General features: G+C 41.8%; 1 protein-coding gene across 1 annotated transcript; it reads right to left on the bottom strand.

The window, feature by feature from the left end:
• Nucleotides 1-27345: 27345 nt before the first annotated feature.
• On the bottom strand, nucleotides 27346-102937 carry VANGL2 (VANGL planar cell polarity protein 2). The gene is made up of 9 exons (XM_063438920.1): nucleotides 102597-102937; nucleotides 70073-70241; nucleotides 60523-60797; nucleotides 59569-59689; nucleotides 56662-57266; nucleotides 53378-53514; nucleotides 50243-50378; nucleotides 47068-47299; nucleotides 27346-29368 (listed from the first exon to the last, which is right to left on the bottom strand). The coding sequence occupies exons 3-9, from the start codon at nucleotides 60591-60593 to the stop codon at nucleotides 29108-29110; spliced, it is 1563 nt and encodes a 520-aa protein (XP_063294990.1). The 5' UTR covers nucleotides 60594-60797; nucleotides 70073-70241; nucleotides 102597-102937; the 3' UTR covers nucleotides 27346-29107.
• Nucleotides 102938-144179: the final 41242 nt, after the last annotated feature.

The following is a 144179-nucleotide window of genomic DNA, read 5'->3' as shown; positions in this document are numbered from 1 at the left end:
AGATACATTGAATGGTTACTCCAAGCTTGGATCAAGAATTCCAGGCTAGCTAATGTTAAATCTGTGCACATTAGGCGTCAGTCGCGAGCAGACATAGGATTCTGGCGGCAGACAACCAATAACGCCCCCCATCCCACTCCTTTGGATGTGGCAGTGTTTGTACACGGGTCGGAAATAATGGCTGCCCTTGATCTCCTAATGCCCGGGGCCCATTGAGTTGTCTGTCCGTTCCTGCTTTTGCAGTACAGTTTGTTTATTATACAGAGTTACATAAACAGGTAGGTGCAAACATAGGGATAGATGCAAACTTAAGTTGTCAAAGATGCTTAATAATAATGTATTCAATACACTAAGGCAGAGGAGTAGGGTGATCCACTGCTTTATTATTCCATTGCGGTATTGAGGAGATAAATATCACATTAAAGTTGCACGCTAGGACAAGTCTCACTTATTACTGCTCAGTGTAGTGGTTATGTTAGCAGAAAACCAAATTAAACTGCTTGGTGCTTCAAACAAAACAATTTTGCAAAAAAATAAAATAAAACAGACCACACTTTAAACATGACCACTCTAATAAGACAGACATAGTTAAATAAACAAGGTGTTTCAATATTTAAAGTAAGAATTATTAATATGACATCCTGGACCAAAATTTGCAAAATTATATGTTAATAAACAGGGTAATTTACAAATACAGAATTTTATATATATATATATATATATATATATATATATATAATGTTCAAGTAGAGATTGTAGCCGTATTAGCGACTCATGTCGCTTTAACCCCTGTATCACAACGCAACTTTGAATTCTATGTGTCGTCTTGCTCAGAAATGCTTCAGACTTGAGAAAGGGAGGTTCTCCCGAAAGCTTGTCATTAAAAGATTCTGTTAGTCCAATAAAAAAGGTATTACAATATACAAATTTTTATCTGTTTTTTACACACACATATATATATATATATATATATATATATATATATATACTAGCATATAACTCCAAGGTTTTTGGAATAAATCAACTAGTATTTAATGTGATATTCAAAAAAATAAAATCTGTGATATCTCAAATCGACATTTCGACCCATTCGGGATTTTTTGTAAGGTCCATAGAATAGGTAATAATGTGCAAATATATTTATATTAAAAATAAATAAATAAATAAAAGAAGAGAACTTACCTCTAGTCTAGTGTGAGAAGATAGCCCGCAGACTCATTCGAAAGTGGAAGTGTCGGGGACAGGCACGTGACGTGACGACGTGTCCATAGTGTGACGTGGTTTCTAGGTAACCCACCAAGCCAACATTGGGATGTGCCGGTGCGGTTGCTAGGTGATGAGGTAAACAAAGAAGATCTAATTACCGGGAACCTTACATCGAGACATAAATAGAAACACAACAAACTAGCATTAACAGACAGCAGAACATGGTTGAATAAGACTCGTGAATATGTGTGGCGGAGGATGACGGGAATAGAAAAGAATTGCCCAAAATGTGAACACCAAGAAATCCTGCTGACATCAAAGTGACTATATACATATGTATATAGTCACTTTGATGTCACCAGGGTTTCACCTTAAAAAGACACTATAGGGGGGCGGAGCCTAACCACCAAAGCGAACGGTCGCAAGCCACTGCAGCTCCGGACCCAAAGCGGATGAAAAAGCCTTTTTCACGGGCATTAACCGGCAATACCGAGCGCCCAGACAGTGCACCCGCATACTTATCCAACATGGGGCGTAAGACTAAAAAAAGCCAAGCCAGACCGTCCCAATTTAGGAATGAATATCGGCGAACTATGGCGCCAGGTGCATGGCGCGACCTGGCCCAAGATGGCCACGTTATCAGGCGGCTGTTCCGATTTCTCGGACGACCTGGCCTCAGAGGAGGACAAGACCTTCTTGCCCACACCGACAAAACCCCTGCCAAAACAAACAGAACTGGACACATCTCCGGTCACCATATCGGCACTGAAGGGGCTCCTTGCGGATCTACAGACCACCCTACAGGCTGACATTACCACGATAAAAGGGGGCCTGCAGGGCCTAACAGACCGCATGGGGAACATAGAAACAAACGCTCAACGGGACTCCCAGCGGATACAGGCGTTGGAGAGGGCGGTGCAGGACCTCCAAAAGCAGAATCAGGCCCATGAACGCCGATTTGCGGCCCAAGAAGACCTGCGCCGAAGAAATAATCTGAAAATCAGGGGGGTACCCGACGCGGTCCCCGAAACGGAGTTGCCGCACTTAATCAGGAGGATGATGGGAGACTTACTGCCGCCAAAACAGGCCAAAGCAACTCCACTGGACAGTCTTTTTCGAATCCCTAAGCCGGCCAAAGCCCCGACAACCGCCACGAGTGACCTGATCATTCAATTCCGCAATGGAGCGGACAAGACGGCAATACTGAAGGCACTCAGGGGCAAGCCAAACTACAGATTCGAAAATATGGCCCTAGAATTCTACAGTGACCTGTCGGGCAGCACAATGGCCTGGAGACGGTCACTCAGACCCCTTACCTTATTGCTCCAACAACGCAACATCGGATACCGATGGCGCCCACCCCGCATGCTCCAAGTGACACATGGGGAGACTACTTACTCTCTCCAGGACCTGAGTGATACAGCCGCGCTCTTAAGGGACTTGGGACTCCCACAGGACTACCTGTCACAGCCGCAGCCGCAACCCACTAACAGAACCTTACACATCTGGGACCCGAGTAAGGTCACACCCTTCACCCCACGAAGACCCACGACAGAACCGTTTGCTGCGGCAACCACATGCAGCCCTCTGAGGCTCCCTGATAGGGCCTTACCATGATCGGGACGCTCTCCTGCTTATCTCCCGTTACTGATTTACTGTTACACATGTTATGTTCAGGGCTGCTTTGCAGTCTGTGTTACTTATTTGGTCAGATCACTTAAGGTTTCTACAATTTTTATATGATATTTTTTTTTACTCTGACGGGCGCTTCACCCGCGCTAATAGGGCGGCTTGCGTTGACACAGGCAGAGAAACACCCATAACCGCGCAGGCGAACTCACTTAAGCGAGAACTTAACCTAATGCTATAACCTACCTAAGCCCCCTGCTCACCGCGGAGACGCACTTATTTACCCAAGCACACAGAACTGCACGAACTGACTCTCGACCTGACACTCAGACAAAAAGTGAGGAACGGGTCCGGAAGACACCTAGCATCAGGCCCCTCAGGTAACACAACACACAGGGCACAGCCTCTACCTAGCCCCAACCTTCTACGTTCTCACCTAAGCTTAACAGTTCACTGTTTACTTTACTTTTTATCTAATTACGCTGCATTGATAACAGGACTGTACCTTACGTATCAATCTTATTATTACAGCTGATGTTTTTCCTAGTTTAAACTTGTACCGCACTTTGCGACTCAACTCTTCTGGATTTAGCCTAATATTAAAAAATGTGCTGTCACTCCGTATGCCATGTCAAACCAAATGTCTATACTCACCTTTCTAATGCTGTTGTGGCACTGAAAGAAAATTTTAAATGTCTATACCTGCACAACAAAAATAAAGAATAAAAAAAAAAAAAAAAAAGAAAGACACTATAGGCACCAAGACCACTTCACCTCAATGAAATGGTCTGTGTGCCATGTCCCTTCAGCAGAAATAGAAAGACAAATCTTGATGATCTCAGCCAATGAGGTGAGACGGCAATGCAAAGACAGGCACTACAATGGAGAAAAGGCAAGTATTTTCATAATGAGGGGAGCCAAGCACCTAAACCATTAACAGGCACTATAGCCAGGACCAGATTAACATAAGGGCTGATGGAGCTGCAGCTCCAGGCCCATGGAATAGGCTCATTGATTTATTTTAAAAAAAAAATTGTACTTAAAAAAAAAAAAAAAATTACAAAAATGATACTCTACTCTTAGGGTTGCCATCTGGTCGGTATTTATTTGAGGCTGCCTGGCCGGTGCCAATATTGCAGTTATACCGACAATACAAATGCTGGTATTTTTCTCAGTATAAACAGAGATTGCTCTGCAATAACAGCACCGGACTGTAGGGGGCGCTGTGTGTGTAGAGAGAGGCAGGGATAGGAAGTTACAGCATATACCTGCATCTCTCTACTCACTGATCTGCGGGGGAGCAGTTACACAGCACAGAAAGTCCAGACAGCAGCTCCCAGCCTGCAGAGACAGTCTACAGCTCAGGGAAGTGAGGGACGGGGTAAAGGCTGCAGGGAAACATAGGGACACTGAGTAACTAGGGGACGCTGGAAGACATGGGGACACAGACATGGGGAAACAATGTCCCTAAGTGTCTCAGTGTCCCTATGTCTCCCAGCCAGTGTCACCCTAGTGCCTCAGTGTTCCCATGTCTCCCAGTGTCCCTAGTGTCTCTATTGTGTGTGTGCCCATGTCTCCCAGTGTCCAAGTGTCCCCATGTCACAGAGACATGGGGACACTGGAAGACATGGGAACACAGACACTAGGAGACACTGTGATACAGTCTCAGTGTCCCCCCAGTGTCTTAGTGTCCCCATGTCTCACAGTGTCCCCTAGTGACATGGGGACACTGGGAGACACTGGGAGCAATCCATCTATACAGCAGACTCAAACTGTAAGTTTGTCACTCCTTGTGATTTACATCATGTGATGTCATGCATACATAATTAGTTATGCAAATTAGTAAGGCCTGTATTTTTTTCCAAGAAAGGTGGCAACCCTAAATACTCTTCACATACTCTTGCTTATGTATGGAAACTTAAGAGGGATATATGGAAACAAAACGTGTGTGGGCTAGCTTAAATGAAATTAGTTTAGGTAATGCTGACTTTGGTCTTTCTAACACTGTGGCATATTCCCTTTCTTCTACACTCACTACATCCACCTTTCCTCTGTCTCAGACTGTATACCAGGAGCTTCTGCCTGCTAGTAAGACAGTAAGGAGACAAGTGGACATGTGAGTGCCAGGGGTCAGTCCTTCGAAAGCATGGAGCGAGCGTATCAGACGCATTTATGCCAAGCTCAGGATGCTGTTGGCCAGCATGCATGATTGGCAGGCAGCTTGACATGCATTCATGCCAGGCTAGCCTTCCAATTCTTTGGGCAGACACACCTCCTTTTTGGGCATGTTCGTCCCTTACGGGAGTTCTGGTTACATGATCTGCGTCAGTGGCCCACCCTTTTACACCGCCCATTGACTTCCTGCTTCACTGGATACTGCTGTTAGAGGGTATGGATTACTTGAAAGTTGAAAGCATGAATTAGAGAGATATTAGCATATTTTAAGAGAATCTGAGTTTTCTTATAGCTGCATCCTATGTGTTTCCCTCCGGCAACATCTCCACCAGATACATAATGCTTGGGAGGTATGACTGTTTTAATGTTTTTGGTCGAAAAGATTCTGTACTTAGGCCCCTCATAATTGTCAGCACCAGGTCCACTTAATATGGTCCCGACTATAGCATCAATTACACACATTTATATTCCTAACTCTAAAGTGTTTCTTTAAATGCACACTTCAGCTTGTTTTAGCTTGCTGAAGCACTTTTTCATTTTACAAAAATTGCAGATTTCAATAGAAATTGACAAATAAATTTACCTAGTTACACCCCCTGGCTTTCAAGCAGATAACAGGTAATGTTTCTTCCTGGTTTGGTTAGCTCAGTGGAGCTAAACTCAAGAGGAAGCAATTACCCAGAGAACCTGCCTTGCAAACACTTCTCATTGAGCTGAATTGCGAAATCTGTGATTGGACAGCCACAGAAAGTCTGGGCGGGGTTAGAGTGGGAGGGCTTGTAAAGGCTGCAGATAAGAGAACTGCGGCTATGGCAAGTTGATTTTATACTTTACCCCAGTGAAAGAGGCATACTAAAGTGCATGGTTCTAGAGATCTGCCGCTTTTAGCAATACCCCCACTGAAAAAAATTATTAAATGCATGAATGTGTGCGTTTATGTGTGGGGTATATCTAAATGATTTTTATTCTTTTGCATTTGGGTAGTGGAGTGTCCCTTTAACTGAGAGTGCAATCTGTGCATGACAGACTTTAGAGGCAAATAACTTGTAGTGGGATTACAAAACTGTTGTCTATGCTAGACATGGGCAATGGTACATGAAGCTTTAGTTGTTCTGGTGAGTATAGTGTTCCTTTAACGTATATTATATGTAGTGGCAGAGGTTTATTTGCATGTAGTGTAGGAGTGTGAATAGAGTGTTCTATGAGTGAGTATAACAGCTGTGCGTGAGAGCAGGGATATCGGTAAGGAATGTAGACATGAAAGTAAGAGTGTTTTTACGTTGGGGTGTAATTTTGTTGAGGGCCTCTGTGTATGAATAAAGGGAAGTGGTGTATCAATGCAAAAGTGCAATAGTGTGGAGAGACTGTATGGATTCAGGGATAGAGTTGTATGGAGTGTCTGTGTGTGAACACTGGAGTACATTTGAGCAATGTGTGTGCGTGACTTTAGGAGTGCAATTGTGAGGAATGTGAAGCAGGGCTGTATGTGTGTAATCATGTGTAAATGAAAAATGTATTAGAAATGTCTCAGCGTGTGTGAACGAGGGGGTGTAGTTGAAATCTGTTATTGTGTGTGTGATAATGAGGAGTGTAATTAAAATCTGTATCAAAGTGTATGTGTATGAGAGGTTTATTTATATGGTGCAACTGTTTTTTGTTTTTGATTATCCCAACTTGCCTTTTCACCATCCATCACTTGAGTTTTTTCATCACCCACATGTTTGTGTCCACATGATCTTCTCTTTAGTCTGTCACACCCTGCCTCCCCATCACCCTCCTGTGACCTTCACAAATGTGACCTTTACAACAGTCACACTCAATCCCAAAATCCCTACTTGTGTCTGAGTGTCTCTCACATTTCTTTTCACATCCCTGACACAATTGTATAACCCACCCTTATCATGTTGTGGCCCATCTCATTAACCTTCCATGTCTCTGTGTGCCTCTGTCCCATTACACCCATTAATCCCACACATGTGCCTCTGTCTTTTCACCCCTCTTTCCACCAGCTTGTTTTCCCTTTCCCCATAATTTTCAAGCATCTCTCTATCTTTTCCATTGCTGACCCAATATACTTACTATGCCCTCTTTCCATGATTTTCTCCCTCTGATTGCACACCAAGCTATAATCTATCCTGTTTTTTTTATCCACTCCTTCCCTCTCTTCTGTTTTTCAATTGCCTTCCCAATCTTCCCTTTTTCTCTCCTACCTACCTCTCTTGATGCTCCCTGTTGTCTCTGCCAGGCTGCAGCTCCCTCACGGAGGCTGTGAGAGATCTCTGTGTGAGAGTACAGAGCCGGATGTGATGTCACTTCCTGTCCCGTATCTCCCCATCACACAGAGCACCGCCCAGGAGGACAAGTAAGAGCCCAAGCATAGAGCAGGGTGTGATGTCACTTCCTGTCTGTTGTGTATTGGAGTGTTATGCAGTCCACCTTCCAGTAGATGGCAGCATAGTGAAGTTATGCACTTGTTCTGTTGTGTTTAGCCCCTTACGACCGCAGCCAAATGTAACAAAATGTAAACAAAACCTGGCATTTGCGCTAAATGTCTATCCAACCGTAATTCACCTCTTTCATATTAAATGCACCCCCCCCCTTATTATATATCATTTTATTCAGGGGAAACAGGGCTTTCATTTAATATCAAATATTTAGCTATGAAACATAATTTAATATGAAAAAAATGGGAGAAAATAAGATTTTTTTTTATTTTTTTAGTTCTACATGACATTTTAACTGTCAATGTCTTAACCCCTTAAGACCGCAGGACGTACTATGCCGTCCTTATTTGGACGGCTCCAAACGCCGCAGGATGGCATAGTACGTCCTGGGCGGTCTTACCCCCCACGTGGCCGGCGGCACATGGCCGCTGCAGATCGCGGTCGGGGGGCATGCCTGGCCCCCCAGGCAGCCCCCCTGTGCCTGGGGACCACGGTCTGCAGCTTCCGATCGCAGTGACAGGCTGTCACTGCGATCGGTATTTACCATGTGTCAGCCGATTTTAAAATCGGCTGACACATGGAGCCGCGGCATTTTCACTGTGCAGATCGCGGTCGGGGAACATGCCTGGCCCCCCAGGCAGTCCCCCTGCGGTCAGTGATCGCGATCTGCAGAGTCTGATCGCAGGGAGAGGCTGTCTCTGCGATCTGAATGCAGAGACAGCCTCTCCCTGCGATCTGATCGCAGTGACAGCCTGTCACTGCGATCAGAGTTACTATGTGTCAGCCTATTGGCTGACCCATAGTAACTGCAGGCAGGATCCCCCTGCAGATCACGGTGGGGGGCATGCCTGGCCACCCAGGCACTCCCCCTGTGGCCAATTACCGTGATCTGCAGGAGGTGATCACAGTGACAGCCTGTCACTGTGATCACTGATCCTGTGTGTCAGCCAGTGATGTAAAATCACTGGCTGACACTGTCTCTGCCCCTCTGCTCCCCTCTTAACCCCTTAATGTTACAAAATAAAATAAAATACAGTTACACATCAAATATACTTAGATCATTTATATATATATTATATATATGATCTAAGTATGTGTATATATATATATATATATATGTGTATATATTTATATAGACACACACATTTACACATACACTAAGTGTATTTTAATATTTATATATATATATTAATATCAAAATACACGTAGAAGGATATTGATTAAATATATACATAATTATAATTATATATATATTTTTTATAATAAAAAAAATATAAATACGTTAAAAAAAAATTAAAAAATTAAAAAAAAATAATTAAAAATATATATGTGTGTGTAATTTCGTTCTAACTGTATTTTGATATTAATATATATATATATTGATATAAAAATACACGTAGAACGAAATAATATATATATATGTATATACCTAAGTATATACGTATACATCACTATATGTATACCTATATATAAATAAAAATAATTGTAAAAAAATTATATACATATATATATCCACACACGTGTATATATAATAATTTTACATATATATTTATGTAATAATTTTACATAATTAGGTATCCTAATTAATTACAATTAGCGGGACCTGCCTAACAACCCAGGCCGAAAGTATAGGGAATTTAATTTGCTAGCACTATATTTAACCCTATAACTTTCCAAGACACTATAAAACCTGTACATGGGGGGTACTGTTTTACTCGGGAGACATCGCTGAACACAAATATTTGTGTTTCAAAACCGTAAAATGTATTACAACAATGATATCGTCAGGGAAAGTGAAATTTATTGCATTTTTCGCACACAAACGGCACTTACACTGACAATATTTTTGCTGTAATACTTTTTACTGTTTTGAAACACAAATATTTGTGTTCAGCAAAGTCTCCTGAGTATAACAGTACCCCTCATGTACAGGTTTTAGGGTGTTTTCAAAAGTTACAGAGTCAAACATAAGGCTTGTGTTTCAGTTTTTTCACAATGAAATTTGCCAGATTGGTTACGTTGGCTTTGAGACCGTATAGTAGCCCAGAAATAAGAATTACCTCCATAATGGCATACCATTTGCAAAAGTAGACAACCCAAGGTATTGCAAATGGGGTATGTTCAGTCTTTTTTTAGTAGCCACTTAGTCACAAACACTGGCCAAAATTGGCTTTCAAATTAGTTTTTTGCATTTTTCACACACAAACAAATATTAACGTTAACTTTGGCTAGTGTTTGTGACCAAGTGGCTACTAAAAAAGACTGGACATACCCCATTTGCAATACCTTGGGTTGTCTACTTTTGCAAATGGTATGCCATCATGGGGGTAATTCTCATTCCTGGGCTACCATACAGTCTCAAAGGCAACGTAACCAAACTGGCAAATTTCAATGTGAAAAAACTGAAAAGTGTAACATGCTTTATTTGACCCTGCAACTTCCCAAAACACCATAAAACCTGTACATAGGGGGTACTGTTTTACACGTGAGACATCGCTGAATACAAATATGTGTATTTTATTGCAGTAAAAGCAAACAGTATTATGACATTCACAGTTAGAATGTCACATAGAACTAAGAAAATTAAAAAAAAATCTTATTTTCTCTAATTTTTTTATATTGTTTTCATATTACGTTATGCTCCATACCTAAATATTTGATGTTAAATGAAAGCCCTGTTTCCCCTGAATAAAATGATATATAATAAGTGTGGGTGCATTTAATATGAAAGAGGTGAATTACGGTTGGACAGACATATAGCGCAAATGCCAGGTTTTGTTTACGTTTTTTTTGGATCACAACTTGTACATTTGGCTGCGGTCTTAAGGGGTTAATACGGTTTGCTTTTACTGCAATAAAATACACATATTTGTATTCAGCAAAGTCTCACGTGTAAAACAGTACCCCCTATGTACAGGTTTTATGGTGTTTTGGGAAGTTACAGGGTCAAATATAGCGTGTTACATTTGAAATTGAAATTCGCTAGATTGGTTACGTTGCCTTTGAGACTGTATAGTGCACCAGGAAATAAATTTACACCCATAATGGCATACCATTTGCAATAGTAGACGACCCAAGGTATTGCAAATAAGGGATGTCCAGTCTTTTTTAGTAGCCATTTGGTCACAAACACTGGCCAAAGTTAGCGTTAGTATTTGTTTGTGTGTGAAAAATGCAAAAAAACGCAAATTTTGGCCAGTGTTTGTGACTAAGTGGCTACTAAAAAAAGACTGGACATACCCCATTTGCAATACCTTGGGTTGTCTACTTTTGCAAATGGTATGCCATCATGGGGGTAATTCTCATTCCTGGGCTACCATACAGTCTCAAATTCAACGTAAGCAATCTGGCGAATTTTAATGTGAAAAAAATGAAACACAAGCCTTATATTTGATGCTGTAATTTTTGAAAACACCATAAAACCTGTACATGAGGGGTACTGTTGTACTCGGGAGACTTCGCTGAACACAAATATATGTGTTTCAAAAAAGTAAAAAGTATTGCAGCAATAATATCGTCCGTGTAAGTGCTGTTTGTGCGTGAAAAATGCAAAAAACTTCACTTTTACTGGCGATATCATCGTTGTAATACATTTTACTGTTTTGAAACACTAATATTTGTGTTCAGCGAAGTCTCTCGAGTGAAACAGTACCCCCCATGTACAGGTTTTATGGTGTTTTGGAAAGTTATAGGGTTAAATATAGTGCTAGCAAATTAAATTCCCTATACTTTCGGCATGGGTTGTGAGGCAGGTCCCGCTAACTTTAATTAATTAGGATACCTAATTATGTAAAATTATTACATAAATATATGTGTAGAATTAATATATGTATATATATATAAAACATTTTTTAAATATTTTTATTTATACATAGGTATATATATAGTGATATATACGGATATATTTATGTATATAGATATATATATTATTTTGTTCTACGTGTATTTTGATATAAATATATATATATATTAATATCACAATACAGTTAGAACGAAATAAAACACATCTATATTTTTTTTAATATTTTATTTTTATTTAATTTTTTTACGTATTTACATATTTTTTTATATTACCGTATATACTCGAGTATAAGCCGAGTTTTTCAGCCCATTTTTTGGGCTGAAAAACCCCAACTCGGCTTATACTCGAGTCATAGTCTGTATTATGGCAATTTGCATTGCCATAATACAGACTGGGGGGGGAGAGGGGGGCTGGCAGAGCTGTACTTACCTTTCCTGCAGCTCCTGTCAGCTCTCTCTTCCTCCGCGCCGTCCGTTCAGCACCTCGGTCAGCTCCCAGTGTAAGTCTCGCGAGAGCCGCGGCTCTCGCGAGACTTACAGTGGGAGCTGACAGAGGGAGCTGCACAGACCGCGCGGAGGAAGAGAGAGCTGACAGGAGCTGCAGGAAAGGTAAGTACAGCTCTGCCAGCCCCCCTCTCCCCCCCCACTGAACTGCCACTGGACCACCAGGAAAGGAGAGCCCCCCTCCCTGCCATATATCAAGCAGGGAGGGGGGACAAAAAAAAATATATAAATAAAATAATAAAAAAAAAATTAATAAGAAAAAAAAAGGGGGTATAAGGACCACTATGGGAGGGGGGGGGGTATAAGGACCACTATGGGAGGGAGGGGGTGGGTTAAGGACCACTATGGGAGGGAGGGGGGTATAAGGACCGCTATGGGAGGGAGGGGGGGTATAAGGACCACTATGGGAGGGAGGGGGGGGGGGTAAGGACCACTATGGGAGGGAGGGGGGGATAAGGACCACTATGGGAGGGAGGGGGGTATAAGGACCACTATGGGAGGGAGGGGGGGATAAGGACCACTATGGGAGGGAGGGGGGTATAAGGACCATTATGGGAGGGAGGGGGGATAAGGACCACTATGGGAGGGAGGGGGGGGATAAGGACCACTATTGGAGGGAGGGGGGTATAAGGACCATTATGGGAGGGAGGGGGGATAAGGACCACTATGGGAGGGAGGGGGGGGATAAGGACCACTATTGGAGGGAGGGGGGTATAAGGACCATTATGGGAGGGAGGGGGGATAAGGACCACTATGGGAGGGAGGGGGGGGATAAGGACCACTATTGGAGGGAGGGGGGGATAAGGACCACTATGGGAGGGAGGGGGGTATAAGGACCATTATGGGAGGGAGGGGGGATAAGGACCACTATGGGAGGGAGGGGGGGGATAAGGACCACTATTGGAGGGAGGGGGGTATAAGGACCACTATGGGAGGGAGGGGGGTATAAGGACCACTATGGGAGGGGGTGGGATAAGGACCACTATGGGAGGGAGGGGGGGTATAAGGACCATTATGGGAGGGAGGGGGGGTATATGGACCACTATGGGAGGGATGGGGGGTATATGGACCACTATGGGAGGGATGGGGGGGATAAGGAACACTATGGGAGGGAGAAGGGGGATAAGGACCACTATGAGAGGGAGGGGGTGGGATAAGGACCACTAGGGGAGGGGAGGGGGAAGTAAGGACCACTAGGGGAGGGGAGGGTAAGGACCACTAGGGGAGGGGTGAGTCAGGACCACTGGGGGGGGAGTGAAGGAACACGGGGGTGGGGAGGTAAGGACCACTGAGGGAGGAGGAGGGGAAGTCAGGACATATGGGGGGGGGGAGGGGGCGGCAAAAATTTTTTTGCCTACGGCGGCAAATATCCTTGCACCGGCCCTGCACACACTGCATTCACACACTGCATTCATGCACACACACACTGCATTCATGCACACACACACTGCACTCATACACACACTGCATTCATACACACACGCTGCACTCATACACACACACATACGCACACACTGCATTCATTATACACACACTGTAAATAAATATTCAATTAATATATTTTTTTTAGGATCTAATTTTATTTAGAAATTTACCAGTAGCTGCTGCATTTCCCACCCTAGTCTTATACTCGAGTCAATAAGTTTTCCCAGTTTTTTGGGATAAAATTAGGGGCCTCGGCTTATATTCGGGTCGGCTTATACTCGAGTATATACGGTATATATAAATATATATATAACAATAATTATATATATATTTAATCAGTATCAGTCTACGTGTAATTTGATAATATATATATATATAAAATTATATATTAATATTAAAATACGCCTAGACAGTGTATGTGTATATGTGTATATATATATATACTTAGATCATATATATATATATATATATGATCTAAGTATATATATATATATATATATATATTTTTACACTGATTTAACTTAATTTAATTTGATTTCTAGCCAGCAGGGGGACTGTCATTACAGTTAGTCCCCCTGCTGGCATTGCTGCAGCCAGCTATCCCGACCATGTGATTGTGAGGTCCTCGCGAGGACGAAGAGGACGGAGGTGCCGCGGTGGGCTCCCTGGGAGTACCCCCAACCGGGATCGCCGGCGAACGGGTAAGTAAAAAAAAAAAACTGAGGGCGTACAATTACGTCCTGCAGCGTATAGAGCCGCTTTAAAAAGGACGTAATAGTACGCCCTCCGGTCTTAAAGGGTTAGTCTCTTATGTTATGTCATTATGTGTGTGTACTGAAGTAAAGAGAAGTTCTATTTTACTACAATGTCTGAGAGCCATTTTGTGAATATATAACATGCTAATACACTAAACTGGCGACGAGGATGGGATGTCAGTAAATGTACACTGCAGAATATATATAAAGGAAATGAAATCAGCCTGAGTGAGGAAGTAACATTTTTTTGGAATTCTATTATCTACAAATATCTCCAGCATGTCTTCTCTGGGACACATGGAGGAATTTGATCTGGCTAATCCAGCCTCATGGGACTCACATGCTGACAGCTTAGTGTTTTTTCCTGGAAGCTAATAAGGTGGTGGATGCTATTCAGAAGAGAGCTGTGTTACTGAGTGTTACTAGATCTAAGACTTTTGATATTGTCCGCTCACTGATATCTCCTGCTAAACCACAAGACTACTCATTTGAAGAAATGCTGGCACTGTTAAAAAATCATTTACCACCCACCCCATCTGAAACAGTGAGGCGTTTCCATTTCAATAAACGAAATCAGAAACTAGGTGAAAGGATTGCAGCATACATTGCAGAACTGCGCAGGCTGTCTGAAAATTGCAATTTTGGTGCCAGCATAGAATACATGTTAAAGCGGCACTGTCATGCCGAACTTACCTTTCCTCAATCTCTTCCTCTTCTCCCCCTCTCTCGGGATCTGTTATTCTTTTCTTCCTGTCTTCTTTAGTTTTCTTTAAAATCATAAGACAAAGTAGGGACTCTTTGCCTTATGGAGGATTCCTCCGCTTGACCAGCTCTGACCAGCGGAGGAGCAAAGTGTGCTTCATTTCCGCTGGTCAGAGCAATTTTCCCATGATCCCTAGCTTTCCTCCCTGTTCCCACAATGCTTCCTGTCAGTATTGCCGAAAGTCCTGTCACTTAGACAGAACGCCGGCAAAACTGCCGAATTGCATCCTAACAGAATGAGAAGAGTTTCTCCATTGGTGTTAGGATGCAATTCGGTACTTTGTTTGTATCGGAATTTCATTCTAATGAATGAAACTCCGATCCTATTCATTGCCGCGGCTGCATCTTGCAGCCGCTTAGTAGATAACTCCCTAATTCCCACGGTATCAGGGAGCTATCTACTAAAAGGCTGAAAGACCTGAATTGGTCTTGAAGCCAAATGTACTAATACTAAGTAAAAATTACTTAGTATTAGTAAATAATATGCCCCTACTCGCTATACCGCGAGTAGGGGCATGTCTAGTAAGCAGTGAGCAGCCTGTGGCTGCTCACTGTAAAAAAAACAAAAAAAACCTAATAAACCCCCCCCCCCTACCTGCGCGGGGGTTAAAGATGGGGGGGCCCTAATAAAACAATAAGGGGGGGAACTACTGTCCTCCCCCCCGGCCCCCACCCCTGCGTGGTGGGTGGGGGCCCTAATAAAATAATAAGGGGGGGAGGACCTACTGTCCTCCCCCCCTGGCCCCCACCCCTGCGCGGTGGGTGGGGGCCTAATAAAATAATAAGGGGGGGACGACCTACTGTCCTCCCCCCCTGCGCGGTGGGTGGGGGCCCTAATAAAATAATAAGGGGGGGACCTACTGTCCTCCCCCCCGGCCCCCACCCCTGCGCGGTGGGTGGGGGCCCTAATAAACTAATAAGGGGGGACCTACTGTCCTCCCCCCCCCGCCCCCACCCCTGCGCGGTGGGTGGGGGCCCTAATAAAATAATACTGTCCTCCCCCCTGGTCCCCACCCCTGCGTGGTGGGTGGGGCCATAATAAAATAATAAGGGGGGGGACCTACTGTCCTCCCCCCCTGCGCGGTGGGTGGGGGCCCTAATAAAATAATAAGGGGGGGACCTACTGTCCTCCCCCCGGCCCCCACCCCTGCGCAGTGGGTGGGGGCCCTAATAAAATAATAAGGGGGGGGACCTACTGTCCTCCCCCCCGGAACCCACCCCTGAGTGGTGAAAACCATCCAATCACAGTGATCTGTCATTTTACACAGCGTGGGAAAGTTCTTTTGAATTTTCCCACTCTGTGTAAAATGACACAGAGCACTCTGATTGGCTTAAAACAACCAATCAGTGTGTTCTAAGCCTAATTGCAGGGCGGGGCAAGGCTTTATAAGCCTTGACCCGCCCTGCGGAGCTCAGTACGCGGCGTGTCCTCCATGGGTGAACATGGATTAATTTTTTTTGCGCTCGTTTTTTTTTTTTTTTAAAGTGCGACAGGTATGATGGATTTTTATTTTGCCTTTTTGGGGGCTGAAGAAAGAAGAATTTAGAAAAAAGAAGACGTCAAATGGTAAGTTTAATTTTTTTTTTTTTACAGGTTAGTTATTTTATTCCCCCCTCACTATTTTTAGGGTGTGGGGGGTAGGTAGGGGTTAGAATGTTTTGGGGTGTGGGGGGGTGACTAGGGGCCCCTAGTCACCTTGATGGGGGGGGTTCATTTAGGGCCCCTACCCACCGCTCAGGGGTGGGGGCCAGGGGGGGGAGGACAGTAGGTCCCCCCCTTATTGTTTTATTAGGGCCCCCACCCACCGCGCAGGGGTGGGGGAGGACAGTAGGTCCCCTTTATTATTTTATTAGGGCCCCCACCCACCGCGCAGGGGTGGGGGCCAGGGGGGGCCGACAGTAGGTCCCCCCCTATCTTTATTTAGGGCCCCCACCCACCGCTCAGGGGTGGGGGCCAGGGGGGAGGACAGTAGGTCCCCCCCCCTTATTATTATTTTATTAGGGCCCCCACCCACCGAACACGGGGTGGGGGCCAGGGGGGAGGACAGTAGGTCCCCCCCTTATTTTATTAGGGCCCCCACCCACCGCGCAGGGGTGGGGGCCAGGGGGGGAGGACAGTAGGTCCCCCCCCCTTATTTTTTTATTAGGGCCCCCACCCACCGCGCAGGGGTGGGGGCCAGGGGGGGAGGACAGTAGGTCCCCCCCTTATTATTTTATTAGGGCCCCCACCCACCGCGCAGGGGTGGGGGCCAGGGGCGAGGACAGTAGGTCCCCCCCTTATTGTTTTATTAGGGCCCCCACCCACCGCGCAGGGGTGGGGGCCGGGGGGGAGGACAGTAGGTCCCCCCCCCCCCTTATTATTTTATTAGTGCCCCCAGGGGTGGGGGCCAGGGTGGGAGGACAGTAGGTCCCCCCCCTTATTATTTTATTAGTGCCCCCAGGGGTGGGGGCCAGGGGGGGAGGACATTAGGGCCCCCACCCACCGCGCAGGGGTGGGGGCCGGGGGCGAGGACAGTAGGTCCCCCCCCTTATTGTTTTATTAGGGCCCCCACCCACCGCGCAGGGGTGGCGGCCGGGGGGGAGGACAGTAGGCCCCCCCCCTTGTTACCATTTATTTTTTTACAGTGAGCAGCCACAGGCTGCTCACTGTTTAGTGGACATGCCCCTACTCACGGTATAGCGAGTAGGGGCATTGGGGAGATTTTAATCTCCCTTATGCTATTATGGGGGTCATATTGACCCCCATAGAGTGTGGGGAGGACCTGGGGGGCTTATGAAGTGGCGGGGAGCTCTGCTCCCTGCCGCTTCTGTCTTTACATATTGCAAGGAGGGAGCTGCACGCCGGTAGCTCCCTCCTTGTAATAAACTGATCGACCAAACGAACACTGATCCTCAGTGTTAGTTTGTTCATCTGATTTTTTTTCTATTCATTCATTCGTCTGTCTGATGAATGAATGAATGAATAGATGAAATTCCCGTTCGCATGTCCAGGTGTTTCACTGGGCATGTGCGGGAATCTCACAGTCTGTGTAGTGTGGGCAGATGACGTGTCCCACAGGGACTTCACCTACCCACACAAAGATGGCGGCGCCCTGAATAAAGATCAGGGCAGAAAATACAGATTTAAAAATAGGTAATGTGGGGGGCTTAGGGGCATTTGGGGGTGACTAGGGGGTCAATTGGGTGTAGTGGAGGCGGGTTAAAAAAAAACGGGATTCGGCATGACAGTGCCGCTTTAAGGGACAGGCTTGTGTGTGGGGTGCAAGATGAAGCACTGCAGAGGAGACTGCTTGCAAGACAGAATTTAACTTTTATTATTGCACAAGAGGAAGCGCTTGCAAATGAGGCTGCATATGTCCATTCAAAAGAGATACAATCCTCTTCCAGCAAAGAGAACTCACCTGAAATAAATCTAGTGAAGAAGACTGATGTTAAATCAAAAGACTTCTCACCACGCACTGATGTCATAGCTCCATTTAAAGGAACTTGTTAGAGTTGCGGTGGAAAACACAGGCGTAATACAGGTCGTTTTCGAAATGCAGTTTGCCACACATGTAAACGTACAGGTCACATACAGACAGTTTGCCAAAGTCAAGCCAGTGGAATTCAGACCAAATATAAGAATGGGAATAAAATACAAACCACAGCGCACTCTTTTAATACTCCACAAACCGTTTCAGATAGTGAAATGACTGCAGGTGTTTACTCAAATGACTATGTGAATAAAGTGGAAAATTCACCATCAGGACTGAAGATTTACACTGAAATTGTGCTGCAAGATGTTCCGTGCAAAATGGTAGTAGATTCTGTGTGCGCATATTCTTTGATTTCAGAAGAGACATTTACATTGTTATGGCCTCATAATTCTCATTCAATAGTACCTTGTGATATTCATCTCGTGGACTACAACAAACAGGCTGTGGATGTTAAAGGGGCTTGTTTTATACCAGTAAAATATGGTAAATTCAGAGGACACTTACGTTTAATAATAGGTAAGGGACAAAGAGCAAGTTTGCTAGGTAGAGAGTGGGTTGAACCCTTAGGAATTTCATTAACTGGAGTTAATAATGTATCCACAGATATTCTACAGAATGTGATTGATAAATTTAGTGCAGTTTTTGAAGAAGGTCTTGGCATGTTTAAAGGCCCTCCTGTTTCTTTTGTATTAGATTCAACAGTACCCCCAATTCGTATGAAGCCTCGCAAAATTGCATTAGCTCTACCAAAAATAGCTGCTGAGATTACACGTATTGTGGAACAAGGTATACTTGAACCCGTAACACACCCAAAGTGGTGTACACCCATAGTTCCGGTGATGAAACCAAATGGGGATATCATAATCTGTGCTGACTACAAATGTACAATCAACAAAGTGTTGCAAGAGCATCCCTCTCAAATTCCAGCTGTTAATCAAATTCTTACTACTTTGGCAAAAGGAAAAGTATTTGCCAAGTTGGATATGGCTCAAGCCTACCAGCAGTTACCTGTGGATGATGAGGCTGCTGATGCACAAACGATAACACACAAAGGAGCTTTCCGAGCAAGACGTTTGCAGTTTGGAGTTTCCATTGCTCCTGGCATATTCCAGAATTTAATGGAGGACCTCTTATCTGGACTTCCAGGTGTAGTGCCTTATTTTGATAATGTTCTTATTGGAGCAGATTCTATAAAGTCATTGGCTGCACAGCTACAACTTGTTTTACAACGTTTTCTTGATGCTGGTCTAAAACTTAAAAAAGAAAAGTGTGTTTTTTGTGTAAGCAGCATGGATTTCCTTGGTTACCGAGTTGACGCACAGGGCATTCAACTGATTCTAAGGTTGAAGCTATCCATAAAGCTCCGGTTCCAACAAACAAACAAGAACGGCAAGCTTTCCTAGGGTTGCTTAATTTTTACCATTCTTTTCTGCCTGATAATGCCACTGTTGCTGAACCTCTGCATCGTCTTCTAGATAAAGATGCTCCATGGAAGTGGACTGACGTTCATACTACCACTTTCAGCGCTGCTAAAAACCTGTTGTCTCCCGACAGTTTACTTGTACACTATGATTTGGAGAAACCGCTCAGCCTCACCTGCGATGCTTCTCCGTATGGCATAGGGGCTGTATTGAGCCACACTTTGAGAAATGGGGTTGAGGCTCCTATTGCGTTTTATTCACGGACTTTATCTACTACAGAGAGGAATTACGCCCAAATTGACAAGGAGGCTTTAGCTATTGTGTCCGGTGTAAAAAAGTTTCATGACTATGTGGCGGAACCAACCTCACCACTGTGAATTGGAGAAGCCTGGTTGCTAGCCTCCTGCCCTGCGACTATGGCCCTGGGGTGTGTTAACCCCTTAAGAGGTGTATTTGGGCACAATGGATTTTTGTATGCTGTTTCTGGCCCTTTAAATACTTGGGAGCAGTGTTACAACGTTTAAACTGGCACTTCGAATGCAGCCGAAGTCGTCGAATTGCCGAAGTCGTTGAAGTGGCCGCCATTCGACAAACGAACACGTGGCGGCGGCCATTTTAACTTAGTCGAACGCGGTCAGCGGTGTGTGCAGCCAAATCTATGGCACTGTTTGCGGCTACCCAATTGCACGAACACTGCCGACCCGGACCTTCTTCGACACCGCGGCTGGAGACTAAGTCCTGTTCGAAGATTCGAACGCCCGTTCGAATGGGACTTAGTCGTTTTCTCGGTGTAAAATAGACTGACCGCACAGCCCAAATCCATGCAACTGTTTTGGGCATGAAAATGTGCCTGCGGTCGGTCAAAAGTGACATACTTATCTCCCGAACGGCTGGACGGATTCGTATGATTTTTGGGTATGTTTGTATTTGGAATGTGCTGATTAATAATATGTAACTGTTATTAATATTGGATGTATGGTTTTAGAGTTATGAAAGTTGGGTAAAATGTATGTTTAAATTGTACGGATAATTGGGTTACCTCTCAGGCTAAAGGAAGGAGATGTGTGGGATGTAACCATTGTGTGATTGGGTAATGTATAATTGTATGTGGGCGTCTCCCTTGCAGGGGAGAATTGCATAAAAGCAGAGTGTGTGCCATTAAACCTGAGTTCTGCTTGACCTCAAAACGAAGTGTCGTTTCGTTATTGGGGGAATTGGATTGTATGCTGATTGCCAGGAGTGTAAGCTGGTTGTATGCGTTTCCTGTTCAGCTGTTTACAGCATTCATATGCTTGAGAGCATTCATATGCTTCTCCGGTTTGGTGGTTGTGGTGTCTGCTGCAGTGCTTGGAGTCCTCAGGAAGCGCTAAGAGCATCCTTCAACGGAGGTACCCAGTCAGGGTGCCCGCTGATCCGTTAGAGACTATTTGTATGGGCGGAGGTTTACTATAATAACAGATCATAAACCTTTACTGGGTCTGTTCACCAGCAATACTCCCACTCCTCAAATAATTTCACCACGCATGCTCAGGTGGTCCCTTATGCTGAATGCCTATGATTGAGAGTTCAATATCGTCCTGGCAAGGATATCAAACATGCTGATGGATTAAGCCGATTACCTTTGCCTTCTCCTGACTTCCTTGTTCCTCCTATGTCTGAGGTCCTTATGTTGGAATCCATTCCAAACCCTCTGTTACATGCAAGTGACATTGCTTGTATGTCTGCCAAGGATCCTTTGCTGTCCCGTGTGCTCAACTGGGTTTGGAGGGGGTGGCCAAAACAAAAGTGGAAGACAAGTTCAAACCATTTGTAGTGCACTAACATGAACTATCTGCCTATAAAGGGTGCCTATTATGGGGAAACAGAGTGGCAATTCGAAATACAGGACAAGCTTGAGTATTGCATGCTCTTCATGAAGGACATCCTGGAATAGTTCGCATGAAAGCTTTAGCCAGAAGTTATGTTTGGTGGCCTAAAATGGATGAAGTTATTGAAAAGTGGGTGAAGAACGGTGTACAATGCCAATCTACTAGTCATGCTCCACCTAAAGCCTCAGTACATCCTTGGGAAGGGACTAGATCACCTTGGTCCCGTTTACATATAGATTTTGCTGGCCCTTTTCATGGCCAAATTTTTTTTTTTTTAGTTGTTGACTCCTCTTCAAAATGGTTAGAAGTTGTTCCAGTTACATCTGCTACCTCAGTCACAGTCATAAAGATTCTAAGGAGGCGGTTTGCTACACATGGGTTGCCAGATACAATTGTGTCTGATAATGAAACACAATTTACCTCATAAGAATTCAAATTTTTCATGGCAAGTAATCTTATTCGACATGTTACGATTGCACCATTTCACCCATCATCAAATGGTCAAGCTGAGCATATGGTTCAGACTACCGAAGATTCATTAAAGAAAATTATTGAGGGAGATTGGAATCGTAGACTTGCAAATTTCCTTCTGCAACAACATGTGACACCATGCTCAAGCACTGGTAGTAGCCCAGCAGAGCTCCTTATGAACCGGCGTCTTAAAACTTGTCTGGATCGTTTACATCCTGATTTGACATTTGAGTTACAAGAGAAGCAAGAATTGCAATTCAATAAGAACCATAATGTTTCCACTGTGAGGAATTATGTTTCTGAGCCTAAATGGATACCTGCAAAAGTACTTGTAGCCACAGGACCTTTGTCATACAAAGTTCAAATTCCTGATGGTAGAATATTACGAAGGCATGTCAATCAGATCCGGGAACGGAGTGATGAGATTGTGCCTGCCGACGGTCCCAGTCATACCGGGTTTTTTGTGACACCAGATGATGTCGAACCACTGGGTGATACAGGTGTCAGTTCTCCAGGAGTTGTTGTTGCAGAACCAGTTCCTTGCGGTCGATCTGAGAAAGCACAAGAAAAAGGGATGGGCACAACTGAAGGTCCAGGTGAAGCAGCTCCAAACATGGTTTTGGGGCGCCCAATAAGAAATATTCACCCTCCCAGTTATCTCAAAGACTTTGAGGTCTAAGGGGGGGAGGAGTGTTATGTATTGGGGTGTGATGCAGTCCACCTTCCAGTAGATGGCAGCATAATGAAGTTATGCACTTGTTCTGTTGTGTTAGTCTCGCTTATGTTATGTGTGCGTACTGAAGTAAAGAATAGTTCTATTTTACTACAATGTCTGAGAGCCATTTTGTGAATATATAAAATGCTAAGACACTAAAGTTACTATGTAACTCTGTATAGGAGCTGAACAGCAATGTACCATATGCATCATGTGTAAGGATTTAAGGTGATCCCCAATACCGGTCTCCCTGCATCTGCTTTTAACTGATCTCCTCTCCAAAATAGCCCATGTGATTACATATTTATAGTGCTTCTCATTGATATATAGTACAGCTCACTGAGAAGGGGCAGGATATCTAGCACAGTTCACCTGCCATTGTCATCCGCCCCCAGTGGACGAAAACCTCCCTGCCTGTATAAGAGACAGCTGAAGGTGCATTTCTGCCCTAGTTATAATTTTGCCACTGAAATTGGTACATTTTTATATTTAAAAAAAAAATACAAAATTAAAATTACAGTAAGTTTTCATTGTAGACAAAGCATTAACAGAATTGTCTGCAAGGGGGAGAGAGTGTGGACTTTTTTTTTTTTTATGTGTCATAACAAGTTTCAGTGGCTACCCTTTGACACTTCCTTAAGGTTTTTGACCCCTATTACGATAGTAATTTCTTGTAAAGATAAAAACCACAAATTGTATTTGTAACTGAGGAAGAGCTATTTATGGCTGTGTTTCTGTACATACTCACGTTTGCAATTTTTACATACAAGTTTTATATATACACTGCAGCTTTGTTTAGTTTAGTTTTTTTCAATCTTTGTTTTATTGAGGCAATTTTACAGACATTTAGGTTTCACCGAGTAAGTTGAGATAAAGCACAAATGTGTAAAATTGACAGTTGTAAACATTCAACATTAGAATGCCTATTTAACAGATTTTTTGTGTATATATCAGTTGGGGTTGTGCGGTATGATTAGTGACTGTTCGTATTAGGTGTAAGTACCTCGTAGGGTGGTGGTGGGCTGCTCAATTAGCTGTAATGAGCTAGTCTGACACCAGACCATCCTGTGTATGTAGTGTGTCCTACTCGCGTGTAGGCTAGTTGGGCGAGACTATAAAAGGACACCTCTGTTGGTAAGCTACCGGTAAGTACCGGTCATTTTATACTGGTAGATGAATGACCCCCAACCAAGGGGAGGAGGAGGAGAGAGGGGGGGGGGGGGGGAGATGGCAAACCTTCTTGTGGGTCCAGGTACTATTGGGGCTGGCATGAGCCATCTTGGGGCATATACTGTGTGAATAGGTTAGGCTTAGGTAGGCATAGAGTTACTCAACGTTGTGGTAAGGCATGAGAGAAAAGATGAAATGAACTGTAATAATACTGAACAAAAATATAGTTAACAAAATACAGCGTTCGGCATAGAGGGTGGTTCAAGTCGCTGCACCCGGCTTCTTTCCCCCTCCAGGTGTGAATGGCTTCAATCGGACTGGATCCTAGGACTGGGTATTGGATGAGACAATAGTTTTATCAGGATTTGGGCTTAGTCCCAGTGTTTGAAGAAATGCTGCAGCATCAGTTATGGAGGCGAGTCTCAGCATTCTGCCATTCGCTGTTGTAGCTGTAAGGGATCTCGGTAGAGTCCAGCGATATTCCACTCCAGCTTCTCTTAATTGACCCGTGACTGTGCCGAGGGACTTCCGCCATTGTTGGGTATTCCTGGTTAGATCTTGAAAAAAATGTCAGCTGGAAAGCCTCAAAGTCCTATGGGGTTTTGCACCTCACTATTGCTAAGATGCGGTTCTTGTCAGACAAGGAACGGTGCTGTGCGATTAGGCCGCGGGTGGCATTGGACGGGGCCTGTCTGGATTTATTGATCCTGTAGCAGTTTTTTGGGGGTTTTTTTTTTGCCTGAGAATGAGGTAGGAGTGATTCTGTCAGTCGCCTTAAGTAGTGTGGCAGTTCAACCTGGCCTATGGAGTCCGGGACGCCTCAGATTTTAATGTTGGCGCGTCTATTGCGGTCTTCAGTGATATCTACCCTGAGTCAGGGAAGTATGAGTGTTGTAGGCTTTGTATTTGGTCTTTCAGCCCTTGTACCTCTCGTTTGAGATCCAGTAATTCTTCCTCTGTAGCTTGCGTGCTTTCATCGTCTGCACTTCGGTGCGGACTGTGTCCAGGTCGGCCACCAACATCTGTCTTAGCTCCCTTAAGAGCTTGGCAATATCCTGTTTAGTAGCTGTGGCTAGTGGGTCTTGTTCTGCCATTTCCTCTAAGAGTGTCATGGGGGAGTTTGTGTCTCCAGATTCATTTGGGTCTGTTTGGGGTCTGTCCTGTTCACCCCGCTGTCTAACCAGGCCGCCATCTTGGAGGCTGCTGGACATTGCAGAATTGCCCAAATGTCGTGGGAGTCTTTCCTGGAGGCAGGCTGTGGTTTCTGGGATCTGCATCCCATGGTGTCTATGTGCTTGAAGGGTTGTCAGGAAGCCAAGGGGAGCTATAGAGCTTTGCAAGCTCGGCCTCCAGGTCCTGTGCAGCGGCTCGTGAGGCTGGATACTCTAGGTAGGCCCCAGATTTGCGGCAAACCTTCTTGCCCGATTTCGGGTACAAGAAAGGCATGGGTCAGTTGCTCACCCCTTTCTGATTATGTTGAGTTCAGGTACGTTCTCCGATGGCTGCAGGGTCCCCAGATTTTGTCAGATTATTGGATTAGTGCCTGGAGCTATGGTTGAAGGTGTCCGTTCGGCTCAGGTGCAAAGCTCTGCCCCTTGTTTTAGGTTTTAACCATGCCTTGTTTGTTCTTGCTTTCTTTTCATTGCCATTTTAGATGCAGGCCAAGCTTCTAAATGCATGCTTTTTTTCCCCCTCAAAAATATGACCCTTTAAGTTCCTAGCAAAGGGCTTTGTGTCAATTCAAAGGTGCCAAAATGGTTCAGGGTCAGACTAAGGCCTTCAGATAGGCTGTGCGAAAGTTAGGAAGAACACAGGTCAGTGTCCACCCAACCATCATTATCATCTAATGTAGACAGCCACTTATCGGTCTATGTACGTTTGTCGCGGTCCCTTTGTGCATGTGCAGGGACAGTAGGTGTGTGTTTTTATGGGTCAGTGTGTGTAGGACATAGTATTCTCTTGGCAAAGACCATACCCAGCTTCCTCCATCATACTACCAGATAATGAAGAATGTGTCATCATTCCAGCAGACATTTCCACTACAGCCTTAAATCACTCCATCCAACACTTGGCATCGCACATGTTGATGTGATGCTCGTGTACAGCTGCTCGGCCATGGCAATCCATTTCACGAGGTTCCCGCTGCACAGTTCTTGTGTTGATGTTACTTCCAGTGTCCGTTAGGAACTCTAAATTGAGTGATGCAACAAATGATTGACATTTGAACATGTTATAACACCAATCCCATTTTTCACCACTCTTCACCCACAATGCATTAAAGGTCTATTGTTTCTGGACAATTAACACATCAATTTAGCTCATGTTACCAGAGTACTAGTCAGATTTTTGAGGGGTTCTGAAACTCACTGTCCTTAAGTGGCACTTACCTAATTTTCCACCAGCTTTTTTTTTTTTTTTTTTTTTTTTTTTTAAAGGTTTGTTCAGATGCAAAGTAAATATATGCACTCACCCCATTTCTGGGTAATGGGGCTAACAGTTTTGCAATAGTTTGCCCTCTTACAAGAGTTCTCCGCTGGGCCAGTATCAAAAGTCTTCTGCAAACTGGAAGTCTATTCAATCAATGAATTAAATTTGGTGCATGGGAATACACAGAATCGACATTAGCCAGCACAGAACTGTTGTTCCAAGCTGGCTGGCTGGCTGGCTTAGAACTACCAATGACTCTGCCAGAGGTGGAGTTAAATTTCAGGAAGCAGAGAAGTTTAATTCCCCACGTGTATTGTTTCAAAATGAAATTGCTGCACATTCAGACTCCAGGCACCATGACCACTTTAAATCACTGAAGTCATGATGCCTTGAGTAACCCTTTAAACTAAAATGGCCAAACTGAAAACTAACCTGAATTGGCAATATTGGTCTAAAACCTGAAATTCAGTTTGAACTCTCAACTATTCACATTTTAGTGAAAAACTGTGAAAATAGAGCCTCTCTCCTCCCCCCCCCCCCCCCCCCCCCCCCCCCCCTGGATACGTACCACCAACCTAGCGATTATTGCAGACCATGTACACCCCTTCATTAAAATGGTGTTCCTTGATGGCAGTGGCCTCTTCCACTTCATACCAATGAGCACTGTAAAAGGCTGAAAGTGGTCAGCTAACACTATCAGCCAATCACAGTTGTCCATTGCTGCTCAGGTTAATGTGTTTCGTGAGTCCAAGCAGCACTGAGGGGATGTGCTGCCGGGTACTCTTGTTTAACATTAAAATTTAAAGACAGTTTGATGCTGAATAGGAGAAACATGCTAGGGGACCCAAGACCGTATAATCACATCAATGAGAGGAAGCAGTTACACTGCTTACATGTTTAACCGTAGTTGTATACAAGTCACGTAGCTTAGCAAAGCATGTTGGGTGTTCTTGGAATAATTATATAATTGCATCAGTCAATCAATATTTCACCTTATGTAAAAACAGCTTTATTATCTTATGGTCTTCAGTAGTGAAAGGCTAGAAATGTCACAAGTCCTTTAGGATAAAAATAAAAAATAAAAAATAAAATAAAAAATAAAAAATAAAAAATAAAAAAAGTTTGATCCGAACAGCGATACAGAAATATGCTTGAGCAACTTTTAAACGGAAAATATACCCTTCCATATAAACCTTATTTAGGCCAAACGGTCCTACGATGACACGGGTGGTTGCTTTGTTATTAGATTTTTCTGGAGTCAATTACAACAAACCGGTCATAGACTAGAACGCTCTTCCCTCACAGGTTGGTAATAGAGCTGTCCGATTAGTGACTGTAAACACAATCCCAATTAATGAAACTTGAAGGACTAACTATACAACAATATATCGCTTTACATTTAGACTGGAAATAAGTTATATTTTTATATGGAAGGGTTTAGGTTCCCCAGATCTTGATGAGATGTCTGGCACACCATAGATAACAAAAAAAAGTCAGTGGAAATAAAAAGTCAGTGTCCCTTATAAAAACAATATAAAGAATCAGACCTGTGTATTGTAGACTGTAAACCAGAAGATAAGTTGTTAGTGCATCATTTAGAGTTAAAGTTTGATGGAGAGGGACAATGGAATGGAATGTAACAATCAGATTATTAACTGGCCAGTGGAGGGCGATATAGAACATACGACTGCGTAGGAATGCAATACGAACTCTAGAAAACTCGGGCTTCGTTTTACAATACAAAGTCTGTGTTGACTATAAAAAAGTAAAATGAGGCTCGATCCAGCATGACAAGGCATTGTCTGTGAAATAGAAACCATTTAAAAAAAAAAAAACCAACATTAAAAAAAAAAAAAATGGGCCTTCACCAATACGTGTCTGTAGATATCTGGGAAATTGATGTTACCATTTTTGTACAAATAAAAGATTATCCTTTTTTCTTTTTTTTTTTTAAATGATAGCGCCACAGGTTAGTGGTTATTGAGGGAATAAAAAAAATGTAAAAAAAAAAAAAATTCGGGAAATACAAAACTGCTGATATCCCACAATGAAAACGTTTCCCACCCCAAGTTTCTTTCCCCCCCTACCCCCACCCCCATTTTCTTGTTAAGGTTTTTGTGTCTGTACATTCCCTGGAATTAGCCACTTCATCTGGAGTTCGAGTAGCTGCTATAGCACTCTGTCAACATGCCACTGCACAGAATTTATATGGAGAGTCAAGGTAAAAGGAGAGGACCTCTATGGCCAGCACCAGGAAGATTGGAAAGTACAGGTTTCATATACAAATTATTGATGGATAGCCCTTGAATTTTGGCACCAGATACTTGTATCCTTTGTGGCCTTGGTTGACAAAAATGAGTGTTAAACAGGTCCCTAACAGTTTACAAAAGTGTAGGTGCAGTCAATAACCTGACGAGTCTGAGCTGACATTGAAACAAATAGGAATTATTGCAGAGATAATCCAATAAGAGAATGGAGCACAAGTTGGCCAAAGTCTTGTGCACGATTGTCCTCAAATTCTGGAGACTGTCAGTAGGAAACGGCTCCTGAAACACTGATTGAGCATGCTGGTAGCTGAAAGATTGCATTCAAATTACTGTTTCAAATAAAAAGTAGTTAGCACTTTTGTTTGGGTCCATCGTTGGACAATTCCAGAGTGGGATCATATTGTAATTGGAGAATGGTGCACAACAACAGGGAGGCATGTTGAGGTTCTGCTGAGCAGTCAAACTGTGGATACCAAGGAAAATCCACCAAGGAAAGATGTACAGGCACCCAAGAAAGTTTCTTTGCAGTTTGTAGTGTGTAAGAACACCTTTCCTTTATATTTTATCCATCTGTTACGAAAGTCCTGGACTTCAAACAGAAGTCTCAGATTGAAGCCTCATTACAAACTTGTGAGACTTGGGGTCTACAAATTCCTCAGAGAGCTTAAAGAAGGGTATCTTCTTGGTGCTGACCACCAAACTGAAGTCTTGACGCTTTAGGACGAACACAACACCATCTTTCAAACCATTGGTTACTGGCTCCTCACTAACCAATGTCCACTGCTTAGCTAGCCAGCGGTCCTTGTGATACTGGATAGTTGGCCCAGGTCCTAAGTAACGCTCAAGAAAAGCCTGTTGAAAAGAAAAAATAGTGAGTGAGTTATATGGAGTGTGTAAATATCATTCATCTAAATGATAAAATGCATTATGCATATATATATTTATATTTTAATATCAAATTACACGTAGACTGATACGGATTGTATATATATCCATATAGATAGATCCACTGATGTTTTAAATCGTTTTTTTTTTAATTATTGTTATATTTATATATAATATAAAAAAATGTAAATATGTTAAATAAAATAAAAAAAAATGATTAAAAATATATAGATGTGTGTTATTTCGTTCTAACTGTATTGTGAGTACGAAATATACATATACATATACATATACATATATATATATATATATATATATATATATATATATATATATATATATATATATATATATATATATATATATATATATATAATGTCAAAAAATTACCGGCACTCGTGGGTTTCTCTCATCCAATTTATTGTAGGTAAGTACTGCTAGGTCAACGTTTCAGCTCCCGGTCGGAGCTTTCATCAGGACACCAAAGGCCCACATATATATACATACACACATACATATACACATAAACACACACATATACAGACACACACATATACAGACACACACATATACAGACACACACATATACATACACACATTAATTCTACATTTATATTTATGTAATATTTTTACATAATTAGGTATCTTAATTAATTACAATTAGCGGGACCTGGCTGACAACCCATGCGGAAAGTATAGGGAATTTAATTTGCTAGCACTACATTTAACCCTATAACTTTGCAAGACACCATAAAACCTGTACATGGGGGGTACTGTTTTACTCGGGAGACTTCGCTGAACACAAATATTAGTGTTTCAAAACCCTAAAATGTATTACAACGATGATATCGCCAGTAAAAGTGAGGTTTTTTGCATTTTTCATGCACAAACAGCACTTACACAGACGATATTATTCCTGTGATACTTTTTACTGTTTTGAAACACAAATATTTGTGTTCAGCGAAGTCTCCCGAGTACAACAGTACCCCTCATGCACAGGTTTTATGGTGTTTTCAAAAGTTACAGCGTCAAATATAAGGCTTGTGTTTCATTTTTTTCACATTAAAATTCGCCAGATTGGTTACGTTGCCTTTGAGACCCTATGATAGCCCAAGAATGAAAATTACCCCTATGATGGCATACCATTTGCAATAGTAGACAACCCAAGGTATTGCAAATGGGGTATGTCCAGTCTTTTTTAGTAGCCACTTAGTCACAAACATTGGCCAAAATTGGTGTTTTTTGCATTTTTCACACACAAACAAATACTAACGCTAACTTTGGCCAGTGTTTGTGACCAAATGGCTACTAAAAAAGACTGGACATCCCTTATTTGCAATACCTTGGGTCGTCTACTATTGCAAATGGTATGCCATTATGGGTGTAAATTTAATTCCTGGGCTACTATACAGTCTCAAAGGCAACGTAACCAATCTGGCGAATTTCAATTTCAAATATAACGTGCTATATTTGACCCTGTAACTTCCCAAAACACCATAAAACCTGTACATAGGGGGTACTGTTTTACACATGAGACTTTGCTGAATACAAATATGTGTATTTTATTACAGTAAAAGCAAACAGTATTATGACATTGACAGTTAAAATGTCATGTAGAACTAAACAAATAAATCTTATTTTCTCCCATTTTTTTTCATATTAAATTATGTTTCATAGCTAAATATTTGATTATTTATATGAAAGCCCTGTTTCCCCTGAATAAAATGATATATAATAAGTGTAGGTGCATTTAATATGAAAGAGGTGAATTACGGTTGGACAGACATATTGCGCAAATGCCAGGTTTTGTTTACATTTTGTTTCGTTCACAAAGTGTACATTTGGCTCAGTCCTTAAGCAATGATTACTATGCACAATATTTTTCCATTGCGTTTGACAACAAACCAAGCGATCATGTAATCACTAAGTCCTCTCCAGCCCAATCTTATCAGACTTGAAAGGTCATAGTTCATACCAAACATTTCTACATCAGAACAGCACTTCCCTTCTGAATAATTAGTTACTCAAACAATTATTTTTCAAATTTAAGTAATACCTCAGTGTGCCAATAACTGAAAATAAACAATTACGTGCAAAAACCCTTCACACACAAAGAGGAAAAAATAGCGTGCAGCTCAATGTAATCAACTTTAAGAAAAAAAGAAAATTCAAAATATAAATCAGAATCATTCAACATAAACCTAAAGTCATTAACTTAGACTAATTTACAAATGGTCATTAGAATATACATGTTTCCTATGATTATATGTTTCCTAAATTGCATCACCAAAATCCTACCATCAAGACACTGTCTCTTAAAGGACCATTAACGTCACCTAGACCACTTCATTTCAATCAAGTGGTCCTGTTGTTTTTTTTTTTTTTATCATTGACAATTTTTATTGAGTTTTTTTTTATTGAGTTTTTTTTTTTTGGGGTACAGAAGAAAAAGAGGGATGTGGGGTGTTGATCGGCATTTTACAATTCACATTCAACTCAATTAACATCACTTCACAAAGGTATACAAGTGCAACACTTGAACAGTTGGTTGGTAAGTGCAGTTTGTGTATCCGCTCGTTTGGGTATCTCATGGTTTCAAGGAGCCCTCTTTGTAACCCTTTAGGGTGCCCAGACAGTTGGGTACTTTCTTTTTATAAAGCTCAAGAAGTTAATGTCTGGCGTACCACTAAGAAAATTAACAGGGGTAACCTTGGGGTGGTTGGGGAAGTTGAGAAGAAGAGAGGGGGAAGGAGGTGGGAAGGGAGGGGGAGTTAGGTGTCCCAGGTGATTGGCTGCTGGTATTTCTTTTGCAGGAACTTTAGCCCTTCTCATATATATGGAGAAAGTTTTATCACAACCAGGTTTAAGTCAAAGCTCATAACCGTTCAAATGTGCATTTCTGTTTACAGGATCATAATTGGAGGGGCACAGCTGTCGATCCGTAGATTGTTATCACTGTCTCATTTGGGGTGGCTTTTATTGTCTATATACATTTGCCAGGCTTCCCATGCCTGTGACCAAGTTTGTTGTTTTGTGTTTTCTAAACCTCTTGTTGCGAGTTCGTAACGTTTAGTCATGTTTATTGTTTGGATACATTCATATATTTGGGGTTGTGTGGTAGATCTCCAGTTTCTGCTAATGACTGTGAGTGCAGCCAGAAGTATGTGATATATTAAGTATTTGTGCTTGCGTAAGATACCACTTGGAAAGAGCTGAAGGAGGTATAGCTCTGGTGTGCGAGGTAACAGTATTTTTGTGCTGTCGTGAATAATATTGGCTATATCGTCCCAATATGTTGTTAGTGAGGGGCATTTCCACCAGATGTGGAGCATTGTGCCTTTGTGTTGTTGGCACCTCCAGCAGATGTCTGAGGCTTGCGGGTATGATGTTTTTAGGCGTGCAGGCACCAGATACCATCGGTATAAGATTTTTCGAGACAGTTCCATATAGGATGTGCATTTAGAGAGCGAGGGATGTGCTAGGAGGATCTCCCCCCATTGTTCCGCACTTAGGGTGTACTCAAATTCCTTCTCCCATGCTACAATAAAGGAGAGTTTTGCGAGGTCTCTTGGGGGATGCATTGTTTGGTATAGCTCAGATATCAGTTTTTTGGGGGTTGAGAGACGTGAGCATATTTTCTCTACCATCGTCAGCTGTGGCCCCTTTACATTATCATTTATTGTCAATTCTTGTTTGTTGAGCCAGGATTGTAACTGCCTATAGGAAAAGGAAGCCATCCGTGGCAGCTCGTATGAGGATGATAGTTCCCCGAAATGTCCAAGTGCATTTCCCTGAAGCAACTGGTGTAGGTGTGTCACACCATTCCGGTGCCATAGAGCATAGTTGAAGTTTGGTATCACATGGGAAAGTGCTTTTATAGGTATGGCGGGCGATATTTTATGTGACCAGCCCAGGAATTTTTGCATTAGATTGTTTTTGGCGTAACCTGCTTGCTAGGTATTTGCCTGCTTTGTTTCCTTGTGAGTATGTGGTCTGTTTTAGTTTGTGTAATATGTGCGCTGTTTTGGAGATTGCTATGTGGTTTAGGCTTGACGTGGTGGCTTGGATTAGTTTTGTATGTTGTGGTGAGGGTGTTGCTATGTTTGCCGCTGTGGCATCCCTCAAGGTTCTCAGTAAGTGTAAGTGTTCCTGTTGTGTTTTTTTATGTAGATAGGAGGCTCTGCTAATAAAGAGCCCTCTGATGACTGCCTTGTGGGCTTGCCACACAGTGGTTGGTTGGACATCTGGGGTGTCATTTATGTGGAAGTACGTTGTTAATGCTTCTGTTATTTCATTGGAGAATGTTTTGTCCTTTAAGAGAGTCATTTAGCCTCCACGGTGGCCGTCCTCTGTGTGGGTATTCCTCTGTCAGTCCTAGTGTGATTGGGCGTAGAGGGGGGGCGTGGCCGACCGCCGAGCAGCATGGCAGCATAGGAAACTGCTCCGGCACCCGGGCTCTTACAATCTGAAGACATCGTCTCCCAGACAACTAGAAACTAGCACAAAACACAGGATGGCGAACGTTAAGGGAAAGAAGAACTCCCAGAAAGCAGAAAAATTAAATTTTTTCGCTTCCAAGAACGCACACAGCCCGGAGATCGACCGCGGCCCAATCCAAGATGGCGCCGACGGACATCAGGCGGGTAACGCTCCAACCATGGGGCCCTCTCATATGACCCAGGATTACATAACCAAGACTTACCTGGATGAGGCAATGGCAGCCATGACAGAAAAATTGATACAAACCTGGCAATCCTCCATTGGACTACTGCGTAAGGTGGTGCACGATATCGGAAGCAGAACTGCACATGTGGAAGCCAAGCTGAGTGAATATGCCACAGCACACAATGACATGGCCGATCATGTCACAAGGCTGGAGCAAAAAATCGAAACGATGGAAGCACGCATGGCGGATGCTGAAGACCGCTCGAGGAGAAACAACCTCAGACTAAGAGGTATTCCAGAGAGTGTCCTGCCAAACGACCTACAAGTCTATGCACAGGGCCTACTAAAGGCCTACGCCCCAGACATACCCACGGATATGTTTCTACTTGATAGGATCCATAGGGTGCCCAAGCCACGAAACCTACCTGATTCCGTCCCACGAGATGTCTTAATGAGGGCACATTATTTCCACATAAAAGAAGCAGTGATGAGAGCCAGCAGAAACCGCACGGAACCACCTGCAACCTATGCAAAAATCAAGATCCTGGCGGACTTATCGGCAGCAACACTCAAACGTAGAAGAGAATTCCACCCGGTGACTGAGGAGCTGCGTCGCGCAGGGATCAAGTACCGCTGGGGATATCCTACTAAACTACTAATTACCAAGAATGGCGAACTTAAAGCGATCAATACACCAGACGAAGGCTCCCGACTGCTAAAAGAATGGGGACTCCCCTCAAGCCCCTCCACGACTCAAGCGGGTCCAACAGGACGCCTGGTACCAGACTGGCGTCAAATCCCTGAACGATCCAAATCTCCATGAACTGTTTCAGAAGACTAGGCCGTTAAGGCCGTATCCAGGGACACGTGAGATGCCTTTATATCCTGTTCTATTTGTTATATTTATTCTATTTGTTTATTAAGTACTAGTTATACCTGTTTCTTACGTACTAGTTAATTTAACATGTGTAATATTGCTTTGATTATGCATATCGTTTAATATATAACTAAGCTCCAACATGTATGCTTTCCCAGGGCTGGTGGGAGGAGGGCCCTCATAAGTGAGAGTCAGGCTAACCCAGAGTAATAGGGGGGACCCATATAACACATAATATTGACGGAATAAGGACAGATTCATTAGGAGAATCCTACCACCCCACGGGTAAATGCAACGTAACTACCTAACACAAACTGGGAGGGCAGCCTAAGAGGCTAAAAATAAGGAATGCACGCATAAATGATTGGTTCAATACACGCAAAATAACAAAAATGTAATATATATGTGTATACTATAAATTGACACACATGCACACGTCAGATATCCTTGCCAGTCTGCCCTCCCTCTGACGCGCCAATACGCTCTCAAACGTTGTGTTAAGCAAGCTTTACACCAGCGTAACATGGTGTAAAGAGAGCTTAATGGGTCAGGGGCGGGTCTTATAGCGGAGAAAAGGGAGATACATGGAGAATCACACCACAAATCACCCCGCACAAGATACAACCAAACTCCCCCTGAGCACACCCACCAGCGTACAGGCAACATGGGTAAAACAGACCCACTACGGAAACGCAAATCTGTGGAGACAAGATTATCATACCTATAAACAAGAGCCTAACGGCCACACTACTAAAGACGCCGAATACGCGTCCTTCCCCTGTGGCACAAAGCCACAATACCATGACCCATGTTAGGGTCTATTTGTATATACTTTGGTTTTTACCCTCCTTCCCCACTACCTTATATCAACTCCCTACTCCCAGGTGCGATACTATACTTATGCAGGAGAATACCGATCACCCTCAGCTCACCCGATTTCACCATGTACACAATGCAGACAAACAATCGAACACCTTCCATCATTTACCCATCATATGAACATATACTCTCACAACTGTAGGGGACTGAATACCCCACATAAGAGACGCATGATGCTGGAAGAAGCAAACAAAATTAAAGCGGACATTATATGCTTGCAGGAGACCCACTTTGTCACATCAAGGGTGCCTGCCTTCGACCTCCGACATTATCCTCACCAATACCATGCAACCCACTCCTCCAAGTCGAGAGGAGCCTCAATCCTCCTTCATTCCTCACTAACTGTTGAAACATTACAAGTACTTAGGGACAAACAAGGTAGATATGTGATAATACACTGCCTTATAAATAACTTACAATATGTCATAGCAAGTTTTTACGCCCCCAATGCACACCAACGGAATTTTATCCATAAGATACTCTCTGCACTTCCTCCTAACCAAAATGCCCCGCTTATAATGTGTGGAGACCTCAACCATCCCCTCGATCCACATATGGACACTACATTGTCACCCACGACGCCACGATCTAGAGCACTTAAAACACAAAGCAAAGCAATCAATAAACTATTGGGGGATTATGGTCTTTACGACGCATGGAGGACATGTCACCCCTCCGAGAAAACGTTCTCCTTCTATTCAGCAGTACATAAATCATATTCCAGGATTGACTTCATATTTATCTCGGGTACACTGACCCCCAGGATGACACATAGCGAGATTAGTCCTGTTGTTTTAACAATGCAATAAAAAAAAAAAAAATAATATTTTTAAACTGCAATGGTTTAATTGCAAAGTTAAATCTAACTCTAGTGGTGGTTATACGGACAGCCATGACAGGTGCATTTCCTGCATTTCCTGCGCATGAGCTTCAAGTCCCCATTGCCACTTTATGATTAGCATTGGATTGGTCCAACTATGCACGAGGCCATGAGGCAAACAGTGCCAAGGATTGGTATGTTGTTTTAAGAGCTTATAGAATATTAGTATGTTGTACTAATAAGCACTTATCTTATTTTTTTTTTACCATATTAGATTTGCTAAATACAATGTATTCAAACTTAAGAACAACTAGGTACTAGATGCTACCGCTCCCTACGAATGCATTCCACGACTAGCAAGCATATCCCGTAAGGTTGCGAAAATACCGCACGATTTCAAAAGGTTACCTAGCCTTGTAAGTTCCTATTCGCTGCTACTGTGGAAAGCGGCCAACAGGTCCATAGATCGCACTAACAAACAAAAACAAACCCCTAGCCTTCTGAGTACATACCTGCTGCTACGGATTGATTACTTATAGTAGCGAGTTATACCCACCGTAGTTCTGTTAGATCTAGATCTAACTAATTAAGATACTAAAAACCTTGAAATGTGAAAAATAACTGTTCTCAAATAAAGACAGGACCTTGTCCTATAAAATTGCCATTTTACCAAGATATCCGTTAATAGCAGTTTTATAAAGCCAATCCATTATGTATTTTATTCTCACTAATTTTATGTCTAAAGTTTTATATCAAGTATACTAAAATGGTATTATTGTAGACATCGGCACCTGTCCAAGCCTTGTACAATGACAGATGACCAAAGGCCTGTCAGCTCAGGTCATCGCCCACTGCTCCAACGTGTAGAAATAGAGTTTTTCACCGTTTGGTTTCCTCCTCTGTTGCTGCATACTACATCATGGAGTGCAACTTGCTGCCAATGTATGGATGGGGGTCTATAAAATCGCCAATGTCAATACCGCTATAGCTAATGAGTGATTAACTTTACTACACCCGAGTGTTAAATCTGCACTTTATTCATTGCGGAATTTTACCTAGGACAGAATTAGATTGTATCCCACATTTTATCGTTTGGAGCTTCCTGGGAAAAACAAGGTCCAAGAGGAACACAGTGCAACAATAGATACTACTAGCTATGAGCTAAGAGTAGCAATAGAACATTTAAAGCTTTACATGCCCAGGTGACACACTGCCATCTGGTGGTGATTATATAACACACCAATTTTGTTGCTTTATTTTACTGTTGATGCTATAATCTCTGAAAAAAACACCACCTAGTGGAGAACATATTTATTGCGATTGCCACGCAAAACACACAAACACTGCATTATTTGACAATATTGACCTACCCAATCAGTATTCGCTGTTTTTTACATAGAAAAATGATTTCCAGCAACAGTGAATGTGTGTGTTATTTTTCAGCACAACCCTATACACGTTCTACATATTAATAAAGATTACTATGTCCATGGCGCAACTATTTTTCCTTGAATTTATTACTTTTTTTAGTGGTGTTAGAGAGGTATCCTAGCTTTGGGTTCTGCTGCCTTGCATTTTAGATCGTGTTACTATATATTTGTGATGTTTGAAATTTAAAATGAAATGTAGAGATATTTTTTTTTTTCCTGCAACTGTGTACCTCCGTCTTCGCTCCCTATCAATCGTTGTTATAAGCTCTGTCCTTTGCACTTGGCAGTCAGCACAGAGAGAGCATATAGAAAAGAGAGACAGTGGTCAGGGCTATTCACCAAAGCAAGAATTGTGGGTAATTCAAACAGAATTCAAAGTAGATTAACTACGCTTCCAATTTGGCTACTTAAATTTGAAATTCACGTAGAATTATTCTCTTCGAAGTCTGATTTCCTAAGAATGTCACTTTTGTCCTGACCACGAACAAACCAGATTTTAAATATAGATTTAAAAGAAAAAACGCAAATCTCACGGGGGGAAAAAAGATTGATATAAAATTCCACATTAGTGCAATGTAAGAATAGCTAGATATCAGCAGCAAACATGTTTAACTAATGAAAGGGAACAGGATTATCGAACATTTACCAGGTACTGCTGCATTGCAATCAGCAGATTAGGGGTAACTTGAATGTCAAAGTAGCTCCTACAATGCAGAGAGAGTGCTACTTCAGCCAAATACATTTCTTCATTGCAATGCTGCTCTCTCACACACTGGGATGGCAAAAAATAGCCGAGGCTTAAAGGGAAGCTCCAGATCGCTGAGCACTTTAAAAAATGCTGAAATGCTTTGTCTGAAGAGTGTGCCTTTTTTCAATTTACAAAAAGTGCAGGTTTCGACAAAAATTGGCACTTTTATAAATTAACCTGGTTACACACCCACTGCTGTCAGATCACTGGTCCTGTTGCTTCCTGGTTTGGTTAGCTCAGTTGAGCTGAACTCAAGAGGCAGCAATTGCCCAGAGCACCTGCCTTGCAAAGACTTCTCATTGAGCTGCATTTGGGAAGTCTGTGATTGGACAGCCACAGAAAGTCTGGGCGGGGTTAGAAGGGGAGGGTTTACAAAGGCTGCAGACAAGAAATCTGCAGCTATAGCAAGCTGATTTTACATATAAACCCCATGAAAAATGCATACTAAAGTGCATGCATGTTTTCATAGGAGGTATATCTACTAAATAGTGATTTTTTTAATGTTTTGCCTATTTGGGTGGTGCAGTGTCACTTTAAGGCCAAGGATAAATGTTATAACTTTCACACACTGACTGAAATCCCTCCTACAAACCGCTCTAAAAACAACCTCGTATATGAAATGTGTCCTATATATCACACGGACACCAAATCTTTAAAGTAATTCAGAGTATTATTATAAACATATGTCTTTAAATGCTCAACCTATTGTATTAAGCCTAAGCCATGCTGGGTTAACTCTTACTCCCCAATGCATTAAATGCCGCACCCATTGCAGTATAATTTACTTTAAATATGGAGTACTAAAGGGCACTGTCACAAACTATATTCCTGGAGGTATTATATTTCTCCCAGGATGTCATGGAACTCTGAGCAAACGATAAAATGGGGCCAGAGGAGAGCGTTTCAGGACACCATTTGAGGTTCCACCTCACCATCAGCATAAACTCGTGAATTTGGGTGTTTGAGAAGAAAAATCCTTTTGTTACTTGTGCAAAAAAGTGTCTGTTAATCTGCCCCACAGCGTCTTGTGGGATTTGAGTTAAGGTAAAGGTTTGTATTTTCTCAAGCTCATTATATTCTTGATAAATAGAGTAAAACAAATATTTTAGACATTTTCTGTCCGAAAAAAAAAATTAATATTCACTATACTTACCAATATCCAATTTTAATTTAATTTTATCCAATAACCTACGACATGAGTAATAATACTTCCTCAGGCTCATATCTCTCAGTTAAAGCTGGAGAGGTCGATTTTTCATCATCTTCACAAGAAGATGAATTACCAACAGCCAAATCTGATTCTACTGCACACAATATTGATCAGGCTATGAATAAATCGGTCCATCACGCTATCATATCGACTGTGTACGTCATGTCATCCAACTTATCTAAAATTATATCTCAAGCCATTATTCAGGCTCAGCTAAAAAGCCTATTTTAACCCCTAAATAACCAATTTACTGGAATCTGAACTTCTAGATCAATGTCATTCAAAGTATAATAGAGTTGCTAAACTGGTAGCTAAAAAAAAACAAAACAAAAAAAAAAAACCACCACACCACACACAAAGCAAATCAATGCTGTAACCTCCAGAAAGAAAATGGATGATCTCATCTCATCCCAGACGCAGTTTCAAAAAAGAAAAACGCACAAGAGTCTGTCGGGCAGAAACTACGAGGCAATGGAAACATGCAAAGGCAAAAATTGAGAATGGCACAGACTAACGGTACAGTGGAAAAGGTTCCCCCAGTCTCAGTCACATCATACAGTAAAACCACCACCTTCTATTTTCATTTCAGAAAAGTGTTGACACCTAGACTGAACTTCGCCATACCAGATCAGGATAATTTTTTTCCCACCAGTTATTAACACCATAAATTCTGTTGCCCACTGGACAAACTGGCTAGTAATTTGAGGGCAGAATGCCCTAGACCCACTGTGCCATGCAAAGTCTGCCAAACACCTGAGGTAGATCCCAAGGTGGTTCAGATTCAGAAAAAAAGGTGTAGAGGCCACCTTAAAAGCCTGCAAATACAAACATCTGGATATTTCTGACCCATTTATTAAGATGTTTGAAATGGTAGAGAAACCAATATCTACCGACTAATCTATTGACCTTGAGGTCCTTAAAGACTAGATCCAACAACAATGCTGGCAATGTGAATACCACCTTAAGTATAGAAAGAAGAAAGGCAATACTTTTAAAGATTGAGCCAAAGTTGGTCTATTTGGCAACTTCTAAAGCTGGTAAAGAAGCCAATGGCCTTTTATTTGGGGACAGGTTCATAAAAGAACCCCGTACTTTTGTCAGTGCTTTTACAGCCCTAGATAAGGCACAGTCTAATATAAAATGTGCCTTTACTAATCGTGTTTTTCACAGAGCCAACAGAGATAGGCTCTGTCTGGTCGAATGGTTTCATCATACAGAATAAATAGGGGCTGGACTCCTTCAAACAAAAATCTGAATTTCAGGGTCCTATATTCAAAGCTCCATTCTTTCCACCAGGGAGATGTTCATAGCGTACAAGAGGTTTGAGAGGTCAAACCAACTACATTTGTCAATTTGGTAAGCACTTCTTTATTTAACCCATGTTTCCCAGAAAAAGTGGGAGGCAGACTAACCCAGTTTTTCCAAGCATGGTGTCATAAGCTCAGATGCTTGGATTCTAAATACAATTCAAGGTTATCACATAGAATACATTTTTAACACTTTTCAAATGTCTCTTCCGCATCCTATAATTTTTTTCACTAAAGGACATATTTATAGACAAAGCGGTCAAAGAGCTCAAAGAACACCATTTAAGCAATTCCCACGTTTCAACCAGGTTACGTCAGCAACCTTTTCCTTATTCAGAAAAGAGGAGGAGGTAGGAGACAGGTATCAATCTAAGAGTTAAATTCCAGATATTATGAAATATGCTGATTGGTTTAATAAAATCGACTTTAAAAAAAATATAACTTTTAAATCTATTCAACACATTTCATCCTCTATTATTTCTCAGCTATAAACATGCATAATATGAGCCTCAGGGTCTTGTAATAAAATTACCGTATATACTCGAGTATAAGCCGACCCGAATATAAGCCGAGGCCCCTAATTTTATCCCCAAAAACTGGGAAAACTTATTGACTCGAGTATAAGACTAGGGTGGGAAATGCAGCAGCTACTGGTAAATTTCTAAATAAAATTAGATCCTAAAAAAAATATATTAATTGAATATTTATTTACAGTGTGTGTATAATGAATGCAGTGTGTGCGTATGTGTGTGTGTATGAGTGCAGCGTGTGTGTGCATGAGTGCAGCGTGTGTGTGCATGAATGCAGTGTGTGTGTGCATGAATGCAGTGTGTGTGTGCATGAATGCAGTGTGTGTGTGCATGAATGCAGTGTGTGTGTGCATGAATGCAGTGTGTGTGTGCATGAATGCAGTGTGTGAATGCAGTGTGTGCAGGGCCGGTGCAAGGATATTTGCCGTCGTAGGCAAAAAAAAAATTGCCGCCCCCTCCCCCCCCATATGTCCTGACTTCCCCTCCTCCTCCCTCAGTGGTCCTTACCTCCCCACCCCCGTGTTCCTTCACCCCCCCCCCCGTGGTCCTGACTCACCCCTCCCCTAGTGGTCCTTACTTCCCCCTCCCCTCCCATAGTGGTCCATATACCCCCCCTCCCTCCCATAGTGGTCCTTATCCCACCCCCTCCCTCCCATAGTGGTCCTTATCCCACCCCCTCCCTCCCATAGTGGTCCTTATCCCACCCCCTCCCTCCCATAGTGGTCCTTATCCCACCCCCTCCCTCCCATAGTGGTCCTTATACCCCCCTCCCTCCCATAGTGGTCCTTATACCCCCCTCCCTCCCATAGTGGTCCTTATACCCCCCCCCCCTCCCATAGTGGTCCTTATACCCCTTTTTTTTTGTTATTATTAATTTTTTTTATTATTATTATTATTTTTTTATTATTTCTTCTTATTTTATTTATATTTTTTTTTTTCGTCCCCCCTCCCTGCTTGATATATGGCAGGGAGGGGGGCTCTCCTTCCCTGGTGGTCCAGTGGCAGTTCAGTGGGGGGGAGAGGGGGGCTGGCAGAGCTGTAACTTACCTGTTCTGCAGCTCCTGTCAGCTCTCTCCTCCTCTGCGCCGTCCGTTCTGCTCTTCTGTCAGCTCCCACTGTAAGTCTCGCGAGAGCCGCGGCTCTCGCGAGACTTACACTGGGAGCTGACCGAGGTGCTGACCGGACGGTGCAGAGGAGGAGAGAGCTGACAGGAGCTGCAGGAAAGGTAAGTTACAGCTCTGCCAGCCCCCTCTCCCCCCAGTCTGTATTATGGCAATGCAAATTGCCATAATACAGACCTTGACTCGAGTATAAGCCGAGTTGGGGTGAAAAACTCGGCTTATACTCGAGTATATACGGTATATGATTTTGCTAAAGCATGATGTAAAGTTATGATTTTATTAAAGACCTGGAGGTGAGCATTATCCAATCCTAAATCTTATTCCCTCCTTTTTGTTCATATTTATATTATACTTTACAGTTATTTTTTTTTTCCCCCAATCAATTTATATACTTTTTTTTATATTATATATATATATATATATCCCCATTTCATTGGATTAAAACTTTTTTCGGTTGCAAAGAAAGAGGACTTCGGAACGTTGTCTGCAGTGTTTATAGTCTACTCTGAAATCTGACTCACTCATTTTTATGTCAGTTGACGCAATATTTAAATCTGTTTCTGTTAATTTATTCGCTTTGCTGCTAAATCTAAGTAAAGAAAGAGAAAAGCATAATAGTCGCCTCTGTGTCTTTAATAAAATAATTTTACGTCAGGTATTAGAAAAATCAAATAATTTGATTCGGCCCAGCATGCATCTGTCCAAGGGTTTGTTAAAAACGATGCCTTGCCGGCTAAAGCTAACCGAATTCTTTATCATTTACATGATGTGATTTATGGGGCAGGCAAGTTTCGCTTTATTTTATTTTTTAATCAGCTGCATATATGCAAACATGCTTGATTGGTGTTCATTATGTTTCCCGGCAAGGATCTGGTGCCATTAGGGTGAACCACCGATTGTGTTCGACATTAGCCAAGCTTTGAGTTTGCCAAAGCCTGACAATACCCGCTGCAGTGTGTGGTTTACCCTTTCACTTCCAGAGACATTAGGCTGCTCCGTATTAATATCAGTGGCCAATTGGAATTCTATATTAACCATTTTTTATATACAGTTACATTCTATCTTGCGGTTTATTCTGTTTCCTTAGCAGAACGTTCTTCTGTTTTGTTATATCTATCCATTTGTAAGACAAGAGGAAGTCTTTAAGGAAATGCATTCTCTGTAACAAGGTAACTTGTTTTCATAGGACTGTTGCTTTTTTTATTTTTCCACTGTGTGCATGTAAGTTGTGACTGTTAATCCCATATTCCAGTGAGTGTCCCTGCAACATATCACTCCCCCCCCCCTTCACCCGTTTCTCTTCTCTCTGGGAGACCTGGCAGCGATCATTCAGTTCTTGCAGCCAGGTCTCTAGCCCCCGGTGCTGTGTGTGAGGAGCAAGAGGTGGGGCCGGGAAGTGACATTTCCTGCCCTCACCTGAAGAGCACCCGGAAGATGAGGAGCTGCTGCAGCCTGGCAGACAGCACAGGTAAGCTCCTTATAGCTTTTTCTTTTGTACAACCGCATTGCACTCATCTCAGCATCCCATGTCTTCTTGCACCTACCTCATCTCCCCCTTCTCCCACCCCAGCCCCTTGTCTACCTGCACCCACCACAGCTCCTCCTACACACCACACATTGCCCCCTGTCTCCCCGCACCAACCTCAGCTACCCTGTACTCACCACAGCTCCCCCGCACTCACCTCAGCCACAATTCCTCCCAACACCCACCCCAGGATCTACCTATCCATGTACCCACCTAAGCCCCTATGCCATCTCCAACTACCATAGCTCATGTCCCCTCCTGCGCTCACCAGAACCTCTATGTCCCACCTCATACTCTGTCCAGCCCCGCACCCACCTCAGCCCCCCCACCTCAGTCCCCGTGCCGCCCCGCACCCACCTAAGGCCCAGTACTTGCTGCACCTACTTCAGCATCCATCTCCTACGCACACACTACAGCCACTATCTTACTTATACACAGTAGAGCCTCTATTATCCAAACACGCACACACTATAGCCCCAGTAACCACCAGATTCCTACTACAGATTGTATCCCACACACACTGCAACACAACCAGCCCTCTCCACATACTGCATTGCAAATAGCACCATTCATTCACACAAAAACCCACAAGGAGCCTCACTGTATAGACACAATCCCACAAGCAGCATCCCCACACATACAAAACCACATGCAGGGGGGGCCTTGATCACCCGCTGACTGAGGGCCCTGTGAGTGGCCAGTCCGCCCCTGGTCTCTCAAATAACAGTTGAGTTATATAAAAAAAAAAAAAAAAAATCGTAACACCAACTCACACATTTTTGGCATTGAAGGTGCTTCCATGACTCAAGCCTAAACAGTAATTTATTCATTTGCCATTTTAAGCAAAAATGCGTTGAAATAATCCCACTGCATAACTCAAATAAGCTCTACTGCATAATTTTACATTAATCTATATTAAGCCCGCTAAAGAAACAATGTCAAATAGTGGAGTAGTTAAATGGTTAAACCAATGATTTAACCCCTTTAGAATAGTTAAAGCCGACATTATATGAACCGCGGGCTGTTTAGGGTGCAAACCAAGATTAACCATGTTTTCTACAGGAGCCTGGGATGATTGGTTGCAGGAGCTCATAATAAAATCATGAAAAGAAAATGAACAATGAAATCCGCCATAATTGCCGCCATTGAAATTAGAGTTAAGTGTTTATAATCTCCAAATTTAAAGGTCTCCGTGCCTTCCGGTGTGATTCATTAAAAGCTTTAGGGTGTGATTGTCATGTGTAGAACAGATGTGCCCGAGACTGCATAGACACAATAATCAAATATGTATGAATGCATCAATGTTTTATGAAGCAGGCGTGTGCATGGCAGAGCAGAGTCTGGAGTCGAGAGACTAATAAGCTCCGGAGCTGCCAGGCAATTTTCGAGCCAAAAACAAACAAACAAAAAACACCCACAATGCTTTAGGATAGTGAACACTAGATGGCGACAGAGTCGTCTTTTTGCATGCTTCAAACAGGGCAAATCGTATTACAACCACGGTTTAGGAAGGTTAATAATGCACATAAGCTTAACACTTCTTTGGGAATGTTTTTGTAGGCCAGGTAGAAAAGATTAAAAGCAATATTTGTGGATGCCGGTGACCTAGAGGGCCCTTATGTCTTATTTTATCCATGAGTAATAAGAAAGATATATGTAGCAATAAACAGTGGATAAATTACATTAGTGCTACTATTTCAGATCCAGTTATCAACGTTAACAGAAAATTTCAACTCCAATGTACAAAAAAAAAAGGAAAGCAATGGGGCGTAGTATATAAGTGAAACTTGCAATGTAAACAGGTGTGGGGAACCTACGGAATTCTTATACACTGCCTTGTCACTGCAAAAGGTAAGGTATCGCTCTAACGCATGCAGAGTTTTTCACTAAACATTGAGTTAAAAGCTAAATGGATACTTTGAGTTTTGGTGGATAGTACGAGTTGTAGCTGCATGGCCAGCCTGCACACAGTGAATTCAGAAATAGGCAGTCTGTGTGTGGAGAGGAGATCTTTACATGTGTAAATCTGTTAGGCATGCCAGCTACACATTTCTAGCATTCCTAGGGATAGCACACTGATTGGTTAGATCGGAGTAGATGTGGAAAGCACAAGAAGCAGCAGGTAAATATGGGGAAAAAAATCCTTTTTTTTTTTTTACCTGCTTTTTTCAGCCTGCAAAGTAAAGCAACGGTCTTATTCATAACCATTGTTTCAAAGTGATGCATGCTCCTTGAAACAGAATATCTAGACACGTAAGCAGAATCTCAACCCATTCAATACACACTGGTCATGGAGCAGGGTATTATTGTATGTGTTTTGGTCTAGCAGTTCAAGGTTTTAAAAAAAAGAGGTTGTAATAATACTTCCTGCTACAGGCTAGCATCTACAGAATGGAAGGATTACACGATTGTTGGCCTTCATTCTTGCTCTGATATCTTAGGCACATAGCTGGATGGATTGATTAATAAATGTTAGAGTTTGATTTTAAGGCTGACTTGGCAGTGCTATATGCTTAGAAACTCAAAAAGATAAGAGAAGGTGTTCTCAGCTAACCTTTGGTGTCATATCGTGGGTGATACAGAACTCTAGATGTTGGAGAATGCTCTCCATAGAGTGGTATGGCTGCTGTTTCGTGGTACGGAGGTATTTCTGCATGGCCCTAGCCATGGAAGCGAAGATTGCTTGAGCAGCCTCTCTGGGGTCCATAATCTCACGGGGATTCTTCTGGTCTTCTTCCTGAAGTCGTTTAATATGTGTGAAGGCTTCTTCCACAGCCACAACCAACCTAGAACAAAAAAAAAAAAGACAAGTTCATTGTTACAATCTCATCTGAGAAGAAAAGATCATCACAAAATGAAATAAATAAAAATTACAAAAACGAGAAAAGTCAATTGCAAGATGTGATGATGTCAGTCAAACAAAGGTTTCTAATAACTTTTATAGGGGAAACCAACCCAATTATTTTGAAATAATTACAGTACAAAAATAGATAACTTTTACCCAAGGCAAAGGTTCTCTTCCAAAAAACAGATTAAACATTCTAGTAAGCATGCCGGATTGCATCAGATTACATAACTAGAGTGAGCTGAGGAACCTACCACTGTTACATAGTTGTAAAGAGACTTGCATCCATCAAGTTCAGCCTTCCTCACATTTGTTTTTTTGCTGTTGATCCAAAAGAAGGCAAAAAAAAAAAAAAAAAAAACATTTTGAAGCACTTCCAATTTTGCAACAAGCTAGGAAAAAAAAAATCCTTCTTGACGCCAGAATGGCAGTCAGATCTATCCTTGGATCAAGCAGTTATTACCCTACATTGAAAGATTATATCCTTGAATATTCTGTTTTTGTAAGTATGCATCCAGTAGCTGTTTGAACATCTGTATGGACTCTGATAAAACCACTTCTTCAGGCTGAGAATTCCACATCCTTATTGTTCTTACAGTTGTTAAAAAAAAACAAAAAAAACAACTTTCCTTTGGCTTAGACGAAATCTTCTTTCTTCCAGTCTAAATGCATGACCTTGTGTCCTATGTAAAGTCCGGTTTGTGAAGAGATTTCCACACAATGGTTTGTATTGGCCCCGAATATATTTGTATAAATGTTATCATATCCCCTCTCAGGTGACGTTTTTCTAAACTAAATAGGTTTAAATTTGTTAACCTTTCTTCATAGCTGATCTGTTCCATTCCTTTTATTAATTTTGTAGCCCGCCTCTGCACTTTCTAGTGCCATAATATCCTTCTTTAGAACAGGTGCCAAAAATTGCACAGCGTATTCAATATGTGGTCTTACCAGTGATTTATAAAGAGGCAAAATTATATTCTTATCCCGAGAATGAATGCCCTTTTTCATGCATGACAATACCTTATTGGCCTTGGCCACTGCGGATTGACATTGCACATTGTTGCCTAGTTTGTTGTCTATAACAATTCCCAAGTCTTTTTCGTGTGTTGTTATCCCTAATTCGCTTCCATTAAGTGTATACGTTGCTTGTGTATTCTTTACGCCTGTCTTTATTGAGCTGCGATATACCACTCTCTAGAATTTTGGTGGGAACACACTTTCCCTACAGTGGAGATACGGTTTTAGTTAAAAATGTGATATACCGTAGCCCCCACTAGAAGAGTAAAGAAAGAATAAAATGAAAGAAAGAGGGGTAAAAAAATACTAAGGGAGATTTGTTTGGTTATATATTACCATGCCTATATATATATAAAAAAAATTCTAACATTTATGGTTTTAATTTCAACTACCCAGCTGTTCTGAGACTACTGAAGTAAATTTTCACTTCCTCATTATTTGACCCGCTATTTAAATAGAGAATGACACTTCGTTGCTCAGATTACCCCTGATAGTTCCCCGATGACAGTTTACCCTCCAGGCCAACACAGGCATGGTAATCCCAAAGAATGCAGTGTAAATGGGATAGCCTTCAACACAAAGACAAAGAGACAGGAAAGAGAGGAAGGTAATTTATTAAATCAGAAACTTTACTTAAAATGAATCCGTGAACTTTTAATTATTAATAAATACAGATGGATCATAGAGAAACTAAAATACAGAATGTTTTCAGAGATAAGTATCTATTCTCCACGATTGCAGCAGCCGAGAAGGCTAGGGGGTAATAAAAAATGTATTTTTTTTTTTTAAAGTGTCAAAATGTGTTTTTCATTAGGACTACTATGATCCTGTAGCAGAAGATAACATCAAAGGGGCTGTCATCCACTTAGTTTGACTTCCATACGGTGTTCCCAGGAAATGGGAGGTGATCCATCAGCACTTAATTTCATAGTGGCGGCCACCTTATTTGGCCATATACGTAGACACAGGCGAGATACAAACACGCACACTATAGGAAAAGTGGACAAGTAGTGGGTCTGTGTTTAAGGACCTTTTGTATTGGCCTGATTTCATACTTCGGTCGTGGCAAATCACCTGCTGGAGTGGTGCAAGTTCATGGAGTTTATGCATTGACAAAGCACGGTAAACCCTAAACACGGGTTTTCTGCATCTTCTTCAATAAATTATAACGGCCCACGGGTGCACTTGTTCTATTATGTCTTCGTTTGTATTTACATAGGATGAGTAACAAATATTAAATCATATAGTCTACATTCTGGCAGAGAAGCACAGCACTTGAAGGAGGAGAAGGGGATGTGGCAAAAAAGAAAAGAAGAAGAAGATAAGAGAAGTCTGATTGAGAGGGACTGGTAAAGAAGGGAGGAGGGCAGGTTATGTAGAATGGTTTGTGACTAAGTTGGTTCTCATGAGTTTTGAGAAATTGTGAGGAAAATAGTTAACTGGTACCATGGAGACAGCATCAGTATAAAGATTAAATAGCATAGTCAGCATTTATAGCTGGGACAGAATTACAACAACCCACCTTAATTACCATTTCTACAACTGTATGAAAAATGGGTGGTCATCGAAAGGATGTTGCTTTTACATTTTATTGCAGGTGGGATTTATCGAATCTGCATGAATCACTGCCGAAAGCAGGAAACGTATGAAGCCAGTAGACCTAACATTTATCTGGTGTATTATGAAAGCTCTCAAATTTACATGTACTTTGTAACAGTTGGACAATAATCTTGTAGGTGTCCCTGCAATGTCTTGTCATTGGTTCAGAATTCCTTTACTGCAACAAGCATCAGAATGGATATAGAACTCAGTGTTAGGAGGAAGCCCTAAAGCCTAATACACCTGCCTACAAGGTCACGGCTAATACCTGGCTTTCCGTTTCCGCACTCTGCGCTCATGTTCAGCTTCTTCGTAGTAGTATTCGTTGTGACTGTTGTCTCTCCTCCTGGCGGCTGCAGCTATGACGGCTCGGGACTGCCCAGTAGAGTTATTGGTGGTATTTTCTAAAAGTAACACATGATCACTGTTAATTAAGTGGTGTGGTTCTGTTCAAATAAAGCGTCAGAATGAAAGAAAAGGAAGTTAATGCATGCAGCGAATCACACACACACACACAAAAAAAGAGAATTAAAAAAATACAAAAAATAACTAATGGCTTAGACAAAAATGCCTGCGGTCATACTACAGCTACCATGAATACCTATATATGGACTCCGATTTACAAGTTGCAGGGTCCCACTAAAATTCTAATCAAAATGTTATATTTAATGAAAATGTTAAATTAAAAAAATAAATAAAAAGCATTTGTGTTTTTTTTTTTTTGTTTTTTTTAAATTCTAGTTTCACCAGTTAGAAAACACAAATGTTTTTAGAAGTGATAATGTAGCAAAAAATGAATTTACTAAAGTCCGAATTCAAAGTGAATTTTAAATGTAAAGCCAAAATAGTTGAATTCGATAAGTTCTGCTGGTTGGCTCCTTTGACCTCAAATTTGAAAATCACTTTGTAATTCTATAGTGGTACAAATTATCACCAGGCACCAAAACAACTTCATCTAAATGAAGTTGTTATGGTGCTAGGAGGCCACCGGAGGCACTCTTACCTCAAAGGGATTCATCGTTCTTTAATAGTTTAACCCCTAAGTTTCTTCCAGCTGCAGTGTGAACTCACCCCCTCCCCAGATGGCAACTGACATTAACAATTTCAGTTTCAGGAAGTGGGGAGTGCCGCCGGGCAGTGGCACTACTGATTGGCTGAGAGCAGTCAGCTCCCCATTCACAAAACTGGCTTGAGAAAGTCAAGTTTCTTTCCATTTTAGGTATAGTTGTTTTGGTGCCTGGAGTGTCTTTTTAAGGACAATGTTACAAAATAAAAGAAAAAGTATTGTTATCTAGTTAATTTTTTCGTGTGTGTGTGTGTGTGTGTGTGTGTGCAGTGTCTCTGTTATATCGTATTAGCGTGAAATGGGTAGCCATCATGAGGCAGATGGTAACAATAGGACAGAACCTTTTGCTCCCAGAAATTGCTTGCTTAATTTGCTTTGGACACAGTTTATGCCACGAGGATAGCATATTACAAGAGTAGAATCATTTTTTTTTTTTTTATATTTCTGTTTTAAACCCAAAACCACCAGATTTTGTGATGACCTGATCTATGTGATCAAGGACATTTTAAAAGGATATGAGGATTTAAAATTATCCAGCATTTGTTCATCTTAAGAACAACAGAATGCCAACTAAATTGTACTCAAGCTATTTTTAAATTTGTTTCATTTGGTGCACCGATATTCATTTCAGAATTGTTCAACTGAACCCAATTAAACAAATGGAATTGTAACTAAATTTGCCTGCTATTAAAAATTTAAGGCATAGGGTAATTTAAGAGTAGGTTCTGGGTGGAGGATATGGGTGTGGGGTAGCTTTACAGAGACCTTTAAAGGCAAACGGAACACTTAATCTTAATGGGTGCAGTTGCCCTGTAGTGTTAATCTTGCAATCTGTAGTTTCTACAAAACTGCAAGGTTATAAAGTTTCCATTGCAGGGTTAAACACACTCGTAATGGAAGTCTTCCTAACGGCCATTAGAGGTGTTTACCCTGTGAGAACCGAGTCAGAGTCTGACCTCTATCAAATGCTGCTCTTAGAGAACATTTGGTTGGTGTAGTGTAGGCTCGATTGAGCAGGGTCCTCTTCAACCTACTGTTCCCGTAAGTTTATTTGTAATTGTCCTATTTATAGTTAAATCCCTCTCTCATAATATTGTAAAGCGCTACGGAATCTGTTGGCGCTATATAAATTGCGATAATAATAAAGATTTTTTTTTTTTAATACCCCTGGTCTCATTTCAACAAATGGCAGCTACATGGAAGTGCAAATCTGGTAGAAATAAGCAAATCTGCCTAAAATTAACAGCTGTAATGGTTAAAAGAAAAAAAAAAAAAAAAAAAAAGGAATTGTGACCATGGTACAGAATGCGGTTTATGTTTGGTTGCCGTTCGGCATTTAATGAATAGGCCCTCCAGTTTCCATTATAAAGTTTTGCTTCACTGTAGCCCACGGAAGTCTCTTTCTCGGTCAGGAAGTTCTCAGAAATGGGATTTAACAAGAAAACTGGAGGGTGGTTTCTGCTATTTTGAAGAAATGAGTGGTGAAATGGTTAAACTAAAATAGCTAATTTAAGAGCAACCTGGAGCTTCCGAGTATGTGTTTCAAATCTGTGGCGTATCCCTAAGACGCCCTCATACAAGTTAGAGCACAGCTTTGATGTTCCAGCTACACGCATTTTGATATTCAACTCACACTGCCCTAAAGGGGCAGATATATTTCAGGAGGTGGGTTCAGTAACAGCCATAAAAAGGGACATTCGTTCCCTGTGGTTCTTTTTTTGTGCAGTGAAAAAAAAATAAATAAATAAAAAAAAAAGAAAAAAAAAGTATTTATTTCTGTTAATACTTTGTAGATGTTCTTGAGGTCAAGATGAAGTAGACGTCGTGCACTGCTATCAAATCCGGAGACACTTAATTATGGTGTGCGTCTGTGTGTTAGTGATATATTTATTCTTCGGAGATCTGAGATGTGTAAAATAATGAAAAATATTCTAGTTTGTCAAAACAAACTTTCCCAAAAAGTAAGATCACAGCCAGCATTTAGTACTAAAACTGTCAATATTATCGGTATTTCATTCAAAACACATGCTCCAAAGGACATCGTTAAAATTTAGAAAAATCTTTGGTCTACTGTCACCAAGACGTCACTACACACAGATATAGAAAACAAGCAAACAACAGCAACACCAAACGAAGAGAAGGCAAAACAATTATTTTGCAAATGCTTCCTCTGGCCATCATTTTATCATTTTCTGTAGATGATATAGACAACCAGAGGAGACCCAGACAGGAGGCAATTCACAGGGTATTTGACGGATACTAAAGGAAAGAACAGAGGACAAACGTGGTATCAGACAGGAGAAGTCTTGGCAGCCCATGGTAAGAGCAGCATCTCACCCTCTCCAAGGGAGTAGACCTTGAAGCCAGACATTTTCTTGGACAGGATGGATTTTGGCAGGTTCAGGAGAGCAGGGTTGTAGACAGGGAAGTCGTGATAATAATTTTCCAAAATCCATACGGCAACTCGCTGAATACTGTGAGAGGAAAACAGATAAGGGTAGGGCGAGGTACAGAGACAAAAAATACAAATATGAACAAAAATAATTGTGGGAAGAGGAAGGAGACACGCAAGGAGAATACAGGAGGAAAGCAAAAACATGGGGTTAAAGCAAGGAGGACACGGCTTAACAGATCTTGGGTCACACATTGCCAATGGTGAGATAGTGACTAAAGAATATCATGTAACGCTACACAAATTCTGTCATTTATAAAAACATAGGGAGCTCTAATGAAGTTGTCCAACGTCTTGTAAACATCAAGATTTACATCAATACTTCCTTGTTGATGCTCTTACGCCAAAGATGGCCAGATAAACCATCATTTTTTAAAAAGAGAAAGAAAAATTGATAGCAAATCATGGCCACTTTTTCAATGTCCGTAAAATATTTAGTAACAGTTAAAAGTCCAAGTACACTTGCATGTCAATAAAGTAGCATCTGTGGATGCTTCGCTAGTGACAGAACACTAGTCAAGAGCAATAAAACACGGGATACCTTGTATACCCATATACTAAAGGGTATTTAATCGTACAGCCTGGATCAGTTGTGACAAAGCTGGCCCTTGGGATTACGATGGAAATCTTGTACTAGGATGATGTGCATGGGCCTATAGATCCTCTGATCTACGACACATTCTTCTAGTACAGATTGCATTCGAGGTCCGCTTCTTGGCCAAATCTACAGGGCTAGCTTTGCTCCTATTGACTTAGGACAGTGGTTTCCAAATCAGTTCTCAAGTCTTACCAATAGTCCAGGTTTTGGCAGTATCTCAATTGTAATAAAACAGGGAAATACATAAATCCTGGTTTGTTGGTGGGCCATGAGGACTGGTTTGGGAACCACTGATCTAGAAGATTCTCAAAACAACTCTCTGGAACCGGTAACTGCTGTTCTAAACGAACAACTGTTTTAGGAGATATGTATTTGTTTAAGCATTTTTTTATTTTTAGTACTTGGTTTTTATACTATAAAATTATTTTATTTGCTTCCACCATTTAGTTAGAAATTTGCTTGTGTCAGAGTTTGTGATCTTTACCAATAAAATGGCAAGCTTAAAAAAACGACAGACCAAGCAATGTACCGTATGCAACATGCGCATTTTATGATGTAAGGTGGTCCTCTACACCGGTCTTCCTCCCCCTCCAGTACACAAATCTGAAGGAGGAAGCTGTACTTTCTCCTCTGTACACTCAGATAGTGCACAGCCTAGGCATAATATACACATCTCCACCTCCCTTTACTTTACTGTAATGGAACGGTTGTCACTCGCAAATTTTGAAATAGTAAATTAAAAGAAGCTGAAATACTTGTGTTCTCATTTTAATAATCAATTCCTCTCATCTTCTGCCATTAATGCCTAGTGTTTAACCACATCTGTTAAAGACCCCAGGCTGCACTGAACAGAACAGAAAACTCCTGATTGGATGAGCCACTCCCTGGTCTCAACTCACTGCAAAAGTTATCTTCAACCTGACTGGAGTGTCCATTCAACCTGCATGAATATCGTAAAGAGTGGTCATCTAGCCCTCCATTCTTTGACTTTAAGAACATATACATTTTTAAGAGCACTTTCTTGGTTCTCCCCCAACTTTTCACTCCCTTATGACCTCAATTTCATATATTTTTGGGGATAAACTTTTCAAAATTATTTTTTTTATAAACTTTAAAAATATATATTTTTTTTCAAAATAAAAAAAAAAAAAATATATTATACATAAAAGTGTATCTACAAATATTAAGTAATCTGAAAAGCTTATCCTAAAAAAATATGAAGATTGAGGCCTTCAACAGATATCTACTGACTGTGTGGGAACCTCATCATTAATAGATTGCCTTACCATAATTTCCAAGTAATATATGAAGATTGTAATCTTTCAGTGTACATATCATTAAAGTCCTACAATGTAAGTTTGCTGCAAGTATACTCAGACTTTTTACAGATACTGCACAAATAGAAACAGAAACCATTTCCCAACTTGAATTTTAATAAGCTCCACCTAGTTACTAACTTCACACAGGCAAATGTCAACCAAGGATCTTACAGGACACACACAAATGTTGATGTCTGTGATACAGACGTTTTAACAATACCTACGTATGGTTTGACCAAAATGATAGGACGTGTTCAAATAGCATGTATTCTTTAGAATTCATATAAAAATATATAGGTTCAGAAATGGTATATACTATATAAATGCCCATCCAATGTGTGGCGGACGGTAAGAACGTGATAAGATAATTTTTTACAGGGCTATCCTCAACACAACAAACTTAAAACAACCTCCTGATCAAGCAACTAGAACCATGGTACAATACTATGTGTCCCCTATAGATATAATATTGAATGCGAACACAAATTTATTTTTAGAACTAGCTCTCTCAATTTAAAAAGGTAAGAAACATGGGGGTGGAGGTGGGGGGACTAAGGTAACTAATAATCCTTTTTTAAATGGGTCACACACACACACAATCATATGCATGTGGAAATAGATATGGTGTAAAGGTCAAAATCCCCCGTTCATATGAGGGATATTTGGATGTATATTACAGATGGGCTTCAGATAGAAATAGGAAGCATTCAATTGGTTTCAGTGGTAGGGACAGATACTGAACTGTAAACACTACAAAAACACAATATGATATAGACAGAGGTAGATCAATTGTTAGATTAATTTTGTAGCAAAGAGTAGGTTCAGAGGTTTGAATCCTTGGCAACCACCAGGGTATCTCAGAGACCTAAAGTATTGGTACTAGATGTATATTTATAGACGTAAAAATACAAAGTAACATATATATGTGAATGACCCAGTTCCGCTCCCACACCACAGGATTCAAGTTCCAGATCAATAAGTCCGATTTTATTATTTTTGATATTCTCTACACTGCATATTTCCAAATATATTTATACACACAAACACACAATATTTTCTAAACCACATACAACTCAAGGATTCTGCTTTCCGTCACAATTCAAACAAACGATTATTGTATATTCGGAGTCAAACATTTGCTTTTAACTCTACATGTTTGAGATCAGAATGGTATATACATACATTGTCTTCCAGAGCCATATAAGCCAAAAATTAAAATGCAACAAGATTCACATGCAACAGCTTTTCTTACCTTAGGTGGCCAATGTTGTAGAATCTGCTGGCCCCATCTGTTGACCTCACTACCTTGATGGTGAACTGAGGTTGAAGTTGCCTCAATTCCAGCAGCACCACAGCCAAGTAGTGGACAAAAAGCAGAGCGTCTACTAATGATACTGCATACTGCACAATTCCCTGGTAGTTCCGTTCCCGAGTGTGGAGGATGCGGACCCCATAAAAAAGCCAGTAAGATACCACCAGCAAAAATATCAGCACCATAAGCAGTGCTCGGAAGACAAACACCCGTGGGAAAAAGGCTTTTGGCCTGCGGAAAAACAGTGCCCAGCTGCCCAAAAGGAGGATGAGGAGTTTGAAGGCCACAGAGATAAAAAGACCCTCACAGGCTGTCCCACAAGTTTCCAGATCTGACCACATTATTTGAGGCAGCAACATAAAGGCAATGGGTGTCAGGAAGGAGAGGAGAGCCAGTGCCCCACCGATAATGACCCCAAGGTGCCGAGAGCAGTCCAGCTTGGCACTGTCTTCCATGTCTTTTGTAATGCGTGTGATGTCATCATGAGAGATGCTGTGCTCAGATGTACCAGTGACGACTGTGGTAGTTTCTCCCCAGTTATCATCCTGAAATCCACCAAAAGACAGGGTAGATATAAAAAAACATTTTATTATACCACTCTCCCAATCCTTTAATTGAAAGAGAGTAACAATTTCATGACAATCAAAATAAATAAATAAATAAATAAAATTTATATATATATATACCGTATATATATATATATATATCACACGAAAATTCTACACTACTTTGTAACAAATGTCATTCACTGTATTAATCTAGATGTAAATAATTCTAAATGTAAATATTTCTTGGGCAACCTCAATTTCACATCTTTTTTTGTATAAACTTTTCAAAATTAATGAAAATATTTTTATAAACATTTTTTTAAAAAATGTAAAAAATAAAAAAAAAACTTTTTAAAAAATATATATCATAAGAAATAATTTTCAAAGTTTAGAATCCATATACTTAAGTAAAATTGTACTACTACTAAGAAGCTATGTTTACAATAAAAAAAGTGTTATTTGCATTAATAAAAAAAAACAAAAAATAATCAAATTAAAAAAAATCACTCATCTCACCTAATAAAGAAAAAATAATAATAATTATTGGCCCGAGGCTCACTCGGTTGCATCCTCGCACATTTTATGTCCAGAATAATAAAGAGCATTCTAATCAAACAGCTCACTGCAGGTCACTGCTCACTAAGTGCCCATATTTCCTCTACTTGGGTTTTCAATGAAGATTCACCTCCTGTCCTTGACATGGCTCAGCAGCAATGACATCACCAGGAACCAATTAAAATACAGGAACAATTATTCTGTCTACAGCATTCTGAATGCTGAACCCAGACCGAGCTCACATATGCGTTCTGGCTTCAGTCCAAGGGCACATCTCATTTACACACCCGACTGGGTAGCTCTGCTAGTTAATGTTGCACCTTGGCAGTGACAGTCAGACAAATGGTGCAGGAATCAATAAGTTTTCTTGTTAATTACCTCTGCAGACACCCATGGAAAATAGTTACCCACAAGACCTGGCAGGCATTCAGATATGGCATGGTAATGTCTTGGCTGGAGACGAGCCTCGAGTGCATTGCAGATCATCACCTAATCTGCATGCTCGAGGCTCATCCTCCAATGATTCAGGTTTAAACAGCAGTCCCAGCAAAAAGTGGTCAAAAACACTCTTGAGCTTTCAAATACATATACACACATACATAGCTCAAGAGTGTTTTTAACCACTATTTGTTGGGGACTGACTGAGATTTACACATACACACAAATTGGATTTCCATGTCAAACGAGAAAACATTTTTAAACTGTCCAGAAAGAGAGGGTTGTGTATGTAACCACTACACTGTCATCATGGTAGTAAATACTATGTAGGGGGAAGGGGTAGGAGTAGATACCAAAGTGTTGCAGACAAAATTGCCCCTTTTCTTTTTTTTTTTTAGTTTTTTGTTGGGTGGCCCAGTAATTTCTCATTTGGGTGCAAAAGAAGCAATAGACGAAAACATTATGTCATTTTTAGAAACAACGGATATATCAAGCTTTTTGTCACTTATAGCAGATCATTTTAGAACAATTTACCAAATACAGACATATCAGAAGCAAAAAAAAAAAAAAAAAAAAGTTAAGAACACATTGATAAATCTTCCCTTATACCTATGGTGTCAGGAAGTAGCTGAGAGTTGATCATTTCATTTTCTAGTGGAGGAAACTTCTGCTAAATAGAAATCTGACCTTGCTCAGGGTGTGTCACTAAAATGGTCAAGAAACTAAAAACAATTAAATGAAAATATAGGGGAACGCTGATGCCATGTTGTTCTGATGGCAACAATAACCCCCCCTCCCCCAAATGTTTGCTTGCTCACTATCCCAAATCCCTATGCACATTTACATTTTTACCATCACTCTCTTGGCCACTAAAGTGTAAGCTCACCTGCCACAGGCTCAAACTTGAATAGACATTGCAGTGATACTAAAAATACCTCCAGTTATTTGAGAGTGCACAAGTAGTTTTTTTTTTTTTTTTTATTGCATGTATTGGGGCTAATGTGTACTAGAATCATTGCTTTCGCCCAGATTCGCATAATTTATTCATTTTCATTGAAAGAAGGGAGAAAATCCTTTAAAAATTTTTTTTTTTTTTTTTTTTTTTTTTTTTTTTTAAATCAGAGATTGAAGATTTGAGTGGGACATGTAGTTATGCATTTAATTACATTTCAAAAGAAAATATGCAACCCATCCTAATATTTTCCCAAAACAGAATTTCAAATTAGCTAGCAAGTCTAAACACACTAATACGTGTAAGAAATACTGAGCTGAAACTACATTGCATTAAATACATAAAGAGCATTACCCTTTCTTCGCCTCTTGTGGACTCATTATCCAATAAGGGTTCTCCGGGGGCTTGTATAGTTACAGACTTATCTGCACGACTTCCTTCTCTGCTTTTGGAGCGATGCCGTTCTCTCCTATCTCTGCAACGATGTAGCAAAAAAAATGTTTTCAAACTCCATTAATAAAATGCACTAAGGAAGGCATACGATCAACATTGCATTAATTAGTTTCAGATTAAGAACTTTTAACTCTTTAATTTAAAAGTCAGATGTTTACCTTGGCCATTAAAAAAAAAAAAAAAAACACAACACACGCCAAGCACCATAACAACTACAGTCCTCTGATTTGTTATGGTGAAAAAAGTCCCACAGTATGATAAACTGTTTTAACATGGTTTAACTTACCTGCGCCTCAAGTAAGTTTTCAAACATTTAACAGATGATTGTCACCAGGGCTCTACTGGAACCAATACCACTTAAGTCGGTGTGTGTCCTTTTAAAGTGGAAAGAACTACCCTTTTTATAATGTTGAAAAGAACAGTTCAAAAACCACTTAAAACCCTGCAGCACTCAATGACATCAGGGGGAAAACAATGCTCTTCTTTGCCTATCCAGGAACTGAAATAGTGTGTGCATGTATAAAGCTTACATACTATATAAAATTCACACGAGAGGTACTCCCACAGTTCTGTAGCCTGTGCTGACTTGGTGCATTCTTGAAAAAAAAAAAAAAATGTAAAAAAATGTAAAAATCAAAACATCAACAACACCGTTTGGCAAGGTATTACAACAAATATACTGTTCCCCTCTTTTCTACACAATAGAAATCCATCAATTCCATATGATCAAAGATCTCCGCAAAAAAAGTTGCAGTAACTGGTGTGGAATCTTTAGGCTCCAACAATAATTATTTTTTGTAATTCTTTTTTTTTTTAATTTTTTTTTTTTTTTAAGGTCCCTGTAAAGGGTCATACCTGTGTTTACGGGAGCTCCTTGAGTGCCCTGATTTATAGGAATAGCCCGAGTACTGGGACTCGTTGTCCATGTTTTCAGAATAACGGCCTTTGTGGCGATCCACGGTTATAGATTTTGGTTTCCCAGACCCAGGAACTGAAGCCAAAACAGCTGCTGCTTCCTTCAGCACTGGCTTCTTCAGGCCAAAAGGCACCTTCAGAAAGTCAACTTTCACCTTGAGGGACTCTATTTTGATAGGCTGGCTCGACCCCTCTCATAAGAAAAACCACGATGTCTGGATTAGAAAAGGAAAAAAAAAAAGTTTGAATGAATTAAAAAAAAAAAGTTAATAAAAAATGAATTTTCAATTTTCTTCACACACACATATTATAGCAGATTTTTCAAATGTTTTTAAAACCGTAGCTACCTTAGCCACACCTCCAGTGGGTGCAGGACTAGGGCAATCCTGGGACCATATTTCAAAGGTAAACTGCTTGAAAATGGTTTAATACTGAATGAAGGGACAGTGCCAGGGAACTCTAGGCACTATGACCAATTCGCTGAGCTGAAATGATTATAGTGCCTACAGTGTCCATTTGAATGGCCTGTTTTTCCAATTTTTCTTTTAATGAAGATGCCCAGGTCTGTATAGTGTAAAGACGGCAAACATCAGCCTGTAGATTTGGAGTAGGTTTGTCAGAATTAGTACAGAGTTTATATACTACCCTTCTTCCCAGCTGTTGCTAGTGGTTGCTAGTGGTGCACGCCAACTCTGCAATGCTCTTTTAATAAACAAAATATAATATACAGGAGTGTAGAACAGAATAAAGTTAGTGACAAAGAAAACCGCAGTGAAAGATTGTCAAAAACAGAACACCACTTTGTTTTCACAGAAAATTCATATCTTTTTGGAGCAGTAGTGTCCTCTTATGTGTAGTGTATTGGTCTACGTTTTAGGGCAAGAGAGATAGCTAATGGTCGAAGTTGAAGAGACAACGTCCAGCAATGAGTGAGCAAGAAATAAATAAAAAATAATCTTATGAAGTTTTTCTCATTCGCTAGAATTAATAAGCCTTCCAGAGCTAGAATGGCAACGTGATTGTAGAATGCAAGTAGCATGTCTTCCTGCTTACTGTGATCCACCACAGGAGCCGTACTAGTGACAGACAGAGCAGGGACTAAGAGGAACCACCAGGAATAAGTCTGCATTCTAAATGTGTTTTGTAGCATTCTAACAATCTGTCAACTAGCTACGTAGAAATGCAATTATAAAGACAACCGATATTTATATATAAGAAAATGCACATAAAAAAAAGGCAAATACTATTAAAGCACTATTAAAGCACGTACACACTAAACAGAAATGGAACAGAGGAGTGACCCGGCAGGAAGAGGTATTGAGCTGACCAGGATGCCTGGCCCCTTAAATCGCTGCCTGACTAGTTCGTTTAAATAGCTTCTAATGTCCCCAACCCAGTGAGTGAAAACTCATTATCATGTTTACCAATCAGCCCTCAGGGCAACTTTCTGTTTAAGTTTCCCTCATGCTGAACATGTTTCCCAGATCTGTTTACCTCCTCATTCATCATTTCTCGCACTTTCAGGAGAGAGAAAATGAAGAGTGAAAAAAAAAAAAGCTAAATATTTTTATTTTGAAAGATACACCTCTGATACAATGATGGATCACTTGACTAATATAAACAAAGTGAGAAAAAATAAATAAAAAAAAATATATAAAAAAAACTTGTAGCTCGGTTTTACTATAGGACTATGTTAATTTATACATTGCAATGCTGTGCAATATATAAAAATTTTGCTAAAATTAAACACACACTTAGCTGCAAACTAAAAAAATATGGATTTAGAACACTGGTTGGAATAAGAAAATAAGATGGTTATTAGTTATAAAGAGTGAGTCATGTTATTTTCTAATAATTAAAAAAACAAAACAAAATAATAATTATTCACACATTTTGAATTTCCGGATTCATGGATATGCACGCACTCACAACCACACAGAAAAAATACATGCTGCAGTGTAAAATTTTTGCTCTTGAAATAAAATAAAATGTTCGAATGCAATTCACAATTTCACTTATTGGGATAGGTCCAAACTGTCCTGTTTTGCTAGAATACACGTACTGCGATTATTAATTTGTGAAGTCGCCAGTGGAGATCGAATGCGAGAGATTAGTACAATACCAACACTGGCGCTTAGTACACCTGTAACAGTACTTGTAGGGTACCATCTCCACATTAAGAGGGATTTTTGCAGAATTCCAAGAATGTATTTTACCGCGAACACAGGAGGCTTCCGCAATAAACACAGGAAAAGCACTACCAAACAAAGGAACTGCAACATTTTAGAGAGTTTTCAAAGCAGATTTCTTAAACTATGGCCCCTCAGATGCTGATGGCCTACAACTGTCAAAATTCTTTGAATGTGATAATTGCATATCATAGGGGTGGGAAACTGCCAGAGTTTTTTTTTTCTGGTCATCAATTTCGGGTGCAGTACTCTGCAATTTGTCATTACCATGGGGGTGCTGTTGTGCACTTTTTGCCAGTGACACTATCACCCAGAGGTCAGGGCACGCACACTTCCATTAAATAGCTTTCATGATTACATGTTTTTCAGTAAAAGCTTCTAACTTTCAAATTATCAGTGTAATAAAACCTTTAAAAAAAAAAAAAAAAAAAAACACTTAAGGGAAGAATGTTTGGTTCTTATTTGTAATTGTGTCCACTGTGTAACCCATTACAGTTGCACTTACAAATTCCTCATCATGTCTGTGTGCATACATATATCCCTCATTTTAGAACCTGTATATGCCCTTTTCAAATACCACCTTGTCATCTCCCCAGCTCCTAATTTCAGCATCTGATGCCTCCCCTCCTATCTGTAATAAGTGCCTCCGACTGCATCTCCCATCAGCCATGGGGACAATAGCAACCCCACTGCAAAACTGATGCTGACGCGTAGGAGACATCAGCGTAAGGTGACAGTAGAAGTATTAAATACAGGTGACCGTCTGCAGAGCCATACCACATTATCATCTGCACTACTACAAAAGACACAAGACGACAAAACACAGCCCAATGAGGCAGCTACATAGAACGTAGCGCAGGTTCCTAGTCTGCCATAGGTCCAAACGCACAAAACCAACTCGCTTTGTTTTAAGTTTACAAGTAAATGTCCTACTTTAAGAATTTAGTATATTACTCACCTTACAGTACTATGTATATATCTCTATTTAAGTTTTTTTTTTAGGTGAAGATCTTTAACTGACTATTTTTATGACGAATGCATTGCTAGCCAAGAGGAATTATTTAATTATGGTTTGAGATGATAAACTAGACTGGAGATGCTCCTATCGTCTCCCTGATAAAATGTGTCTGTAAGGATAGGGGGAAGGGGGAGGGGGTCGACATGTCTATGCTGGGTTACCATGGAAACACTGCTAAAAGCCATTTTGAAATAAAGAATCATTGGTGTATCGGTCCTAGCTCTGGGTTTAAAGGGGCTGAAGAAGACAGGGTCAGGATGATGCAGCAAAGGGGAATCTTTTGTCCCAAAGGCAGGATTTTTTTTTCTCTTTTTTTTTTTTGCATCAATTACCATGGCAACTCAAAGGCTCTCTCTTGTGGTTCCCCAGCACCCTCCCTGGTTTCCTAGGTAATGGCAGCGGGGCCTAAAAATATTCTTCCAAGCAACTGTATGGCAAGAGAACCTGGGGTGGAGGGCGAGCAGACACTGAGCCAGAGAGAACAGGGGGGGAAAAGGAGAAAAACAAAATTCTTACCCCTCTTTTGTTCCAGAGAAAGGATCGGATTTCTCCAGGGAACCAGCATACAAAAACGCCTTCGGAAATAAAAGAAAACTTAAAACCTATCCAGCAGAGCTACACCCTGCGCAGTAAGAAGCCCTCCAAATAAATTGTGTGGATTTCATCAACCACTAAATTATAGAATACACAAACACTATAAAATATCTATTAATAAAAATATTACAGAACAACCATGTATTGACCACCAATATAGTACACATATAGTACACACACTATATAAAAATATATACACAAATCAAATTAGTCATTAATACATATAGGAAAGGGCTTATGTTGTACTTTGTGATCTAGATATTATATTTTTATTTTTTAATTCAAGTGTGTGTGTGTGTGTATGTATACACACACACACACACACACACACACATATACACACACACTAATTGGAAAAAAAATAAAAAAATAAATAAAAATAACTGGACTAAAGGCTGTATATAAGAGTCTTATATGACAGCATTCTGACTGTATGGCTTTTTTTTATTGCATTTTTGTATTGTTATTTTTTTTTTTTGTAAATCTTTTTTTTTTTATTAAGGTATTAACATGACATATAGAATGCGCAGTAAATAAACAGTGGGAAACACGCAGGTTTCAGGCATTTAGAATAATATGTCATAACACGAGACATGCAAATCTCAGCGGTATTATCAATAAGGAGACGCGCAGGTCTCCTGGTAAGTGAACATAATATATGTGCTTGATGGATAAAGTAGGCACTGAAATAAATGTAATGAGGATATCTCTTGGAGCACTCAACAAAGGGAACCTGTAGGGTTTCCCGAGGCACATCAATACGTTAAGGACAAGTGTGGTTAGCGTCGGGGGAAGCTTTTCTTTTTTTTTTTTTTTTTTTTCCCTAACTAGGCCTGGGACACGGGAAGGATACGTAAGTATGGGACTCTAGAATCTTTGGCGGAATGCCAGGGCATAAAATAAAGATGATAGTCTATGTACCTTCATCGAGTCAGGCGCACCAATCCGTAACTATGGCGTCTAACAGTCATGTGAACCCGTGGATGTCGGGGTCACCATGGGTGCCTATCACAGATTGCTACAGGGTGCCCGGGATGACACCTATTCTCTTCAGTGTGTGTATTGTGGCCCGATCCCCCATTCGGGACAAAGTGGTCGGAGAAGTTGTCCCTGCTAAGACTTCGCGTTCCCAGGGGCCTTTCCGTCATGTTCAAAGACGGGGGTGGTCATAAGTTAAATCGTCGTCCCCGTCGGCGGAGCCTGCGGGGTGCGTACGTCTCAGGTGTAGGTCACTTGTAGTTGTCGTGGGTAAGTTAAGTGTGTGGAGTGAGAGATTATGTCATAATTGTAGTGTGTGTGTGTGTAAGTGTTGTCAGGGGGGGGGGGGGAGTGTGAAGCGATGTGGTACCTCGTCGTGGACAGGGAACCAGAGTCGACCATCGCCACGGCATTTTTCGTGAAGATGCGAGATGGTAAGTTTATTTCGCAATTGCTATGGTGTAGGCGGTCGTCTGCGCCACGTAATGGCCTAAGGCAGAGGCATCAGTGGTATGGAGCCTGTAATTTGGGGGGACGATATCTCCCCGCTCCCGGTTTCCCACCCCGAGACCCCTAGGCCTAACAGTCGAGCCGCAGCAGAGTTAGAGAGAGAAGAGGAGGAAGTAAAGGTGGGGGGAAGGGGGGGAGGAGGGTAAAGAAGGTTGGTCTGCATCAGGGGGGACCCACTGCCGCCGTCCCCCCACTAGGGTGGCCGCGAGCACCCCTCGCCAGTTTATAGCGGGTGATGTATGTGAACCATGGGAGCCACATCTCCAGATGTTTCGTTGTGCGGCTGGTCATGGCGGCATGGATGTCTTCCGCACCGTGTATGTCTTCCACCCTGTTGATCCATTCTTTCTCCGTTGGTGTATCACGCGTTTTCCAATGTGCCGGTATGTTGGCTTTGGCGGCATTCAGCAGATGGCGTAGTATGGACCTCTTGTAAGTTCGGACAGGTTGGGTCGAGATGTGCAACAAGGCGAGCTCAACACTCCACTCCGGGATGTCACCCAGGACGTCGGTAATGGCATTTTTTATCATCGCCCAGTATGGGACTATGTCTCTGCACTCCCACCAAATGTGAATCAATGTACCTCGTTCTGCCTGGCATCTCCAACACAACGGTGTGATTGATGGGAATATCCTGTGCAGCAGGGTCGGGGTCCTATACCATAACGAGAGCAATTTGTAGTTGACCTCCTGGTAGTATGAGCTCATGGAGCTTTTCTGCTGCCAGAGTAAAGCTGTATCCCACTGTGCTGGAGTCAGAGTTTTCCCGAGTTGTGTTTCCCACTGTCGGCGGAAGGTGTGCGACTGGGTCCCGTCCCCGGCGATTAAGTGCTGATATAGTGCCGATATTGTATGGTCCAGCGGGCTGCCCCGGTCGCATAGGTCTTCAAACCAGGTAAGTTTTTTGTATTGTTATTGTGCATGATGTCAGGGATTAAATACGAGGTTACAGTTGTAAAGATAAAATGCACTCAAAAAACGATATAGTCACACAACTATATAAATAATTATGCATTCTACTACCTCCAGGGGTTCCAACACAAGGAGGCTGCACAGGATTGGCCAGTTGGCACTTACTTTCCATCTTATTGGCCAATGTTTGAAAGTATTCTCAGGTATCTTAATTCTGAGCTAAAGGAATTTACTAGTTTGTGTCCAGTGTAAAAGGAGTTATTAAACCGTCTGGACTCCAAAAAGGTTTGAAGTTAGATGCCTTGAAGCATTGTCTAACCCAAAGACCACTACGTCAGCTCACAGGAAATCTAAGGAGGCCTTACTCCCACAATCTGGAGGCGCAGTTCAAGTTAAATACAGAAATCATAGGGACCTTAGGCCCTTTACTGCTCAGCATGCAGTCCAATATGTTCCCCTGCCTAAGATCACAAGGAACAAAGGAAAATAAATAAGACAAACTCCTTATTCAGTTCATGTTAAAAAAAAAAAAAAAAAAGCATTTAAAATTCTCTTCTCAATGGCAAATGCCAAAATAAAATTCCACCTCAAAGGGTTAAAAGTGACTGGTGGGGGTGTTGGGAGCCTGTGACTTAATACCATAATAATACATAAGTAAAATAATAAGCTACGCTTTAAAGAGTTCTGAAAGGGAACTTGAACAACCAGTTTTGTTGTTGGTTTTTTTTTTTTTTCCCCTCCAGTTCAAAGTCTTCAGAAAGGACAAGAGACTCAAAGATTCAAAACCTGTCCCACGTGAAACTCCGTCACTGCTAGAGGCCTGTAAACGTGACCTGACATGGTGAACCGCAAGCCTCACACATGGGAAGAATTAAAAGAGACTTTCTAGAACTGCTAGGCCTTCCTCAATGGAATTTTAAATCTATTTGCACGCGTGGCCACCTCCCTTTGGCGAGGCCTCTATATTTAGATCCTTTGTCAAGGTATCTAGAGCCACAGTAACCATTTGGCCAAGCGGCACATTCCACGGATGGCGTAGCGTTCTGTCTGCTTTAGTGCTGGTGCTATTATTGAAAAGGAATACAGAAATCAAAGAAGAAAAAAAACAAAAACAAAACACCATGCAGTTTATAAAATATGGGTCCATGTTGAGCTATTTCAGGAACAATAAACATTTATTTCTCTCTCGGAAGTTAAAACATTTTACTTTAGAATCCATATTGGGGCAGGAGCACAATTAATACCTTTGCAGGATTACAAAAAAATGATGTTCAGGTATTGTGAAATTATTGGTACATTATTATTATAATTATTATTATCATAATTATATTAGTGCAGTGGTTCTTAATCCTAAATATGGGTCCCAGTAAAATATTAGTGTGTACCTCACTAGAATGATGAGAATCATTTATCATTTTCCAGGCAATTGCTCACATTAAATGGTTTACTGAAAAGGAATCCCCTTCCCAAGTGCATTGGAGACACCTTTGATAAAGGGCAGACCAAAAAAAAAAAAAAAAAAACTTTTTAAAATTTATTCTTTAATAAAAAGGACACTCCAAGCATTGTAAACCTCTACATCCCACTGCAGTCGTTATGGTGCCAGGAATGCTTTGCTGTCCTTCCAGGGCAATTTGTCAAACCATTTTAGAACGGTTGACAACTTACCGCAGTCACCAGCACCAGCTTTTCCTGCTAGAGAGCTCATATAGTCGGATATAAAACCAGTTTTATTGACCAAAAGTATTCGGCTAACACATCCCCCCCCATTGCGGAGCCAACAAGTCGCTCTTGCAAGGGTGGTGGAAGCAAAGCAAGTAGTTAAACCGTTCTAAAAAAAAAGTTTGCCAAATTACTCCTGGCACCATATGCAAAAAATTGGAACTTGGGAGTGTTCCTTAACCCAGGGAAACAAAAAAAAAATTAATCACTACCGATCTTACATTGCTACCAAGTTTAATTTTATTTATTTCATTATTTTTGGGATATTTATGGGGAAAGGAGGACAATTTCTGACATCTATCATTATATTCTGTTCCATCTAGAGCACGTTGCATGGCTCAATAAGGTAGAACAGAAAGCCGTTTTTTATGTTTTGGCACTGTAAACGGTAAGCTATATTAAAAGGATTAAATGTAGAGCCATAACCCAATTTTTTTCAGTTTTCCCTGCACAAATTTTTCTTCTTGTGCCATTAAGCTTGCCAAATATTGCAACCACAAATGAAGACACCTATGGTTAAAGGGACACTATAGTCACCTGAACAACTTTAGCGTAATGAAGCAGTTTTGGTGTATAGAACATGCCCCTGCAGCCTCACTGCTCAATCCTCTGCCATTTAGGAGTTAAATCCCTTTGTTTATGAACCCTAGTCACACCTCCCTGCATGTGACTTGTACAGCCTTCCATAAACACTTCCTGTAAAGAGAGCCCTTTTTAGGCTTTCTTTATTGCAAGTTCTGTTTAATTAAGATTTTCTTATCCCCTGCTATGTTAATAGCTTGCTAGACCCTGCAAGAGCCTCCTGTATGTGATTAAAGTTCAATTTAGAGATTGAGATACAATTATTTAAGGTAAATTACATCTGTTTGAAAGTGAAACCAGTTTTTTTTTTTCATGCAGGCTCTGTCAATCATAGCCAGGGGAGGTGTGGCTAGGGCTGCATAAACAGAAACAAAGTGATTTAACTCCTAAATGACAGTGAATTGAGCAGTGAAATTGCATGGGAATGATCTTTACACTAAAACTGCTTTATTTAGCTAAAGTAATTTAGATGACTATAGTGTTCCTTTAATAATAATTAAAAAAAAATACGTCAACAGTACTGTTGGGACATAAATGCCGAAACACGGTCTTTCAGAAACAAGAATTAAGTAGCCATGTGTCAAATTATTAAAAGATCAGTTTAGAAAAATATATACTTGTCATCCGTTCACAAAAAGTTCCTTTCCACGTTCTACTTGCCAATAAGACTGGTCAGAAAAAAAAAAAAAAAAAATATGCATGAAGTGGAGTGGCACTCACTACAATTTTCTATCCCTAGTGCCTCCAGACTAGAGTGGTCCATTCCCAGTGTATAAAAAATCATGAAGGAAGTTGTACCGTGCTCATAGGCAGCAGATTGTATTGGAAAACCATACATGGGCCCAGATCCTGCTTTATTCATGATTAAGGGGGTAACGGGGACACAAACCAAAAAAGAAGGACAAGTACATGGATTGGGCGGTGATGCCTTTTGGTATATTTAGATATTTTAGAACACAAAGTATCAACACAACATGAGTCTTACCAGATGATGAGGACAGTGAGGTGGTGGTCGGTGATTTGGGTCTATCCTAGGAACCACTGGACATGTTGTGGGGGAACTGCATGGAGTATTCTTGAAAACCCGCGGACTTCGGTGGCTCAGCATTGAGACTCCTCAGAGTGGATTCCTTTCATGGCCTGAAATCAAGATCCTACAAGAAAATAGAATTTCACGTTAGATCCTTAGACATGGCAGAGATTTTTTATAGATTTTCTGAGACAATTATCTAGCACTTCACCCACTTCCCACTCCTTAGATCTGTTTGACTATATTTCCCCTATACCATCTCAAATGAACATTTTCTTTTTTTTTTTTTAAAGAAAAAACATTGCAAAGTGCAAATTTGACTTTTCCAGCCAAATATATCTTGTGTTAACTTTTTTTTTTTTTTTTTTAATCTGTATCATATCTATATCGATCTTACCAAATAACATATGCATAAAAAAATATATAGTTTATAGGGGAACAAGGACCGGGAATAATTCGATTTACTTGTGAACAATATTGAAGCGGCTCAGCTGAATTAGGTTGAATGCAGCTTAATAAAGACAAGGGAAAGGGTCCAAAAATCAGTAGCCTATGGAATCTGATCTTGTACCATAAACATTTATCCATCCATTATGTTTACAGCGGAGTGATAAACTACTTATCATGCAATCTCACATATCACACAAAACAAAAAGAACTCGCTAAAGTGATGGCCAAATAGTGCCTGCTATCCGTTTATAAAAAGTAAGGTTCACGCTTTTTGTGATTTGGCCTGTTTGCTGGGATAGGACCAGCCACCAGCTTGGCTCTTTTTGGAGAGAAGAGATCATGTCCATGTGCCTGTTGCAGTTTTTATGCACACGCTGGATGAAACAGACACAGCGAAGTATAGAGTGAAAGCTCTTTCTTCGCGAGTATGAAGAAACGAAAAGCTAGTTTGTTGCTAGCTAATTGCTGCAGTTGGAAGCACTCAGAACTGAGAGCAGGATGAGTGTACTCACTACTCAACACCAGGAACTTTACAATAAACGCAAATTTGTTTGGTCCTTAGAGCCTTTAAAGACTGATGAATAATTTTAAAAGAAATAATGATTGCAAAAGGATTTTCTATGGTCTATTATATTAACCCAAAGCCATTTTGTTTTCGTTCAACTGACACGTCGATCTTTAACAGGAAGTTTAAAAAGGTGTTTCTAGTTACAAATAACATTTGTGTAGCTATAATTGTCCATTCAATTATATCTAGCATTACAGCAAGTACAATCGTTAAATATATGACTTGCAGGAGATAAAAAAAAATAAGTGCAAGAGAAGTTACAATTGAATTTTTTCTTTTTTTATCTTTTGCAGAATTCACAGAAAGTTGCTTAAAAATTCTATACTACAAGAATGCAATAAATGGCCATTATCAGAAAAATAAGATTAGAGTTTATATCTAGATAGACTGCTAATATGATAGTTCAGGGGTTTTAAAGCTTTGACTTAGTTTGATCAATAAGCCCCTACAGTAATGTCCACAGATTAGCACTTGGGAGGGGCTCAATTGGAGGCCTTCTCACTAGCTCACAATGGATCCATAAAGATACAGGCATGCAGAGTATGTTCCGAGAGCTTCAATTTGAGTCTAATAGTTATTAATTCCTTCCTGGCTCTAGAAACCCAAGCAGACATTAGGAAATCCTACCCTGGCAGTCCCACGCTCGCACTCCCAGAGTTCATTACCTCATCTCGGCCTCATCCATCATCGAGAGCTCTTGCTGTCTGTGCACAGACCAAGAGCCATGAAAAATAATGAATCTTACTCCAGCCCCGTCTACGTTTCATGTAGGCCATGAAACAAGACTGGCGGAGATTCCGTGGCTAACGAGCAGGCCAAGGAATTCCACATATTTACTTTCTTTCAATGTTTTGCGTCTAAAAATAGTTTCTACGGTAGAAGCTCTGTTTTTTTTTTTATATATATAAAAAATTACTTTAAAAAAAAAAAAAAAAAAAAATCTCTAAAAGCCAGCCCCCTTTCCCACTCTCGTTCGTTACATGTTTCTAGAATCTGACATTAGCCACGTGGATCAGTGGCCAATCCTAACCTACTCTGTTATAAAAAAGGTTTTCACAAGGACCGACTAAGAACCTGGCCAGTAATTAGAGTGGCCCAAATACAAAGGTTTAAAGAGGAGACCAACTCAAATGATTCATTGCTTTTTGTGTAATTAATGTACTTTGCACCTCGACACACATTTAAGAACATAGGAAACATTCTTAAGCACATTTTCAACATATATGTAGGTATCTAGGTAGATACATCCATCCTTAAACGTGTGTGTGTATGAACGGCTTGAAATTCCTTCCAATCCTATAGAAGCAAATTATGGTAATGCAGAAAGAAAGCTTCCTGATCTCCTTGTGCAAATGTCAGAAGCCATTCTGACTCAGCTTGTAAGCTCTGTAGAGCTGGGAGCTGTCATACCAGCTGCAAAAATTGTGCCTCCCTTATAAAATGTAATGGTAGCTGTAAAGCTCTGAGTACATCTATTGACGCTCCAATATTATACGTTGTGACAGCTAACTCTTTGCACTCCAAGTCTCAAACAGACGGAAGGCCCGATTCTGTAAACAAATGTGATGGCGAGCAAATTAATCAGAGCTTAAAAATGATAGCAGAGGGTAAGCCGTTTGTTATCGGCCTGCAGTCAAGCCTATTTTTGATTTTACGCTACCATTATACACGCACACACATGGTATAAAAAAAAAAAAAAAAAAAAGTTGTGTATTTTACATCCGTTGCAGAACATCGAGGGTAAGGAAACTTTCACAATGGAACAAAAGTAGATTTATTTACACTGTGTAGCCATCAAGACACAGAGAGAGAAAAAAAAACACAAATCCAGGTATAGTGCAAATCAGACAAAAAGTGCATTATGCGTGAATGACAGAGTTTCGAATACAATACGATGGCAACTAGTTACAATGCAAAGCCCTACAGGGCAGACTGCGTGGGAAGCCCAGAGAATGCCCGTGACAGACACCCATTGGGTAACAATGAAACACACAGGTAAACAGATCCCTTAAAATAACAGGCACGTCATGTGACCGCAAGCTATAATATTACAATGCCGGTTACACTAACAGGACATCAATACTGGGTATGTGCACAAACAGGACAGATATAAAAATAAAAAAACTTGAAGATTATACATAGGTTTAACAATGTAAAAAATCCAAATGTCAGGAAAGAAGAATTTTAGTGTGTGCAGTCTAGCACAATGCTCAGCCAAGCAAAGAGTTACATTTTAACCATAAAAAACAGTGTGTTAACCTTTTACTGCCTCCACCGGGAGGTTAATCCATGTATCTACTACTTTTCTGCTATGAAATGCACACCCACACACTAGCTTACAACCTCATAATTATGACATCTGGTCTATAATTTAAATAAGTACTGTAATTGCATTTCTAGAATCTATACTGAATCAGCATTAACATCCATTACTTCCAAACACAGAAACAAAGTCCCCTAAATAAAACAAAAATTACTAAATATTTTCTACTTTTTTGGTTTAAATTTGCGGTTTAAGGATTCCAGAAGACTGAATAAAACTCAAGTTGAAGGCATTATTAGGCCGTCGGCACTCGAATGGTTAAACAAGCCGTAACATTACACAAAATGAGGGACTTTTTACATCATTCTTACCAACATACATATAATAGCCTATTGTATTGACATCTATTCCATCAATTTGTACAGTACTAGAATGGCAACATTTTATTAAAAAGAGGTTATTTTTAAACAGAGAAAAACACCACCAAAAACAAACAAACAAAACACAACCATCTTTGAGGCATCTTCTATGGAGACCTGACTAACTTTCGATCTCCAAACAGGAACAAGTCCACTTCACCCAAGTGTGTTGTAAGGGTCAGGAAGAGGCCCGAGTCACCAGTGGCAGCATTAGGGATCGTTTAACAAGCCATTGCCCTATTTAAGTCCTGGAGCTGAACCTTGGTTTAGATCTTTTCATACTCTATGTCCTAGACTTCATTCCGTTAATTACAGCTGACTAGGTGGGTCCTCATTCACTTCACTAAGCGAGCACGGTAATCAGGATGAACACCTGCCAGGTTATTAAAGATCAGTTCTACTAAGCAATAACTAGACAATTCATGCCTGACAGTTTGAAATAACACAGGCAGACCAAAACATATGGGGATTGTGTTTTATTGAAACACTATATAAAATGAAGAATACGTTCCTCAGCTCATAACAGCAGGTTTCCCTTCCACTCCTAACCTGGTTGGTCCTAGTTCTTCTCCAGCATATATACATTAGGTTTTACGTTTTGTGAACTTAACAGAACTCCCCCATCTAGTCTTCTTGCCGCTATATATTGCCCTCTTTAACCTTGGACGAATCTCACAAGAGTAGGCATTCGGTTGCTAGGATTGGACATGACAAAAATGGGGCACATTGACGTTGTGGCAGGCTTATGCAATGTATGAGCATATACTGTAACTAAACCACCATTATTTTTGCCTAGATGAGGTGCTTACAAAAAATAAAACTAACGGTTTAGTGAATGAGTGGATCCATTGGATCTTGTATGAGAGATATATATTAGAGTTTTCTATTTAGCTAGCAAATTCGGTTTATGTTCCTTTCTAACCCTGCCCTTGTTTCTAACACATTATATAAACCTTGAAATGTAGATATTTAGTGAATGCTGAAAACCAGACTACACAGAGTAACCAAGTCTACAAATGAATTTCATGACAATACATGCTTTTACCATAACTCTCACTTTCCTTCACTCACCATCCAAAGAGGTTTCCGTGGGTGGTTTTGACGACTGCCCTTCACAGGATTTTCTCTTCTTTAATGTAAACTGCCATAACTCTAAAACGACTTTGTATTTATTAGTAAATAGGCCTTTGGAAAGATCTAATCAGTACGGTCCAATGTCTCCTAACATATCAATCAATGACTACACAGACAGGTGTAAAAAAAAAAAAAAAAAAAAACACAACTAAATTAAGAAACCCACATGGAAACAATCCTTTGACTTCCTATGTGATGGTCCGTGAACTTCACCTCCTAGATCTCTGAATATTTACCTTTGTTATGAAGACAATTGGACAGAAATTTCCTCCTCCTCCCTCTTCCTAGACCTGAATGGTTCAATATCATGGAATTAACACTACAATGATCCATTAGGAACTATATTACAAGTGGTTTCTTTTAAATTACCATATGACTGGTGAGTTCCACTAAATCTGTCACTGGGTAATGAGTTCTCGGTGCAGGTATATAAGAGACCAGGCTCAACACATACCAAAGATGGAGTCCACCCAATCTTTACAGCATCTACTACATTACACTATGACTGAAAGTGTAAATTGAGGTTACTGGTCCAGTATCTGAATGATGCCATGGCACTGGTTCCTCCACTGTGCAAACAGCTGCCACCGTTCAATTTCTTCAGGAATACCAAGGTCAAGGGCATCATTTCGTTAAAGAAAACTACAATTATTTCACACCACAGAGGACAGAGAACCCTGGCTAAGAGTCAAAACCATACAAACCATCTCCTTTTTTCAGTCCCTACCAAGCTCATACAGTAATAAACCCAGGATGCCCTTCTATATAGTTCCCTCCAACTATCTTATGATAAAGGTCCGTAGGTTTTCCTGTATTGCTTACAGTTCCCCATTAAGCTTTTAGGCCTGCCTCACTATACACAAACCAAGACCTGAAAAAGGCTATGCCAAGAACAAGTTGAATACTATTGGAGGAGCACTGGGAAAGCATTTGACAAATGGGTTTTGCCTGGGATATTTGTTGGAGAACAGGTAAATACTGTGATAATTCCAAACCTGGCAACTTTACCAGGTCAGCAGCCTGGACATCAACAGTTTGTTTTTTCCCCTAAACACAGAAACAGAAAGGGGCAGACTAGCACAATTGGGCAGAGCCTGCCTGAAAAGAAAAGAGGCAGAACTACAGAAAAGGCACACACCCGATGCCTGGCCAAATGTCTACAAGAAGAACGTCAATATTGGTTGGGTTATGGGGAATGCCAGAGTTGTTAAATAATTAATCTAGGCTTTTAAAAATACTCAATTTTATATAGTTTTTTTTTTTTTTTTTCTTTCTTAAGACCACAACCACTCTAAGGGTGTAAAGCCAGTTTACAAGCCATAGCGATAATGTCCTATTACTTTCAGTTTTGATTTAAGCCAATGTAACTCGAGTCCTAGGTCAACGAGAATTCTTTTTCCCAGCTCATGCTGTCTGAGAAGTGTACACCATGGAGATTTATACTGCTAGAAATGTAACTAGCACTGTAAACACTGACTAATGGACAGACACAAGAATATGACAGACCGAGCTTGGAACAGTTGTTGGAGGATCTATTTTGCCTGTGTTTATCTTACCTTTTACCAGAAAGCTCCTATTAATAATATAGAGCACAGTTAAATATACAGCAGTGTTTATAGAATGAAAGCAGGGACAACTCCTTAATTGTGTAAACCAGAAAGGTGAAAATTAAGGCATAGTACAGATGCGTTTATGGCTTTTAAGATTAATATATTTGTTTTGTTCCAGAAGCTCTTAAAGAATTAACCAGTTACTGACATAAACCTTCCATGTCAGAATAGGAATATTAAATGGTAGGGGGTGTTGAATCCCTGATAAGGAATCAGTGCCACTAGAGACCTAGACCTGAGAAGCGTTAATATACCAGTAATGGGGTGGGCTGCACTTGGTCTTAGAATGCAAAGATGTGTGATATTTTGTAAAATCTCTTAGAATCTATTCTAAACCATGCTTAGAGCTTCCAAAATAAAAATAAGAACTTAATAAACAGCTGCTAGATTTAGGCTTCAAGAGCAGGCAAACTAGGTTCTATCAGTCTACTATGTTTAAATTTGTAATCGCTACAAAATCGCTCATAGCTGCCAATGTGAAACAATAACACAACTCACATGGGTTGTAGAATCACCGAAACAGTCAACAGTGGTATAAAAGCAGGCCAACTTCGCCTGCAATATTACATTAAATCAAAACACAAAAATGTTGTAGTCGTTCATGTCTAACAGGTCTATGGCTGGCAGGATATAGTTACTATTGTTCTCAGGATCAGCTCCCTCCGGCACCAAGGATCATGAACCTTTCACCCTTGTAGAAAAGAACTGTGCTGGCAAAGCTTATACTAGGATTTAAAAATAACAAAATCTTCACGACCTCCTGGCAGAGAACACACAAAATAGAAGGAATGGAGAATATGTTTCTGGACGAGTATAAAATATAATATATATATATATATACACACACACAAACAATATCTAATTGCCATAAAGAATTATTAACACACACACACATAGAATGTGTGTGGGGGGGGACACAAGAGGACATTAGCCAATTCCACTCCAACTGATCTACAACAGGTGTATGCAAGGGTCTCCTAACCCACTGAACTATATAGTCAGGCTGGTCATAGTCTAGAACCAGATAACAGGTAAACCCATATTTAACCAAGCAGTCAGGTCAAGACATGGAAAACTGGACTTCCTTCTGCGATGTTATTTTTATAATGGCCAATGCACAATGCAAAGTTTTAAATACAATGACAACATAAATTTAAAAAGTCAGATCGAATAATAGACTACAAAATGCTAAAAATACAGTTAGCAATTTCTACTTAAAAAGTAAACTAAGCTATAAAATGCCAGTACAAAAAACAAAAACAAAAAAACAATAATGAAATGATCATATTTAAAGTGCACAACGTAGGTGTGAATAAAAAAATAAATAAAAAAATAATGATCTTGAAATATAAAAAGCAAGAATGAAAAATAATCCTAAAGTATGCTCTAATTGAGAAATTAACCAACCCAAGATATGGCCAGTAATTATTAAATAATTACGCACATACAATAACCTGCTTAAGTCACAATATCCTCTCTCTAAAGAGAGGATTTGTTACATTAGGGAATTAAAAAGTGAAGCCATCTCCTTGTGGCAATCAAACCTTTCATCGGATGCTCACGGACTTAATCTAGAGCTTGTTACTACCCGTCTCTGCTGCGACTATTCCTTACAAAACCCCTAGACTGCTTAGAACTGCATGGATCAAGGAGACAACCAGGAGTTTGACTTCATTATAGCAACTGTCAGAAGCTTAAAAGAAAACCCTCAGTGGCTCTATCCTTAGTTCGACGTTGACAGGAGCTGAAAATACAGGGTTGGTTTTCTTTTATCTCGAGAAGGATTTCAAGGCATCAGCACAAAGGCCTGGAGTAGCAAAGGACAGAGAGTCATTTCAACCTGCTGCCCTACCGAGAACCAGCAGCTGCCGTCAATACATTGAAACCACACCGCCATCTATCATACCCACAACCTGTCTAGGCCTCGGATGAAGTGAGGCCTCCAAGAAGACTGTTTCATCCAATATTCTCCATGGGATAAGCTGCCCTCAAACAAACACACACACACACACACACAGACCAGCCAAGACGAAAGGATCACAAAGACTTTCCCCTTTCCCCCTCCACCCCACCCAAATTCAAATTTGGATAAACAAGCAAATGCATAGGGGAAGTCAGACTGAATAAACAAACTACAGCCACATTACAGTATATAGATCTACAAAGCAAGACTATAAAAAAGGTAACCAATGGGGTTGGGGTGGGGGGGAGGGGATCAGAACTCTATTTGGGAAACCTCATTGAAAGCTTAATTTTACGAAACACAATGAAAGCAGATAAAAAAAAAAAATAGAACTAAAAATGTTACATTTAAGGGTGAATGGTATATGATAGTTATATTCACAGGAATAATTAGCTAATCAAAAAAGTGTGAGGTCTCCAGGTATTGGTGAGATGCCAGTCTAAATACATAGAGTGGTTTTGGCAAAATAAAGTAGTTGGTATCAGTAATTTTGCTGGAATGGTAGATATAAAATGAGGAGCGTTTATAACGAAATGATGCTATTTCTCCCTCCCCTTACCATCATTTGGTAAACGTGTAAAAAGGTGCCTGTTTTAGACTTGAAACCGAAAATGGCTTACCTCTGTGCATTCTCTTGGGAAACTTGTGAATTACAGAGAAAACCAAAATATAAGCATTAAACGCACACACCACAAACACAAATGCATTAAATATACAAAAAATATATTTATTTTTTTTCGAAAGAACAATAATAAAAAATAAACAATTCTACTCTCTACCCAAGCAGAAGAAGAACAGACTTAAATTTATAGAAAGCCTGTAACCCGGTGGTGAGGGCATGTGGGTCTGGTTCTTAAGTGTATGGCTCTGGACAAGATCAGGAGTTACAGATTATAATGGAAAGGGAAGTCTCAAGGAGCAGATACAAATGAACGATCTGATAACTGACAGGCTGTAGAGGGGGAGAAGGTCACACAGACCACTTCAGGCCTGCAGTTTCACAATGCTGACAAGGTGCCGTGCTCTGGGAGAAAAAAAGGGTGGCTTTTCGGTTTAACATTATACGGATGCAATCTCAGGAGTTGCAGGTTGGTGAGTGCTCAAGGGCAGGTCAAGATTATCATGGATGGCAATAAGTAGGGTTGATGTAACCAAATGGTTGCACCTTCTCAGATTAGAAACACAAAATACTTTGAATGTTATAAGGTCATCATCATGCACCCTGAATGGAACTAATCATTAACCATGGAAGAATTAAAAGCAGAATTAAAATTGCCAGGAAGAGAACCTACACTTATGAGGTTTGACTGGGTTTTTACAGTTGGTGAAAAAAAAAAATCAATATATTAAATGTTTGTTGAAGGGAAGGGCTGACGTGATAAAATTTATGAGCCAAGTCACCAAGACGAGTCAACTCCCCAAGGAAACGTAACAGGCAAATGTGAAAATGGAAGTCACACTGTACTTTAACTGTTTGAGTGCCAGAGGCAAGACGAACCCAAAATGTGTCTGAAACACTAACCAAATGTTGGTGAAAATTCTTTAGGATCTAGAGTATGGTTTAAGATTACCTCTGTGTAATCGACAAGTCTGACAATTGTACATCTTCCATCTAAGACAGAGAGAACTCCCAAGCATTCTATAGATGGAACAGAAAGGACAAAACCATTGCGGAGGTTAAAGACACATAACAAAACTGTCAATCAACATAGTGCGCGAACAAAGTCCTTGTAGCATGTGAAATGTCTCTGAACATGCCAATTTAATTAGAAAGTAAATGGGTCCTGCTGCCAATCAATGGTACAACACCCTACAAAGAACTGCAACAGAAGGCTATTGTATGGCTATATTTCAGAAACACACTCAAGTTTTATTCCCCCCTTTTTTTAATTTTTGTTATAATGCAACTTTCCAATTATCAAATGTTTTTTCATTATCTCCAATTGAACATTTTATACCACGTAATTTGACCAAGACACAATGAGACAAACCAATAGGATAGCTATGCAATTCTGAACAGAATTAAATGGCCACACTAAAGCATGTGGCTAATGATGCTCTACTGGAGGGTTCAATGCGGGCAATGTATTTATATACCCATCACAAAGCTTGCACTATCAGTCGGGGGAAAAAAAAAAAAAAAACAGGAAATAACGCCAAGGTCTCAATTATGGGATTCTGGTCCCAGATATCAGCAGAAGAATGCTAGAATAGCTCCCATTACAATGAGGCATTCAAAGCACTTTAATGAATTATTTTATCCAAAGCCCAATGGACCCAAAGCTCAGGTACATCGAGCAAGGTCAAAGGATCCATCAAGCGTCGGTATCGAAGAGGAAACCTGAACATCCAAGCATCAGCAGATAAGCTGTGATCAATAATATGCTGGGTTTAAAGTCAATTAACAGTATGTAGGATTGCTCTTAAATATATTCATGATGAACTGTGGAGATAACAAGGGAGTCTGCAGCGACACACTGAGCATCTTTAAACCACATTAATAGAGCCCTGGAGTGGAGCCCTGGTAAATATCAAAAATATAACCACACAGAACAAATCACAAAGGGAGATCATTGGAAAAGAGCAATTCTTGACCACAGAGCTTACAATTAAGTATTATAAGGACCTAGAGCGAGTGTGTTCTAACAACAGAGCTATGCTATATTACATGCAAAAGAAAAATAAGTGAGATATTTTTTATAGATTAGGTACCTATGATCATTGAGGCTACTATTAGAATGCCGAGGAAGCTTTAGAGGGCGTTCTTATAACAAATAGAAAAGACACCAAGAGTTCCTCCACAAACATCAGCTGATCCAGGAGTGGTTTGGTACGTATGTAGTCTATAAACTAAAATTAAATGCTCTGTTTTGTGGGTTACGCAATTTACTAGAAGAATGGGACATGATGCAACCCAATTACAGGTCGAAAATAAATACATTTTAAAATGTTTTTTAGTCTAACAAGCATTTGTTCATATGGGGAGTTAAAAAAAAACAAAAAAAACCTCAGACATTTTAGAAAACAGATGTGGTTATACCCTTCAACAATCAAGTGTGACATTCCAGGACCAAAATAAACTTCAAAATAAACAGGAGATGAGGCAAAGCATACCGTGTACAACGTTGGGTTCGACACCAACACTGTTAGCAAAGCTAAACACAGTACCAAGAAATACAAAGCTCAAAAGCAGTGTGTACTGAATGTTCAAGTGACTTTATTAAAACAAATTGGAACGGGGGACACAGGACATTCACACAATGAAATGGCCATTACTCTAAGCTTGCTACATTTCTGGATTTTCACTCAAGACAATCTGTGGCAGACGACACCATGAAAACAGACAGATGGGGAGATGGTGTGATCTCTTTCTCTACAGAATTTGTGTGTACAGAGGGAATAACTGGTCTAGCTCTTTCAGTGCAGTCGGTTCACCTGCTAAAAGACAATGGAAGAAGTTTATTCAATAAAAGAACACCAAATATAACGGAAGCACCACACCGGTCTTTTGTAGACAGCATGGGGACATGGGGAGCCTAGGCCATGTACGCATCCGCCATATTACAGTGTGCTTATCCTTATTATAGTTTGCTGCTCGATTTCTGGGCGAAGCAAGTCTCAAGTAGTGATTTAAGCATCACTTAACCTTACAGACCAAGGGCCTTCAACCCTTGGACATCCTACACCAGAATGCCCTTTGAAGCAGATCAGCAGACCTTTTCCTGTGTTTATAGTCTGTCACAGACTGCAACTCCAATTATCCTTTGCCACATGCAACCCTGGGCCAAAAGCACGCACATGATAGGAGTTAGATGGTAGACAAGGTGTGCGTTAAAAAAAACTGCATTTCTCCCCCGACATGTACCCACAGAAGGCACAGTGAAACTACATTTATATGATTATTTTCTTCATGTTAGAAGCATATCGAGTCCATCTCGCACAAATTCTGGACCAGTTAAGCCATCGGATCTACTAGCCAGATTGCTAACCTGCAGTCACTTTTGGAAGCGAATAAATGGTTAGTGGCTAGCCTTTCTCCATAGTGACCAGAACAATACTTGAGACATTCACGTGGTCTGTATTATTAAATAAGACAGGAAGGGGGAGGGCAACAGTGTGAATGGAGCTTCGGAAATCTTGACCCTGCACATTATGTAATGAAATCTCTCTCAAAAAAGTAGGAAGCAGTCTTACAATTTGGACAGTAAGAACTTATAAACGTTACTAGAATTTAAAGGACCACTCTAGGCACCCAGACCACTTCAGCTTAATGAAGTGGTCTGGGTGCCAGGTCCAGCTAGGGTTAACCCATTTTTTTTATAAACATAGCAGTTTCAGCGAAACTGCTATGTTTATTAATGGGTTAAGCCTTCCCCCAAATCCTCTAGTGGCTGTCTCATGGACAGCCGCTAGAGGCGCTTGCGTGATTCTCACTGTGAAAATCACAGTGAGAGCACGCAAGTGTCCATTGTAAATGCTTTCCTATGCGACCGGCTGAATGCGCGCGCAGCTCTTGCCGCGCGTGCGCATTCAGCCGACGGGGCGGAACGGAGGAGGATCGGAGGCAGAGATCTCCCCGCCCAGCGCTGAAAAAAGGTAAGTTTTACCCCTTATCCCCTTTCCAGAGCCCGGCGGGAGGGGGTCCCTGAGGGTGGGGGCTCCCTAGTACCAGGAAAACGAGTATGTTTTCCTGGCACTATAGTGGTCCTTTAAGGTCCAGTCTGACTGAACTTACACACAAACGTTAGAGTCATAAATAACCCCCATTCCACAGCTCCTGGGGCTATTTAAGCTCAGCAGATATATTGTGGCTCATAGATTATATGATCATGTTCTAATACACACACGGGTTGGGGCTCGACTCTAAATTAGTAATAAATTAAACGGAAAGGAATAAATTGGTCAGAATATGGCAATAAGTAACAGTTTACTGAGCCATTATCTCACGAGATAAGAATGGCTGGTATCAATGAAGTTCTATTACTACTGTTTGTTTATGGAGATTTTTCAGGCCACATGTACAGGATGGGGCCAAACCCTCTGCTCTTGGCAAATGGACACCCCCTGCATTGCTCAGCTGCTATCACCTGGCAAGATTTGTCATTTGTCTGCAATGTAGAAGACGACACAACCATGCGCAAAAAAAAAAAAATACAACTCTTACAGTGACGTACCACCATTCTGCACATGGATCCCATTTTACCACAGTAAAGAACCAGCCTGCACATCAGTGCAGTGTCATGCTCCTTTCTCCAAACCTCCATGCTGATGCAGCCTCAGTCACCCCCCTTAGCCAACCCCACGACTTACGCACTAGTGCAAGGGCAGCCGCACCCCTTCCACGCCCCCCACTGCAATTGGAAAGGTTAAATCAGGTATGGGGTTTTCGAGTAGCACTATAGAAATAGGTTGTACTACCAAGGCTAGATTTATCTTATCTAAAAATCAGACCCAGCCAGTAAAACCACCAAGAATTATCTAAATCATTTACAACAGAGGCTCATAAAATAATAAACACATCATAAATACCTGAATTTGAAAAGCCATAGGCAAAACAGGCAAGAAAAAAAAAGGACTGACTATACGGTTAATTATCCTTTTTTTTTTTTTTTAAACTCATCATAGCCATGAGAGAGACCAACATGAAGTGTAGCAAAAGGCATTGCTTTGAACATGTAAAATTTAAATACATAAAATGGGAAGAGTTTGATTGGTACATCTAAGAAGAAAAACAAAATATTTGCAACAACCAACAGTTGTATGGGCAAACAACCATCACTTCTGTATACTCTACCTCATTAATTTCAGATTACACACTTTATTGGCTTTTAGGGGTAGACAACCATTTCCCTTACAGTCTAGAATTGAAGGGGCCCAAATTAGAGGGGGGTTATTGTATCAGGGGTGTAAAAGGAACTGCATTTACATGAACACATTAGCCCTAAAACTAGGTGTAATTTCCTTTGCTTGAAGGGAACTTTCAGATCTGTCCTGGAAACATATCTCCAGCAGAGAGCTCAGGTAACAGAGAGTGTGTATGTGAAACAGTGCACCCATCCTTCTGCGGAAATCTGATAGTTTGTTAAAAACGCTCTCATGATAAAATGAAGAGGGGGAAAAAAAAAAAAAGAAAAGAAAGGAAAACCCTGGGTGGGGTAGGAATTATTCCAAGATATTTACAGCCAATGGGCACATATCCAGACAAGATTTTCAATGCCTCCCCAAAATAATGTAATCAGATTCCTAATGCCGATTAACAATAAATGTTTGTATCATACATATCACTAGCTACGCCAGGTCTTCCTATAGTATAATTTGCTAAAAATATAGTCTATTCTCTGTCCATAGCTGGACTAACAAAAAAACAAAATCATAGAATATGTAACAAAACGACTTCGCTCTCTTCCCACGGGGCGCAATGGTGTAACGACCATTTGTGATAGAACAGGCCTTCAATAAAGTGATTGTTTGGTCATACTGGCCGTTTTCCCCTACACTAGAGATGCATTCACACCACGTGTACATTATGGTCTTGAACAAGCCTCATCTATGACACACAGGCAAACTGCCTGGATTGCCCTCCACTCTGCTGGGAGTCTCACAGAAATTAACAATACTCCGGCATTGAAGAACCGTATACAAACACTTCTCACTTACCTACCAGGTTCCGTTCCTACGACCCGGTCGTAGAACAAATTGGTCGGTAAGTGAGGAGTTAAGGGATTCCCTGCTCTGATGCGTTCATCTATGTTCAGGGAAACTTTCCCGAACATAGATTTGAGTGATTCCCTACTCTGGTGCATTTTTTTTATGTTCAGGGAAATTTTCTCCTACATAGATTAGAGGGATTCCCTGCTCTCATGTGTTCGTCTATGTTCGGGGACGTTTCCCCGAACATAGACATGCGCACCAGAGCAGGAAATCACCACAACGACTCGCACTTACACCTGGTCGAAAGTGCGCGGCATCGTTAAACAGGTAGGTCGCTAAATGAGGACCACCTGTACTCTTGTTTGCCTTTTACATACAAGGATCATATAAAGCAGAGGTGCCCAAAAGGTAGATCCCCGGATGTTTCAAAACTACAACTTCCATGATGCTTTGTCATTCTAAAGGCATGCAAAGCATCATGGGAGTAGTTCTAAAACATTTCATGATCTGGCTTTTGGGCACCCATGATATAAAGTATTTGGTGCCATCAGTAACACTGAAGGCATATCCACTTTAAATATTTTGACTATACTGAAATAACTAGACCGAATGTATATCAGAGTTGCTGTGCAGAAGTAAACATGCTTGATCTGTCTGATGTGGACGGTTTTGACCAGAGATTGACAAACTCAATTCCTGCCCTAGTTCAGGACCCTTTCGAGAGGGGGAAATTTGTGAAGTGTCCATATATATATATACACTAATCTCTGCTTTCTTGTGGTTTATAAAGTATACATATCCTGAGGATATCACAAAACAAAAAACAGTGAACACTTTGCAAACCTGGTCTTCCCCTGTGACTCTCCTTCTGAAGAAAGGCGGTGTACGATGGGTGCAAACTGGAGGAGAGAAATTCACTGTGCACGACTGTTTGACTAAGTATATTTGCACAGTCCAGTTCCCAAGTGCTTTGGAGCCTGTTCAAATGACTGTGTCACACCTTGAATGCTTGCAAACAAGGAGAGTTAGTAAACTGCACAGTCAGGAGAACCGCCGGCACTTTTTGGTGCATTGTATTTCAGCCAGGATTTAAAGTGGTGATTGCTTTATCTAAAAAAATAAAAATCTAAAAAAATAAAAATAAAAAACTCAACACAAGGCAAAGAAGCCACATTATCAAAGCCAAAGTGGAAGCATATGTCACAAAAACAGGAGTAGAACAAGAGGTAAAGCTCTCTTAATGGAGAGAAAAAATGTAGAGGACACAGGACATATTTTAGGAGGAGATATGGTGGACACACAGAATGGACTTCCAGCAGATGATGCATTGAGAGAGTCCAGTTCTTCCTCGAACGTGGCTGGAATCTATATTTGTGCTTGTTGGTGAAATAGACCAGTGATGTTTATCATAGCAAGAGATACAACTTGGCATCTCCAACTCTTCTTAAAGCACTCCACTACGGGAGGAAGGACGAACAAGACCTTATCTTACTGCATTTGGTTAATAAGGCACCAAATGTTTGCTTTGTACTTCCCCCAGAATGCTTTTTCACCATGAGAAAATGGGGCAGAACACAAATAATTCAAAATGCTGTAACAATGGGGAGTTATGAGCTAGCAAAGTTTAGTGGAGGAAAACACAGCATTTTTAAATATCCCAATACAAAAAAAACATATAAAAAAAGAATGATTTCTCCAACTAGAGTAATTTAGAATCCTATGAACGAAGACAAAACACACCGATTGTCATGAGTAAAACAAGCTCCTATAAAATGACTTGTCTTACCACTGCCCTCTACTCCGTAGACGTAATGACATTTAACCCTTTACGGATCAGCATGCCAGATTATCCAAATGCTAAGATCTTTACCTAACCCCGGGCTTGAAGCCGTCAATATAGAACACATGATGTTTACGGTTTACAAGCAAGGCTACATTTTCAAGTAGAAATACTTGGCTTTTACCACACAATTTAGCTCCATCTTGCTCCTGACTAACTGCTTTGAAATAAAGCTTCAGACATCCACCCTCTCGAAAAGTAAATGTAAACTTAACCCCTTAAGGACCAAACTTCTGGAATAAAAGGGAATCGTAATTTTTTTTTTTTTTAATTCTACAATATTGGTTATCCATTTTCATTGCCAGAAGTGAGCAACAGGTTGAGTCACGATGCACAGTTGGCCCTGTGGCAGAATACTCATCCTTATCTTCAATACAAGCTATCTACAGAGAATATTCAGCAATCCTTTTCCCCTTTCATCGGACTAGACACTGTGCACCCTCTAATTATAGCAACCTCAACGTGCCTTTTTTTTTTTTAGTAAGGCATAAGATGCCTTGTAACCCTTTCATCCCAGTCCATATTTTGTCATTGTGGTTTGTCAACTCTCCTCCCTCTCCTTGACCACTCAAAACGGTTAATCACGCTCCAAAGGGATTGAAAAGAAAAACCAAGGGAGGAAACAAAATAATATAGCAAGCAGGCAAAATTTATCCTTTTCAATTCACACACTGTCACACTCCGAAAAGCAGAACTAGCAGGTTTCTGCTCCCACTGAGAAGCTGTGAAAAGATTGGAGACTGAATGTGTGCAAACAGGACTCTAAAGCGGTAAATCACCTGCCGGCAGGGAACACAACCTCTTGGGTATCCAGCAGAGACACTTGATGTTTGCAAGGGTTTTCCTCCCAGGGACAGGCGGACACAACATTATTAAACGGTTATTTCTCACTAGGAGCAGTGTCTGAGATCTAGCCAACTCGAAAAAGGTCTACTTTTAAATCAGGAAGGATAGAGAGAGATATATTTATAAAAAACACTTAATGCGGTGGCACATCAGAAATTCCCGGCCCACCCAATACGCCATTGTCTTGTTTAATAATGTGAAATAAGATCATCCGCATCTTCTATTTAGAACATTTATTCAAAAGTATTTTCAGAAACGCTTGGCCTTGAGAAACGAGAGGTCTAAAAAAAAAAAAAAAAAAAAAAAATCCACAAAACCATTTTTTATTTTTTAAAGTAAATTATGTTTAAAAAATTTTTTTAGAAATGAAAAATAGAAATCAAATAAAAGCAGACCCTTTTTTTTTTTTTTTTTTTTAAACAGGGCCCTTTTCATTTCCTTTCGTCCTGCAGGGCAAAACCCTTTAAAGTGAAAGTATCATTTGCGGTGTCTTGACAATTTTTACAAAGACAAACAGGAGATGCCTGGAGTGGAGAGAGGCAATTATGCTTATCTAAACTTCACTTTCCTCCAACCCATCATTATTCTTATTATGATTGGCATTTATATAGCGTCAACAGATTCCATAGCGCTTTACAATATTATAAGGGGAGGAGGTTTAACTATAACTAGGACAATTACAAAATACTTACAGGAACGATAGGTTGAAGAGGACCCTGCTCAAACGAGCCATCAGTCTATAGGAGGTGGGGTATAAAACACAATAGGACAGGAATTATCTTCTTTTGGGTTCAGTATGTAGCTACTGCCGGGACTGCATCACTATTGTACTAACTGAAAGAACAAAATGCAGGAGCTACCATAGATTACCTTGTGCACTGCAAGCAGTAGCTCTGTTCCTTGACAAATTTTGCCCCGACGAGTCTTTAACCCCTTAAGGACACATGACATGTGTGACATGTCATGATTCCCTTTTATTCCAGAAGTTTGGTCTTTAAGGGGTTAAAAAAAAAAAAGGAAGCATAGATGTCTCGACTATTGACTGCAATGGAATTTCAGTTTCTAAGCGTTTTCAAGGTTATTCCAGCTTTGTGAGGAAAATGGAAACATGACAGCGCTACTTTAAAGGACGAATGACAGTATGTTTAGTTATAAAAAGCTTAAAGGAACACTATAGGCACCCAGACTACTTCAGCTTAATGAAGTGGTCTGGGTGCCTGGTCCAGATAGGATTAACCCTTTTTTCTATAAACATATGTTTATATTTGGGTTAATCCAGCCTCTAATGGAAATCACAGTGAGAAGACGCCAGCGTCCATAGGAAAGCACTGTAAATGCTTTCCTATGAGACTGGCTGAATGCGCGCGCGGCTCTTGTCGCGCATGCGCATTCAGCCGAAGAGGAGGAAAGGAGGCGGAGAGGAGAAGGAGAGCTCCCCGCCAGGCGCTGGAGAAAGAGGTAAGTTTAACCCCTTCCTCTCCATCCAGCCCGGCAGGAGGGGCGCCCTGAGGGTGGGGGCACCATAGTGCCAGGAAAAAGAGTATGTTTTCCTGGCACTATAGTGATCCTTTAATTAAAATGTTCCTATACCAAAATGAAGACTCCTACTCCAATTTACATCTAGGCTCTACAGAGCTTACATAATAAATAGGCCAGGCTGACCCTGGGTTGTATTTGCCGCAAGACAAACAAGGATTGCCCTGAGTGACCAGGAAAATGCCATGTTTACCATGTTTGCCTCATCCTGGGAGGCCCAAGAGTGCGACCTAATGCTTTCAGACACTCAGCGTGTGCCTTTGATGTCGAGAGCCGGAATATGACGTCACTCTGGCCCCAGAGGTGCGCGAGGGAGCAAAACAGGAAGAGCTCAGTTCCCTCGACGCCTCCATTGAGCATCTGACAGTCCGCCCAGTAAGCAGCCTGCCAGAAGGAGCCAGCCCAGCAGCAGTCAGGGACAGGATCCACTCCAGCTCTCCCAAAAGTAGGGAGTCTAGGTGGATTTAAATAAAATAAAAAAATTAAATTGGTGAGTCTATGAGAAAATGTGTGTGTGTGTCAAATCAATGAGGATGTTTGTGTTAATGAGTGCGTATTAGTGTATGTGTATCAGTGTGTGTGTGTGTATCAGTCTGTTTCTGTCAGTGAAAGTGTGGGTTGTTTAAACAGTGTGTGTGTGCGCCAATGACTGTCAGTGAGTGTCAATGAGGAAGTGCGTCTGTCAAAAAAAAAAAAGTGGCTTTGATACAAAGTGGTGGGAAAATTTAGATTCGGGGGTGCCCGAATTTAGTTGTGCCTAGGGCAGCACAAATCCAGAATACACCACTGGGCTGATCTAAGGTTTCTTAAGGACTATTTGATGAACACTTCCAAACATCATTGATCCTTAAAAAGGAACATGTGAAGCACCATAACCACTATGTAGCAGCCATTTTGTTTCCTAGTGCACAACTGTGGTGGAATCTCGGTAAAAATAAATTTAGTAGGCCGAGATTACCAAGTGGCATGTGTACGTGCATATACTGGTGTATCGGTCGGTTGGTTGCGTGTGGCAAAGATACGATCAGTAGTGTACGGAGCATGTGCGAGAATACCGGATGTAGTATTCCCCTCCTCCATTGTGCTGGGCAAGCCATGCGGTCAAACAGGAAGTTAGTTCTTATTCGATTGATTGGGTAAGAGAATGTGTGGGTGGAGTTACATGCTTATATAAGGAGCCTGCACTATTGTCCGGGGCTCAGAACTTGTTGTATTTTGGTGACATTAGTCCCTCTGAGTCCCGATCGGTGAACCGAATAAAGAATCTCTTCCTTCCTGAAGAAACCTGTGTCCATCTCTCTGTGCTTGGCTTCCGTCAGTTTCTCCGGTATCACAACCACATATCAAGCTGTAGCTTTATTACAGAGAGGTAAACAATGCATCCATTAAATTAACAGGAATACCAAGTATACCCATTCTTTCTGCGCACTGTTAGATATAAAATCTGTTATATACATCAGAATTTATAATTATTACTGATGCCAGATAACAAAAGCCTACTTAAAATTTATTTTAAAAAAATACAAAAAACAAAACACATTTATTAAAAAAACACACTTGATTTTGTTTGCACATGTTAAATCTCCTTTACCAAGATTGAGTAAATAAACAGAAAATTCCCCCCCCCCCTCATTTTCGCCACCCCATTGGTGTTATGCTACACCAAGAACAGCTATAGTCAACATATGTATCATACATAATATATTCTCCAACTCAGAAACAAACAGAATACACAGCTCAAAGAAATAAAGGCTACTGCAGTGCAAACAGCCCAACCCTTTCTCATTTGTAAATACGTTACAACGTAGAAGCCAATAATTATTTCCTAACAAGAGAAAACTTACTAAAGCGTCTGTAGCAGTCTGTTTTTAACGTGCACCCGAAGGCAACTTTCCAGATATGTAACAAACTGAAAGGAATACGGTTTCCATTTCTACAGAATAGGTTACCAGGAGGCAAAACAAGAATCACCGTGTTATTAATTAAAAACGGCAAATTATTCCTAATGATCAGACTAATTAAAAACAAGGTTAACATATCAAACTATTAAGAGTCAAAAAGGTTTATCAGACATTTAAAAAAAAAAAAAAATCTGTCGATTCAGAAGAATAAGCAGGCCAAAAGGCGGAAGTTGTAGAAGCACAATAACGCGACCTTCTTATAGCCTAAACTTAGTTCAGTTTGAACGCAGAAGAACATTTGGCTGCTAGACCATGTTTATTTCCGTAAGTGTCCACAGAGAGCTGCCCAGGTCATTTGAACTTGGAAGAATATCTTTATAAACCATCCTAGCAGGAAGTTTATATTGACCTGGAATTAAGGTCTACACAAGTATTTGTAGAATTTAGGATCCCAAACTCAAACAGACTCCAAAACTGTTCTAGACTAGCAGAAATTTGGGGGGGAGGGATGGGATTATTATTTATTTTTTAATGTTTCATGAGCTTTATGTGTTTTCACTTTCCCTTTTGTGGAACAGTTTCAGGGTTTGCAAATTTAATTCTTGGGCCGTGGTGTGTGGTCTTCATAGAATAACTGTAAGGAGTCCATAAAATGAGTTAGCTGGAGATGATGCATGGTTAGTATGTGCATTATTTCAAAGAACACTACCAGCATTACAAATCTGATAACTATTGCTCACTGTGTATTGATGATGACCAAGAAATAATCATCAGTCAGACCGAGTGATGTGGTTTGGCTTCTCCACAACAGTCAACGCCATATTCCATCTTCCTGGAAAGAAGACATTGGTATCTGAAGAATGTTGACAATGCTTCAACCTCACAGCACTCTGTGCTATCCTACAATAACAGAACTGGACGAAGAAGCGCACATACACACATCTTACTAAATGGGAGTCCAGGTGCACCCACTTAATCAATTGCAGGATTTCTAAAGCCGGATACGTCCGTCATTCTCCTTGATATAGAAATGAGTACCTTCAGTCTGAAAGCTTGGTCAAGCATGCTATTGAGATTCTACCACAAAAATGGTAAGTTCTTTAATCAAAACAGCAAACGAGGCAAACATAAAGCCTTATTTACAATAATTTGTGCATTTTATTAACACAAATAACCAGATAACAATTAACTCCTCAGTCACACACTGCTGCCCACCACGGAATATATTTTAGTAAAGGACTTGTATTTCACCTAGATCACTTGATGTTGAGAAGGGGAAAAAAGTATCCAAACACAAGGAAAGGAAGATATAAGCTTTATACTAAGTACAACGAATGAAGAAAATAAATAGATGGCTATATTGCTAATAAAGTGCAAAATCTATCCAGGAACAGTGAAAACGGTCAACTTTTAAAATTCAAGTTTGTGAAACGCAAACTAAAAGGGAGGACTGAGCATAACCAATGAAAGACAGGTTCTACAAAAGTAATTTAGCTTTTTTTAAATGTGATATTTCTAAGATGTGTGCACGCCACATTTTGCAGATACGGCAATAACTGCATGAAGAGAACATGTTTGATTTGTTTAATAAAGCAATCTGGGAATTGATATAATTTATTAAATAATTAAAAAAAAATAATAATAATCTCACTCTTTATAAAAATAATTCACAGAGTAAAAGAGCAAAATTAAATTGATAGAGGGTGAATCAGGTTAAGAAAAGATTGCATTTGTAAGAGTTTCCGTTTTCTTCCGAGAAGAGTGAAACGTTGATTTTTATCTATCACAAAATGAAAAAAAAATATCAATAAAATAAAATTATGATAAAAACAAACCATACAAAAACAAGAACAAACAAAAAAAAAAAACCCCCGCTATGTTAAGCTCACACAGACATGAGAATTATAAAATGTGAGATTTTCTCAGTAACGCACGTGCACCATTTAATATTATGGATTCCACTGACCAGTCTGCTGGGGTGGTTGCGTCACGAATGGCAGATGGGGCTAGAGATTGTGAGGCAATCAGAGGTCATGACAAGGCTGAACCCCTTTTAAATGAACAGGAGAGAAGGAGGAGGGGTTAAAGAGGCTGGGTGTGGCTAGTGACCTCAATTAACCTCTTCACTATCCTAGAAAAACATGGCACATACAAAGCTCAAATCTATAGATAGAAAAGAGTCCAGTTCACTATTCTGGTTATAAACGCACTGCAATATTTTAGTAACAATGTTTACATAGCACCCATACCAAGAGAATTTAGAAATGTGTTAGTGCCATTTATTCCCATGACTTTAAAGACCTATATCACAAATTGTTTTGTTCTCCTGTAGTTTAAATTGTGAGATCAGTTATTTCCCCACAGTACAGGTTGAGTGCATATGTGCACCCAAGAAAATGGAGTACACACAAACTTCATGCTGGAGCCCAATTTCACCCTTTCGCACAAGTATTTAACTCGCTAATTGCAAGTTTGCTGGAAAAACTGGCTCGGGCGTTACGAAAGAGAAAATGCTGTGTTTCACATACTACCTAAAATACAGGAGTTGATAGAACCCACACAAAACCATATCTTAAAATGTAAAAAAATATTTAGGACCTGAGAATGAGGAATAAATATCCCACCAAATAAAAAAAAAAAAAGAAGAAAAATTATATATACACACACACACATATATATATATATATATATATATATATATACACACACACACACACACATACCCATTCTTTTTATTTTAAAGCCATGTTTGCGACACAGAAATCGGTTTCTATGTTTTAATTTCTTAATTAACACTCTTGAGATATAAATACAGACACAGATGATAATTATCCTCAGTCAGCCTTGAGACTGGAATTTCAATGGGAAGGAACGAAACAGCCTACAACAGTGAGTCAGACTACACTCTGGGTTTAAGGGTCGGGAAACCGAAGAATTTCACACAGTATTTCATCTCATATATCCTCTGTGTGTGGCAGCAATTCTCAACAGTAACAGATACAGAGGAATAGATCTATCATTGCACCAGGTATTCACTGGGCATCAAACTGTACTCTAGTATTTAATACAATGATAAACAAGAGCGTAGGAAAAGGTCTTCACTAATATCTTAGAAGAGAAGGTGCTAAGTAACCACATTACAAGTTGACTGAGGGCAACTGTAGACAAGTCTCCAAATTCTACTGAAAGACATGGCAGCGTCAAGTACCAGTAGTGGTATCACAGAAATTAGGCAGGAAGATAATATTTTGATAAATTTTTTGGCTACATTTCCTGTTATTACACATTATTCAAATCCATCAGACACCAAAGGCAGGTACAATTACATAAATTTACCTTAACTGTACTTTAATTTGTTGAATATTGAACAGACTGACTATCAATATACAAAACGGTTACATTGTGATAACTACACACAACCAATGTCACAAGGAAAAACAAATATTTTACAGAGGGGGGGAGGGAGAGAGAGCACAATTTACGTAAACATCAATAAAGTTAGAATGTTGTAGGGCACTGAACATATTTTAAAATCTTCACACCTTTAAAAAGGTCAAGGAAAGGGTAAAAACATATCTGGTGCTCTGTGTCACACGGCAGGAGACTGTGTGGGATACCAACAGTCAATACACAAGGGTTTAAATGCCAAACCAGAAAGACAGACTTGCAAGATGTCATTGGACAACCCCCCCTACAAACCTGTATTTTATTTTTAAAAAGACCTGCTGTTTATCATCTACTAATACAGTATAACAGCAGTGGAAATAGACAGGTGGAAACTGTCAGAACAGATTTATGTTTCATGGACGATGAGGCCCATATACACTATTTCAAGGCACTGGAGAACACATTGACACAAAACACACACACACAATCTATATTATGACACTGTGATAGACACGGTTACAAATAAAACTTTAGCTCATAAACTTTAGTTGCCCAAAGGGCTAAACGCCCCATAATCATCCGCTAGAGTTAAAAGAGCTCACTGGAAAAGGGAATAATAAATAAAATTTAAAAATATATATTATTTTTTTTTTTTTAAAGAAATAATTAAAATTTAGCTATATCTGGAAAATCTAATGCATATGATAATCTGGAGACTTGTATTCATGACCCAGTGAGTTGTGATCATTTCAGAAAAAGTAAAAATGTAAAAAAAAAAAAAATACTCTGATTTCAGACGAAATGTGATCAGCAGCTTGCTGTTAAGCGAACCCGAGTCTTTGTGTATCTACATATTTAACACACATTTAAAATGTACAGGTTATCCGTTACAGCCTTGAAACATGCATTTATTACAAGCACCCCTCATGTGCATCAGTCCTAGACCAGCGATCTTGAGATTGATGTATAAACAAGGCCCAGCAATATTCTGACTGTTTATACACAAATGAGTAACAGTGTTTAGTGAGCGACGTCTGCTAAACAAGCACAATGTAAAGCTGTTAACATAGATCAGAAGAGTGTAGCATGTAAATAGTAGGGTTTGGAAAATGCTTTGGAACAGATTAAAAAGTAACAGATACGCACACTAAAGAAATCTTCAGTCTAGTCTGCAGAGCTGACACTCTGAAATGTGTGTGTGGGGGAGGAGGGAGATGGGGGATTAGCCCTGCTGGGACAGATGGGATTGTAGCACGGGAAGTACAGTTTAGACAGGAAAAAAAAAATAATCATCTGAAATGAGTTATACAGAGACTGGGTAATTAGGTTTTTGCTCAGTCGATATTTAACCCTCTGCATACTTCCATAACCCTATGCAGAAACTTTATTCAGGTCGGTCAAAGGGGAATGGTAGGGGCATGGACCAAGTCTGTGACCAGCCCAATCAAAACCAATTATTAAATTGTTTGAGCAGGGTCCTCACCAGCCTATTGTCCCTGTAACATTTAGTATTTTTGCCCATTTATGTTAAATTTCCTCCTTTATAACATTGTAAAGTGTCATGGAATAAGTTGGCGCTACATACAAGCCAATGATGGTAACAATAAGCTAATACAGTAGACACACACACAGTACTTTGTTTTCCTAAAATGTAGCAACCCTAGCTGGCACTTAAAGGAACACTATATGCACCCAGACAACTTCAGCTCATTGTTTACATTGCAGCACTAAGTCTACCTACAGTGGCCGTCTCCCAGGCGCTTCCTGGATCCCAACGGATCTTTGGTCCGGTATCTGACGCTGGACGTCTTCACGCTCTGCATGAGGACATCCAGCGTCAGATTTCTCCCCATAGAAAAGCATTAATATGAGGAGGTCCAATGGGCACGCAGCATTTGGCTCACATGTGCATTAGCGCCCATTAGTCGCGGGACGGAGAACAAGGCAGAGCCAGAACCCAGCTTTAAAGGACATCAGCACTGGGATAAAGTATGTAAAGAAAGGGTTTTTTAACCCTTTATTCACTGACTGGGGGGACATGAGGTAGGGGGAGAGGCAGAGGGAGCTATAGTGCCAGGAATACAGCTTTGTACTCCTGGCACTTATAGTATCCCTTTAACCCCTTAAGGACCAAACTTCTGGAATAAAAGGGAATCATGACATGTCACACATGTCATGTGTCCTTAAGGGGTTAAGAGAATGCAAAGAAAAATATTGCTGGAGGTAGGCATAAATTATACCTAGTACAATGTATAGGTCAAACAATGCCCTTGGCAGCTGCTGGGATGCCGAGATTGACTGAAGTCACGGCATAAAATTTTACAATTTTGAGCACAGCTCTCGACGCACGCTATACAGAGATTTCATAACACGTGTGGAGCATATTTCAAGTCTCGTGCAAATTCTTCTCATACTCTATACCAGCAGCCCAGCCATTCCAGAGATGTATGTTAACACTACAGTTCACATTACAAAAAAAGTTTATAGCCTCCCAGAGCATAGTGGGATTTGTAGTCTTGTGAGTGACAGCTGAAAAGACGACATCAGTCCCGCCCTAGTCTAGTTTATAAATTATTTTACACTACTCTCTTTAAACGTGTCCCAGTGTGACACACAGTATTGCAACGCAGTGTTTAAGATATGAGCTAATTAATGGCACTTCAGTGCAAACGTTACCATGCAAGCAGAGGTCCTGACTGTGTCACTTTATGACATCAGGAAGAGGCCTCCAGATGAATAGGTTACCCACATCTGTCCTAACCGGGCCCTGGATGTAACAGGGGGCTTCCAAGCCTTTGTTACAGTTAGCACTGGATGAATATCAATGGAAAGGGGGGTGGGGGGGTTAAACAAATGCACAATGATACAATGATTAACACCAGCTTTTGTGTGTAGATCACTGCTAAAGAATGAAGCGAGCAAAATACCCCGAGGGCTGGAAGCTTATATTAATTAACCAGCTGCCTGCAGGGACATCCAGCAGTCTAACCAAAAAAAAAACAACTCTCTGGTGTCAACAAATTCACGCTTTTGGGAAAAGATTTTTTTAAAAATTATATATATATATATATATATATATATATATATATATATATATACACACATATATATATATATATACACATATACATACACACACACACACACTTTTATTTAATTCCTGTCCAGTGCCATGGAAAATGGTAACACGTCTACTGTGAAATCATAAGCCAAAATAAAAAATATATACAATTGTGTTAAAAAAAATTGCAGCGTTCAGAATTTCCACTTGCCCACTAGCCATTAGAAAGTGAGAATTCAGCCCTGGCAAGCAGAAATTCATTCCCTAGGCTTGAAGTGGCAAGTCAATTTTAGGCCTGGCTGGTAGTGTAGAACCACTGATAATTCTAAATCAGAACAGGTCCATTTATCATTTTACTAGTTTACAAATCTGAATATAATTAAAAAACATTTTAAAAAAAAAATAAACAAACTTAATAATCTGCACTTTTTAGGTTATAAAACAGTGATAAAAAGTGTAATGATTTTGAATCTCATTTGAGTTTTGCAGGAATGTTAGACTTTCAATGAATCTCTACACAACGTATAGTCTGGTTACAGAGGGCATAGCAGGTGCTCTCAAACTCAGCCACCAGTGGCAATGATATGTACGTGCATACAACCTTCAATTGCTTCTTAGAGACTACGCACATGCAGCAGGACAGATATCTTGACAGACTGGGTTTAATCACACAACACAAAGTCCAAACCGGGTACAGTCAGGTAAATACTATAGCAGTTGTAAGCTTTTAAACCTCACTAGCCATGAACAAGATTTCACTTAATATAGAGCATACAAACCCTCTTTTCTGGGGGGCTTAAGCAGATGTTTGTCTGCAAAGCATCCATTGGGTTAAGTGCTGTAGAAGGGGCAGAACATTTTAAATATAACCTTTAATCTATACTTTGACAGTCAATGTCATCAGTGTGATGTGTCGATTTCTGTACAAACTATGAGGACTGCCATTGATCTATTTTGTTTTTAGTTTCCTTAAAAAGGAACACTCTAGTGTCAGAGATACAAGCATGTATTCCAGACACTAGAGTGCTTTTTGTAGTTGTTTAGGTTCCCCCACTCCTAAAAAGGGGGGAGATCACTCTGAAAAGGTATTTAAAAACCTCACCTTTTCCCCCCCTGCCGGTTTCAACACAGCTGGCTCAGCCTCTGTCAATGAGATCAGTTTTGATGATCTCAGCCAATCCAATGCTTTCTGATAGTTATGCATTGAGAGGCTATTGTGCATGCGCTGCGCTAATCAGCATCTCCCCACAGAGATGCACAGAATCAATCACCCGTGTAGAGCGTGGAGATGCTGAACGTCAATGCTCCACTGACCCAGGAAGCCCCTCTAGTGGCTGTCTGCGTGACTGCCACTAGAGGTGGTGCAACTAATGAACAATTTGAACAATGTAAAACGTTGCCTTTTCTATGAAAAGGCAGCGTTTACATTGCTAACACTGCAGGGACAGGCTATAGAACCAGAACCACTATCTTAAGCTGTAGTGGTTCTAGTGAATATAGTGCCAATTTAATAAATAAATAAAATGTATAAATTGAAGAATTCCCAGAATGCATTTGAATGTTTCCCGATTTACATCTCTTTACATCTTTAAGTGTTTTACAAATTCTGAGAAATGAAAATACTCGGTTTACCTTAAATGGCCTCAGAATAATAAGTCTATATCATGACATTGTTCTTATTTGATGGAAATGCTACATTAGGAGTTATGAATTCACGGAGAAGCTAAATAAAATTCTATATGAAAATCAATGATAAACTACGTTTACAAACTAGAGAATAGAGGTTTACAAAAACCCACATACACACACACTCGGTGGAATTAGATCATTTTCATGAAGTCCCATCAGAAGTATTTACAGACAAACTAAAATGTAAAGGGTTTCTGCATGCGGAATTTGCTCACCAAACACTGGGCAATGATCAGCTAAAAAGCAGATAACAAAATACAGACAAAAGACTACCACGTTTGTTTCTTTGCCAAGTTTTATACAATTTGTCGTTGTTTTTCAGTTTGTTTATGGAATTAACCCATAACTGAGTAGAGTGTTAAAGGGACACTGTAGGCGCTCAGACCACTTCAGCTAATTGAAGTGGTCTGGGTACACTGTCCCTATTGCCCTTAGTGTTTACATTGCAGCTCTAAGTCTGCCCACAGTGGCTGTCTAATAGACAGTCACTGGATGCACTTCCAGGATCCTAAAGGACCTTTGGTCCGGTATCTGACGCTGGACGTCCTCACGCTTTGTATGAGGACCTCCAGCGTCAGATTTGTTTCCCATAGGAAAGCAGTGATTCAATGCTTTCCTTGGGGAGGTCTAAAGCGCGTGCAGCATTTGGCGTACATGCGCATTAGCACCCACTCGTCGTGGGCTGTCAGGTGGGGTGGAGCGTCAAATTCAAGTTATTTCTTTTCCACTTGCTTGTCAATTGACGGGTCAGTAAAAAGTCCCAGGGCACAGCCACACAGCACCCAGTCTTTCTGACCTCCCCACTGGCAGACTCTAAAGCTCCCAGATTTTGTTGTTCATAGACTGTCCTATGTAGTACTACATAGATGGGTCTGCTTCATAGTGAAACTATTAGATCACCAAAATCGTATTAGAACAGAAAGGGAAGGCTGATATGGCAGCTCAGGAGTGTGATGGGGTTTGAAACATTTTTGGTATCCTGGGTTAATTCAGCAAACATCTAATTTTGATAACAAATTAAGATTAACGTTCATATCCTCCTTGGATTCTAGCTCCAGACCATAACACCAGAGCCCTTCAGTCTAGGGCCAGGCCAGCCATAAAATTCCCAGGCCCATCAGTCAGGAGCCTGGCCAGACCGTCAGGGTACCAACAGGTTCCTTTGGACTGCTAGAGTACCCCAGGTTCCTTCAGTCAGAGGTCTGGCCAGACCGAGTACCCCCCCAGGCCCTTCAGTCAGGGTCCAGGGCAGCCAGCCAGAGTACCCCATCCCTGGCCCTTCAGCCAGTGGCCTTGCCAGCCCACCAGAGTAAAGATAAAAGGGGTTTTAGGTTGGGTGATTTGGAATATTTGTGTGAGTCTTAAGTGGGCAATAGGGGCATGGTGCAAAACTTCACCAAGTGGGTACATTTGGTATAGTGCAGGACTGCGCAGAGTGGGTGTGTGATATAGCACAAGGTGGTGTGTAGTGGCCACATAATTTGACCCTGGATATTCGGGGTCCTTAAGTCAGCGGCCAGACAACCAGCCTGTGCACCCCTGGGCCCATTAGACAGCCTGCATGCGTCTAGTCAGGGGCCAGACAACCAACATGTGCACCCCTGGGCCCTTTAGCCAGCCTGCCCGCGTCCTGTAAGGAGCCAGACAGCACACGAGCACCCCTGGGCCCCTTTAGTCAGCCCGCCCATGTCCTGTCAGGGGCCAGACAGCCCACTGAGCACCCCTGGGCCCTTCAGTCAGGGACCAGCCTAACATATTGGACATAATGCCCTATGGCCAATCTCCAGCCTTCGATCATATGGCCACCACATAGTGCTATACCACACATACCCATTCCTGCACCGCACCCAGTCTTACACCTTGCCACTGGTGCCCACAGCCCTGCGCCACCCCTCATGTGCCCACTTAATAGTCACGCTAATTGCCAAATCAGCCCCTCTCTGTGCCTCGCTGCTGAACCCCAAACTCCCATTTTGATTTCCCAGTTGACAGATTTAGAAGCACAGGAGACAGTGTAATAAGCCATAAACAATGTCACATACAAAATGTTAATGTATACAAATTTAAAACCAGCACAAATAAGATTAGTGGTTACAATATAAATAACCAGCCATGTTCCCTCATTATATACCACCACAGGACCCCTCAAACAAAGCCTAGCACACAGCCTTACTGTCCTTTGTTTCTTAATGATGAGGAAATAAATCTCATTTTCTTCACCCACCATAAACTGATCCACAGCTCTCACAATGAAGCAGGCTGGGAGGTGGCTGTCTGTTAATTATTAACGTGGAACATATGATACCAATAACTTAAATTTCACATCACTGTTAAAGCCAAGGCCTCAGAAAATAGAAAAAGCCAAAAAAGGAGTATCCTTTATATATCCACCCACAGATAAATAAAATGAATAGAGCAATTTGTAATTCAAATAAAAACAAACCAGGGGTTAAAGCAGGCAGTGGGGAAGCTCCCTTCCTGCACCTCCCAAGCCCGGGCTGCTGACTCAGGAAAGTCCCAGGCTTCGTGGGGCCTTGCAGTGGGTTTCAGGAAATAACCAGCAGGAGAAAATGGGTGGACTGACAATTAGGCAATCCATTAAAATAGGCCTAAATCCAAGTAGTTCCTGCACCCCCTGCTGCAGAGATCAGATTAAATAGATCAGGCACTTCTGCAGTTATAAAGCCTCCCTCCACCCCCACCCATCCCATGCAGACAGGAGCTATCAGATATACAGAGTAAAATATCAGCAGACTGGATCTGCATTCTGCAAAAAGACAGACAGACATCACACAGATCAGCCCAACACACACCCCATTTCTATACAATGTATCCATAAAACATGCTTAGAATCCCACAGATCAGAGAATTCCCACAGATCCATGGCCAGCTCAGAGCTGCAGGTCTACAGCATAAAACAGATTAAATTTTTCTCCAAATTTTACACACAGAACATGTCCCACTGCCAGCAGCCATGGAGAGATGAATGCATGGAATCATTTACAATGTATTAGATCACTGTTACAATGTATCCAAGGGAGGGGAAGTGGTGGGGTGAATGCCTCCACCTCCCCTAACCAGCTCTCCAAGGCAAACTCAGACCCCCAACAAGTGCTAAAAAAAAAAAATGAGAATGAAATTGAGGATTATATGGAGCTTACCAGTTCACTGAGAAATGTCCCAAGCATGTGCAAGGCTCCCAGGATTACTTCTTGTGCAAGGGGGGGGAGGGTAGGAGGATGGTGGCTGTTTAAAAAAAAAAGGAGGTGGGGATAGTCTCCTTTTGTATCAGGCTGCTTTTGTTTCCTAGTATTACATTAGAAAATCCACAGATCTCTGACAGGAGGTTTGCAGGGGGTTCAGCCAGCTCCCAGCCCTGTGTGTAGAAGGTCCAGTCTCCCAGAGAAAGTATGGGGGGATCACAAGAATTTCCAGGCAATATGATCAGCAGGAAGAGCTCCTATGGCTGTGTGTGTATAGCTGGGTGTCTCCTTAAACAGTGTGAAAGCAGTTCCATACACCTCTGTGCTCTTCCAAAGGACAACCCACTCCTCCCTCTCCTGCCCCCTCCTTCTCCTGCCCTCTTACCATTGTCTAAAGCCCAAGATATATATATATTTTTAATGTTTTCCACCAAGGGATACCAACCAATAGACTTTAGGGCTTCCCTTGCCCTTATTTTTGGGATGTTTTAAGTGAGAATATAAACAGATTAACAGAGTCACAGACACCTTGGGTATTTTATTAATACCATTGCATGTTAATGTATACATTGTGTTATATATATTTTATTTCTATTATTGTGCTTTATTTTATATATTTTTTTTCACAATAACCAAATAACGGGCCATTTAAATTAAATATGTCATACCTACGCAGCATATTCAGCAGTATTATATTTAAACGTTTTTTGTTTTTTTTTTAACAAATTATATATACGTATATATATTTTTGCACAATTCTCTCCCAATCTGCAATATTTGCCCCCTTTTGCTCCCTGGGTACTACAGTACAGAATATAAGGACTTTTACAAACTACAAATCCCATAATTCATTGTTGTGCCCATAAAGCACCCATAGGATAAGCTCAGCAACAAAATAAAAAATAAAATGTACGTTGTGGTTGGTTGAGTCAGTTACTGAGCTCACAGCAGAAGCTTCAATGATTTGGGATTTGCAGCAAATGCAGGAAATTTCAATGTAGAATGAATCTTTTTTTGGGGGGAGGGGGATACAATGGTAAAATATTAAACAGTTTAAGAATAGTGTGACACTAACCTGTTCCTTTGAGGTGGATGTGCTGCTATGGTAAAGAGAAAGTTCATATTGAAGAATTATCATACCAACTCATACCAAGCTGGGTCATTACTTTCCCCACCTAGGTATGATAATGCAAGTATGAACTGCCCCTATATCATACCAGTCCAAACCTGGGTGACCTGAAACAGTAAAAAAAGGGAATTGGAGGCACATTCGGATCATGCATTTCTCAGTAGTGGCATGGTGATCTTCATTACAGCACCAAGTCAGCGAAATACATGTTCTGTATGTGCCCCCAATTCTCTTTTTCGGTGTATATTTGGAATCCAAACTAGATTCCTTTTGGGTGGAGGACACCACCCCTACACCATAGGCACCTTTTGGAGTCTTCACTTAGGAGCTTATGGAGCTAAAGCTTCAGGCCCGTGCCCATGGAATAGGCCAGTTAGAGGGTCACTCTAAGCACCAAAACAACTTCAATTAAATGAAGATGCCAGGAGGCCCCTGGGGGACTCCCCATGCACTAAACAGGCTTGAAAACAATATGTTTTTTTCCAAGCCAGCTTAGTGAATGGGGAGTCACTGATTGGCTGACAGAGTCAACTGAACGCTCTCAGCCAATCAGAGGTGCCCGTGGCCGGCGGCACACTGCGTGTCCTGAATCTGAAAATTAAGAAGCTGGATGCCTCCAGGAGGGAGTAGAGATTGCTGTTGGAAGCAACTCTGAGAACAGTTTAAACCCTTGACGTAAGAGTGCCTCCAGTGGCCCCTTGGCACCATAACAACATGTAGGTGAAGTTGTTTTGATGCTTGGAGTGTCTCTTTAGAGGAACACCGTAGTGTCAGGAATACACACATGTATTTCTGATGCTATAGTTCTAAAATGGTGGTTAAAAAGGTGAGTTTACTCACTTTGTCCCAGCACCATATGTGACATCATTGCTGGCTCCAGACAGTTTCTGCCCCCTTCACTGGGATCCTCAAACTTGCTGATCTCAGCTAATCCAATGCTTCCACATAGGAAAGCATTGGAAGACTATCGCACATGCGCGGCAAAACGCTGCACTGTGCCAATCAGCATCTCATCATAGAGATGTATTGAATCGTTCAGCACTGACCCAGGATGCACTTCTAGTGGCCATCTGAATGACGGCCACTAGAGGTGTTCCTAGGCAGTAATGTAAACAATGCCTTTTCTTTGAAAAGACATTGTTTACATTAAAAAGCCTGCAGGGACATGACCTAAACACCAAAACTGCTTTATTTAGCTAAAGTTGTTTCATGTCTATAGTATCCCTTTAAGAGGGGTGTAGGGCAACACAACTTGTGTGGACTGGCTGACATTGAAATTAGTTAAAGGGACAATATAGTCACCAGAACAACTACAGCTTAATGAAGTTGTTCTGGTGAGTATAGTCAGTCCCTGCAGGCTTTTTGCAGTAAACACAATCTTTTCAGAGAAAAGTCAATGTTTACATTGCTCCCTGGGGACATCTCAGATGGCTACTAGAGGTGCTTCCTAGGGCAATACTGCACAGTGTGACTGACATTCACCGTGTCTACCCTCTGCATGGAGACACTTAACTTTCCTCATAGAAATGTATTGATTCAATGCATCTCTATGAGGAGACGCTGATTGGCCAAGGTGGCATTTAGTCTAGCACCCCCTCCCTGCCTCCATGGCTGAGATCATCAGAATTGACAATGTCAGCCAATCCAAGGTGAGGGCATTGTGATTGGCAGAGATCATCACTTCTGATTATGTCAGTCAAGCAGGCAGATCAGGGGCAGAGCCAGCACCAGAAACTGGTATAAAGGTATGATTACAATATTTAGGGGGGCAAAGGGAGGGAAGGCTAGATAGTGGTTTTAACCTTATAGGGTCAGGAATACATGTTTGTGTTCCTGATCCTATAGTGTTCCTTTAAGGTAAAGCTGACTTTGCACCCTGTGCAAATGCTCTTGCTGCTTCAGTCTCTCTAACACTTTGGCATGTTCCCTTTCTTCTACACTCACTACACCCACCTTTTCTCTGCTTTAGACTGCATACCAAGAGCTTCTGTCTCCTAGCAAGACAGTAAGGAGAAGAACGGACAAGTGAGTGCTAGGTAACAGTCCCCGTAAAGCATAGAGCAAGCGCATCATTAGACGCATTTGCGCCAAGCTTAGGGCAATATCTGCATAGTACGCCCTTAGTTGGCCAGCCTGAGTGATTGGCGGGTAGCCTGACATGCATTCACACCAAGCTGATCTTCCAAGTCATAAGGCAGACCAGCCCCATTTCTGGGCAATTTTTCCCTTTTGGGTGGTGCCGGTTACGTGATTCGCGTCACTGGCCCACCTCCTTTTACCCCGCCCCGTCCTGCTTCACCGGACACGGCTGTTAGGTGGTATGGATTTGCTTGAGAGATAAGCATAGGGATTGTGTTTTCTTATAGCTATGTGAGTTTCTTATAGCAATGTGAGTTTCCCTACAGCACCACCTCCACCAGATACATGACGCTTGGCAGGTATAACTGTTTTAGTGTTTTCTGTCGATAAGATTCTGTAATAAGGCTCCATCATAATTGTCAGCACCAGGCCCAACGGGCTCTTAATCCGACCCTGTCTGCAAGACAGTATCAAAGTGTTGTTAAATTCTGGCACCATAACCACTACTAAGCTATAACTTAGGGTATCTCCTAAAGGGCCATCATTTTAGCAGGTTTTTTGTTGTTGTAATAATTAGAATAAGGGGTTTCTTCACTAAACTGTAAATTGAGGACCAGTCAATATTAACATTTATACCCAAAAAAGATAAGCAGGGAAAATAGATGACTCAGAGAAAATGTACAGATTGGCTATTTTCATTTTTCAATTCTTCACAGTTCCCATTTTACCAAATGGCCCGTAAGAGTCTCAACGAACACCCAGTTTGTCACCAGATCTAGACATCTGAAAGCATTGTTTATTAGATAGCTTCAACCATCTCAGAATTGGCTGCACGTGCAGTCACATACCCTAAACAGTCACCTTTTCTACAGCACCATTGGACGGTGCATGAAAAGTGATGCCCTGTAATTTGCAGACTGACAGGGTTATTCACTGAAGTGTGATTATGAAAGTGAATCCAGAGCGACGTTACAATTTAAGGCCAAAGTAGCTGACTTGGAAAAAATCTTTAATTCAGCTAATTTCAGCTCATCTACTTTGGCCTAAACTTTGAAATCCCCTTTGAATTCTCACTTTGGTGAATAGACCGGACAATATGCTGAAAATAGATTTAAATAAATAAAACCAGTAATCAACGTTAAACCCCACAAATCTGCCTGATTAGTTAATGGAATTATGTTACGCGGTATACGAGTGCTACATATCACAATTCAGCAGCTTTCATACATGGAATTAGTAAGTCGCGTCTAGGACAGGGCTAGGCAACCTCCGGCTCTCCAGATGTTGTGGACTACACCCCCCATAATGCTCTTACAGCCATAATGTAGATAAAGCATTGGGGGAGACATGGTCCACAACATCTGGAGTGGCTCAGGTTACCTACCTCTGGTTTTAGGTTAACAGTGAAACTGGAAACTACTCATAGAGACCTAGAATGTGACGGCAGATAAGAACCATTCGGCCCATATAGTTTGCCCAATTTTTTAAATACTTTCATTAGTCCTTGGCCTTATATTATAGTTAGGATAGCCTTATGCCTATCCCACGCATGCTTAAACTCCTTCATTGTGTTAACCTCTACCACTTCAGCTGGAAGGCTATTCCATGCATCCACTACCCTCTCAGTAAAGTAATACTTCCTGATAATATTTTTCAACCTTTCCCCCACTAATTTAAGACTATGTCCTCTTGTATAGTATCCTCATTTACTGTGTTGATTTCCTTTATGTATTTAAATGTTTCTATCATAGCCCCCCGTCTCATCTTTACTCCAAACTATAAATGTTAAGATTGAAGATCAATAAACATATCAAGATTAGTGATGTCCCGAACTGTTCGCTGGCGAGTAGTTCCTGGCGAACATCGCTTGTTCGCGTTCGCCACGGATGGCGAACACATGCGCTGCTCGGTCCGCCCCCTATTTGTCATCATTGAGTAAACTTTGACCCTGTACCTCACAGTCAGCAGACACATTCCAGTCAATCAGCAGCAGACCCTCCCTCCCAGACCCTCCCACCTCCTGGACAGCATCCATTTTACATTCATTGTGAAGCTGCATTCTTAGTGAGAGGAGGGACAGTGTAGCTGCTGCTGATTTGATAGGGAAATTGATAGCTAGGCTAGTGTATTCAGTGTCCACTACAGTCCTGTAGGACTCATCTGATCTCTGCTGTAAGGACAGCACCCCAAAAAAACCTTTTTAGGGCTAGAACATCAGTCTGCTTTTTTTTCTGTGTAATGTAATTGCAGTTGCCTGCCTGCCAGCCTGTGTGTCAGGCTCACAGCATATACTCTGCTCACTTGCCCAGTGCCACCACTCACTCACTGGTGTCACAATAGCTTGCATTTAAAAAAAAAAAAACTTTTTTGACTGTAATATAAAAGCAGTCAGTTTCCTTCACTAGTGTGCGTTTCAGGGCCTGCCCAGTGCCACCACTCACTCACTGGTGTCACAATAGCTTGCATTTAAAAAAACAAAACTTTTTTGACTGTAATATAATAGCAGTCAGTTTCCTTCACGTGTGTGCGTTTCTGGGCCTGCCAGGGCACAGTGTCACACCAGTGCAACTCATATCTGGTGTAACAGTAGTGTACATTTAAAAAAAAAAAAAATTGACTGTAATAGATTGAATAGCAGTTAGTTGTCTGCCAGCGTGTGTGTCAGGCTCACAGGGTATACTGTGCCCACTTGCCCAGTGCCACCACTCATATCTGGTGTCACAATAGCTTGCATTTAAAAAAAACTAAACTTTTTGGACTGTAATATAATAGCAGTCAGTTTCCTTCACGCGTGTGCATTTCAGGGCCTGCCCAGTGCCACCACTCACTCACTGGTGTCCCAATAGCTTGCATTTAAAAAAAAACTAAACTTTTTGGACTGTAATATAATAGCAGTCAGTTTCCTTCACGAGTGTGCGTTTCAGGGCCTGCCCAGTGCCACCACTCACTCATATCTGGTGTCCCAATAGCTTGCATTTAAAAAAAAACTAAACTTTTTTTTTAATGTAATATAATAGCAGTCAGTTTCCTTCACGCGTGTGCGTTTCAAGGCCTGCCAGGGCACAGTGTCACACCACTGCAACTCATATCTGGTGTAACAGTAGTGTACATTTAACAAAAAAATAAAAATTTTACTGTAATAGATTGAATAGCAGTTAGTTGTCTGCCAGCGTGCGTGTCAGGCTCACAGCGTATACTGTGCCCACTTGCCCAGTGCCACCACTTATAACTGGTGTCACAATAGCTTGCATTTAACAAAAAAAAAACTTTTTGGACTGTAATATAATAGCAGTCAGTTTCCTTCACGCGTGTGCGTTTCAGGGCCTGCCAGGGCACAGTGTCACACCAGTGCAACTCATATCTGGTGTAACAGTAGTGTACATTTAAAAAAAAATACAATTTTGACTGTAATAGATTGAATAGCAGTTAGTTGTCTGCCAGCGTGTGTGTGTCAGGCTCACAACGTATACTGTGCCCACTTGCCCAGTGCCACCACTCATATCTGGTGTCACAATAGCTTGCATTTAACAAAAAAAACTTTTTGGACTGTAATATAATAGCAGTCAGTTTCCTTCACGCGTGTGCGTTTCAGGGCCTGCCAGGGCACAGTGTCACACCAGTGCAACTCATATCTGGTGTAACAGTAGTGTACATTTTTAAAAAAAAAATTCAATTTTGACTGTAATAGATTGAATAGCAGTTAGTTGTCTGCCAGCGTGTGTGTCAAGCTCACAGCGTATACTGTGCCCACTTGCCCAGTGCCACCACTCATATCTGGTGTCACAATAGCTTGCATTTAACAAAAAAAAACTTTTTGGACTGTAATATAATAGCAGTCAGTTTCCTTCACGCGTGTGCGTTTCAGGGCCTGCCAGGGCACAGTGTCACACCAGTGCAACTCATATCTGGTGTAACAGTAGTTTACATTTAAAAAAGACTAAACTTTTTGGACTGTAATATAATACCAGTCAGTTTCCTTCACGCGTGTGCGTTTCAGGGCCTGCCCAGTGCCACCACTCACACATATCTGGTGTCCCAATAGCTTGCATTTAAAAAACCTAAACTTTTTGGACTGTAATATAATAGCAGTCAGTTTCCTTCACGCGTGTGCGTTTCAGGGCCTGCCCAGTGCCACCACTCACTCACTGGTGTCCCAATAACTTGCATTTAAAAAAAACTAAACTTTTTGAACTGTAATACAATAGCAGTCAGTTTCCTTCACGAGTGTGCGTTTCAGGGCCTGCCAGGGCACAGTGTCACACCAGTGCAACTCATATCTGTTGTCACAGTAGCTTGCACGCATAGTACCACTAATCGAAAAAAAAATGACAGGCAGAGGCAGGCCACCCCGCAGGGGCCGTCGTGGTCGTGGTGCTGTGATTCCCTTTGGCCCTAGAATAATGCCCAGTGTTCAGAGGCCACGTACCCTCAACTCGAAAAGTTCTGAGGACATAGTTGACTGGCTAACACAGGACACCCAATCTTCTACAGCTTCCGCTCGGAACCTTGACGCACCATCCTCCTCCAGCTTAGCTTCGGGCACCTCTCAAGTTACCACTCGCCCGTCTGCCACCACCACCAACACTAACACCACAGCCGCTTCACTTGATCTGTCAGAGGAGTTATTTACACATCAGTTGGAAGAAATGAGTGATGCGCAACCATTATTGCCAGAGGATGTAGATAACAGGGATATGTCTCAGTCAGGCAGCATTACACACGTACGGTGTGATGATGATGTTGTACCCGCTGCTGCTTCCTTTGCTGAGTTGTCAGATACAAGTGAAGCGGTTGATGATGACGATGCGTCCGTGGATGTCACGTGGGAGCCCGCTAGAAGAGAAGAAGAACAGGCGGAAAGTTTAGATGAGGAGACAGAGAGGAGGAGGAGGAGACGAGTTGGAAGCAGGGGGAGGTTGTCGCAAGGAACTAGTGGCACAGTCAGACAGCATGCATCGGCACCCGGGGTCAGCCAGACAGCACGCCAATCAACGCATGCTGTTGCCACCACCAGAATACCATCATTGCAGAGCTCAGCAGTGTGGCATTTTTTTTGTGTGTCTGCCTCTGACAACAGCGATGCCATTTGCAACCTGTGCCAAAAGAAACTGAGTCGTGGGAAGTCCAACACCCACCTAGGTACAACTGCTTTGCGAAGGCACATGATCGCACATCACAAACGCCTATGGGATCAACACATGAGTACAAGCAGCACACAAACTCAAAGCCGCCATCCTCCTCCTGGTCCAGCATCTTCAGCCACGTTAACCACTGCTGTCCTCCTTGCCCCCTCTCAACCATCCGCCCCTCCGTCTCTCGCCTTGAGCAGTTCCTGCTCATCTGCCCACAGTCAGGTGTCTGTCAAGGACATGTTTGAGCGTAAGAAGCCAATGTCACAAAGTCACCCCCTTGCCCGGCGTCTGACACCTGGCTTGACTGAACTCTTAGCCCGCCAGCTTTTACCATACAAGCTGGTGGAGTCTGAGGCGTTCAAAAAATGTGTAGCTATTGGGACACCGCAGTGGAAGGTACCCGGCCGAAATTTCTTTGCACAAAAGGCAATCCCCAACCTGTACTCGATTGTGCAAAAGGAAGTAATGGCATATCTGGCACACAGTGTTGGGGCGAGGGTCCATCTGACCACTGATACGTGGTCTGCAAAGCATGGTCAGGGCAGGTATATCACCTACACTGCGCATTGGGTAAACCTGCTGACAGCTGCCAAGCATGGAATGCGTGGCTCTGCAGAGGAGTTGGTGACACCGCCACGACTTGCAGGCAGGCCTGCTGCCACCTCCTCTGCTCCTCCTACTCCATCCTCTTCCATAACCTCCTCGGCTGAGTCCTCTTCTGCTGCTGCGTCTTGCTCCACATCAACGCACCCCCCCCCCCCCAGCTCCCCAGGTACTGTTCCACATCACGGATACGGCAGTGTCACGCCGTCTTGGGGTTGACTTGCCTGAAAGCAGAGAGTCACACCGGACCAGCACTCCTGTCCGCCCTGAACGCACAGGTGGATCAGTGGCTGACTCCGCACCAACTGGAGATCGGCAAAGTGGTTTGTGACAACGGAAGAAATTTGTTGCGGCATTGCATTTGGGCAAGTTGACACATGTGCCGTGCATGGCACATGTGTGTAATCTGATCGTACAACGCTTTGTGCATAAATACCCAGGCTTACAGGACGTCCTGAAGCAGGCCAGGAAGGTGTGTGGCCATTTCAGGCGTTCCTACACGGCCGTGGCGCACTTTTCCGATATCCAGCGGCGAAACAACATGCCAGTGAGGCGCTTGATTTGCGACAGCCCGACGCATTGGAATTCAACACTCCTAATGTTCGACCGCCTGCTCCAACAAGAAAAAGTCGTTAACGAGTATTTGTATGACCGGGGTGCTAGGACAACCTCTGTGGAACTGGGAATTTTTTTGCCACGTTACTGGACGCTCATGCGCAATGCCTGTAGGCTCATGCGTCCTTTTGAGGAGGTGACAAACCTAGTCAGTCGCACCGAAGGCACCATCAGCGACATCATACCATTTGTTTTCTTCCTGGAGCGTGCCCTGCGAAGAGTGCTGGATCAGGCCGTAGATGAGCGTGAAGAGGAAGAGTTGTGGTCACCATCACCACCAGAAACAGCCTTATCAGCATTGCTTGCTGGACCTGCGGCAATGCTGGAAGAGGATTGTGAGGAAGAGGAGTCAGAGGAGGAATGTGGCTTTGAGGAGGAGGAGGAAGACCAACCACAACAGGCATCCCAGGGTCCTCGTTGTCACCTATCTGGTACCCGTGGTGTTGTACATGGCTGGGGGGAAGAACATACCTTCAGAGAGATCACTGAGGACGAGGAACAGGACATGAGTAGCTCAGCATCCAACCTTGTGCAAATGGGGTCTTTCATGCTGTCGTGCCTGTTGAGGGTCCCTCGTATAAAAAGGCTGAAGGAGAACGACCTGTACTGGGTGTCCACGCTACTAGACCACCGGTATAAGCAGAAAATGCCTGAAATGTTACCGAATTACGGCAAGTCGGAAAGGATGCAGCAGTTCCAAAATCAATTAAAAAGTATGCTTTACACAGCGTATAAGGGTGATGTCACAGCACAACGGGAATCTAACAGGGGAAGAGGTGAAAGTAATCCTCCTCCTCCCACGACCACGCCGGCAAGGACAGGACGCTTTACAGACGTGTTGTTGATGGAGGACATGCGGACCTTTTTAAGTCCTACGCATCGCCACAGCCCTTCGGGGTCCACCCTCAGAGAACGACTCGACCGACAGGTAGCAGACTACCTCGCCTTAACTGCAGATATCGACACTCTGAGGAGCGATGAACCCCTTGACTACTGGGTGTGCAGGCTTGACCTGTGGCCTGAGCTATCCCAATTTGCGATAGAACTTCTGGCCTGCCCCGCTTCAAGTGTCCTGTCAGAAAGGACCTTCAGTGCAGCAGGAGGTATTGTCACTGAGAAGAGAAGTCGCCTAGGTCAAAAAAGTCTAGATTACCTCACCTTTATTAAGATGAATGAGGGATGGATCTCGAGGGACTGACAGTGGGCGATACATTCGACTAAAAAAGGCCTGATGAGGGGGACGTAACAGGGTGTCGCGGCTGCCGGCCCGCCGCCTGATATTTAAATCCCTAGCTCAACCCAGTACCTTGCCCTGTCGTGGTTTCCTGTTCCTGGTTTCCTGAGAGTGCTTTATCATTGTGAATCTGATTTCCTGGTATCCTGATCTTGGCTTTTCCCTGGTTATTCGGAATTCTGGTTTCCCTGACTTGGCTTGTGTAAACGGTATTGTGTATTTTCTGGCTTCCTTGACCTCGGCTTTCCCTTTGACCATTCTCTGTCTCTAGCGCAGGGCTTGAGTCCTGCAGGAACGCGTGGGAACGGCGTTCCTGCACTTTTTTTTAGTGCAGGAACGCCGTTCCCGTTTATGGTCCTGCAGGCACTCAGGGGGCGGCAAAAAATGCCGCCCCAAATGTCCCCGTGTTCCCCCTGTCATGGGGGGCCCAAGAGGTGGCCTAATGGCCACCTGAAGGACCCCCCCGGCCGGCTCTTGTCTCTCTCTGTCAGACGCGGCGAGGGAGCTGGGTCCTCTCTGCTCCCTCTCACCGCGCCGTTTGCTGATGCTGGGAGCTGGAATATGACGTCATTTCCGGCTCCCGGCATCAGCAGACAGCCCGCGCGGCGAGAGGGAGCAGAGAGGACACAGCTCCCTCGCCGCGTCTGACAGCGAGACAAGAGCCGGCCGCACTGAAGCCCCACTGGACCCCAGGGACAGGTCCACGCCAGCTCTCCAGGTAGGGAGGCTGGGTGGACAATTTTAAGTTTAAAAAAAAAAATACAAATAATTTTTGTGTATGTGAGTGTGTGTGTGTATGAGTGTGTGTGTGTGTGTGTGTGTCTGTGAGTGTATGTGTGTGTGTGTCTGTGAGTGTATGTGTGTGTGTGTGTATGTGTCTGGGAGTGTGTCTGTGTGTGTGTGTCTGTGAGTGTGTGTCTGTGAGTGTGTGTCTGTGAGTGTATGTGTGTATGTCTGTGAGTGTGTATGTGTCTGTGAGTGTGTGTATGTGTGAGTGTGTGTGTGTCTGTGAGTGTATGTGTGTGTCTGTGTGTGTGTATGTGTCTGGGAGTGTGTCTGTGTGTCTGTGAGTGTGTGTGTGTCTGTGAGTGGATGTGTGTGTATGTGTCTGTGAGTGTGTGTGTGTCTGTGTGCGTCTGGGAGTGTGTGTGTGTGTCTGGGAGTGTGTGTGTCTGGGAGTGTGTGTGTGTGTGTGTCTGGGAGTGTATGTGTGTGTGTCTGTGAGTGTGTGTGTCTGTGAGTTTGTGTGTGTGTCTGTGAGTGTGTGTGTGTCTGGGTGTGTGTGTGTCTGTGAGTGGATGTGTCTGTGAGTGGATGTGTGTGTGAGTGGATGTGTGTGTGAGTGTGTGTGTGTGTGTGTGTCTGGGAGTGTGTGTGTGTGTCTGGGAGTGTGTGTGTGTCTGTGAGTGTGTGTATGTGTCTGTGAGTGTATGTGTGTATGTGTCTGGGGGTGTGTCTGGGTGTGTGTGTGTGTCTGTGAGTGGATGTATGTGTGTGGATGTGTGTGTGTGTATGTGTCTGGGAGTGTATGTGTCTGTGAGTGTATGTGTCTGTGAGTGTGTGTGTCTGGGAGTGTGTGTCTGGGAGTGTGTGTGTCTGGGAGTGTGTGTGTCTGGGAGTGTGTGTGTGTGTGTCTGTGAGTGTATGTGTGCACCTGAGTGTGTGTGTACGTCTTTATATATGCATGCAAGTTTTGTTTTTTTCTGGTGGTGGGGTGAGGGTGGAACTCGAGTGAGTTCCCACACTTTATTCCCCAGGACTTGACCCCTGCTCTAGCGTATTAGTCCGGCCATTCTAAGGTCCGGTTTACGCTCTGTCCTTTTATTTTCCTTTTCTTGCCAATGTATATGTTTACATAGTTTCTGCGTGCTGGACCACACTAGTAGTCGTGACATTGGGATTAAACTGATAAGAATAGTACTACTTAACACACCACTCCTATCTGGTGGCACATTAGATTGCACGCGCAGTGCCCCAAATTTGAAGTAGGAGGAGCGACCAAGCATCTTTTTCCATCTCCCGGTTCCTAAAATCAATGCCTTATATACACGTCCCCTGATAGGGGACGTAACAGGGATTAAACTGATAAGAATAGTACTACTTAACACACCACTCCTATCTGGTGGCACACTAGATTGCATGCGCAGTGCCCCAAATTTGAAGTAGGAGGACCGACCAAGCATCTTTTTCCATCTCCCGGTTCCTAAAATCAATGCCTTATATACACGTCCCCTGATAGGGGACGTAACAGGGATTAAACTGATAGGAATAGTACTACTTAACACACCACTCCTATCTGGTGACACATTAGATTGCACACGCAGTGCCCCAAATTTGAAGTAGGAGGACCGACCAAGCATCTTTTTCCATCTCCCGGTTCCTAAAATCGATGCTTATATACACGCCCCCTGATAGGGGACGTAACAGGGATTAAACTGATAGGAATAGTACTACTTAACACACCACTCCTATCTGGTGGCACATTAGATTGCACGCTCAGTGCCCCAAATTTGAAGTAGGAGGACCGACCAAGCATCTTTTTCCATCTCCCGGTTCCTAAAATCGATGCCTTATATACACGTCCCCTGACAGGGGACGTAACAGGGATTAAACTGATAGGAATAGTACTACTTAACACACCTTATAATAACGCAGAGAGAGGCAATGCAGAGAGAGGAGTCTGAAGAAGAGGAGTCAAAGGAGGAAGGTGGCTTTGAGGAGGTGGAAGACCAAACAGCAGGCGTCCCAGGGGGCTTGTTGTCACCTTTCGGGGACCCTTGGTCTTGTACGTAGCTGGGTGGAGGTAGAGAGACCTTCAATGACATCAGTGAGGACAAGGAATGGGACATGGCTAGCTTGGTATCCAACCTTGTGCAAATGAGGAGTTTGCGGTTGTGCAAATGGACTGTTTGCGGTTGTTTGCGGTGCGTTAAACAGGGAGTTTGGTCTGTCACTGTGAAGCGGGCGTAACCCTTACACTACCTGATCGATACAACATCATACCTGATGTTTTAAAGCACGTTATTCCAAACAATTTAGGAATGTTAGGTGATTTATGCCCTTTATGGATTAAAACCAGACTCTGCATCAACTGTGTAATTTTCCATGGGAGTTTTGCCATGGATCCCCCTCCAGCATGTCACAGTCCAGGTGTTAGTCCCCTTGAAACAACTTTTCCATCACTTTTGGGGCCAGAAAGAGTCCCTGTGGGTTTTAAAATTCGCCTGCCTATTGAAGTCTATGGCAGTTCGCCCGGTTCGCCCGTTCTCGAACATTTGCGGAAGTTCGCGTTCGCCGTTCGCGAACCGAAAATGTTATGTTCGCGACATCACTAATCAAGATCAATAAACATATAAAGGTATTTGAATATTTGTGCATTCCACACACAGTACAAATGCTCCTGACTTCTGAATTTTTTTTCTTCTCAATGGAAGCATTGCCAACTGACTTGTCACCTTTTTTTATAGACCCCCTGTGGACCAATAATACAATTTACATCTCAAGGCCAGATGAGAAAACTGGGATTAAGGTGTAAGCAATTCATTTGAAATAATTTGCATTTCTAGGTGTTCGTATAGATGGGTAATACTTCCATAATTAACCAATAACCTCAATGTTATTAGTGGGAGAAGGTCTTATCGAAAACCAACAATACAGGCACTTACAGTGGGATTATCTGACAATGTCAGCAATCACAATCTGGCGGAATAATAACGAAACAGATTAACACGAATGAAAACACAACAAACAAATACAAATTGCACAAGATAAAACAGATGTTTGAGGCTGGCCTTGGGGGCATTTACCTGCATGAGATTTTTGGTTGGAATGTATCAATTAGCATGTAATTAACAAAATAACTGACTAATAAATATAACAGTAGGAAATAAATAACTGGGGAGGTATGTTCGCAAAACCGAGAATTATGAAGAAACAACCACAACAAGAGGACATATTCCTAAATTAGAGGGGCAAAGGTTTAAAAATAATATCAGGAAGTATTACTTTACTGAGAGGGTAGTGGATGCATGGAATAGCCTTCCAGTTGAAGTGGTAGAGGTTAACACAGTAAAGGAGTTTAAGCATGCGTGGGATAGGCATAAGGCTATCCTAACTATAAGATAAGGCCAGGGACTAATGAAAGTATTTAGAAAACTGGGCAGACTAGATGGGCCGAATGGTTCTTATCTGCCGTCACATTCTATGTTTCTATGAATTTTTAATTTTACACCATAATAGCTAAACTTCAAAAATAGATGAGTTAGCAAATGTACTTAATTTAGCATATAATTTGCAATTCTATTGTCAGTTCTCTACATCTGCAGTTTTAGTAAAACGTACTGTCTCAGTGACACGAGATGAGATTCTGGACTCATAGGGGAAGATTTATTTAAAAAAAAATGTGACTGATTTTAATACTTTTTTACACGACGCATATATTGCTTTGACATTGTTTTCAAACAGTTTTATTGAAAATGTTGTATAAACAACAATAACAATAAAGTAGAAAAGAATAAGGGGAGGGGAGAGGGAATTATCCATCTATATGGTGCTTTTAAACGGTTTGACTTCTTAACTGGTGTATGTCATGTTCCGCTTCTGGGCTCCACACTGGTAGTGGAGGGAGGGAGCGGTGATCAGTAGCCCCCGATGCCTTACAATGTGCCAGGTCACATGTGGCACCATCACAGCTGTAGTGGTTATGGTGCAGTAGTAGTTATGGTGCTTGCAGTTTCCTTCAATATAACGTGTTTCTTAAATAAATTTAAAAGAAAACAAAACATCTTTTTGAAAAAAAGTTTAATTAAAAAGTTTTATGTTATCAAACCGTGCTATTTCCAGTGAAGTGACGAGGTCCCTTTAAAAGCATTAGCCTTTATATCGGAGTCCAAATTTTTTCTAATAATATCAGAAGGTAAAGTGCTCTGAAACCAAAGATTAGGTAACTCTCTGAAGGCTACAGACCTGATAATGTTCTTTCAGAACTGTGAGAGGGATTGAATAATTTGATTACTAGATAATACAGGAATCGCATTAGCCAGACAAAGCAGATTATCTTGTTTTATCCAGGATTTCTCTGTATCAGTAAAGGATGCATTCTGTAAAACACTCAGATGATATGATACCTGCCCAGTTGATACATTATTGATGGGTACAGGGCGATTGTAACATGTTTAAATTGTTTTAAAGAGATATTAACATCTAAATCTCAACATGTTTGTGTTAAAAGATATCTGTAGCAAATGTAAAGATTTGATCTGTTTTTTGCAATATTTTTTTTTTCAATTTTACATCTGACGGTTTTTGGTTCCCGAGTTTGAAGCACTATTTCCCATCATGCACCAGGTCTCTTATTCCTGATTCATGCTTCCAAACTCTCCTGATTTCGGTAGGACAGTCCGGATCTTTGGGTCCTGTCCAACCATCCAGCCTTAGTTCTTTAGTGTCCCGCTTTTGGGGACATCAGGGAACTGTCCCCAACAATGATAGCACAAGTGCAGGATGCCCCAGGTGAGCACACAACTGGTATTATTATCTCAATCGAAAGGATAGATGGGGGAGGGGGAGACAATAATCTGACTACTGTTTCTAATGCGTTAAAAACAAATATGCTAATACCAGTTAAAGCCGTGTGTGCTGATTTCATATTACATTTTTTCTGACTCTCTGAGCGTTACTTCTAAATCCCATCATGCTTGCCCCAAGTCTAGGGAGAAGAAGTTGGGGGATAATTCGATTTCTGCCTTTCTAGTGTACACAGCTAGTCAGCTCAGAAAATGTAAGATCCTAACTTGCTTTCATTGCTGTTAAATAAGCACTCCAATGACCATAACCACTACAGCCCACCGTACTGATTAAGGTACCAAGAGTCCCCTTTCGCCATCCCACGGTAAGATTTGCTTTAGTACAGTGTGATGATATAGCTTGGTTCTGCCAGACACCAACCCCACATATTATTATTATTATTATTTTATTATTTATATAGCGCCATCATATTCCGTAGCGCTGTACAATGGGGTGCTTCATCTGGTCTTCTCCAGGGGGAACCGCTGGATTGCTCTACAGAAGAGTTCTAGAACTCTATCCCTCCAGATGTTGATGAACTACTACACCTCCCCTAGTTTTTTGAATGACATAGATAGCCAGAGAACCATGGGAGTTGTAGTTCAGCAACATCTGGAGGGCCAGAGTTTTAAGAGTCCTTCTCTGCAGAGCTAAGCAGGACCATGCATCAGCTGAGAGCTCACAGACAGTAAGCGAAGTCAGCCATGCTGAAGGTAAGAGAACAGCAGATGTGTGTGCGTGTGTGTTTGTGTGAGTGTGCGTGCGCGTAGATTAGTGTGAAAGCATATGTATAAGTGAGTGTTTTTTGTGTGTATGTCTATGTGTGTGTTTGATAGAGTGTTTACAGTGCGTCTGTAACAAACTGTATGCGGACAATGACACATGGCTTTGCCTACAGCAGTCAAAATAAAATACAACACTGGAACTTGCGTGATACAGGCTTGCCTAGTTCAGTGATGGCTAACCGTGACACCATAAGTTGTTTCTGGACTACATTTCCCATGATGCTCAGCTAGCTTTTAGAGTCAAAAAGCTAGCTGAGCATCATGGGAAATGTAGTCCAGAAGCAATTTATGGTGTCAAGGTTTGCCATCACTGGTCTAGTGGTTGCAGCCTATTGGATGGATGGATGCATGTAGAAGGGCTTCAGTTATTGTGAAAGCCCTGGTTTTGTCAAATATGCAGAAATGGTTTAAAACAAACCAGAAAAATTTAATCAAAAGACTCTCTGCGCCATAATATCTACAATGAGCCGGAGTATCCCTTTAACAGACACTACAAACAAAGTATACATCGATATAAAGCAGGATTAATTGCCTGGAGTCAGTTGGCACAGGCACGGTTAGGTGTGTCGCATAGAATGGCTGCATGCCCCGCCTGGTATATCTAACCAAGCTCTGTCTAGAGGGCGTGGAGTCACCGTGAGAGTGGTACACACAGGAGCAAATTGGAACTGCAATTAAAAAGACAGCAACACATTTTTAAAAATCATGCATTATCAACATCTGATATGGTTTATACTCATGTCTGATTATCTGGGCATCAATATTTTATTTTAAGAACTATAATTCCCACCAACCCTAACAGCTGTAGGGATTTAAACACTGAGGGATTCTAGTCATTAAACAGTGGATCGAACAAATCGATGAATTGCTTTCCCCCTGCGTTCTTCTTTTCCCCTGAAGATAAAGACAGGCTGTTTTATTCTGTAGACTTGGACACAGTAGAGGGGTACAAGTACCAAAGCATTTTCCACATTTGGCCATTTTGGACAGAATTTTCCAAGATATGTGAACTCAGGAAATGCTTTTCACCGTTTAGTGAAGTCCCATAGTCTAAATAGCCTATTGAGCTATCTTTAAAAGCACAGCTATCAGCTAAGTTCAAGCTCTGTATTAAAGAAACACTCTAGTATGCTGTAGTGGTTATGGTGGCAGCAGGGCCCTGGCGACCAACCCCTCCCCACATAGTAAGCAATCAAACCATTTTAGAACAGTCTGAACTCCTACCTAGGGTCCACAGGGCCCCACCGCATGCTTCACTACCTTGAGACTTTCCATTAGCTCTCCTGAGCTAAGACCTTTAGTGGAGAGCTAGCTCATTGGCTGAGAGTGTCAACTGATCGTCTTCAGACAATGAGACAAGTCCTGCACCACTGTGCTTAGTGCAGACTGGGAGCTCCCAACTCTCTGGCTGAGGTAATGGAGGCAGGAAGCGGCGGCTGACAGACTTAAGGCAAGAAGTCAAACCATTATCCATAGAAGGACAAATGTCCAGGGTCTTAAAGAACTAGTGGTAGGTTTAACCTCCATCCATACAGAACCATATTTACTTAGACCACAGATCCCAAAAGGGGGGTTAGTACTTTTCCTGCCCAATGTGTCTCCGTGGCACATGTTGAATCCTTTAAGGATAATTGATTTGCCAAGTATAGGCTTATTATATATCCACGGATTCTGGGTCTCAGTCAGATTGGCTACATTTCCCCTATAATAGTGCTATTTACAAATAAGAAATACAGTATTTATCTATTAATCTAGTATGGTTTCCCTAGATTCTACATTTTTGTTTAATGTGTTCGTCGACCTATAATCTACACTAATCTATTTAAGTCACAGTCTATTTCGGTGGGTTGCTGGGATTCCCTGAAACTGTAAAACCAACACTTACAATTCGGCCGTAAAGATTAAAAATAACAATTGTTTTAAATACGTCAAAATAGGAAAGAAAGATCACAATTGTTTTCACAGAGCACACTCATTCCAGACCTTGTAAAAATTGAAATAACTCATAAACTTTCATTCTGTTACATTTAACTGCAGTTAAAGGAACAGTATAGTGTCAGGAAATAAGCAGTCTGTGTCTACTGATCACCATGCACTGAATCCACCCCTGATGGTGCACACAATGGCACCCTCGAAGGCGGGATAATAGGGCACCCAAGATCTTATGGCCGAATACAAAGCCAATTGGTGATATCGCTCTAGGAATGCAAACATATACTCCAAATGCTATAGTGTTCCCCTACCTATTTTGGTGTCTGCCCCTCCACAAGGGTTTAGAAGGTGAGGTTTACTTACGTTTTGCTCCCTCGCCATGCTGGTCTTGCCGTGGTTGCCACATCTCCCTGGCTGAGATCATCAACCATATGTCTGGCTGTTTGTCTTTCTGACAGTGTGTATGCGCATAAGTCTGTGTATATGTGTCTGACATTGTTTGAGAGTGTGTTTGACTGTATGTCTGTTTAATTCTGTGTGCGGACGCGCTTGTCTGTGTGACATGTCAGTTTGACAGTGGGAATCTGTGTATGTGTGTCTCATGGAGAGTGTGTGTCTAACATTGTTTATATGTGTATGCGTGTGTGTTTGTGTTAGCAGTGTTTATGTGTGTATTCTGGAAACGTCCGTGTGTATGACAATTTATGTGTGAGTAACTGTGTGGGTGGCAAGGCTGGGATTACCATTGGCTGCCCCCCCCAGATTTTGTATGGTTCCTACTCCGATGCACAACACAGAGAGCAGCCACCGCACACACAACACACATAATTGTTGGGGTAAGTGAACCCCTCTATCACTTATATTTGTATTAGCGCTCCACTAGGTGGTGTATTTTACACTACATTTCTATATATTGTTCATTTATTGTGGATATAAGGGTATTCCACTTTATGTGTTTGAGCTGCTTTGTATTCTAGGCACTGAATAGTTTCACCCATCACCTCTGTAAAGAGGGTTTTTTGTTTAAAACACACACTGCCTCCACATACACTACACACACACAACCTTACCATACGCAAAACACACATTCTCTTTTATATATACAACACATACAACATCTCCACCTACTCACAGAGTCCCCACAAGCAGCTTACACACAACAAACAAGCAGCCAACAACATATAACACAAACATCCTTCCCATACACACAGCGCCACAGCACAGCACAGCACAGCACACAGCTCTCATAGCTGTCTGTGAAATAGTAAAAAAAATGCAGAAAATTGTCAAGAGAAAGATACCGTAATTAAAGTGGATAACTGGGGGGGAGGAAAACTGGGCTATCAAAGAAAATAATTATTCATTTTTATTTTTTTAGCTATACCATGCCAGCCGGGAGACAATTCTTTTCACCAGATCGTATTCAGAAGAATTGAGAAATTGTTACAAAAAGTATGGTAAACAGAAAATGGTGCAAACTTCTAAAAGCGAAACCGGGAAACCCAATGGAATGTTCCTGATCGTTATATGGGTTTCTATGACGATTGCAAAACTTTTACAACAATACACCATCTAAGCAGAACGTGAAGCGCCCATGCTTAAAGCGGAACTGTCGTTTCTCTAAAAAAAATGCAGCCCAGGTAAATAGAAATAGCATTTACCCTAAATATTAAGAACACTTACCTGGCTGAAAATAATATAAGGTAGGTATGGCATGCTTTTATTGTGCCAAAACAGCGACAAAGATCTACACTTGCACATGGCGAAAAAAATTTGGTACGGACAGCACTCGGCATAACGGAAAAGAGCTCGTGCATTGTCCTTTTTTTCCGTGTGTTTTGTGATTCAGTTATATAGCGATTTTGAGTTACGGAATTCGGATGATCCGCAATTCCCCAATATTCAGACGAGCGCAATTTGTTTGAAATCGAATGCACAAGTCTATTACACAACCAATAGCTCGCTTTTGTAAAAAATCTACATGTAACAGTTCTTTTTTAGAATCTAAATCTATGCTCCACTTTTGAAATATTCATATAATAAAATAAAAACCAGCGTGCCCTGATTTTAATCATTTTTATTTTTTTTAGCGTACAAAGCTACGCAGTTAAATCAGAAACAATGGCTGATGGACAGCTGTCACCCGTAACATTCATTTTTTTTTTTTCCATTTACTTTTGTTTGTTTTTGTTTGTTTTTTTTCCGTAAGATACTGAAATGAAGTTGTTATTGGTAGCATTCTAGTCACAGCAAATTATTTGGGATTACACATTATTGTCACTGTACACTGCGTTGCGCGCCGTACTGAGCACACAAGCACAAATGACTGAGAAGACGCACAAATGACCGATTGTCTGAGGAATAATAGGACTGACTGACGGTTGCAGGTTGCCAGGATTAAGCGAGATGGTTGCACAAGCTTCCTGGTGTTGTGTTACAGTCAAGCGACATTGCAGAGAGTTTAATGAAAGGGTTAAAAAGTAGTAGGGAGGAGCAGAGGCCCGAGGGGTGCAGGTACACTGTTGGAAGAGCTTTTTTATTTATTTTTTCCAATGTCCCTTTCAATGCTCAGTGGGGGATTCAACCCTCATACACTCTATTCATCCATCAAAGTGAATTATAGTCTATGTTCCCTGGGCCCTTTCACTTTTATACAATAGGATAGGGTGGGTGGGACTGGCTGGGACACTGATCTAAGTTAGCCAATCCCTCTGTGCGTTGGCAGGCCCACCTCTGTCTGCTGATTGGCTATAATTTAAAATCGCTGCGAGTGGATTCAGAAGGGGGGCTGGGAGGGCTAAGTTAACTCTTTAGGTTCTAGAAAAAACTGCAAACCAAGCACTTATAATGTAACGTAAATCCTCTATATCATACACAGGCATTGGGGATAAAATCCAGGGGCTGTCACAATAAATAAATAATGAGCCAGTGGCTTCTGTAGGAAATCATGCATTGATTTAAATGTAACATTGCAGTGAACTAACCGGCATGGTTTATCCTAAGCGTACATGGATGTTATACACACAACCATTCACCAGTCTGCTTATTAGGGTGTGTGTCTCTGCCTTTGTGTGTCTGTATATATAAATAATATGTTAGCAAATATCAATGTTTGTGTGTCTGTATATATAAATAATATGTTAGCAAATATCAATGTTTGTGTGTTTGTATATATAAATAATATGTTAGTAAATATCAATGTTTGTGTGTCTGTATATATAAATAATATGTTAGCAAATATCAATGTTTGTGTGTCTGTATATATAAATAATATGTTAGCAAATATCAATGTTTGTGTGTTTGTATATATAAATAATATGTTAGTAAATATCAATATTTGTGTGTCTGTATATATAAATAATGTTAGCAAATATTGTTTGTGTGTCTGTATGTATAAAGTATATGTTAGTAAATATGAATGTTTGTTCAACTGTATATTTAAATAATATCTGTACAAATATCAATGTTTGTGTGTTTGTATATATAAATAATATGTTAGCAAATATCAATGTTTGTGTGTCTGTATATATAAATAATATGTTAGTAAATATCAATGTTTGTGTGTTTGTATATATAAATAATATGTTAGTAAATATCGTTTGTGTGTCTGTATGTATAAAGTATATGTTAGTAAATATGAATGTTTGTTCAACTGTATATTTAAATAATATCTGTACAAATATCAATGTTTGTGTGTTTGTATATATAAATAATATTGTAATAATTACCAATGTGTGTCTGTATATTTAAATAATATCTGTACAAATATCAATGTTTGTGTGTGTATATATAAATAATATTGTAATAATTACCAATGTGTGTCTGTATATTTAAATAATATCTGTATAAATATCCATGTTTGTGTCTGTATAAGTAAATAATATGTTCGTGAATACCAATGTTTGTGTGTCTGGTGCATTAGAGAAGACTGGATTTGATGACAAAAAATTCCAAAATATAACAAACTGCACGTTATGGGCCATTGTTTAATTTACTATCACTATTCCTTGGAATATAATAGACCCACATGTATATTTTGTTCTAAAATTGGTGCAATCAGCAGGACCATTCAGTTGGTTACCATGGCGATTGCTCCACAGTTAGCACATTGCACAGAATTACAATACCATTATGTATTCCTTTTCTTGGCATATTTAGCTGTCTGCCCTTCTTTCTGCTTGTCTAAAATCATACATATTTTCTGTTTATCAGTTTATTTAACACGTTTTCTCTGCTGATTTTGTCTTTTTGTCTGTCAGTCTATCAATTATTCCGTCTGTGTTTCTATAATTTTGTCTATCTGTTCTTCTGTCTGTTTTATGTCTACTCTTTGTCTGTCAGTTTATTTATCTGTCAATCCTTTTGTCATCTATTGTTCTGTTTGTCTGTCTGCCCATTCTTCTGTCTGTCTTCTTATGTTTGTGTAGCTATTTTTTTTATATCATGTGTCTATCCTTATGTTAATCTGTCTACATGTCAATCTTTATTAGTCTAATTAATATATCTATATTGTCAGTCTGTATCCATGTCTATTTTTCTGTTAGTCTGTCTACATGACTATGCTTTTGTCCATCTGTTCACATGTCTATTCTTCTTTCTGTCTGTCTGTCTGTCTATCCTTCTGTCTACGTGACTATCTTTCTTTCCGTCTGTCTATCTATCCTTTTCTCTGTCTGTCTGCCTGTCTATCCTACTCTACGTCTGTCTGCGTGTCTTTCCTTCTGTCTACATGTCTAGCTTTCTCTCCGTCTGTCTGCATGTCCAATTGTATACAAGTCTGTCCTAGTTTCCATCCTCCTTCCTGTCTGTCTGTCTACATGTCTATCCTCCTGTGTGTCTGTGTACCTCGCTTTTAACTGCCTGTTTATACTTCTTTATGTCTAAGTACATATTTTTCTGTCTACCCCTCTGTCTATCTTATTTGTCTTTCCATCTGGCTGCCTGTCTTTCTTGCTGTCCTATTTATCTGTAATTCTGTCTGTCTTGTGTGTCTTGCTCATTAGCAATGAGACCGAAGACAAAGAAACAGCTAAATGCAAACAAACAGTAAGATATATTGCAGTTCACAGAAGACAGGTAGTAACAGGTATTCATTTTACATACAGGTGTGTGTCCATGTCTATGTTTAGGCACGTACTACAGAATATAATTTAATATTACATACACATTGTAAAACAGAATATATTTGAATATAACATAGGCAATGTGCTACAAGGTAGAAACAGGTCAGTATAACTGTAGCCCTCTAGTGGTTGATATCAGGATAACACAAAAGATAACTTAAAAAATGACAAAATGTACAATTGATCAATCAGTTAAATAATATAACAGCCGAAAATGCTTTTTACAATTTTTTTTATTTTTATTTGCTGCATAGATAGACACAGTTCCTCTGTATTTGCATTTGTATTTATGCAAAAAATAAATAAATAAAATCTACCGGTATGTTTTTTCTGGGGGGGTTGGAATAATTCTTTAAAATTAAAAGTGAATTTTAAATTCTGAGTCAAAGTAGTTGAACTAAAATCACAGCTTACAGATTTTTTCCAATTGAGCTATTTTGGCTTCAAAACTTACTTTGAATTGTCACTTCCGTAAATAAACCATATAACGTTTGGATGAAAACTATCAGTTTGTTCAGTGTTTTCAATATGAGACCAATAAAGTTTTGTTGCTTTGAAATAAAACGCTTCCCTTTCTTTTTTTTCCTATAGTTATGGTGTCCACTGAGCTAATGTAACTGTTAAAGGGCCAGGAGCCTCACCAAGTGGCGCTCAGGTTAAAGAAATCTTCTAACTGTGCAGCAATCTCTGAGCCAGCATGTTACCTGCAAAATGATCACATTTACACCAATGAGGGCATATTTTGTGCCCTATTACATTAATCAAGCACACAGCAAACACCATATTCCCCTACTTGTTGCTCCAATGGCACCTCCTTCCTGTGTGAAATGAATTATGATAATAGATAGGGACCAACTAGTATTATCTACTCTGCCTACTGGAATTTCTCATGTTTTTAGGCTCATTATTGTGATCTCATATGATATTTGTGTTCCAGCTTCTGCTGCTTAAAGGGACACTCTAGTCACCAGAACAACTACAGCTTATTGAATTTGTTCAGGTGATTAGAATCATTACCTTCAGGCTTTTTGCTGTAAACACTGTCTTTTCAGAGAAAATGCAGCGTTTACATTACAGCCTAGTGATAACTTCACTGGCCACTCTTCAGATGGCTGTTAGAGATCCTTCCTGGGTCATGGCTTCCTAAAATGCATCCAAACATTCAGTGTCTCCTCCCTCTGCATGCAGATACTGAACTTTCCTCATAGAGATGCATTGATTCATGCTGGCTCTGCCCCTCTCAGACAATCCTATGGGGAAGCATTGTGATTGGATCAGGCCACCACTTCTAATGATGTCTGCTTGTTTTTCTGAGTCTAACAGCATGCAGATCTACAGCTTCAGGCTTAAATACAGTAAGATTTTGCTATATTTATGAAGGCATGAGGGGCCCAGGAGGCTAGATGGTGGTGTTAACCCTATTCGGTCAGGAATACATATTTGAGTTCCTGACCCTATAGTGATCCTTTAATATCATTGTGCTGATTGCATTATAGAATCCCTATTCCAGGGACCAGAGATCCCCCACCCAGTCCTTAAATGCATACCAGCATTAACTCCACAGAAAAAGAAATGGTAAATGCCAGGACAGTTGGTGTGCATTGAGGCTGGGTTTGGGAATTACTGTTAAGATAATCACTAATGAAATGGTTCACCTGGTGTGACAGTGCTCCTGTACTCCGACCGAGTACCTCAGCCTAATCCGCTTCTTAACTGATGGGGAGAGAGCCTGGAAGCTTGAGTGGGGTCTCTCGGGAACTCTTCCACCCGACCAGACTCTTCATCCAGGCAGGTATCGTCCAGGCAGGTATTATCCCCTCTGCCTGTTTGTCTGCAGCTCTGCCTAAAGTGGTTGCTACTGCCTTTACAGAGACACTTGTGGCTCTCAGGCCTAGCTCTCTTGATTGATCCCAGGACTAGAGGGTTCGTGTAACCAGCCAACAGGTCCAAAGGCTCTGTTACTGGGAGTCCATAAATATCCACACAGAACACAGTTCCAGAAGGAACTAACATACAAAACTTAATTTGAACTCGGGACTAGCCCATATGTTAATTACATCAACCTTGCTGTGACAAACTAAATAAAACATAACAACAATATGATAACACATTTATAAAGGGGTGGGGAAGACAATAATAAACACAATACATCTCTCCTTCCTGCAGAAATAGCAATATGCAAATCTACCTGAATATGCAAATTAACAAGCTTTGCTATTCAGGTAGTGCATATAGCTGTTGCTAAATCCTTGCAACCAACAGGTGGTGCTGTACAGGCTCCACAGCCAAATCCACCTAGTTGATTGCAAGCATTAGCAAGACAGGAGAGCACACACGAACATTTAACACTGAACAATTACATTACACACATCCTGCAACCACAATGGGCACAGGGTGACTTAAACGTAGGAGTCATCCAGGGATCTAATTGAAGTGTCCATCTTATGTGGATAAATTTATTTAATTATGCATTTTTGTATTTGGTATATATAAAAACAGCTTGATAAAGCTGCAGATTTCTTGTCTGAAGCCTTCACAAGCCCGCCCCTTATAAGCCAGCCCAGATTTTCTGTGTCTGTCCAATCACAATTGCTGCCTCTTGAGTTTAGTTCCCCTGAGTTAAAACTAGGAAGTAATAGGACCTGTTTTCTGATTGACAGCCAGGGGGCGTAACCAGGTTAATTTATACAAGTGCCAATTTCTCTTGGGTCAAGAACAAAAACTGACATGTGTAAAAAGCTGAACTTGATGGACTTGAGTCTCTTTCACACCTTGGTCACCGTCTGACTAATGTGCAGCACTGTTACCACATATTTACAGTAAAAAAAGTGAATTTAAAGAGGAACTGCTTTAAAGAATAAAAGTTTTAAATAAAACATTGAAAATCACCTATTGCTTGTGTTAAAGGCTTCCGTTTTTAGAAGTGGTCATGCTGGTAGAAGGCTCTCCTTGAAATGCTGCACATACTAGAGATCTTTGCACATTTGTGCCAGGGGCTAGTTACACTCCCGCATGTGACTTCCGCAACTCTAATGTCAATTCTGTGCAAAACGTATGTCTGCCATCAGCGCGCACAATGAAATGGTGACAGGAGTAATGAGCTTCTTTTTTTTAAATTCTTTATTTTTGCTGTGCTTGAGATAACATACGCATGTCAGCAATGCCACACCAGCAATCACAAACATTTTAAAGACAAGTATTCGTTAACAGTTGTATGACATTCAGATATAAAGCACATTTTTTTTTTTTTTTTTTTTTGGTAAGACCTGTTAAATACATGCTGGGTATGTTACGCCTGTCATCTATCAATTGGTACGTTACGGCATTCCTACAACATATTACATTGCTGCGCTTTGAAATCTAGCTGACGTCTCGCTCTTATGCCAGTGTGTGTTTCAAAGATCAATAACAGAGATGGCATTAGTGTGATGTATGAGTATTAAAGTCACAGTAAATAGTTTGGAACAAGCTTAGGTACCATTATACTGTGTAATGCTAGCTAGTAGTTTGCATGCATGTCTATTGGGTGTATACAAATATTTGTATGGTAAGCTATGCCAAAAGGCTCAATGTATACGCATGCTAAGGCTAAACAGCATTCTTTTTTTTTCTTTTTTTTTTTTGCAGTGCATAAAGTAATTACATACACGCCTGAGGTACCCCAACGGAAATCCTCTGGCCCCATAATAAGTGTTACGTTTGGGGTATTAGAGTGAGCTTGCACTTTTTTTTTTTTTTTTTTTTTAATATTGTGAGAAACACGAGTGCATACAACAAACATTCTGAACTTTGCTTAAACTTAAATATAGGTGTGTCAATCAAGAATTTGTTAATGAGATTTGTTTAAACGTGGTTTGACATAGCCTCCTATAAGTAATATAAAACTTGGTAATATTTAAACATCTGGTACATATTAGAACCTTACACATGCTGAACCTGGACATAGGTATATCTCTCCGTTTAAGGGTGTGTTAGCCCGAGTCTTCCAGACCAGGCGTGTCTGGAATGGGGTTCTTAGGGTTAGGCTGTGGCAAGTTAAGTGAGACATACACTGTCCGTGCAGAAGCAAGACAAAAACCTTGTTTAGTCGCATGTTATATACAGTATAATGTATGAGTGCTATCTTGGCAGGTCCTCTTGGCTGCTATTTAAGGCACAAGCTAGTTATAATAATCATATTTTGTGTCAGCACCATGTCAAGCGACGGATCTGCAAAACATTATAGGCCACATGTACGTTTCAGTTATCAAAGGAGACTTAACTTGTCTACATTAGTTCAGTATCTAAAACACCATAAATACACACATTAAGCTAGTCAGCGTTTGTTGCCTCTAGTAGGTGGAGAGAGTCCTCACTGTGAGAGTCGGGTCAAAAGCTGTGGGCCACTTAACGAGACAGTCCATGCCGTTTCAGCCAATGCCCACTCTGGAGGTCTTGTTGGCGTGCCCGGAAAGGATGACGGCGTGCCCCTTCAGCTGCGCCCTGATATCCTGTGCCTCCGCTTGAGCTTCACAGCGCAGTGCTGGTGAAGCACCCCTCCTGCTCGGGGACTTTCTGTGAGCCTTTACCACTAGTCCACGGACTTGCCTCTTTACTGGGGCTGAGTCCTTCCCCGGTGTGGGGCTGCGTGGGGCTGCATATTTCTGCTGGCGTCGTGCTCTCCTTTGCAGGTGTGGGTGGTGATTGGGGGTTGCCCCCCGGGTGGCTCTAGTCCCTGATGGGCCATCATGGTGAGAGTAGGTAGCTCCGTTGGATGCTTTGCCCGGTCGGTACCCCTCCGGCTGCGCCTCGGTCTTTAGCCATACTAAGGGCAGCTTCTTGGCTGGCTGTTGTGCCTGTGTTGCTCTGGTCATAAAGCAGACCTGTGTTGGGGCTGGTGGCTGGCGCCTGTTCTCCAAGCGTTCCCAGAATCGCTGGCATACAGCGTCAAATCGTGCTTGGAAAGCTGCTGCCCAGTCGCTGGGTGTGGATTGCATCGTGTTGGAAGTGGTGCCGTCGGCCATCTTGGTTCGGCTTCGTGGCTTCCACCTATCTGATATGTGCCCAGGAGTCATTTGTCGGTGAGTGCTCTCCTCCAAAAGTCAGACCGGGATGACCCCCACCGGTCCAAAGGGGGGGAACGAGGGCCCAGGCGCAGAGATCCATGCTGTTTTGGCAGCAGGAGAGCGGCCGCCTCTCCTGCGCCTGCCCTGCTTGTAGGCCTCAGTCTCCTGTTGGGCGAGGGTTGCCCCCACTGCTGCTCTGGTGATATCATTTTATGCTGCTTGAAGTCACCCCTCATTTGATGATCTTTCTGCTTCGCTGAATTGTCATTAGGGTAGTTAAATTCTACAGTAATCATTGTACTCAGGAGGAGCTGCTGAGGTTTGCTTCCTCTCAGCTCTGCAGTCAGGCCCCGCCCCGAGTAATGAGCTTCTATCCTTGCAGGCTGGGAGCTTGTCTGCAACGGGAAGTTTTTTTTTATCTACCTCCCTTCCTTCGTTCAGCCCTCCACACCTCCCTATCTTCTTTATTTATTTCTGTCCGTTATTCAATCCCCACTCCCTCCCTATCCTCTATAAGAAGTATTTTTTATTTTTTTTAAATTCTTTACTTTTGAAGTGCATAAGCAAAATACAGTCGCTTGTGAGGTACCCCAAAGGCACTCCTCCAGCGTAGTATAAAAATTTTAACAGGAAGGGGTAAAGATGACTTTGCACATTTTTGTATGTTTAAGTTATGCATTACACAGTTTCGGTTGTTCTGACTTAGGCATATTCAAATCATAAAATAAGCTAAACCAAAATAACATCGCTTATCTTTCCGATTATGAAATAAAAAAGAAAGTTAAGATGCTGTGTCGTGTGTAACGGTAGCTATACCAGTAGACTAGTGTAGTCAATGTAGTATTGTGGGTCGCTTAATAGAATTGCGTTTTTTAATTAGCTGGGTCAGGATGCTACGGAGCGAGTGTTGCCTTTCTCGTGTAAATGGTCGTGCAGGAGTAGTATTACCTAGTGTTGGCTACGTAGTAAGGCAGAGCCGTGCCCTATGTTATGGTGTATCAAAAACAAGATGAAGATGAATAGCGGGTCTTGCCTACCGTAGCCTACCCTGGCCCAGTTACGTGAAGAGGACGCGGATTCAGATTTAAGCATAGTGCTTCATGTTATAGTGTGTGCTAGACAAATTATGAGGTTAGCGTTCATATATAAACGCAGTTCAGTTAAGTCAACGTTTGTAGGGCCTGCTAGGCAAGTCAACAGTGTATCATTTATATGTGTGTAGGTTGAGACAAAGCGTGTTGCATGTGCGGTCATAACGAACTGTGGTACAATGCTAACAATCAAAACATATTTACGAGTCTTTGCGTAAAAGTAAACGGCTTTAAACAGAGAAAGAAAATAAAAAGTCCCGGGGCCTCCCAGATGCTCCGGTCGCCATTAGAGTGCCTAGTGGCAATTGCTTAACTCAGTCCACGTTATATTTATCCAGTTTAACTGAACGGTTATAATTTCTGAGTAGAAGTAAATGTGACGAATAAAAACAAATAAAAACAATTAATGCTTAACAATGCTAGATTAGCTGTGTTAGTGCAGTTAGAACCATATGTTAAATTATATGCTAGCTAAGTCAGTTTTTATATATAAAAAGATAACAAGCTTGACTATACGTTTATATTGTCAGAGTAGCATTAAGTGAATACTGATTAGCAAAGCTAGTTCGGCTATTCTAGTGTAGTTATAATACAATACTATGGTATGCCATGGGACAATAACTGGCTTATGTATAGTGGGCTTAACAGAAAATAAAGATGTTATGTCAGGGATTAGGTAAGCGTTAAACCACTGGGAGTTGGCTTCAACATATTTTGCAGGTCCATAACCGATGGGAGCAAAGTAAAAAACGGAAGCATAGTCCGCTTGGGTGATAAGGCCTCTGAATTTGGGTACTTGGGTTTTGTGGGAGCTCGGAACAGTCCAGGCTACTGATAAAAGTACCCTTGTGAGGCAGGCGTTTCAGCCTATACCCAGTGCTGGAATGTCCTGGAGGTTGGTGTTGGAAGCCCTCTCAGGGGTGTCTCTGCAGTGGGAGTCGGCTCCTTCGGTAGGCTGTGGGGTAGACCCTTGAAATGCGACCCGGTTAAAGACTGTGGTCTTAAGGGGCAGACGTGTGCCGTGCTGGTCTCTGCTGCCTGGATCCGATGAGGTACTTGTGTGTGGGGCTTGTTCGGGAGCGTGGGAGCGGGTGGTGATGCCCGAGCCTCTTGGCGCCTTTTCCTGCCTTGTCTGTCGCTTGCCTCTGTGTAGCTGGTGAACTGCTCTGGGGGGCTGAGGCCGGGGATCATAGTGGCGGCGCCGGGCAGCAGGGCGGATCAACTTAGCCACTGCTCTCACCGCTTGATTATAAGTCATTCCCCGCTTGCACAGCGTCATCCAGAAGCTTGTACACAGCCTGTCAAATGCCTCCAGTGCCTGCGTTGGCGGTCAGGAGCTTGTTCCGTTTGGATTGGGCCTTTGCTGGGCCGCCATCTTGGCTGCGTCTCGTCGGGGTATTACCCCTGCATGCTGCATGATCAGTAAGCCCGTCAGTGGGCTCAGAGTGGCCAGTGGGGACCGGGATAACCCCCACCTATCCAAAGGGGGGGGGGGGTAGGGTGCTTGCTGCGTCGCTTGGGAGCTCCGAGGTCGGGGTGAACGGGCGTTATGCCCAGGTATCAGCTCTGGTAGGCTGCACCCGGTTTTCAGTGCCCCTGGTCCCTACGGGCGTCGGGGTGGTATGCCTCGCTTCTGTGGTGCACCCCCGGTGTGGGTAGTGCACCCTGGTGCTTTTTCGGGTCTCGAGGCCGGTGTTATTCGGCTTTTTCCCACCCGCCGGACAGGAGCTCATGGAACCCACGTCCACTCCGTATGGCGGTCAGGCTCCGCCCCCTATAAGAAGTATTTTGAATGGACCACGGAAGGAGTAATGTTGGATAGGAGGGCTTTACCCGGCACTGGATTCCAGGTAAGTTTATTATTATTTATTAAGGATTTTAATATATTTTTATATATATATATATATATATATATATCAGGGGACTTAGCAAATAATGCTCAACAGGTCGTTATAAAGTAAAAATAGCAATCAGCTGAAAAGGGTTGGAAAAAGCCTTTAGCTAAAAAATAGAAACTTTTCCTTCAGTTCCCCTCGTCTCTGTATGCAAAACTGTAAAGGACTGTTGGGACCGTATATTTAACCTGAATCCCCCGGCGTTCTCTGTGACGCTGCATGATCGCACACAGCTGGGTTATATGTGCATCCGAATTCGGGTCCGAATGGCGAATTTGTCAGACAGAATTCGGCGCACAAACATGACATTACTAATTAGTCTAATGAAGAATTCTATTGCCCACAAATCATAACACATTTTTCTCTGACACTTCTACTGTTAGTCTGGCCACTCTAAGGACTGCTACATGGAAAGTCTGTTTGTTGTGTTAGTCTGTATGTTTAAATTCCACACTGATCCTGACAAAGGCAGAGTGGCATGGTATTGTAGAACCTAACACACAGTGTGTACCCCAAAATGGAATATTATAATGTATTACTGGATGTTATGTAACAAGACAGAGAGTGGTCAAAGAGAAGGAAGGTATATGGAAGCCAGAAATCGTGATCAAGGGTGCCAGAAAGAGATTCCCTGGACTGCCAAGGAAGGGAAGCATGACTGCTGCCCCAGGAAGGGGCTGGATCAAGGGGAAAAAATGTTGCAAAAATGGGTACAGATAAAAGCGAGTCTGGGGGTGGCGCACTTGCCACTTCGAAGGAAGTGGAATGGCTCACGCTATATAAAAAATTATATATATATATTACATCAATAAGAAAAGTGAATCTTCGTTACTTACAGTTAATTCGCTGTTTCCAAGGAGCTACAGCATTCCTGGCTATGGCTGCAGTGTCTTGTAAGGCTGTGATTGAAGTACTGCAGGCATACCTGGCGGTGAATGGAACCGGGTCCTTGGCGGAGGTGATGGCCGGATTGCAGAGGATCAGTGGCGGGGATGCTGTGGCTGTGGCTGTTGGCTGTGTGCTGTGGCTGTCCGCGCTGCTGATAGGCGGCTGCGGCTTGGATCAGTGGAGGGTCGGCAGGCTCAAGAAGGCGGCGGAAGGACGGCACACTTGAGGAACCCAGCATCTCTCCTGGTGAAGCAGTTGAGGTGACGCGAGGCACGTACGTGACATCCGCGTGATGGAACGTGCCGACGTCACAGGCCCACCGGGCAGGAGAGCCAGGCAGCCAGGAGGCCGGCCTGGAATTGGTTCCCAGATCGGAGGACGACGGCGACAGCAATTGGCTCTGGAGGGCAAGTAATGGTGGCATGAGCAGCGGTCGGCCAGGATGGCGGCCTGTGGTGGGGTCGGCCGTGGAAAGAGGAGGAGTGCCTGTGTCCGTGACAGTGTTTCCGAGAGGCGGCACCGGAGGCGGATCAGGAGGGGCAGGCTTGCCCGCAGTCTTTATGGAAGCTCGGTTCTAAGGATTGATTGGTTAGGTGTCGGAGTTGTTGTTTGCGTCCTCATGGAAGGCATACCGAGCAGTTTGATCACAATGGCTGAGGTTTGTGACGAGGGAAAGAAGCGTGGCGTCCGACACGGGGTGCTTCGAGGTAACCCTGCTGTTCTTGGATAAATTGCTGAAGGAGGGGCGGAGAAAACAATGTTGCAAAAATTGGTACAGATAAAAGGGAGTTTGGGGTGGGCACTTACCACTTCATTGGAAGGAGTGTAATTGACAGGAGCTCTTTCCCGCCCACCTTCCCTGTGATATTGCAATGTGCATTGCTTATGGTTGATGGTGGTTGTGGTGGTCTTCTGTTTCTTGTTGTCTCTGTTTTGTTTTTGTCACAGCAGGATACCTGGCCAGCGCATGTGAAGGCAAGTGCCAATTCGGATTGGGGAGTCGCAGCCTGCTTGGGCTGAATGCGGAAGGCAGGCTGTTTTGGACTCTGGGAACAGAAAGAGATATCTGTCTGGTGGACGAATAACCCCCATGAGCTGACAGATGGATGTTAATGCTGGTTCAAAAGTTCAATAAAGCCGTGGTCGTTGCCCTTATCCACTGTACAGGTGTTGTGTATTTATTGGGCAGGAGGTTTACATGGGTCAGCAGTCAAGGAAAATAGTCAGTAATCAGTGGCGTACACATGACCCATGGGGCCCCGGTGCGAAAATTGATCCGTGGCCCCCTCCCCCCACGCTTACTCTGCGTGGGCAGGGGCCGCAACACATGGCGGCGGGCACCTGGTCGCAGGGGTTGCAGGGCTGCAACCCCTGCGACCGCGGTATGTACGCCAGTGCATGCAGATGCACACACACTTAAAAGACCACTACGACACAGCTCAATGAAGTGGTCTGGGTGTCAGTTCCCTTTAGTTTTAACCCTGCAGCTGAAAGCATAGCAGTTTGTTTAACTGAGGGTTAATCCAGCCTCTAGTGGCTGTCTCACTGACAGCCGCTAGAGGAGCTTCCGCGATTCTAAGACACTGAACGACCATAGGAAAGCATTGAGTAATGCTTTCCTATGGGCAGTTTGAATGCGCGCACGGCTCTTCCGGCTCCGGTATCCCTACACGGAGTGCGAGGGAGCTGAAGAGGAAGCACTCAGCCAGGGAGAGTGCTCTCCCGCCCGCCCGTCCAGTGACCGGCCGCCCAGCAGCACCACTGGACCCCAGGGAATCCCCTCAGCACTCCAAAAGATAAGGAGGCTGGGGGGGATTAAATTTAAAAAAAAACATGTGTGAGTGTTAGTGTGCATGTGAGTGTTAGTGTGTGAGTGTTAGTGTGCGTGTGAGTGTTAGTGTGTGTGTCTGCTAGTGAGTGTCAGTGAGTGTGTCTGTTGAGTGTGTCTGCTAGTGAGTGCCAGTGAGTGTGTTACTGTGTGTGTCTGTTACTGAGTGTGCTTGTGTGTCTGCTAGTGAGTCTGTTTGATGTCTGTTAGTGAGTGCGTGTTTGTCAGTGAGAGTGTATGTTTTGTAAGTGAGTGTGTATGTATGTCTGTCGCTGAGTGTGTCTCTGTCAGTAAATGTGTGTGTCTGTTAGCTAGTGTGTATGCGTCTGTTCGTGAGAGTGTGTGTGTCTTCAGCACTTACCTTGCTCCAGCGCCGAACTCCATTGGCGCTGGGGATCCCTCCGCCTGTCAGCTCCGAATGCGCATGCATGGTAAGAGCCGTGCGCGCATTTAAACCGCCCATAAGAAAGCATTACTCAATGCTTTCCTATGGTCATTCAGTGTCTTAGAATCGCGGAAGCTCCTCTAGCGGCTGTCAGTGAGACAGCCACTAAAGGCTGGATTAACCCTCAGTGAAGCATAGCAGTTTCCGGTATCAGTGCAATGCGCAAGGGAGCTGAAGAGGAAGCACTCAGGGGAGAGTGCTCCCTCGCGCGCCCGCAGGACCGGCCATGGGGTGACAGCAGGGCCAGCCTCGGGGGGCCCTGAGGTGGCCGGCTCATGGGCCCCCCAGCAGAAGAGGCTGGCCACAGTGCGTACATACCGGGTCGCAGGGGCGGCCGGGCCCCCTAATGGGCCGGGCCCGGTCGCAGCCGCGGCCCCTGCGACCCTGGTATGTACGCCACTGTCAGTAATAGCGGAGTCAAAACCAGAAAAGACAGTATAATACTATATAAACAAGCTATTGGGACAAACAAGGAACCACAACAGGGCATAGAACAGAACCCAAACAAACTATTTACAGAGTAGCTCATTAGGTGTGCTTTACACCGCCCGCCGGGTCCGCTCCTGCCAGAGAGCGGTATGGGGAATGCCGCCCAATCCTTACCTGTCTTGCAGACACCCGCCTGGTCCGCTCATGCTTGGGAGCGGACTGGGACCCAGCGGGCCCATCTCGTTCTGGCGGCATTCCCACCTCAAGCCTCTGACGGGAGCTCCTCCCCCTCACACAGCAGCCGGGTCTGCAATCATTAGAGACGCTGGCCGCTGCAGATTAGATTCTTTTAAGGGTTTTTAATTAACCCATATAGCGCCATAAAATTTGGAACGTGTGGGTGATGTCACACACACACACGTCCACTATCACATGCTTCCCTGCAGCCAATCAGGGAGCACGTAAGGGTATATATACCTTTTTTATCCATTTCTTTGTGCCCTGTCGTGGTTTCTGGTATTGATTCTTGTGTATTTTGACCTTGGCATTCCTTCTGACAATCCGATCTCTATATTCCTTGACCCTTGGCTTGTTCATTGTTTCTGTGTTTTCTGTGTTCTTGTCCATAGCCTGTCTTGTGGTTTTTCCTTTTATACGTTAAATCCGGCCATTCTAAGGCCCAGTAAATAAGTCTTGGGGTTTTCTTTATTTAATACTTCTGCGTGTTGGGCATGAGCTATTCCTGACAGTGTGTAACCACGCCTCCTAAACATGAGGAGCCGTTGAAAGTGACATAATTTGGTGTTATTTGCATGATGAAGGAGTTACTGCACCCAGACTAGAGGAAGATCCGGAGATGTGAGGAAGGGTGCAGCCTCCCTCGAGATCCACACCTGGACCAGCACAAGCGGCACCTGGACACAGTGCTTCTAACAATGATTGACTCACCTAGTTGCAGGATGAAGAAGTGTGAATTTATATGTTTGTTTTTTTACACCGTATAAATATTTACTACTTGTTAACTATAGCTTTAAGTAAATAAAATATTAACAATCACGGGAGGTTGCAGCTCTCTTTAAGACTATTTTACAAAAGCAAACAGAGAACGTCCCATTAACGGATTCTTTGCTTTTTCCGCAGTGGTTATTGTGCAAAAAATATAAATCTTTATTTACAGTACGTGGAGAAAAAATAAATACAGGTAAATTCTGGATTCTATAGCGATGAGATTTATCCATGATTACTCCTGTCTCAATCAGTATAAACATCCTGCAACGCAATTTAACGTTTCCAAAATTCTCTTGGGCTAATTAAAAAGCCAGCCCCAAATGATTCACTTTATTCATATAACCAATAGAGGGCTTTGAGTGGGCCATTTGCCAATTAAAGAAACTACTGTGAACATATAAAATTATATAAAACATGACTTTTATTAGGATCATTAAAAAAAATTATTTGCGGTTTAAGATAAGATTAACACAGTCTGATGTCTGTGTCTTAAGTCTGATGTCTGTGTCACTAGATTATCTCCTTAAAACTATACTAATGTCTGAAAAGACACAGATTATATAAGGCAGAGCTCATTGAGACAAGTTCAAATATGCATGTTACAGTTACAGGATTTGTCACTGTTTAGTATTTCGTAAAGATACATTCTTTGTGAAATACTGGATCAGACTGAAATACCAAAGCAATCCAAAGATACTACAAGACAAAGCAGTGTCTACTTTGTGTTACGGACAAGACGGAGGCTGAGAAACGTTGGCAAATGGCGAAGATCTGCACTAACTTTTGTCCAATCCCAGGCAGCCGTCTATGGGATGCAGGCATCAATCTACCGGTATATAAGTTCCTGCGGTTCTTGCTACATCCTCCATAGACCTCAGTGGTGTACTTTCACATATGCATAAGAGTACTGATGAGGATCCTGGTAAATGAAGGGTCAAAAACTGACAAGGATGAAGATGGCAGCGTTCCACTGCACCATGCCACTGGATATACACATGGATCTGTCACTTTATGGGGTCTTTGCAAAATATATAAAAAATATATTTTACTGTAGATGTGCATTTTAGTGAAATGATTTAAAAAGACAGGAGGACCCCCCCTCCCCGCCCCCCTTCCCCCAACAAAGGAATGATCTGAAACTCCACAAAAGGGAACAAAACTAAGGGCAGTTATAGTTTCAGGAATTAAGTACTTTACAAAACACTGTGGTGTTTTGTAAAGTACTTAATTCCTGAAACTATAACAGGGTTATTTACTAACGTGAGAATTTCAGGTGAATTTCAAAGCAGCTGATCTGAAAGCAAAGCTGACTTAGAACATTTTTCTCTTTTGGTTCTTTTGACCTTAGATGTGAAATTCTTACTTGGATAATAACCCTGTAAATGTAAAATTAGATGTCTTATATGAGTTTCACATTCACATTTACAAAATGTACTTTTTTTTCATCAACTGTGCATAAAAGGTACCTTGTATGCTCTTTTTCACATGAAAGCTCAAAGCACCATAATCACTACAGCCTGTTGTAAGTAGTTATGGTGTCAGGAGTGCCCCAGTGCCTTCCCGATTGTAAGGAGTCAAACTGGTTTTGAATTGCTTCATTTCTCACCTGGGGTCCCACAGGCAGCCCTTCTGTTCTCTAAGCATAGCAATAGCAACTACAAGGCATGCGCTGTGGTTGCTATGGTGACCCAGAAGGCAACACTATTAGTGCTTGCTTAGAGCTATACTGGGACTTAGCGAGTGACATTTCCATTCAGATTCCGGCATATTAGTAATGAAACCAGCATGTTGGCATCACAGAATCATTTGAAGAAGCATCCCCAAGTAGGGCAAATTGAGGAAGACCGCAGATGGAGCGCAGGTGGACTGGAGGTAAGTGTTCCAGAAGTGTGACCCCAAGTCTGGTAAGGATATGGTGATGCTGGATCGGAGGTGGGGTGAGACAAGTTCACTTTAAAGGACCGCTCCAAACCTTGCTGAAGTGAGAGGGTAACAGAGTGTCCCCTCTTTGTCACTTTTTGTCAATCAGACAGCCTGGAGGATGCTTTTCCTGATCACTCTCTGACCAAGAACAAAGCACAAGGCAGTGATTCTCAGAAAAGAAAAGCACAGGATTCAATGCTTTCTAAAATTCTCTGAATATATCAAGAAGAGAATGCACACTAGAATCACTAGAGAAAGTTGTGAAAAAAATGTTAATACAATAAGCAAAAAGCAAAAATACAAAGTGACAATATAAAGGCATAACAAAAATAAACAATAATAATTACCAAAATTCTCACAAGCCTATTATGGCAGAAACACAAGTCCCTAATACCCCCCAACGTTTTTAAAGTAACTAACTGTCCAAATCTATTGGATACATCAAAATCATATATTTACACTATCCACTACCAGTAACCCAAACTGCCACTGGGGAGGGAGTCCAACACTCTCCACTCCCTTGGTTGTAAGGTCAATCAAATCCTCAGTCTCGGGGTTCGCTGCTGAACAGAATCGAACATTAGTCTGTAATCTTGTTCCAGCTCCCCCTCCATAGCCTCTGGAAGATTTAGCAGGTCTCTCTTATTGTCACAGATGTCCCAGAGTCGAAACTTCTCAGGACTGCTAAAGTCAAGTTATCCTTAAAGGCCTCCCACAACAGGCCAGGGCCATCGTTATCCTCACCCTTTTGAGAGTCATCATCAGCCAGCCACGGTATTGCTGCACCGCATAACACCATAAAGCCCGGTAAGCCTTTTCCAGCCACAGACTCTCAAGTTCAACTTCCCATTCTTCCAAGGGCTGCTCTTGCTAGGAAAGGCATCCACAGAACCAATTGCTTCTGAAGTCACTGCTCATAGCTTTGGATGGCTTCTCTCTGAAGGACCTCATACCAGACTTCCTTCCGGGTCGCATGTTTCTAGTCCAGCTCCCGATATGATGGCCAAGAAAGGGCCATCGTACTGAGACAGAGCTTCTTGCAGTCTTTTCAGGAACTCCTCCTAACTCTATCCATCTCTCTGAATTCCAGGTAATGTGCAGGGGTCCTGGTGGTGGTTTGGAAGTTTCCCCAATAGAGTTAGGAAGCCTTCCCACTGCTGCCACCAGATGCTATCGGAGAACCAGGAGCACTTCAGATCAAGTTGTCGCAGCTTGACTGGAATCTCTCCACCCTAAACCGGGCTACAGTGAATATAGCTCTGGAGGCCCTCTACCTTTTTAGAGCAGTGATTATAGCTCACAGATAAAGCTTTTTCCCCATACATTAGACAAGTCTGAATGCTGGTGGTAGAACAACCCTTATTGAATCACAGCACACAAATATAGGCACAAATAGCATCCTGATTGAAGAATCCGTGCCCGAGTTATGAGCTGGTAAAGTTTTACAGGGTTGCGGCTATTCTCCAATCCACTTTAGAGTTCCAGGTCGTTTGTTCATAATTTCCGGTCACATTTCCCAGCCTCTAGCGGGTCGGGGCCAGGGAGCTTCCTCAAGTCAATGGTGTCCCTTGATGCCTCGCTTGCTCTGCTTTGATAGGTGCCTCTGGGACTGAGATCACTCTCCACAACAAAGTTTTACAGGACCACAGCAACTCTGCGATCCGACCATAGAGTTCCATAGAGTTTGTGGGTTGCTGCAGGTCAGACACTCCGTGCCTCTGTAGTCTCCTGGCCGGCTTGTGGTAAGTCCTGGGCAGGGTCGTACCTAGAGCTTTTGGCATCGGGGCGGATCTTGAGTATCCCCCTTCCCCTCACCCCCATATCCCCTCCTCACGTCCAATTCAAATGTAAAAACAAACAAACCACAATTTGTTTTGTTTTTTTTGTTTTTTTTTTCTACTACAACACTCTGCCCAGTCCCCTTTCTAAACTCCTCCTTCTACAAAACACCCGTGCCCTCTACAAAAACTCTGCACCCCCTATACAAAAACTCCTGCCCAGTCCCCCTTCTACAAATCCCCTCCCCCACTCTACACAAACCATGCACCCCCCTCTACAAAAAACCCTGCCCAGTCCCCCTCTACAAAAACTCCTGCCCAGTCCCCCTTCTACAAATCCCCTGACCCCCCTCCACAAAAACCCTGTCCCCCCTCCACAAAAACTCCTGCCCAGTCCCTCCTCTACAAACACCACTGCCCAGTTCCCCATCTACAAAACACCCTGCCCCACCTCTCTACAAAAACACTACTCACGCCCTCTACAAGACCCATGTCCAACCTATCTACAAAACCTTTGCCCACCCCCTACCAACCCCCTGCACACCCCATTCACAAAAACTCCTGCCACTATTCACAATCCCTGCCCAGTCCCCCTTCTACAAAATTACCCCTTCTACAAAACCCCTGCCCACCCCCTCTACAAATACCCATACCCCTTACAAACCCATTCACAAAAAAACCCTACCCCTGCACAAAAAAAACACTTTTCAACAAAAAAACCCCAACAACAATATTAACAAGCACTCGCCCTGCTCCTCCGCCTGCTCGCTGCTCCCTGCTGAGAACACAGTGAGGGCGGAGCATGTGGATAGCACGGCATTACGCGCCTCAGCATTCCTCCTCATGCAGCCTGGCTGCAGCTCTCGCTATGAGGGTGGATGGCACCCCTGGAATGAGTGGCACCTGGGGCAGCCCCCCCCCCCCCCCCCGCCCACACTGCTATTAGTACACTGCTGGTCCTGGTAAAGGGGTGCTGAGCTGGGAGGCATGAGGTTGCTGTGGTGATTACAGTCT

Source organism: Pelobates fuscus, chromosome 13 (assembly GCF_036172605.1).
Source record: "Pelobates fuscus isolate aPelFus1 chromosome 13, aPelFus1.pri, whole genome shotgun sequence".
Lineage (NCBI taxonomy): Eukaryota > Metazoa > Chordata > Amphibia > Anura > Pelobatidae > Pelobates > Pelobates fuscus.
The sequence above is the reverse complement of the archived record's forward strand: the minus strand, read 5'-3'. Positions and strand labels throughout refer to the sequence as shown.

Coding starts and splice junctions, on each gene's coding strand:
- VANGL2 (XM_063438920.1), bottom strand. CDS start 60,593: ATGGACAACGAGTCCCAGTACTCGGGCTATTCCTATAAATCAGGGCAC. Junction 53,515..56,661: donor TACAACATTGGCCACCTAAG/GTAAGAAAAGCT, acceptor TTCCTCTCACAG/TATTCAGCGAGTTGCCGTAT. Junction 50,379..53,377: donor GGTCTACTCCCTTGGAGAGG/GTGAGATGCTGC, acceptor TGTTACTTTTAG/AAAATACCACCAATAACTCT.